Genomic DNA, 144179 nt, shown 5'->3' on the forward strand with positions numbered 1-144179 from the left:
ACTGAAACTTGTTTGTATTTTCCAGCCAGAAGCTATTTCCACTTAATTCGTTCAGTATGGAAGCATTCTGGTTAAGGTACTGAGCAGAATTTAAAGGAATTGTTGAGTCGTCAAAATTAAAGTATAAACAGAGGGCAATTTTAAGAATTTGTAAATCCTTCTTCCTGATCCTGAAGTCTTTCCCTGGGGCTGATGTTAGGCAGGACTTGGTCATTTTCCTTCAAGGGAGAAACACTAAATTAAGCTCCCCAAGAGATTTATTTGACTTGATCAGCCATGAGTTTCCTTCACAGTCATATATTATAAATTCTTCATTTAGACATTCTGAATTCACCAAAATCAAGCCAACAAAGACTAAAGTTTCATATTTGGCAGATTTCAAGATGACCTTTACTAATGCATTTGAGAGAGTAGGTAGGGAAGGGACATAGGTGAACACAGCTAAGTCTTAAAAGTAAATTTGAAATCATTCATTTCCAAGTGAGTAGCATCCTGTTTGCATGTCATTCCTATCTCTATCTTGGTATAGGTTCCTGGTAACTGTTGTTGCTGGTAAATGTAGAAATAAGGGAAGTGACTATCTTTGAAAATATTCTTTAAGCTCAACTTTTAAATATTTTAGGACAACTCCCCATGTCTTCCAGGATTTCTGAGACTTGGCTGCAGTTTTAAATGACTGATTATAGCTTTTACTGAATTTTAAGAACTTAATATGTGTATCAGTTGCTTTTAGTTTATTTGCAGATTATACTGCAGTATTATCAAGCAATCAATCCACATTTGCTTCTTGTGTTCTTATGACATGTTGTGTTCTCAACAGTAAAAAAGCATCAAAATAGTAGGCCTGGTCCCCATTTCTTGCAAAATTACTATCTGGCTAGAGAAGTAAGTCTTAGAGAATATTTATAATCATAAATAGATAATCCTACACAAAACATATGTATTACAGATGATAGATTCTAAAGGTAGTTAGAGAAGAACAAAAATCAATGCTAGACAAAATGGATGGGAGTGGTTAATTAAGGAGATGAAACAAATGAACTTAGGGGAAGTTTAGAATGTGGACAACAAAAGGACACAGTTATATCAAGCATCTGGAAAAATGATGCTCCCTTCAATTTCAAAATAGTTTATTTTGACTAGAAACTGGAAAGCAGGAGGAGTGGGTAGTGGTGAACACTGGTGCCTTTCATTTGATTAATATGTAAATACCAACATCCCCAATCTAAATACATTGTATGTAAAGTAGCAATTCTAATGTTAACAACCTATGTATTTCTCTGAGGAAATACTTCTGAAATGTTGCTGCTAAAATATTTCTGATGAAATGTTCCTGATAAAATATGTTGCTCTGTCTATAGTAGTCAATATGTGCTTGTAAAATCAAACTGAGTTGAGAATTAAAGCCACCAGCTGAATTTGTATGGTTACAAATAAATCCCTGGAGAAAAAAGGGATTCTCCTTCACACATACTTAGTAAATAATATGAGAGCATGAATTTATGAAAGGGGTATAGTTTTTCTTTTGAGTTGACAGTAGGTAGAGATATAGATAATGTATACATACATAGTTGTTTAAATTTGGACTCTTCTTTGGCAGATAAGCTAGGCCCCAAATATATGATTTGTCTAAAACATAGCAGGATTTAAAAGAATCATCTGCATGCTAGTCTCTTTTTATTTTTTTTAAGTTTATTTATTTTGAGAGAGACAGAGATAGCGCAAGTAGGGGAGAGGCAGAGAGAGAGAGACAGAGAATCCCAAGCAAGCTCCGCAATGTCAGCTTGGAGCCCGATGTGGGACTCGAACTCAGGAAACCATGAGATCATGACCCAAGCCGAAACCAAGAGTTGGATGCTTAACTGACTGAGCCACCCAGGTGCCCTTGCATGCTAGTCTTAAAAGTCAAACATTGACATATATTTGGTTCAGTTTCATTCAAAGTATTGAATGAATTGAGTTAAATTAATGCTGATTAGGAAGTTTATTGACCATAAACAATAGTCACCATAATAAATAAAATTGCTGGAAACTTGTCTCTAAACCAAGATGTTCATTAACTCTTGTTCCTCTTACATCAAAGTAGAAGATTCATTATAAGAAATGACATAAACTTTTAAACTGGTTTTAACCACTTTCTGAAACACCCTGAATATTGAATGAGGCGGTCTTTTTTATTTTGCCTATTTAATAAAATCTTGTAACTTTATTTATTTTGCAATATTCACTTTACTATGCTTCATTTCTGAAATCATTCATATAGTGTGTAAAACTATAATGAGTAGCTTTATGCTTAGATTTTTTTCTCTTTTGTGATTACGATTAGGAAGGAGATGACTGTGTCAAAGGCTGTGATCACACATGCTGCCATGTTGTTTTTCCTGACTTGCTAGTAGAATGAGACATCCAGTGGTTAGCTACAACACAGAGAAATGAGATGTTTTATTTCCCCCAACATTGCTTACTTGGGGCTTCAAAATAAAATACCTATCAGAGTTACAGGTGTGTGTGTGTGTGTGTGTGTGTGTGTGTGTGTGTGTGATTTAGCTCCCTTTCCTAACCTATTTTTGTTTTGTTCTTTCCTCATTTGTGTCCCCAAGATATAGAGAACCATTGAGAATACATTTATTTACTTCACAGTGGTTTTTTTTCTGTTTTTCTTTTTTTTTAACTTTTTGTGAATGTTTTCACATCTTCTCTCATTGGATTTTGTCAATCTTACAGATTCTGTTAACTGTGACAATAAACAAAGTCTGAAACTCAATTTTGTCTACTCTCAATGGAACATCAATTTGTGTTCTAATTAGATTTTATTCCACATAGTATTCTTCTGCATGTTTTACAAAATCATATTATAACCTTTCACTTAGATGTACTCTTCCTTTAAATTTAGAACAATTTTTTAAATTAAAGAAGATGGAAACTATTTTGAATATAAAACAAATCCAAAAGTTGCTAAACCTGCAATTAGGTAATTGTGAGCACAATTAGCTACCAGCTGTTCATTCTAAAGTAACAAGAATTTGCCTGTGTCACTAATTATTTATACATAAAATTTTGCACTTTTGCATTTTGGTAGTTAATTAAATCATGCAGTTAAACTATGCATGATAATTGGGCATGAAAGAACAAAATGCAAATAGAAAAAACTTAGAAAAAATAGACCTCATGAAGAATATATTTTCTAGCCACATAAGAGGAGGAATCTATTGAGTAGTCATCTGAAGGGCCTTTTTAATGGAACTAGTTTTGCAGTTAAGGTGAGAGATTTGTTGAGAACTCTTTACCCCTATGGTACATACCCTGGCATTCTCTAGGAATTCCTGGAGGTCACAGGGCAGATTTGGGGCTGAATACTCATATGTTTTTCTCTGGCTGCCAAAACCTCCCCCTTTCTGCTTCAAATTAGAGCAGTCTCTGGGAAGTGACTTGTCATCTCTTCTAATACCCCCTTTCCTCATCTAGCTATAGGTGCCAGGCACTGGAGATATAGTAGCAAACAAAACAAAGTCCCTACCTTCATGGAACTGACCTAGAGGGAGGAGACAGAACAAATACACAAGTAAGTGCATGCAGTTGTAGATGATGATAAGTCCTATTACAATAAGATATACAGAATGGAATAGACTGAGACTTGAAACCTACTTTAGTGATTGTCAGGAAAGACCTCTTTAAGGAGGTGATGTTTGATTAAAGAACTGAAGGAAGGGAGGTAGTGAGTTTTGCAGGTGTTTTGGGGGAAGAAATTTCTAAATGTAAAAAGCAAAGGGTAAAGCCCCCAGAATGAAAACATACTTGATTCAGTGACCAGAAAGAATACTAGTGTGGTCAGAGCAGAGAGGGTGAAGGGGAGAGAGAGTAGGATGAGTCCAAAAGGGCAGCATGGAGCAGATCATGGAGGGTCTTGTAGGCTACAGTAAGAACTTATTTTGAATTTTACCCTGAAATTACTGGAAAGTCAAGGGAGAGTTTTGAACTATAAAAACAAATAACCAAATTAATTTTTTATGGGGCCAGACACCTAGCCTCACCCAACTACAAGGGAAGTTTGGTTCCAAAGTTTTGGTGACAGGGAAAAAGCATGTTTAACATGTCTTATCCTTTGGATTAGTTATAACTGCTCTGCTATGGCATAACAAATTACTCCAAAACTTAATGGCTTAACACATGTATTATCTCACAGTTTTCATGGATCAGGTGTTCTGGCATGGCTTAGATGCATTCTCTGCTATAGATTCCCTACCAAGACTATCTCAATCAAGGTGTTAGCTGGGGCTACAGTCTAATATAAAGGCTCAACTGAGGAAAGATCCTCTTCCAAGATCAGTCACATGGTAGGGACCAAAATTCCATTCCTTCCAGATTGTTTGAGTGAAGCCTGAGTTCCTCATAACCTGTTGACTAGATGCATCTCTTGGTTACTTGCCATCTCACAACATGGTAGTAAGTGCAATGGCGAGAGATAGTACCAATGAGAAAGAGAAAAAGAGAGAGAGAGAGAAAAGAGCTAGCAAGATGAAATTCACAAATCACAGGTTTTTAAAAAAAGTTTTTAATGTCTACTTATTTTTGAGAGAGAGACAGAGACAGAGACAGACACAGAGCATGAGTGCGGGAGGAGCAGAGAGGGAGAGACAGAATCCTAAGCAGGCTCCAGGCTCTGAGCTGTCAGCACAGAGCTCCAGGCAGGGCTGGATCCCACAAACCAGGAGATCATGACCTGAGCCAAAGTTGGACACTTAACTGTTGAATGAGCAACCCAGGTGCCCCAAGTCACAGTCTTTTGTAATCTAATCATGTGTCATCTCATAACTTCTGCCATATTCTATTGGATATAAGGAAGTTCCTAGGCCCATCCCATACTCAAAGGGGAGAAGATTACAGGAAATCATGAATACCAGGAAGTGAGGAGCATCGAAAGTCATGTCAGAAGTTGTCTACCACTTCCTCTACCTGCAAGAGGCTCTGATTGGCCTACAGGATCTGCAGGGTGGTTCAGACCAAGGTCAAACCCAGGCCCAGCATGTGAATGGGAGCAAGTCAAAGGAGAAGATAATATGCTCAAAAGATCTACAACATCCAGGAAGATTAGCAGCCAGAGAAAAGGAGGCAGATACCCCTGGCAGAAGATTGAGTTAATCACCCTCTTCTGGGCACATTCTTATCATAAGTCCATACAAAGCCCTGCTTATAGTTTTATTTATTTATCTATTTCATGTATTCATGCATCCATTCATTCTTTCCTTTTTTAAATAACAGATTTATCATTAATATAATTCACATACCACAAGCTCACCCGTTTAAAGCACATAATTCAATGGTTTTAATATACTCACAGAGTTGCATAACCATCACTATAATCTACGTTTAGAACATTTTCATCACTCAAAAAAGAAATTCCATACCCATTATCAACCAGGTACCATCTCCCCCTACCTGTAGCACTAAATAATCATTAATTTACTTTCTTTCTCTGTGGCTTTGCCTCTTCTAGATATTCGTATAAATAGAATCATACAGTATTTGTCCTTTTGTGTCTGGCTTATTTCACTTAGCATAATGTTGTCAAAGTTCATTCAGGTTGTAGCATGAATCAGTACTTTATTTTTATGGCTAAATAATATTACATTGTATGGATATACAATAACTTTGTTTATTCATCAGCTGATGAGCATTTAGATTGTTTCCACCTTTTTAGCTATTATGAATAATGCTGCTATGAACATGTGTATAAGTTAAAATTTTATAGGTATGTGTATGAATACACATGTACATACACAAATACCTACATACAAACATATATACAAAAGCAAAATAGCCAGGTCACTGTGTAGACTTAATTTAACTGAGTAGTGCTGGACTGTTCTCCAAATGGCTGGCCCCGTCTATGCTACCACAGCAAAGCATGAAGATTCCTGTAATACCTCAGTTCTGTCAACACTTGGTAATCTATAGCTTCCTAATTTTTCCAGGCCAACAGGTGTAAGCTTATATCACATAGATGTTTTAATTTGCATTAATTAATGACTTAGAGCATTTCATATGCTTGCTTTTTGGGTTTCATTTTTAATAAATGTTTTGTTCATTTATCCTTTGCCCATTTTTCTTTTAGGCTTTGTATCTTTTTTGTGATACTTTTAAAATATTAATTTTTGTTGGCTTTAGATATTGTACTTTTTTCTCCCATCTCACCATCTGTCTTTAATTTTATCGATGGTGCCTTTCATTAAACAGAAATCTTTAATTTGAATGTAATCAAATGTATTAATTTTCACTTGACATCTTTAGGTTTAGAGAAAACAAAGATTTTCTTCTATAAGAAATTCTTCCCTACTCCAAGATAAAAAAACATTTTTGTAATTTCCTTTTTGATGTTATTATTGTTTCCTTTCATAATGATTCCTGAAACCATTGGGAATCCACCTCCATACAGATTGTTAGATGGGAACCTAGTTTGATTTTTCTTCCATAATGAGACAATTTTTCCAGCACCAGCCACCAAATCATTTATCCTTTCCTATAATCTGTGGCATCACTTTTTATCATATTTTGTGATCCCATATATACCCAAGACTCCCTCTGAACTCTATTTTGTTCCATGGTCTACTTAACTTTTTTTTATGGCCTACTTAAATTTAATAGTATCTCTAGTGCAAATTTAGCTTGACTTTGTATGCATTCACCTTGGTCATTTTCTTCAGTGCTAGGAAAGTAATAACTCTCCTCAAACAAAAAAGAAAAAGCCAAGCTTGCAAGAAAAATCTGAGAAGGGGCTCACCTGTTGGATTTGGTATAGGTAGCACCTTTTGGTGATAATTAGCTACACCATGAAGAGCATTGACTTCAGTGTTCCATTAAGTGACAAGGGCTCATTGCAAGTTGAAAGCTCAGTTTGGTTTCCAACAGTCTCCTTACTTTTCTTCATTCTATTTTTTAAAGTTTATTTATTTTTGAGAGAGAGAGAGAGAGAGTGAGCAGAGGAAGGGCACAGAGAGAGGAAGAGAGAGAATCCCAAGCAGGCCCCACACTGTCAGCACAGAGCCTGATGTGGGGCTTGAACTCACAAACCATAAGATCATGACCTGAGCTGAAATCAAGAGTCGGATGCTCAACAAAGTGAGCCACCCAGGAGCCCACTTTTCTTCATTCTAAAAAGTTTGTGGCAATTCCTTGTCCCATGAGACAGCCAGGAACTTATGCCATAAATTGCTGTAAATCAAGAACTTTGATGAACTTGTAATGAATCCAATAGGCAGCAGACTTTCTCAAATAGCTTAATTAAATGATGCTTATTGTTAATTTACCCTAGTATCCTGTTAGCTATCCACAGAGATTTCTATTATCCAATATCAGTAGTGAAAATGAGGTACAAATTACTCAAAAGACATGGGGTTGGAATATATAATTACCTCCAGGTTGTATTCAAATACAGTATTAACATTTATTCATAATGTAATTATTTCTTATATCCTCTAGTTAGCCACTGACCAGTTAGCCATTATGGCTAGTTATCAACTGTGTTTTATAGTGATTTTTCTGTCACGTTTAAAATAATCATAAGGATGTACACATATTTTACTCAAATATTTGCTCTCCAGCCATGAAGCCCATCCTTGGTTTGAGCTAACTGTGGCATGTGATTGTGTGCAACCACGGTACAAGGAGCTGTTTGTGGCCAAGCAGGTTGGTACATTGCCTTTGCATGGTTTCTCATAATTATCAATTTCCTCTCCTTCCTCTCCCTTTCATTTCTGACATAGACACGAGCTCTCACACCTAGATTCTTCTTTTCTTACATCAAATTTTTAATTGATATATAATTTACATATCTCAAAAATTTGCCCTTTAGAAGAGTACAATTCAGTGGTTTAACAGTGTATTCACCAGATTGTACAAACATCACACAACCTGGAATTATGTAATTCCAGAACATTTCATCACCCCCCCCCAAAAGAAACCCTATCCCCTTTAGTAGGCATTGCCCCCATTCTCCCTCCCTCCACTTCCTGGAACCACTAATCTGCTTTCTGAATCTCTGGATTTGCCTATTCTGGATATTTCATTCTAAATGGAATCTTTTTTATTATGGTTAAACACATGTAACATAAAGCTTTCTATCTTAACCATTTTAAAGTATACAGTTCAATAATATTAAGTACATTCACATTGCTGTGCAACAAATCTCCAGAATTCTTTTCATCTTGCAAAACTGAAATTCTGTCCCCATAGAGGATGACTTTCTTTTTAAAATTTTTTTAATGTTTATTTATTTTTGACGGGGTGGTGGGGAAGGGCAGAGAGAGAGGGAGACAGAGAATCTGAAACATGCCCCATGCTCTGAGCTGTCAGCACAGAGCCCAATGAAGGGCTCAAAGTCAGGAACAGTGAAACCATGACCTGAGCTGAAGTCGACGTCTAACCGACTGAGCCACCCAGGCACCCCTAGATGATGACTTTCCATTTCCTCTTTCCTCTAGCTCCTGGCATTCTATTCTACTTTCTGTCTCTATGAATCTGGCAACTCTAGATACTCATATAGGTGGAATCATACAGCATATGTCTCTTAGTGACCAGATTATTGCATTTAGCATAATGTTTTCAAGCTTCATCCCTACTGTATCATCAGTCAATACTCCACTCATTTTTATGGCTGAGTAATATTCCACGGCATGGATAGACTATATTTTGTTTATCCAGCCACCATTTAATTGACAGTTGGGTTATTTCCACTTTTTGGCTATTATGAAGAATGCTATATAAGAATTCCTGTATAATTTTTGATGTGGACATATATTTTCAATTCTTCTGGGGACACACCTAGGAGTGAAATTGCTGAGTCCTGTGGTAATTCTATGTTTAACCTTTAAGGAACTGCCAGACTGTTTTCCAATGTGGCTGTACTACTCTGCCTTCTCACCAGCAGTGTATGAGGGTTCCAATTCCTTCACATCCTCAACACTAATTATCTGTCATTTTGATAGCCATATTAGTGAGTTTCAGCAAGAATTCCCAACGTACTGCCTACCCTCATCATTTCTTGTCTGACCTGAGGCAGAGGGAGCCAGATAAGAGGGGACTATAGCTATTCCTAGGGTATACTGAGAAGAAGGCCAGTGATTGGATTGATTTTGAAAAAAAAAGGACTATTTGTTTTCTATATTTTTTAACCCAAATTCATTCTGAACCTTCAGTTTTGGGTTGATCAAAATAATCAGGTGACTAGACTGCTTGAATAAACAATGTATGGTGGGCTGGGTGGAGCCAGCTCACCCCGAGTTTGAATCCTGGTTCTGTCTCTCTGGACTAGTTATTTCACTTTTCTGGGTCTGTTTGTCTCTTCTGTAAAATGAGGTACAATCACAATCAGATGAAATGTATGTAAAAGAATCTACACACTTCTAGTGCAGAATAGGTACACAGTAAATCTTCATTTATTTGTTCTTTGATTCTTAGGAACCTGTTTTTGAAATCAATTTTTACTAAAACATCCTTTGATTTCAGCCCTTGGGCATTCCTTGTTGAAGTATGCTGGCTTTTCATGACAGATATCATAGACAAAGTGAACACTCAGGTGGCTTTTCTGGGAAGGTCATTTGATTGATTTTTTTAAAGGAAGGATATTAAAGCCCTACACATTTCAGTGTTTTTGAAGCTTCATAGTCTGAGACAAGCTGCGTACCTTAAGTTATTACTGTTGTCATGGCAAGTAGTGTTTGCTTTCCATAGCAACTGAAGCTACAGATAATTATACAAATGCTGGGAAAAAAATGGCCAGAGAACAAAACCGTGTCTTGCTCATAGTCTTTGGGTAAAGATGTTTTCTAGTATAAAAGCAACTTAAGGTTCTGTGCTGTGGGGGCCAAGGGTAGGCTGCCCAAAATGTACTACAACAGTATACTGATTATTTTGAATTGGAGCTACTTGTGAAGCAACTGGTGCGAAGACACTCACACACTCCTCTGTCCCCCTGAAAGCAGGAAACACATTTCTCATATGAAAAATACCGTCCCTGTACTAGGAAGTAAGAAGACATCTTTACCAGACATAGGGACTTTTTGTGGGTGCAAAATACATGTGGGCATGATACGGTGGGTACAGCCAGGCTTTCTCACCTGGGCACAACTGATCTCTTGCTCTAAGATTCTAGACAATCCTTCCCAAAGGAAGGATTCCTTCCCAAGGAAGCCACTGGGCTTCATTGTCCTTAATTAGAAAATGAGGGGCTTGGGCCAAACCATCGATAAGGATCCACTTGGCTATGCCAGCATCACTAAGGCAAAACCCTCAGCAAGTTCCATGTTGCTACCCTACTCCCATCCTTGTGAGAGACCCTTAGGGGTTCGCTCACAGTCTGTAGGTTGGAGAGCATAGGTAATTTCAGTGTTCCAAACTTACTCCTGCTAAGTTGAGAATAGAAGCATAAAGGAATAGGCATTTAGGCCCTCTGGGAATGTATTTTAACAATTGATTTTTCTTTTTAGTTAATTATCTCCCAGAAAAAAAAATTATCTTTTTTTCTGGGTTTCAATGCCAGACCATGTCTCTTCCACAGTTTGTTACATTAAAATTTTTAGTAAAAGCTATACCAAGGTTCTAATTGTTGTGCAGTGAGGAGAGAAGAGCAGCCATTACGATCAGGGGCGGGTATTAGAGGCCTTGAGAATGGGAGCAGGTTTTCCTCAACAGCCAATAAGTGCTTGTGGCATGGAGCAGACAGCATTCCCACTGCGGGAATGGTGTGGCATGAACTTTTTTAGAGATCATGTTGGCTGCTGGGTGGAGAACAGTTTGGAGGGGACAAGACTGAGAGTGGGAAGGACTCGAGTGAGGAGTGCAGGCCAGGACTGATGGGGATGTGGACTAAAAGGGTGGAACCTTCCAGAATTCACTGGTTGTTTTTTTTTTTTTTTTTTTTTTTTTTTTAGTAGGCTTCACGTCCAGCACAGAGACCAATGTGAGGCTTGAACTCACAACACTCAGATCAAGATCTGAGCTGAGATCAAGAGTCAGTCGCTTAACTGACTGAGCCACTCAGGTGCCCCTCACTGATTTTTTTTTTTTTAATTCAAGACGGATTAAAATAGCACTGCTTAAATTCCCTTCATGTATTTATCATTGAATTTTCCCACAAGTAAAACAGATCATACCTCATTAAAGTATACCACAATATATTAGTATCATACCAGGAAAAATGGGGGACTTTTAATGGAAACTGAAATCACACATTGATCCATGTATTCCAGATGTAGTGAAATATTACATTTTTGCAAAATGGTATCTGACTGAACCAGGGATGAACAAAGGTGTGGGTGTTCTTATAAACCAGGAGTGGCTTGATGTCGATTTTGTGCGAGTGTGTTCTCTTTTCCCTCAAGAGATGTAAAAATGGGATACTTATCTCCTTTGAGTATGAAGCAAACAACCAGCAGTTTGATGCCCACATAGAGATAAAACCTTACATCATTTGTTTTTTTGTTTTGTTTTGTTTTTGTCGTCCAAGGAATTCCTTTGGAAATTTCCATGGAATTTTGGGGGCTTGCTGTAGAGACTACTCATGGCTGTCCTTTCTTTGCAGAGGAATGCCTAGTCTCTGATACTGGTAGGTCCCCTGTGAGAAAAACCAGAGGTAAAGAAAAACAAGAAGAAGCTCAGGTAGAAGTCTCCCAAATCCTGCATGCTGTGTTCCGAAGGGATGGACACCTGGAAGCCCTGCCCACCTTTGGTGAGTATTTAATTGTTCTTCCTGATGGTAATTATAGCCCCACTGACCAGGGCCTTCTTCTTGCCTGGCTCTGTGCTGGGCAAGTTGCATGCATCATCCCATCAAATCCTCCCTCCTATATGAGCAGGTACTATTTATTACTGGTCCCATTGGTGAGAGGACACGGTGGCTTCAGAGAAGTTAATTACAGTCTCCAAGACTAGCCAGGATTTATACTTAAGCCCAAACTCTTCCTGCTTTGCTCTGCTGCTGCTAATCTTTCTGCTTTTGGGGGCGAGTCATGGTTGTTTCTGAGGAAGATTGGTTGATCATTATTAGGATTAATGCTTTTAATAATCCCTCTGTTTTGAATGTTGTCTTTGACAACTCAATACTAATTGTATAATCAAAGTTAATTAATGCTGATGATATGCTCTACAAATGACAAGTAATACATACCTACATGCTGTCCTTACCCCCTTGCATATAATCTGGCACTAAAAGAATTGATTTGTTTTAGGATGAGAAGAACATGACAGTCGGAAGATGGGACTTGGCTCTTCTGCCCCTGATGCAACATTGTGCTTTAGGATTTAGGGAATTGTTATGTAAATACCTACCTTACTAAACAACTTTCTGTTTTACCATTTCCTGGTTATTTCAGATGTCTTGCCAAGGTGAAGCTTTTAAGCTTCATAATTAGAGTTTGTGGTGCCTGAAGGCTGTACTGTAGCTACAAATCCAAATGGTCTATTTAAAATGCACTTTGGGAAGACTCATGATGTTTTAAAATGAGTCCCTCTTGAAAATGAGTTTAGGAGCTTCTTTCTAAACTCCGTAAAAGTTTAGGATTTTAACTTTTTTTTTTTAATGGAAGTATAGTGGACACCCGATGCTATGTTAGTTTCAGGGGTACTAGAATTTTAACTTTAATTTTATAGTGGGGAAAGAATATATCCAAAGACTCCCCTCATAGTGATGCACTGCCCCAGCATTTATTGAGATATGATTGACAAATTTAAAAAAGACATATTTGAAGTGTACAACATGCTGTTTTGATATATTTTTACATCATACATATACATATATTTTATGCAATGATTGAGTAGTCAGTTTAGAAATCCAAAACGTTGCATTGGAGAGGGAAAGTTCTGGAGCCCTTTCGGTGGCATGTCCTTCTTGTTTTGAGGGACAAAGTTTGTCACTATTATGAAAAAAAAGTTTAATATTAATGATGTGACATTAATATTTACTTTGTTCATCCCATACTGTATGCTGGATTAGAACTAAAGTTGGTTTTTAATCTTTCAACTAATTGAAGGTCTTTTTAACTTGTCATAAAATTGGCCAGCTTGAGAAAACAACATGTCATGTTAAATCTCCTTTCTCAATTCTGTGATGGGTGGCTGAGGGAAGTGGTGGAATTGCCTTCTCTGAGAATCTTTAAAACAGACTTGAGAAGTCCAATTGCATGGCGCAGGGCAACCCTGCAAAGCCCTGGTGGATGTCTCTGTGGGAAAGGCTGGCCAGGAGGGCAGACTGGGAAGTATGAAAGAAAGCTGTCTTGCAGTTGGGATCATTGTCATGCTTAAAAAGATGACAAGTCAAGGAGAACGCCTACAGTTGTCCTCCCTTTCACCTCTGGGGCTCCAAGCATCACTGAAGCTGCCCCTGTTGAGTGGCATTGACCCGGCAGGACTTCATGCTCAGCTTGATACTCAACTTGCTCCTCAACCATGGATTAAATTTTGGTTCCCCTCAGGCTATAAGGGCCCTTTTGATTAGCAGGAGATCTGAGCTTCTTTAGCTCCACTATGGAGCCCAGATTGGACCCAAAAGACCCCCATCTCTGGGCTCCACAGACCTCAGCAGGTGCTGCTCGCCAGTGCCCTATGCTGAAGCGGAACCTTGGCGGTCGGAAGCCAGGAGCCGAGCGGAAGGAGCTTCCTGCATCCCAGTTCCGGAGGCGTTGTACGGAACCCCAATAGCTTAGGTCAAGGCGGAAATGCACCTTGCCCCTTTTTCCCCGCTAGGTACTCTGGGAGCATAGCCGGTTTAGGTGTTTCATCATCTGAGGAATCTGAGGCTGCTCTTCGTTGACCAACCCTCACGGCTTTCTGTGAGGACTGGAGGCCAAGGAGGAGCTTCCAGGCTCTCATCTGGCCCCTGCCAGCTCCTCCGCACCCCTGGGCCCCGGGCACTGGCTCCTCAAAGTGGACGCCTCTGAGAGGGAAGAAGGTGAACGCAGGCTGGTGAGGGCTTCTGTGAGGTAACAGGCCTTGGGTGGGCCGCTGCCATTTTCTTATCACCGCGGGCTTGCTGCCATTTTCTTATCACCTCAGGCTCACTGCCATTTTCTCATCACTGCAGGCTCGCTGTCATTTTCTCATCACCGCGGGTTCAGAAAGCTGTCTTCTAGAACACCCTGGGAGGGATGCCTGGTTGGGAGGATGGTTGGGTGCACAGGTGGTTTGCTGGTGTTTTGAGGCCTCCATAGGGATACCATCGCAGGTAGCGCTGCAGGAGGCACTCTTTGACTCTTCTTTGGAAAATTCTAGAAAGTTCCCAGTATCAGCCTAAACCTCAGAAACAGATTTGTGAGGAAAGTGAGCAAGTAACAAAGCCAGAGGCTGTCCAAGGCACATTAGCACAATTGAGGGGAGAAGGAAAGCAAGAGATTTACCTGGCTTTAGTAGGCTGAGCAGCTGATGAACTGTGACACTGCAGACTTTTCCAAGTTTGAAGGCCATGTTGCAATAGTGGATTTTTAAAGGATCCACTTGAGGTATCATTTGGTTTTGTGTTTAAAAGATAAGGAGTTTGCATTAGGACTCATATCTGAGCCCATCCAGACTGAGCATAGAACTCTCAGCTACTCCAGAAAATCCATCTTTTAAGATGGAGTAATGCCAACGTAAAAGCTGAACCCCCTGTATGAATCTAAAAAGCTGTAGTATGTATAACTGAAGCCTAGATAAATATAAACAAATGCCCCTACAGCAATAAGTAAATAGGACCCCCCAAAGTAAATAAAGTAAACAGGAACAAATTAAAGTGAACAACTCAGGTTGAGGAGAAGCTTTTATGGTTGGCAGAACAACATGTGTTAAAATAGTTTTATTGTGTTTAAATTGATGTTTCTGAAACTGTTCTTTCTTTGACAAATATAGCCAAATTGGGTGTGAGAGGGAAGGGAACTCTGGCAGTTTTGAATAATTTTTCTATCAATAAAAGGAAGAATAGCATGTTCTGCATTGCATTAGGGGTGGAGGCTGCTGTAGCTTTTAAGTCTCCTATGAATTAAGGAAATGGAATTTTTATTTAATAACCAACCAGATGAACTAAGTGTATTGCTAGAGAAACTCAATGAATTATTTTATCAGTGATCCCAAATTTTACTTTGTGACCGACACTTACCACCTTCATTCTATAAAGTCAAATTTTGCTTGTAAATAGTGACACCGTTTATAACTCTGAAAGTACAGCTACCATGAAGCCATGTGATAGGGGTTTGAAAGTAGAAATATCCAAAAGAAAAAAGTGGCCATGAGATGTGATCAATTCTTAAATCAATTCTTTATATCAAATTCTAAAACATGAATGTGTAAATACCGTTGCACGTGGGAAGCACAGTTAACGCACCAAGTGACTCAGAGGTTTTGAGCAAACTAGAAGCTAGTATTTTTAAGATTTCAAGGAATTTTGCTCTTTCCCAGGTGGAAACAAAACGTGAAAGATAAGAGAATAGATAGCTGTAAATCTGGCAAGGCCAGGAGAAAGAAATGAGGAAAAAAAGGACAGGGCAAGGTCTGTATGGTCCCTGCTGTTCCTCTGGGGGTATAGTTGTCAGTAGATTACTGTTTTCTCTGACCCCACACATGAAAAAGGAATCTTAAAGCAAGAATAATGTTAATTATACTAATTAAGGGAATTTTGAATTATTATTTTTTAACTTATTTTTTTAAAGAAATGAGGATCAATTTTTTATATAGTGACTAACCCCTCAGAGAAGTATGTTTTTTCCTTTTCTAATTTAAAATGGCAGATGAGGAGCCCTGGAGTTCTCATTACTTGATACTGGGAAAACAGTGTGAGCAAGCAGGCCAGTGAATCATCCATGGCTCTGGCTTGGTTGGCTGAGGTCATTACATTTGTAATGGATTAAAATGCAGATAGCTCTTTATTTATATAGCTCAGTGGCTTGAAGTGTGGTTTGCTGTGACAGGGGACCTTGGGTGACAGGTGAGGCCATTACAGATGGTGGTGTTTGCAGGGAGGAATACTTGGGTTTTCTCATGTTGGCTGGTTATTTTACTACTAAATGGTTCTCTTTTGGGTCCTTACCTTGTGAATGTTGTTATTTATATCAGCAAAATATATTTTTAAGCAGTTCTGAGAAAGGTTTTCATGTATGGTGTATCTCCATAGGTAAATAAAATAGTACGGTAATAAATTTCTCCTTGTTCTTCATAATGGAATGAACTCCTGTTTTGATCCTATGTATTCTCTCCTATTTTGAGGTTAGTTGCTTGACTCTGAATATCAGGGCAGAGGGTGATTCTCAGGCTGAAAGCCCATCCCAGGCGATGACAGAACTTCTTAACAGAGTCCTTCTCTTACCCAGAGCTGCACCTGTATAAGGGAGAAAATGTAATTTCTGGAGGAATCATAAATTCCTCCTGTTTTATAAAATTAAGCATTTAATTCTGCAGTCAAATAGGTAGCCAATTTATTTTACTCACTCCAAAAGGTATTCACAATGATCACATTCAGAAACAAATACTGCCAACTGAAGTGCTTGCTCTAAAAAATAAAATAGTCCAGTTGTGTCTGAAGTACATAGCTTTGTTTTGCTTATTTCTCTGTATGTTCCAAAAGAAAGGGGAGCATTGAGGTGTGACTACACCAAGGCATTGAAAGGTGATTTTTTCCATTAAACTCCAGGGAATAGCTGGAAAGCATTTGACTCATGACTTTGAATGGCCAGATTGGAGAAGTTTGGGCTTAGTGATGAGAAGGCCTGGATACCCCTGCCCCAACATCAGTCAGTCATTGCATAGAGAAATCTATGCCTCTGAGTATGAGGAGCATGGCCTGACACTTTTGGGGAGGGGAGAGAATTGAACCCTTCTATCTGCCAGGAGCAGGTATAGGATCTCCTCCCCCTCCCCCAACCAAACCAGGACCATTGTGTGCAAATTGGTTTTCAAATCAATTCACAGGTACCCAGATTCTTGAATGATTAGAATGAATTGGACAAAAAAATGCTCCTACTCCTCTTAAATTAACTGAAAGCTGTTTAGGTTAATGTAATTATGTTGTGGGGAAAGCACTTGGTTAATGGTGGTAAAACAAAAAAAAATTGTGATAAAAGTACAGCTTAACTCTTCTGGTTTTAGCCTCAATTAAAATGTCATTCAACACGCTCACATTCTTGGAACTGGGAACTGGTGAAAAGCTGATGGAGTAAGACACAGGTACTGCTTTCAGAGATCCCATAGGCTAGTGGGGAGATTATATCACAAAGTGCTTGTATTATGCTTGAATATGTGACAGCATCCTTGGAACAAGAGAGGAGGGAGTGACTGACTTCCCCTGGGGGGCCAATTGGACCTTAGCACATCTTTCTCAAAGAAGAGGATTTAGATTAGGCTTTGAAGGATGAATTCCATATCCTTAGAAAGAGAAGCAGAGGGAAGGGCATAGATGAACAAAATCAAGGAGGACTGAAGAAGCATGGTATTTTCCAAAGCAGGAGGTGGCCAAGTGAGGGTGGTTGTCCTGAAGCCATAGAAGGAGGGTTGGGGAACCACAATCAGGTGGGTCAGTTTGAAGAGTTGTCTTTCATTTCTTGGACAGTAGGGAACAGTGACAGGATTTTAACAAAGAGTATGATTCTAGATACTGTGGGGTGACCTGATCAGGTGGAGGCTGATGGTGCAGGTGGCAAAAGAATTCACTCAAGGCAGAACAAAGGAGATAGCAGTTTAGTGAATACAGTGCAAGGGGGCAGCCGACAGGACAGCAAAGGAGAGATTATGTACCAGGAGGCAGTGGTGGGGGTCGTAGTGAAGGTGGGGAGGTGAGGAGGTATGAGAAAATGGAGTTTTCCTTTTTTGGTACTTGTGCCTGGTTGTAAGTAGCCCATTAGTCAGCTAGGGCTTATGGGTATTTTGAGGTGGATCACCTGATGGGCCTGTTTGCATTCAGCCTAGTGGTCACCGAGGGCCCTTTTACCTTACTCCAGTTTCCATTGTTCAAGCCTGTTGCCTAAAAGTGACCTTTACAGATAGTACATCTGATTCAGAGATAGACCATCGGGACTTTCTGTGATGGATTGGATTTGGGTGAGGGTTATGCAGAGCAGGCTGCTAAGAATGACTACACAGCTTTCTGTCTTATATGACTAGTTCCACTTACTGAGATGGGGAGTGCTGAAGCACGAGCAGTTTGGGCAAATTTAGAACCTGAGTGTGAGGTATTATTGGTGGAACATCTAGGAAGCAAGCATCCAGGGTCAGAGCTCAAGGGAACCGTCTGGGCTGGAAATAAAGACCCAGAGTCATGGAGGTTTCCCTTTGGCAGAGGCTTCTGTGGACTATTGGCACCTCTTTATGGCTCTGGTGTGGGGAAATTGAGGCATGCCTTCCCACTCCAGCCATAAAAAGCTGCTCTGTCCCCTGTCATGCCCATGTAACTTATGCTGGATCTGAATATTGATAAGAGCAAGCTATGTGTGACAAAGGTTCCCACTGGGTTTTCAAGGTGATGATCCCAGAACATCAGTCCCTTGAAAGACAAGAGTTAAATAGTTCTCAGGTTTTTTTAAATAGGGTATGTAAACTGCCTTTGAAGTAGGCCTCCCAGTTCACACTCTGCAGAGAAACTACCTTTTCCCTTTGTCCTTTATCAAGAGTGTAAGATCTCTATAAGGCTTTTCCCAAACACTGCATCAACATTAAATTGACTTACAAATGTTGTTTATGAGGAATAGAATATTGTTCTTATTATTTGATGCGCATTTGTGGAGTATGTGTCCTGACTTGAGTTTAGCTAATGTCACACTAGGGAAGGATGCTTTGGAGGTTGATGAGTTTTTCTTCTGATTCTATTTCTCACAATTAAGCACACTGTTTAAGTAACAGGTTGTTCTTTGATTATAGAGTGTTCATGGCCACTAATAAATGTACCTCTGGGTACATAATAAGTTGTACCTCTGGGAGGACAGGGAGCTAAGGGTCAGCCTTTTATATGCTAATACTTGAGATAAAAGCACACTAGATATTACTCAAATCAAACTAATATTTAGCTTTGGAAATTAAAGCATAAATTCATGAATTTTATTAGTATTCTCTCTGCATTGATATTTAACCATAATACATGTATGCACACAGTCTTCCAAGATTTTTTCTTTTTTGACCATGTTCATTTTACTTGCTGCAGTATTTCTTGAATTCATGAACGCTATTGCTTTTCAGGAGAAAGCCATCCAAGAGGTATTGTACTCTCAGTGTATCTTTATGCTACTTGTATCCTTGTTTAAGTGAACTTTAACTTTCAAGGTTAAGGCGAACCTTATCATTTGGAGCACTCACCAAATACATGGGTGTGCAGTGCAACTTCGACTTTTCATGGAACTTGCCCTCCTTTATGGTATCTGATCTTCCTGAAAGGACCTTATGGGGTCAGGAATTCAGAGCTTAGCACCATTTCACAGGTGATCAGAGAGGCCATATGACTTGCTTAAGGTCACATGGCTAGCACAGAACCGGGACTAGGTCCTAAGCATTCTGACTTCAAAAATACCATTGATTTCCACTAGTTTTGCAACCTCCCCTAGTCAAGTCATTGGATTAATAATTTTTAAAGTGTGAATTAAAGCAAGTATTTTTTTTTTAGCTTGCTAGCCTCTAACTTAAGGTATCCCATTTAGGAGAATGAACTTGTAAGTCAGCTGTTTCCTCATAGGAAGCAATAAGTGTCTCCCTTAATATAGGTGAAAAGTTGTGGAAGCTTCACTGTCCTCCTCAGGATGTGTCAAACCTACTTTGAAACATTCATGCGTACTCTGCAGATAAGACTTCATAAAGGCTGCTTACTGTTTGCCTTTTCTAGTATGAGCTCCATTTGCATTGATCTCAAGAAACCTAGGTGTGAGCTGTGCTGTATGGTGTGGACCACACAGTGCTTGGAAATGAGAAAGCTTATTTATTTATTTTTTTATTTATTTTAAATATATGAAATTTATTGTCAAATTGGTTTCCATACAACACCCAGTGCTCATCCCAAAAGATGCCCTCTTCAATACCCATCACCCACCCTCCCCTCCCTCCCACCCCTCCCCACAGCCCTCAGTTTGTTCTCAGGAAATGAGAAAGCTTTAAAGTAACAGGCAGGACTTTGGGAAATTGAGACGTTTGCACTAAACGGTTACACTTTGAGGTGAAATTCACAAACAAAGTCAATCAATGTGAAAAATCTGGAAATTCAGTGAAAGCTGTTTCATCTTTCTCTATATTCCATAACAAACAAGTTGGAATCTTTGGTAGGAAGTTCCAACATATGTGATCACAGAAAGCATTTGAAGTATATCAAACAGATAGGCTTTTGTAGTTTTCAGTAAGGGCATTTGCAGAGCCTCACTTTAATGTGGCTGTGTCTTAACCATCAGCATTAAGAAAAGGAACTGGGCGGGAGTGGGAGCTGGGAGTGAGGTTTGCAGGAGGGGCCTTTGGCATTGGTGAAGCCAAGAGTCAGCAACAATTAGGGATATCATTTAAGTGAGTAGGTCTGCAATCTTTCATTCGGGAAATGGAGGGTTTCTTTGGCCCCTCTTCTAATTTGAGAACCATGTGGCTAACAAATTGGGAAACTTTTTACCAAAATGGTGTGTGTGTGTGTGTGTGTATAATATACATATTTACATATGTATATTATATATACTTTATATATTTATATAAGTATATATTTGATCATTCATGTGATATTGGCACATAATTCATATATTGATCTTAAATTATTTTTGTTGCATGTGGGTTTTCATTCATGGAAATGGCCCCCTTAAAAAATTATTCAACAGATTCTTGGAGACAACTTCCCTATTTTTTTTGATAAGGCAGTCTAAGGTCTATGCAAGAGTGGAATAAGGTTGAGGAGAACTGGAGGTTAGGTTGGGAAATACCTTAAGATAAGGGGGTTAAAATAAGTTAGGAGAAACCATCTAACTTCTAAAGGGCTTGTTCCTTAGTTGGAAAATAGGGATCAGTTAGACTTGCCTTGGGAAAAAACTGTATTTACAGAGTTCTCACAGTTACATAAAAAAGATTGGGAAGAAATCATACAAAATGGCAATATTTGTCCCGGGGTGGTAGAATTGTGTTTGCATAGTTTGTTCCATTTTGTAAATTTAACACTCTTAAAAATAAGAGAAATAAACTGAATTTCTTTTTAAAAAGGAAATCTCAGAAGGAACAAGAAGGCTGGCTCTTTCTCAGCATTCTAATGGGAAGTGATGATGGTGTTCTACAAAGCTAGCGAAGGGGCTACATGTGACGAAAGGTTTTGGATGTCTTTTGGAAGGATTGTAGGGAAGGACTTTGCTGGTGCTTCTGGATCCCATAGCTCCTTTCTGATGTGAAGGTGGCCTGGGGAACTTTGTCTTGAGTGGTGAACACCCAGCATGCAGCCAGGAGCACTAGCAGTGGGCACTCGGTTACAGAGCACCTTTTGGGTCTGGGGCTAACAATTGTCCTGCCTCTTATTCGGTAAGCTGTGGGGCTTGTGGGCTGCCAGCTGCCTTGGCTTTACCAAAAGGAGGCGGTTCATTCGTTCTTTTACTGTGGATTGTCAGCTGAATAAAGCAGCCTACCACAGCCTCTGGAACAAAAGCTCTCCATTAGGATTACACTGCCAGGTTGGAGAATGGCCTTTTCAACACTGTATAGCCTCACATAGGGCCTGTGCTCAGCTAACCACCTTTATGCAAATCCATTTTCTTTGTCCAAAGCCCCCCCCCCCCTCCCCCTCCGTGACAGAGACCAGCTAAGCCTTTCTGGGCAGATAGGCTTTGTGCAGGGCTGGGTGGGAGATCTCCCAGGTTAGGTGCTCCTAGGAAAAAAAGCTAATTGAAATGGTTTTGTAAATGCCATTGCTAATACATTGACCACTGGCAAAAACTTCTTATGATTAAGATACTGACAAAGAACAAATTATTCCTCAAGTGGAACAGATTAAAGTGGCATAGAGTTTGGCAGTGCTGAAATTGTTGTTCTTTGACGTTATGCAAAATATATTATGTCTTTATCTCTTGTTTCTAGTTCTCTTTATTCCTTTTCTGATCCTGGCCTTCCTTGTTTTTGTCTGGAGTAAAGAAGCTACTGCTTACTCCCTCCATCTTTCTAGTTGAATATTTTTGAGATTTTATCTTCTCCTTAAATCACTTCCTTAGGGCACTCCAATGATTAGTCAGATTTTAAATATCTCTCCGGACATGTCTTGTAGAATTGTGGACTCTCCCAAGCTGGAAGAGATCTCTAAGTCATCTGTCCAAATATCTCTCATGTCTGTGTGGTCAAATTGATCATTCTTGTCAAAAAGAGGTGGGCTTTCTTGCATGTTTAATTGATGCCTAAACCTGCAAGAGAACCTGGTGAATTTTCTCTCTAGACTCTTCTCTAACCCAGTTTCCCTCTAGTAAAAGACAACTCTGACCTTGTGACCTTCAACCACTCCAACCTGCACTGCCCCCAGGTCCATTATGATAGATAGTATCACATTTTCCTCTTAGCTTACCTTTGTCCCTTCTCTTATTAGTCTGCCTCTGCTAAAGTATGTCTGAAATCCACCCTTTTGCAACTTTCTTCTCTTCCTTCCACAACTGCCTTCTAAACTCCAGCCTTTCCTCAGTCTGCCTGCTTGAGTCCCCTGCATCATGTCACTTAGAGTTGATTTGATCTTGGTAGTCACTTTCTCAGAAATTTGCAGTAGTGTCCAGCTATCTTACAAATTAAATAAAAATGTTAATGTCTTCAGGTAGACAACCCAGCCTGTCTGACCACATTGATTTTCCCGTTTGATTCTTAGACTCTTCAACATTCCAACTACTTAATTTTTAGAGAATTCTTTTGACAGTTATGTAGCTCTTCTTTGAAATAGTAATAATTGTGATTTTCTGTATTTCTTTTAGCTTTAAGGGCTGATAACAGCAACAGCAGCAGTAGCAGTGACACTAACTGGCACAGTGCCTTGCCCATAGTGGATAACTATTTGGGACCTGAACAACTGAGCAAATAAATGGAAGCACTGGAAATCACTGTAGACACCCTGATTTGCCCAGAAACTAGAGGTGTAGGACTCAGATTCCTGAAAACACAATTCTTGCTCCCTTGGTAGCTTCCTATGTAGTCAAGTAGAATGGACCTTACCAAATATGGACTAAGAATGGCCTAAAATATTCCAATATAATCTGTAATACTTTCATGTTCTTGTCTCAAGTTTGGTATTTCTGTAATTTTATGTATGTTAATCTTCCAGTTTAGAAAGTTCTGCTATGAAGTGTTCTAGTATCATATTCTTTGTTTTCTTTCACCAGTTGGCTGTTTTATCTTATTTTTATTAGAGAGAGAGAGAGAGAGAGAGAGAGAGAGAGAGAATCCCAAGCAGATCCCAAGCAGGTTCCATGAGTGTGGAGCCTGCCATGGGGCTCTATCCCATGACCCTGAGATCATGATCTGAGCTGAAATCAAGAGTTAGACTCTCAACTGACTGAACCACCTAGGCGCCCCACCTATCAGATTCTTAATTAAAGGATTCACTAAGACCTCTTTCAATGGTTCACTTAAAATATACTTTTATGTAAAGAGAGGGCTCCACATATGAAGTCATCTCTCCTACTTTCTTTCCTACATATTTTTCTATATCCTTAGTCATTCTTTTCTTGAACTCTAGGGTCTCTGGAGAAAGAGCAAGCTCTTGCCACAATCCTCACCCAGCTGAATGTGATTTATTATTCACAGTTTTACAGGCTAGGTTCATACAGCCATGAGTTGTTGAGAGGAACTAATCCTGTTCCCCCATGGAGGGGAGAGACTGGCAACACATGACTTTCATACAGTGCCAACTAGGGCAGGTGCCATCAGGGGTACTGGAGAGAGGATCAGAAAATCACTCTTGGAGAAGGTGCTTTGGGGAATGTGTCTTTGAAAGATAGATGCGGCTTCAATCAGTGAAGACACAGGAAAGGGCATTCCAGGAAGGGAGACTGTCGTTGAGCAAAGGGTGGGTGTCAGGCAATGAAGAGCGTGTGTCTGGGTAGTGGCAAGTACTTCCTGGCACTCAGAAGATGTAAACAGTGGTGTGGCTCATGGTTCCTTCAGTGCATGCTTTTAGCACTTCTACTCTGTGCCAGATGCTGGGTACAGGGAGGAGTGAGACCAGATTCTAGCCTTGTGCTCATACTCCAGTGTTGGGGGGGACCAACAAGAGCTCAAATAGCAATTAGGCACCCTAGAAAGTGGCCAGTGCCCTGAGAGAGTAGTGGACAGTGAACTCCTTGGGGCTCATGGAGGAGGAATCTGAGAAGAACATGCATAAGAGAGCATTCTACATGATTCTGGGAAAATGATATCTTTTTGGATCCAAACTTATATATCCAGATATCCAGATGCCTTCAAGTCTCATAAAGGCTGTGGAGTATGTTTGCCAAACATCAGAAACAGATTTCTATTTTGGGAACATACTGTTTGGCTGCAGCGTTGGTACTGCCAAAGTGGTGCAAGGATTGTGTGTCCCTCAGAGAAGGTGGGAATACTGCTTGCTTAACATGAAGCAAGTCCATAACACCAGTTAGAAGAAATCCTTGAACATCAACACTTCATTATCTATGAACCAAGTTAAGAATTACATGTAATTTTTTTAAATTGTACACGAAGGAGAGTTTGCATAGAAACAAATCTTAATATCACCTCTAGAGGTCATATCAGGGTCACTGGACGAGATAGCATCAGAAAGCTCAGTCCCTTTGGTCAAGCAGGCTGCCATGGTGATTGAAGAGGGCTGGAATTAGGAGGAAGGAAATTTGACTTTATGTGGAAGCTAGAAACAGTTTAAGAACCTTCTTGAGTGAGGAACAATCCTACTTTCTCCACCCCAAAGCATTGTTATGAGAATCATAACACTGTATGGAAAAGTCAATTCTAATCTGGAAAGTCTTGGTAGTTGAAAAGGGCTCTCTGTATTTTAAATGTGCAGTTACATAATAATTGACTTCCCTTGTGTTGCTAGAAGGACTATTTTTGATCTAGAAACATTTCTTTCTTTGCAGGTCATCTGGATAGACCATCCACTGTCCATAAACAACATCCATCAGTTTCTTCACTTCTTGTTCTTGGGTAAGAAAACAGTTTTTATCTTTTAGACTTTTCTTTTTAGACTTACCTTTTATATTTTACAGTGCACTTGTAATCCAGTGGAAGTAAGAGTCCTCTGTGCTTTGAAACTGATCGGCAAGTCATAAGTGATTGGGAAAAATCTAAGTAATGAGTTGCATTTTTAAATAATAATAACACCTGAATTAATCAATAATTCATACAATCAAGACATGCTCAGTCAGGATTAAAGCACAGGTCAAGATGTAACATCATGTAATCACAGTGGATGCTTTTTTTGTTTTCATATGGAACGCTTCACGAATTTTCATGTCACCCTTGTGCAGGGGACATGCTAATCTCTGTAATTGTTCCAGTTTTAGTATATGTGTTGCTGAAGTAAGCGCCACAGTCCAATTCTTAACACTAGTGAACTGAATGCATGTGAAATTGGATAGCACACACAAAAAAATCTGTTTATAGATGTCCTTGATTTTCACCAGCTACAGATTTAAACTCAACTCATATTTTATCTTAAGAGATTCTACTTGGTCACTCTAAATGTAGCACTCTACCCATTTCCCTGAGAGAATTGTAAAGTGAAGTGAAGGAAAGAAAAGATATTTTTGGTTTTGATAAATTGTAGGTTTTAGATTGAGGGGTGTGTGTGTGTGTGTGTGTGTGTGTGTGTGCTCACACATATGCACATGCAAAGTCAGTTGGAGAACAAATACAAACAGAACTGAACTTGAATGTTAATTTTTTTGCATCTGATTTTATATTTATATAGGTATGTATATGATCATATTCTCTCATAAATGAAAACTCAACCTACATATTTTCCTTGCGCTGTGTGATTATATAAAATAAAATGTAATATATATTTATTTCAATGAATGTAATTTGGTGTTTAGGTTCTCTGGGAACTTTGATACTTCTGTAATGAAAAAGTGAACAGATATAGAAAGTCTGTTTATAAATCTTAGAATGTAACCATTATACTCATTCTCACCTATTTATTTCAGAAGGGGTATTTCCCCAGGCATGCAGATGGTTAGTTCCACAAATATATTTTCAAAAATTGCATGGAACTTACATGTCTCATATGCCAAATTGTTCATTTTATAAAAACATCCCAATAGAAACACAAATTGTCCTTTGGAGTCTTGAAATTCCACAATGGAAATATTTCCTTAGTATAGGAATTCCACTGTGGTGGTACACCTGGTGAACAGATTTTACCTTGTTTCTGGCTTCAAAATTACTTAGATGTTAGAGATTAAGGGCATATTAATTTGTGGCTCATACTGTTTGCATGAAAGAGAACATTTTCTTACATAGGTAATTCTGAGAGTGACACATTTGTAATGAATAATAATTGTGATTCTTGGTGTTTTCCTGTTAGAAGTACGTCTTTTCTGTTTTCCTTCTTTAAAATTTCAGCTTTATTGAAATATATTTGACCTATAAAAATTATGGAGTGCTTCGTGAAGTTAGCTGTCATCCTTGCATAAGGGCCATGCCAATCTTCTCTGTATCATTTCAATTTTACTATGTGTGCTGCCAAAGTGAGCACTGCTTTCCACTCTTCTTTAAGAGAAAGGTTAGGTGTGAGCCCTTTATCCCTAGAGTTGTGCCCAGGTTTTTGGGCAGGCTGTGTTGGGGACATTTGGGGGAGAATTTCAGACTAAAACCCATGAACCAGCTAGAAATGACCTCTGTAGTTAACCACATTCGTTTTCCCCTGGACCCTTCATAACAGTTTGGGGGGGTGGATCCCAGACTGTTATTTATATCCCAGGTATCATTCAACATTTATTGTTAAGTTTTCAAAGTTTCCTTTCTGTCATTTGTAAGCTAAAATGCATCTTGTCATTGAAGGTGCTTGAGGATGGAAAATAAAGCAAACCAAAGACTCAGTGAAGTCATCTTGGCGATTCCCAGTGCTCCTAAAACCTATGAAAAGCCCTGAGATGTCTTGTAGTAAAAAAATCAGTTTCACTATATTTAACTCAGCATTTTCCAAATGTACACAACCAAGTAACACTTCATTTTTGTATTTGCTTCGTACTTATTAACATCCTTTGGTGTTGTGTTCTGTGGGAGCAATGACCTTTAGGAAGGTCTGGGTTACTCGTACTAGGCCATTTAACAGATGTGAGCAATGGCATCTGAGCCTTGTATTCTTGAACTCCCCAGGAATAAGATTTACTTGCCATCTCTGAGCAAGAAGATTAGTAGCAATTAATTGCAACTTCAAACTTCCTAGGACAACTGGCCATGAATGTTTGCATTGATTTAGGATCCAGCAGGTTTGAAGGTAACAAAAACTCCTGTGGTATCTCTAGTAGGTTCAGAAACTGAGCTTCTAGGCTTAGCACTTTCTCTGCTTCACAGGTGATAGAAAAATATGACCAGCCCCTAAAACAAAGAAAGACATTTATTGGCATAGTCCCCTCTACTCTTAGGTGCTATTGCACAGGGATGACAGTTGCCAGAGATTTCTCCTCCTCTTCCTCTGCACTGCATGGCTTAAAGAGGGTGGACTTTGGTAATCATGTCCATGTCCTTGGGAGAGGAAGTGTGGGGAACAGCATCACACCTGTGACAACAAAGAGTTTATTTCCCTCCCAAGGAAGCTTGGAGGATATGTTACTTCAGAGAAGAGTTAAAGAAAAGAGTTTCAGAATACATTATTTGATTTTTTTTTCTTTTTGAAGAATCATCTATTGAGCCATTAGGGTCACAGACTAAATCCAATTCCATGTTTCTGAGAACCCATCTTTTTCCATGGTAGAAAATTGAGTTTGCATGTGGTTTGACAAATTCAGTTTTCTTTAAAGAAACAGTAAAAAGTAATCTTCCCATTCTGCAAAAATTTTGAAATCCTTGGTATCAGGTTTCAGTTAGTTTTCTTTTCAATGAATATGATTGGAATTTTATTTAATATATAATTTTAAAAGGTCACTGTTTTTATAGCATATAAGGTAGATCTAACATGGATAGTTTCATAGCAAATATTTATTTTATGAGCCAGTAAAGGCTCATAATTAAAAACCTTGAAAGTTTGGGGTGCCTGAGTGGCTCAGTCAGGCATCCAGCTCTTGATTTCAGTTCAGGTCGTGATCTCATGGAACTGAGATCGAGCCCCATCTTGGGGTTCTCTGGATTCTTTCTTTCCCTCTCCCTCTGCTCCTCTGCCTGCACACACACACTTTCTCTCTCTCTCTCTCTCTCTGTCTTTCTCTCTGTCTCTCTATCAAAAAAAAAAAAAAAAAAGAAACTTGAAAGTTCAACATAAGCCTCTTACTTAGGTGTGTTGTATCTTGGTCATTTTAATAACATTTTTGAATTAGTGGAGTGACTAGATTAACCTTTAGTTTCTGTAAGTTCTAATATAATGTGCAATGAAATTTTATCCCTACATGACTAATAATGAAGAGTAAAGCATTATGCAAATCTATAGAATCCAAGTCAAATGATAAGTTATTACTCAGCTTTTGTAAGTAGCAAAGGAATAACTCTGTAGGAACCCCACAAACCTCAGATGTTTTTGGGAAGGAGGCATACTGAAATAATCATGAGAGTAGCATGGGTATAATCTTGATTTGATTCTAAAATTTTACATAATAATTTGCAAATTCCAGTGTTTTAGCCAATATTAAAGCACGGTTACTTCATTTATTTATTTACACATTCAGTAACAATTTTGGGGCAAAAATGAGGATGGGAGGTCAAGAGGAGATGTGCAGACAAGAAGGAGCTTCTTAGCAGCCCAGTTTAGGAGCAAGAGTGGCAGCCTGGCAGCCTGACCTGTCTCCAAGAAGTGTCTGCTTATGGCTCTGCCTATCCCTATATTCCCAGGACCCAGATACAATCCCAGCGAACCTGGGTGCTGAGTCATGAAGCATGCAAAGTTGCTTCCTTGCACCGGAATTCAGGCATCTAGGACCTCTAGACATATGTGGCCATTATTCTGGGACTAGTGGTTCCTTTCACAGAAAAAGAACGGAAAGGAGGAAGGAAGGAAGAAAGGAAAGGAAGGGAAGGGGAAGGAAGGGGAAAGAGAAGGGGAAGGGAAGAGAAAGGGAAGGGAAAGGAAAGTAAAGAAAAGAGAAAAGAAAGGTAGGAAGGAAGGGAAGGATCTATGGTAGGGAGTGAGGAAGGGAGGGAGGGAGGAAGAAAAAAGAAGAAAGAAAGAAAAACAAAAAGAAAAAAGAAGGAAAGAAAGAACGAGCTTATCTTCTAGAGTCTTGGAGACTATACTTTAGTGCTTTACATTATTTTAATTGTTAGACACGATTATACACATTGATTTTCCTCAATGGAATGAAATTGAAGTTCTCTTGAAATATAATGGATCAAAATAGTTTTTTTTTGATAATGATTTGTTTTTTCTTCTGTAGGAGTTTCAGGTCTGCTTTCTCTGTGGCTCTCAGAATGATTGCCCAAGCTTTCACTAGCTAGGGAACCGTGAGCTTCACTATGGCAGAGCTCAGGAGGTTGCATTTATGAAAAAGTATGATTACTTTAACCCAGATGTTCCCTGCTACCTATAACATCAGATTCCAGCTTCTGTGCCTCTGTTCCTGTGTTCTCTCTGTGCCCCTAATCTCTGTTCCTTCTCCTCAGCTTCCAAAGCACTTTATGTGAATTTAAATTTCAGCAGTTTCAACCTTGTATTCTTAGTTGTCTATTTACAAGTCCGATCTCTCAAAGAGCAGTCCATATCAACTTAATCTCTTTATCCCTCAGGGTCTGCCATAGAGTCCTCACTTTGAAAATGTCTAACAAATGTCTAATGAATAAATGGGATTTAACTTATACACAGCCCTTCAGGAAAGATGTGTTGTCTGATGAGGGGAAGCATTCCTTTACTTCCACAATTGAGTGTCTACCTTTTCCTAAGAGTTATATGGGAAAGAGAACCAGGATATTGGGATATAGGAGTTTCTCCTGTTGCCCTTCCCCATTAACACCTTTCTTATACTCCTTCCTTTACAGATAAACTATCAATTACGCTTCGTGAGTTTCTCGTTCTTAATTTTTGGTAAATTCTTGGGTTGATTCTTTTACAAGTAAACCAATATTGGAATACAGGGGCTAAGTGATGGAAAAGGAGAGAGAAAAAGAACAGGGTAGAGGAAGAATGTGTCCATTGACTAAGCCTGGAAGGAGAGGCAATGCACAGCCAGCTCTGTTAGCTCAGTTTTCTGCAGTAGCAACGAGTAGTTGGCATACATAGGACAGTTATGATGTGTGAAGGATAGACAGGGAAAGTTTTCTGTGTAAATAGCTGACTAGGAGATTTCTCAACAATGTGTTCTTGGGTCTTGAGTGAATCTAAGAGTATTAGCCTTGGTTTGATGCCATCATCCAGTTGGATAATGACAGCAAAAAAACATGCAGCGGGGCTTTGGGAGAACTCTTGAGTGGGAAAGAAGTGTAGCAGTGGCTTGGAACCCATCATCTCCAACCACTGGAGGGAGCCGAGGGAGGAAGGAGTCGATGGAATGCACTGCAAGATTCTTGCTGTTTACAAAGACTGAGTACTGCTGCACTTCAGCCTTGATGCTGTCTAGAGTCTTGAAGTTCACCAGGCTGTCACTCTTTGCTATAGACCAGAGATTCTCAAATACTCAAATCTTGTGTCTCACAAATCATTGTCAAGGGACTGGGCTCTCACCTAGATAGAAACCAAACTCCCCTATGTTTTTCAGCAAAGGACATTGATGTGTTTAGACAGTTTGTCAGAATATTTATGATTTTTGGTGAGTTTCAAGGACATGATCATTTGCAGAAAGGTATTGGACATAAATGTGATTGCTACATAACTTCAGAGTAATTTGTTGATAGGCTGGGAAACCAAAATTAGGAGAAACATGAGATGTTCGTGATTACTCCTAGTTGGCTAGAAGGTCATGGGTGGAGGATGGAGTGGGGGAGGGTGGGAGGAGGGTAGGTGGGAGATGACATGTGACATTTGCAGATGGACAAGAGTGTTGAAAGAAGGCCCATGCCAAGTCCCTAAGAGGCAGTGCATTAGTGAATGAGTGCTCAGGCACTGCCACTGACTGTCAGGGTGGTCTTGGAAAAGTTAGCTAACCTATCCAGACTCCATTTTCCTCATGTGTAAAATGGGGAAGATAATAATAGAGCCTTGGATGTAGCAAGTGTTTAATAAATGTCACCTAATATTATTACTGTGTTCAACTTTTTTGAAAAATTTTCTGTTGTCGTACTACTATAAAGCTAAATTCAGTAGATATGGCTGAATCTGGGCCCCATCCCAAAGGAACTTTATTGCTTAAATATAAAAATAACATTGTAAGGAGGTTGTTTTCATCTTCTGGGAACTCTTATAGCAAGAGGCCTGAAGACAGATTCTCAGCAAGTTCTATCCCAGTCTCTGTGATTTCAAAGAGAAGAGATAGAAACAAACTCTTGGTAATTAAATTGAAAAGTTTGCAACATTTTTCAGTTCTGTGTGTTCCTTGGGAATTCAGACTGTCTTAACATGATGAAATCCTTTTTTAATTGAGGGGTTATAACTATTGGTCTAAATGCCTCTTCCTTTATTGACTGTCAACTACACGAGGGCAGAGACTGTACCTTCCTTGTCCCTGGACTCCCACGTTCAACATTGCCAAGCCTGGCACAAAGTAGGCACTCCATGAATGCAAATAAGTGCAGTGCTTTAGCTTTTCAAGTTAAGGTGCTTTCGTATATCCGAGTCCTAAAAGAATTCAGACTAAGTCTAAGGGAAATCAAAGGAAGATCTAAAAGAGATAGGATAAAAATCTAATGGTGCTTCCCTGTTAGTTCTTGCTAGATTAAAAAAAAAAGTCAATTAGGAGAATATTATACATTTCATGGATTATTAGAAAATCAAGGTTGGTGTAGAGTGGCATATATAGAAATGTAGGGATTATGAGCAATACTTTTAAAAGTACAAACTTTATAAGATGACTAAGTTTGGAGATATAATATACAGTAATGTCAGTGTCGTTAAGAGTACTGCATTTTATACTTGAAATTTGCTGAGAGTAGATCTTAAGTGTTCTCACCACACAAAAACGATAATTAGGTGAGTTGATAAATGTGTTAATTAACTTGATCGTGGTAATCATTTCACAGTGTATGATGTATATCAGGTCATCATTTTGTGCACTTTAAGTCAAACTAATGTTGAACTTGAGTGGAGATAACCCTGGACAATTAAAGAAGGTGTGGAACAGAACTTTAGCCATTAGATATGAGAGACTTGGAATCCGTTTATCTTGTTTAAATGCTTCCATAGGCCATTACCCATCCTCTGACCCTTTGAAATAGCTTAAAACATGATAGGGTTGGTAAACCGTATACAAAATTTGCTTTGGACATTGACCAGGCTGGATTTCTCTGAAAACATTTCTGCTCTAAAATCCTAGGACTCTTAAGGACCACATCCTTTTGATTTTTGGCATTCTAAATTCCCATTTCCTTTCTTCTATCATCTGGGTGTATAGGACCATATTCTGCCATTGTGAACTTTGCAAAAAGAAAGGAGAGCTGTGAAGGTGAAGCAGTTGGCACTAGCTCTCTCACAAGAGGTAACATGAATTCTCTCTATCATCTTTTGTGCTTATACACATTTAATTGGATTAAACAAATATCCAGTAATTTGTACATATAGAGAACAGAAAATCTGCCCTGAGGAAGCTTACGTTCTAATGCACACAGGGCACAATGTATGTATGTATGTATGTATGTATGTATGTATGTATTTTTATTTATTTATTTTTCAGAGAGACAGAGACAGCATGAGGGAGGAAAGGGCAGAGAGAGAGGGAGACACAGAATCTGAAGCAGGCTGTAGGCTCCAAGCTGTCAATATAGAGCCCGATGCAGGGCTTGAACCCATGAACCATGAGATCATGACCTGAGCCGAAGTTGGATGCTTAACTGACTGAGCCATGCAGGCACCCTGGCACAGTTTATATAGGGGTCTTTGAAGGAAAGACTTAGGGGGAAATCTGGGAAGACTTCTTGGAAACAGTGACCGAAGGATGGAAGGCAGTCTAGTGTAGTTTTTATTTTTTTTATTTTTTGTTTTAATATTTTTATTGTTTTAAATTTATTTGAGAGAGAGAGAGAGAGAGACAGAGACAGAGAGTGTGCAGGGAAGGGGAAGAGAGAGAAGGAGAGAGAGAATCTCAAGCAGGCTCTGCGCTGTCAACTCAGAGCCTGATGTGGGGCTAAGACTCATGAACCGTGAGATCATGACTTGAATGGAAATCAGGAGGTGAACACTTAACCAACTGAGCCACCCAGGCACCCCTAAGTATAGTTTTTAACTCCCAACAACAGACTCCTTATATTCAAATCTCAGATGGATCACCTGCTAGCTGGGTGATCTTGGGCCACCCTACTGTGCCTCAGTTTCTTGATAAACTGAGATGACAACATCAGAGCCTACCTCATAGAGCTGATGTGAGAATTGAATAAGTTACTTGTTGGAGAGATCAGGGCCACTTTGTAAGTCTGGGATAGTGGGAGATCAAAGGGAGAACTTCAGGAAGAGAGGCAAGATTAGGTTGGTGTATTGGATTGTATTGGCCGCTACGTGAGGATGGACCGAAGCAGAGTAAGAGTGGAGACTGATGAGAACAGGGTGGTTGCGGGAACTGAACTGAAGGGCCTGAGTCTGAGAGGTCTGACATGGAGGAAAGGCAGGAGCAGGCAAATGTGAGCCACAGTGCAGAGGTGGGCCTCAGAGTCAGGCCATGGATGCTGATCAGATGGGCCCAAACGAGAGCAGACAAGGAAGAGAGAGGTATGAAAGGTAATAACTTGACAACTTTTGTTTGTAGGAATAGAGTGTTGATGCTCATGCTTGAGGAGTATTGACATATAACTGGGTAAAGATGAAGAATTTGACTTTATACTCCTTTTAAATGGTAGTTGTACAATATGGTAGAAACTTAATTCTGGAGAACTTCTGTTGTTGAAACCAAGGGAAATAAATGTTGGGTTTTCTTCATAAATAGGGAAAGGAAAAGAACAAACATTAAATGCCTCCTTGTTGCTGATCACCCAAATTCTTGCATAGCCTTGGGATTCTGAATGGGACAGGCTTGTGGAAGGGACATTCAGTTTGATCCCCGACTAGGAAGCAGATTACTTAGGGGATTCATGTATAACCCAGGCAAAGGTGGGAGACAAGATGTAGAAGATTGCACCTGAGTGGGTAGCTAGATAGCTCAGAAGTTTCCCATTTATTCATATGCTGTCGTCCATATCAATTGGGCTTCCAAAATAGTTTAGAGATCTGTCAGAGTAATCATCTCAGAGTTTAATAACAGAGAAAGAAAGTGGGTAGTGGAACAAGACAGGGCAAACTCATTTTCCCTGAGGTTTGAAAAGAAGTACAGAGGAGATGATGAAACAAATGTTTACAGACTGATTCAAATCCCAGTTCTGTCAGGTACTAGCTATGTAACCTCAGAGAAGTTATTTAAACCCTAATTGAAAAAAATTTTTCCAGTATTATTGACTCATGGAATTTAAGAAACAAAACAAAGGGAAAAAAAACCCAAAATGGACTCTTAAATACAGAGAACAAACTGATGGTTGCCAGAGGGGAGTAGGGGGATGTGAAATAGATAAAGGGGATCAAGACTACACTTATCTTGATGAGCACTGAGAAATGTATAGAATTATTGAATCATTATATTGTACAACTGATGCTAATAGAATTTCAATAAAAAACAATGGAGAGAACTTGGTCATTAGGTAAAAAAAAAGTTTTTTTGAGATATAATTGACACATAACCATGTTTACGTTTAAGGTGCACAACATAATGATTTATGTATATATTGCAAAACGATTACCACAATAAGTTAACATCCATCACATTACATAGTCACAATTTTTTTCTTTGTACTGACAACTTTTAATATCTACTCTCATGGCACCTTTTAAATATACAATACAGTATTGTTAACTTTAGCCACCAGGCTGTAAATTACACCTCCAGAGCTCATTTATTTTATAACTGGAAGTTTGTACCTTTTGACCATCTTCTCCCATATCCCCCACCCCCATCCACCACCTGTAGAAACCACCAATCTGTTCTCTGTTGCTATGTTGTATATATTTTTAAGATTCCACATGTAAGTGAGATCATACACTATTTGTCTTTCTCTGTCTTTTTAAATTTTTAAAAACTATTTTTGAGAGAGAGGGAGAGAATGAGAGAGAGTGCAAGCAGGGGGTGGGGGGCAGAAAGAGAGGGAGACAGAATCTGAGGCAGGTTCCAGGCTCAGAGCTGGCAGCACAGAGCCTGACGTGGGGCTCAAACTCAAGAACCGTGAGATCATGACCTGAGCCAAAGTCAGAAGCTTAACCGACTGAGCCACCCAGGCGCCCCTCTCTGTCTCAATTCATTTAGCATAATGCTCTCAAGTTCCATCTATGTTGTTGCAAGTGGCAGAATGTCCCTCCTTTTTATGACTTGTTGGTATTCCATGTGAGAAATGGAAGTAATAGCACCTGTCACATGGTGCTATTGTGAGGATTAAATGGTAGTTTTTGCGATACACAGAACCTAGCATGTATGACTAAATTCCATAAATCTTGGTGATTATGGCTCCATCTCTGCTGCCACTGTCCCACTGCAAGTCCTCAACGTCTACCGGCTGAACTCAGGTCTTCTAACCCCATGCTTCTCAAAGGTTAGTGTGTGTAGGCATTACCAGAGGTCTTGTAGCATGAGGATTCTGATTCAGCAGATCTGGAGCAGCTTGAGAATTTGCTTTCAGGCAAGACCAACCATGCTGGGGGTGGGGGGCACACTTTAAAATGCAGAAGTCTAATTGGAATCCCTTCTTTCAGCCTCAACTTCTTTGTAATCATCTAACTCATTCCCAGGGTGATCTTCGTAAAATACCAATGTCGATTATGTTTTTACAAAATATCAATTCAAGTAATAGCACTTCCAAGTGTTCCCACAGGATACTAGGGTAGATCAAATTCATACTTCTCCTCAGCCTATTACTCAAAATTCTTTGCTTCTGGCCCCAACTACTTTCCTAGTGCTCTTGGTTTCAGTTACACTGTGTTGCTTGCCGAGCAAGCCTGGCACTTTATTTTTGGTTTTGTTTTGCATTTTTTTATTGTGGTAGTAGAATACACATAACATAAAATTTATCATTTTAACCATTTTTAAAGCATGCAGCCGAGTGGCATTAAATGCATTTTACATTGCTGTGCAGCTATCGCCACTCTCCATCTCCACAGCCTTTCCATCATCCCCAAATGAAACTCTGTACCTCTTAAACAGTACCTCCCATTTCTCCTCCCCCCAGCCCCTGGTAACCACCATTTTGCTTTCTGTTTCTTATCATACTTTGCTGTCCATTATTTCAGTGAATCTTCACAACAGCCCTGTGAAGTGGTGCTATTATTATTCCCATTTTGTAGATGAGGAAACTGGGGCCCAGAAAGGTCAAGGTAATTTGCCTGGGTTCACATGCTAGGCATCAGTAAGAACAGTTTGATGTCACTATACCATGATGTTTCACCTTGGTACCTTTACTCAGACTCTGTTTTCTGCCTGTGATGTCCTCTCCTCTCCATTTAGCAGTTGAGGTCTTTTGGATCCATTCCATAATTGTCTCAGATGCCTTCTGTGAAGCTTCTAGCCCAGTAGTGATAATTCCCTTGCCTTGAATCCATGGATTTATGTAGATGTCAGTCTTTCCCATAATATGCACTGCCAAGGTATAGTGGGCACAGGGATTGAATGAATTGCTGAAATTTCAGAAATGGCAGGATCATGGAAAGGTTTTATAGAACATCAAGAAACTTAATTGGAATAAGATTAGAAATTTAATGGATTGCTGATTTCTTTCAGGAACATGTTTAGTTTTTCCAGCACCATATAAAAACTGGAAATATCCTGCAGGAATGTTGAAGAATGTACGAAACTTTTGCTTCTTAGTATTGCCTCAGACTAAGAGAACATACAGAATTCGTAAAACTGTAAAACCAATAAGAGATACACTTGTAAATCCAACTTTGTTTTTCTAGATTGGGGTTTGACTGCCTGCCTTCCTTCCTTCCTTCCTTCCTTCCTTCCTTCCTTCCTTTCCTTCCCTCTTTCCCTCACCGCCCCCCCCCACCTCTTTCTCTCTTTCTCTCTTTCTTTCCCTCTCTGATTTTTAGGAACAGAATTAGCAGGATGAGAGTTGTTCAGCAACCTTTGGCTGTTCATCAGCATTTTGCCAAGTAGGACTCAGTGTTTGTTTATTTATTTTTTTGGTTAACTTATTCATTCACCAAACATTTATTCAGCATATATATTCTTCCAGGAACAGGTTGGGGTGCTGAGAATGCAACAGTAAGCACAAATAACCTGACCCTGTCCTCAGAAGGGACCACCGAAGGGACACAAAATGAACATCTGCTTTGGTCTAGGAACGAGCGGACATTTTACTTGTGGAGGTGTATGTGCTCCTATGCAAATAGGCTCATTTTCTCCAGTGCCTGGCTTCCCCACCACCTTATCCAGACCAAGGCCCATGACTGTGCATTGAGAGCTTGCTGAAAGAACTCAGGTTTGAGAAAGAAAAGTCACCCTGATCCTGTTTCTGGGTCTCTTTTGGAGCATGACTTTGCCACTTGCCCTTTCCTGGCTTATTTGGTATGGTATTTGGCACCCATATTACATAATCCAGTTGAGATTAATTTCCATTCTTAATTTTATCCATTGGAAAATCATGTTCCCTTAAGATGGATGAGTAACTGATGAAATATAGTCTTATGAGATGTAATTTCTGAAGAAAGTTTTGATTGAAAATAAATTGGAAAATTCCACTGACTTGGTTGATATATTTATGCCATACACATTTGACATCATTACTGTCTACATGAAAATTGTAAATATTTCATTCTTTCTCACTGATTAAATATCTTTAATAAACCTTATATGAGTAAGAGACGATGACTTCATTCAAATTTATGAAGCATGCCATCATGCATTTTCCCCTATACACTTAAAAAAATCCCTAGAATCATATTGATACTTGAAAGACCACTTTACTTGAGCAATTGTTTATTTAAAAATGTGTGTGTGTGTGTGTGTGTGTGTGTGTGTGTGTGTCTAAAGGAAGACTTGGTCCCTGATAATGCACAGCAAATTTTATAACTACAAATATATGGCATGATTATCTTCCACAATGGTATTTTAAATACTCTGAGGTTTTTATTTTAAATAAACAAATATTGTAACCAGAGTAATACCCTAAGATGGATTCACTGTTACATTCTGCTTTTCTTCAGACCCTATCTGGTTTTCTTTAGAATTCCATATAAACATTTTAAATGATGTTTACGTGAGCCAAACACTTTCTAGCCATTATTGGTCTGTGAAGGCTGCAAGGATTTCCTTCTCTGTCAGTGGGGCCAGGCTAACTGACAGATAGATTGGTGGGGCTGAAGCAGCGGGTGGGGGGCAAATTTATCAGCAGAGCACAGTTAGGGCTGTGGTGAGCTAGGACTAAATCTGCTGACTGGCTCATTAGGCCTCCTGGTGATAGCCTGTGATTAGGCAGCCCTACAGAGAAGGGAGTTGTTCCTTGGTTACGACGGAGCAGTAACTAGTTAACCTCAGCCTCTTCAGATGTGGCAGGGTGAAGATGTGCTCTGTTTCTTGCTAGACCTCTCTCTTTATGAAAGAGAATATTTTTCATGATTGCATTTGTTATCACCAGAAACTACTGCTGGCATTTTCAGCTGAATTCTCCCCATTTATGCTGGAACCCCTATTTGTCTATTGCTCTTTCTGTGGCACTTTTAGTAGCCCTGCTCTTTGCCCTTTTCAGATTTATTCCAGTCCCTTGACTGCTGTACTTTTTCTTGTTGAACCTCCCCTATTTCTGCCTGCAACTTCTTACTCAATCTTTACATTAGGGCCCAACATTTCAAGCACTTTCTCTGGCCAATATCAGTGCCTCTTTTCTTCCTTGGTGCTCAGGAAAACTCTAAGCAGAGATCAATCTGACCATTTCCCTCCTCCATTCCTACGTGTGGGCTGTTCGTTGCTTTGGAGAAAATCTTGCTTCCGTGCAGCTTAGTACCACTATAGAGTCATGCTCTGCCACCACATGTTGTTCATGATGAGGATACACATTAAGTGGCATCATAGCCTGACTCCGTCACTGGGCTGAAATACCACTTACTCACGACATGTTAGATTTATCCATCTGGCCCACTGCATGGTGATTGACCTCCTCAGGGTTCTCTCTTGTCTCAAGTGGCATCAAGAAACCTCTGCATGGCCAGTTGTTTGCCCTTGATTCACTCCCTGAGAAGACTGCATCTCCCTCACAGTCCTTTAGATTGTATACTGCTAGTAATACTAACATCTCTAATTAAAACTAAAATTTATTGGGTGGCTATTATGTGCTAGACACAGTGCTAGCCACTTTTATGTCCATTAGCTTGATTATCACAGAAACCTTGGCATGTAGGTATGATAATTCAGACTTTACAGTTGAGATGATTGATAGACATAAGGGTTAAAGAACTCACCGATGCCACACAACTATAAAGGGATAGAGTTGGGATTTGAACCCAAGTCCAGTTGATTCGAAGCCCACACTCGTCACTGTTCAGCACTGGCTCTATATTATTTTTGAGAGGTGTTTCTTAATTTTGAATGTTACACATATAGCAAACTTAAGAAATGCAAAAATCTGGAAAAAATAAAATAAAATAATTTAAATAAAAATAGTTTTAATCACACATCATTCCATCACTCAGAGACACTTCTGAATGTTTTCTTTTCTGAGTCCTGTTTTCTACACCACATTTTATTTGTTCATGTATGTATCATATTTTACATGGTTGGGATAATATAACATATACTATTTTATGACCTTCTTTTTCACCAATAACAAGTATTTTTTCATAATACAGATTCGTTACAAAATGCTTTTCAGTGGCCTCTGCACTGATTAAAAACACATAAAAAATCCACCAGGGAATGTTGCAAATGCTGATACTTTCCATGAAATAAGAAATGTAATTTTAGGAGAAAGGATAAAGAAAGCTGGACTCCTAGTGGTGGGCCAATGCAACAAGTGTAGACATTTCACATGGAGCTTCATTAAAATTCAGCTTTATAAATCCTCAAGCACAACAAGCAAAGGTGGATGAGTCCAAGTATTTATCTGAAATTGTGGAGATTTATTGGAAAGGTCATCATCAGCCCTAAGATATGTAAGTAAATCCCTTGAATTACATTGCTATAGTCTTTATTCTGGTTTGCATCCAAAGAAAGTCATGACCTTGCTACTCAGCCTTATTTTCTCCCTTCCACAGCTGCATAGTGTAATCACTATGAGCCTAGCTTGAGTCCTCGAGTTGGTCTCAGGATGTGTTCGCTTTGATTCTAATAAGATTAAACCTTTAGTGGCATTTAGTCCTGATCTGTTTCTACTGGGAGCTGATGGCGCATGTTATGCATGTCACACAGGCCCCAGATATGGCCCCTGCAAAATTTTTCAAGAATATTAGCAGCAGGAGCCCAGATGTGATCAGCAAGTCCCTTGTCTCCAGAGAAGACTGATATTGCCATGGAAGAGTCTGGTAACTTACTTGGCTCTGGCAGTTTAAAGACTGAGAGATAAAGTAGAGATTCCTTCAACTGTGGATCTTATCCCAACTGAACACTGATAACCTGTGTCATCACAATTTTCACACTAGGAAGTATCTACATAAATGATTCTCAACTACAGAGAGCAAATGATTAATTACAGAAATTAGTTCATGGTATATTCCCATTATCCATCGATTCAGTGTGTTTTCTTGTGAACTAAAAGAAAAAGTATGTGTATATGCATGTACACACACACACACATACACCCACTCCATGGTAGAAATTTCAAAATTATAATGCTTCTTTTGTCATAAACCAGATTTAATTTATGCATAGAGCTGTTCCTTAATGGGTGTCTTTTGTCTCATTATTCCATACCTGTGTTTTGCACCACTATTCATTTACTGAAATACTATAGCTTTATAGTAAGCCTCAGTGTCTAGTAGTACACATCCTTTTACACTGTTGTTGTTCTTCAAGATTATTGTGGGTCTTTCTGATTCATTGCTTCGCATAGGAATTTTGTAATAAACTTGTCAAGTTATATAGAAAAGCAAACTTAAGCAAAAAATCTACTGAACTTTGACCAGAATTACATTAATTTGTAGATTAGTTGGGGAGATCTGATATTTTTATGATATTGGGACTTCCTGTCCAGGGATATGGCATATCTTTCCATTTATTTAGGTCTTCTTTTGTCTGCTTTAACAAAGACATTTTCTGTATAGTGTTTTAGTACCTTTTTGTTAAATTAACTACTGAGTACTGCAGTTTCTTTTCTTTTTTTAAATTTTTTTAATCTTTATTTTTATTTTTGAGAGAGGGACAGAGTGTGAGCAGGGAAGGAGCAGAGAGAGAGGGAGACACAGAATCTGAAGCAGGCTCCAGGCCCTGAGCTGTCAGCACAGAGCCCGACACGGAGCTTGAACTCACGAACTGTGAGATCATTACCTGAGCCGAAGTCGGATGCTCAACCAACTGAGCCACCCAGGCGCTCCTCTTTTCTCTTTTTTAAGCAGGGTAATAGTTTTTAAAAATATTTTTATTATTGAAGTATAGTTGATATACAATGTTATATTCGTCAAGTGCACAACATAGTGATTTGACATTTATATACATTATGAAATTCTCACCACAGTAAGTGTAGTCCCCATCTGTCACCATACAAGGATATTACAATATTATTGACTATATTACATATGCTGTAGTTTTCATCTCCATGATTTATTCATTTTATAACTGGAAATTTGTACCTCTTCATACCCTTCACCTATTTTACCCATCCCCCACCCCCTCTCCTCTGGCAACCACAAGTTTTATGATTTCTATATGAGGAAACCTATAAATTTATTTAAAAACATGAAAAATGATTTGTGTAATTAAGGAGATATAACTTTTCTTGGAAATACATAATACCATAAGTATGTATAATGCAATTTTAATAAATTACAATACGATTATTGAAGTTTGGGGAATTAAAACACAATTTTCATAATCATTCAGTTATAGAAATGTCTAATTTCCTTTGTTTAGATCTTTTTCAAAGGTTTCTTCTGTGACCCACAAATTATTTACAAGTATGTTATTTAGGGGCGCCTGGGTTGCTCAGTCGGTTAAGCATCCAACTTCGGCTCAGGTCATGATCTCACAGTCTGTGAGTTTGAGCTCCGCGTCGGGCTCTGTGCTGACAGCTTGGAGCCTGGAGCCTGCTTCAGATTCTGTGTCTTCCTCTCTCTGACCCTCTACCATTCATACTCTGTGTCTCTGTCTCAAAAATAAATAAACATTAAAAAAATTAAAAAAAAAAGAAGTATGTTATTTAACTTCCAAGTGTTCAGGGGTTTTCCTGAGATTTTTTTATTTATTATTGATTTATAATTTATTTATTTATTTATTTATTTATTTATTAATGTTTCTTTATTTTTTAAGAGAGAACAAGCTGGGGAGGGGCAGAGAGAGAGAGAGAGAGAGAGAGAGAGAGAGAGAGAGAGAGAATCCCTAGCAGGCTGTGCACTGTCAGAGCCTGATGCAAGACTCGAACTCACAAACCGTGAGATCATCACCTGAGCTAAAACCAAGAGTCAGAAGCTTAATTGACTGAGCCACCCAGGTGCCCCTTGATTTCTAATTTAATTCTATTTTGATAAGAGAACATAATCTGTATGGTTTTAATGCTTTAAACTTACTTAAACTGGTTTTATGACCCAGCATATTTTGGAACTTTATAAGCGTTATACATAGAAATGTATATTCTATAGTTGCTAGGCGTCATGTTCTGTAAACATATGGGGCCAAGTTTGTTGGCATTATGGTAAGTCTTTGATACCCTTACTTATTTTCTGTTTACTTGCTCTATTGATTACTGGTAGAGAGGTATTGAACTCACCAACTATAATTGTGGATTTATTTCTTATTTTCAGTTCTTAATCTATTTTGAAGCTTTGTAATTAGGTGCATATCTATTTAGGATTCTTAATGTTTCCTTGTTTGACTCCTTTATCATTGTGAAATGTCCCTCTTTTTCCTTAGTACTATTCCTTACCTAAAGTCTTGTCTGATATTAATTAGCCATTCAAGCTTTTTGTCATTGGGATTACATAGTATATGCTTCTATTCTTTTACTTGTAACCTAGCTGTGTCTTTCTATTCTTTTACTTGTAACCTAGCTGTGTCTTTATAATTAAGGTATCTTGTAGACACTAGAATAGTTGACCCTTGAACAATACTGGTTTGAACTGCATCAGTCCACTTATGTGGATTTTTAAAAAAAAAATACAGTACAGGACTATAAATGTATGTTCTCTTCCTTATGATTTTTTTAAAACATTTTCTTTTCTCTAGCTTACTTTATTATAAGAATGTAATATGTAATACATATAACATCCAAAATATGTGTTAATCAATTCTGTATGCTATCAGTAAGGCTTCCAGTCAACAGTAGTTAAGTTTTAGGGGAGTCAGAAGTTAAATGTGCATTTTCAACTGTGTGTGTGTGGGGGGGGGGGGGTCAGTGCCCTAACCCCCCATATTGTTCAAGGGTAGTTTGGCCTTACTTTTCTATCCAACTTTAGCAGTCCCAGACTTTATATTTGTGTAAAATTAATATAACTATTTTTATGGTTAAGTTTAAGTCTACCTTCTTGCTATATGTTTTCTGTTTTTCCCATTTGATCTTCGTTCTCTTTGTCTTCTTTTTCTGCTTTTTTTTTTGATTAAATGAGTATTGAATTAGTATTCCATTTTCTCTCTTGATTTATAATTTGTATCACATGTGCATTTTATTTGTTGCTCTAGGCAGTTTGTAGTATACATCTTTAATTTATTACTGTGTGCTGTGAACTCATACTGTGCCACTTCACATATCATGTAAGAACCTGACAATAATACATTGTTATTCTCTAATCTCCTGTCTTTTGCGTTGCTATTCTCATAGGTTTGACTTCTACTTATATTATAAAATTGAATTTTATTTGAATTATCTTGGCAATAGAGATGAAAAAAGTTCTTTTGTATTTATCTACATATATATTACTGCCAGTGCTTTTCATGTATTTATGTAAATCTGAGTTTCCATCTGGTATCCTTTTCCTTTTACCTGAAGTACTTCCTTTAACATATCTGGTAGTGCTAGTATGTTGGCCTTGACTTCTTTCAGATTTTGTTAATCTAAAGATGTCTTTATTTTACCCTCAGTTTATTTGAAGGGTGTATCTTTGTTGGATATAAAATTCTAGTTTGATTCCAACTCCCCTGAGCACTTTAAAGATGTTTCATTTTCTTGCTTGAGTTGTTTGGTAAGAAGTCAGGCAGAGGTCATTCTTTTTTCTCTTATATTAAATGTGTTTTTTTATTTCTGTTTGCTTTTAAGATTTTCTCTTTATAATTGTTTTTCAGCAGTTTGTTTATGATATGCCTTGGTGAGTTTTCTGTTGTGTTTATATTCTTGGATTCATTGAGCTTCTTGAATGAGTTTATATTTTCATCCAGTATGGAAAAAAATGGCCATTCAAATTTTTTTGCCTCCCCCTTCTGGGAATTCAGTTACATATATTTTAGATTTTCTGATATTATCCCACAGTGAGTTTCTGTGCATTTTCTCAGTCTTTTTTCTCCACTCTGCTGGATAAAACTCCAGAGTCTTCCAGCCATGTGTAAGCTGTGATTGTTTAGTTTTGAATTCACCGGATTTGTTCTTTCCCTGGTAGTTGTTCCTTGACTGGTCTTTTAGAGTGTTACCTTGCACAGGCACAGGTTAAGTATTCAGCCAAAGATTCAAGAGAATCTATATTCAGATTTCTGGAATTTGTTTGTTTCACCATAACTTTTCTCTTTCTAGTATTCTGCTTTACAAATTCCACCATCTTGGCTTTGGTAAGATTACTGTACTCTCCTTGGGATTGTGCTTCCAGAACAATCTGGAAGTATCTTTAGGTAGAAACTTGGGATTATTGTAGGGTTCATCTCATTTTTGCTCTTACCTCAGGGATCATAGGCATGTGCTGCCTGCTGTCCAGTGTTTCCAAATAGGTATTTCCTCTAATTTGTCCAGTTTCTTGGTTGTTCATGGGCTGTTCCCATATCAGTTATTCCATGACCATAAGCAGTAGCCCCTATAAATTTTTGTTTCTATTGTATCGTAAAAAATATTTTCTAAATGTGGTTGCTGCTATATAGAACAAAATTAACTTTTACATATTAATCTGGTATACAGCAATCTTTCTGAACTATTTTATTATTTTCATAAATTGCAGAATCTCTTAAATTTTCTATGTAGATAATCATAGTGTTCATGAATTAGGACTTTTATTTTTCCTTTCCAAGAGTTACTCATTTTATTTCTTTTTCTTACCTTAATGCATTGGTTAGTACCTTTAGCACTATATATTAAGTGTCTTAGTAGCCACATTTATTTTTTTCCTGAATCTAAAAAATTTCTTTAATGCTCCACCTTTAAGTATGATCTTTGTATGTTTTTGGTTTTTTCCCTTTATCAGGTTAAGGAAGCTTCTGTCTATACCTAGTATGTTAAAAATATTTACATCTGACTCTTGATCTCAGCTCCGGTCATGATCTCATGGGTTTGTGGGTTCAGGCCCCACATTGGGCTCTGTGCTAACAGCACAGCACAGATCCTGCTTGGGATTCTGTTCCTCCCTCTTTCTGCCTCTTTCCCACTTGTGCTCTCTCTAGCTCTCTCAAAATAAATAAACTTTTAACAAATACTTTTAAAAATTATATATATATGTATATATATATATATATATATATATATTGAATGATATCAAATGAGTTTTCTGCATCGACCAAGATGATCTTATTCATTTTTTCTTTTTGTCTGGTATGTTGAATTATATTTTTCTAATGTGAAATTATCTTAGTATTTCTAGAATTAGCCCAAATTTTAAAATACTCTCTTTGTTTGGGTTTGATAATTTTAAGTAGTATTTTTCTTCTTTATCATAAATAAAATTAGCTTATAAAATATCCCCTTTTGATGCTGCCTTTTTCTGGCTTGGTATAAAGAAGTACTAGGATTATAAAATGAGTTGGATGAGTGACTTTTCTGTCTGTTTTCTGGAATAATTTTCATGAAATATGAGATACCCATTATTTAAGTGTTTATAAGTGTCAGTTTGTGAAACCATTGGGACTGTTTGTTTATATTAGGTTAGATTGTTTTTCTGTGAATAGATTTTTAATTATTACATTAATTTATTTACATTTATATGATTTCTTCACATTTTCTTTGTATTATTAAATAGGTTTAATAGGTGAAAATACATTTTTTCTAGAAAATACTCCATTTCATATCTGTTTTCAAATTTATGGACATAGAATTGATCATACTGCTTTTTATCATCTCAAGTTCATACATATGCACTTTTCATTCCAGAATGTGTCTTCTCTTTTATTTCTTGATCGATCTGGTATAACAATGTTTTATTTTATTGTCTTTTTTTTTAAGAAACAGATTTTTTTTACCTGTTCTAGTATATCCTTTTATCATGTTGTTTTCTCATCTTACCTTTATTATTTCCTTATATTCCCTTTATTTGGCTTTACTCTTTTTTTACAATTTGCTTTGTTGACTACTTAGCTCATTTATTTTCATTTTTTTCTCATGAGCATTTAAGGGTATAAATTCTTTGGTGTTGCTTTACCTGCATTTTACAGTTTTTAATATGTAGTATTTTATAATACTTAAGTTCTAAATATTTTCTGATTTCCAGAGCTATTTAGGAAATTTTGTTTTTGTTGTTGCTATTGTTTTAAATATACAGATCTACAGGGTTTATGTTATCTTTTTGTTCTTGATTTCTAATTAAATGGCATTGGGGGGGAGCATATGGTTCTTTGGTGTTTGTTGATCTGTTTTATAGCCTAGAATGACCTAGCTATCTTTCATGTTCTGAAATTTCACTATGATGTTTCTAGATGTGGTTTTATTTTAATTTATCTAGATTGGATGACATTTTCCATTTTGGAAAAATTTTAGCTATTATCTCTTTACTGACTTTCTCTCATTCTTGCTATTCTCTTCATCTGGAACTGAGATCTATATTAGGCCTTCCCATTCTCTCTTGCATGTTTCATAACCTCTTGTTTCATATTTCCCACTTTACTGTCTCTCTGTAAAGGCAATATGATAAATTTCTTCATATCTGTATTCTGTTTACTAATTTTCTCATCTGGTTTTTCATAATACATGATTAATCCTTTTGAAATGAATTCCATTGAATATGTTTTTATTTATTGAATCTCACTTTTGTTCTTTTTCATGTCTACCTGGCTTTTCTCATATTTTCACTTCCATCTATTTTGTTTTTCATATTTCTAAACACAATTATTTTTTATAATGGCTTTCAGATCTTTTAATGATTTGAAGTTCTTGGAGGTCTCGTACTGCTTGGGTGTGGGTCCTAATTCTGGTAAATGGTGGATTGTTTCCTTATACATCTTCCCATTCTGGATGGTGAGCTCATCTTCAGTGGTGCCTTATCTGTGGAGATTTGGTAGAACTTGGCTTTAGAGAGTATCTGTCCAAAATGTGTTTGCTTTTCCATTCTCCTGGAACCCTATTAAGTCTAATGGCACCCTTTTTTTCCTACCCAAGAGAACATGCTGAGATAGCCAAACTTCCTTCTTTTCTTCCTTTGCTGCCGAGAGAGCTTTTTAAATTAAACTGTAGTCTCTGAGAGTCATGCGTATGTGTAGGGAGAAGTTGGTGGGTTTTAGTTTCAATGATCTGCTTGAATTCTCCTTTACCTAGCAGGGCCTTAATACTCGAGGTCTTTTGTTGCATGGCTATGCTTCCCTGTCCTCACAATAGCACAGGTTGGTATACTAACCAGCTTTGGTTTTCAGCGTCTTCTCACTGTGTTACCCCTAAGCTTTCCTTACTTTTTTGAGAGATTTTAAAGGATGTTTGTTATATTTTAGCTGCTACTTCTTACTTAACAGACATGTATTTGAATGTCATTGACTTCTACTCTGAGATTTTGACCTTGAGGTGATATGTGAATCTAATTATACAATTCAAAGCAGAGGACTTTGGTGATTTCAGTGCCATTTTTATATGCCCAGGATTTCTGTGATAGCAGCAATAAATGCAGATTTTGTCTATTGTGGCATGGTATTGTATATAGATATGAAACCTAACCCACATCAATCTTTGTTTCATTAAGTGTTCTTCAGGTTAATAGAAGTTAAAAGAATTTTAAGGGTATGGAATTAAGCTTACAGATACTTACTTTTGGATTAAGTTGTGTAACTTCACAGAATGTTTTTGTATATGTATGTATATGTATATGTTCATTTGTAATGTTATTGTGACAAACATTCATTGGGGATCAGACAATAAAGCAAATCTTCAACATATACATAACATATGAGAGGGTTATTGGTACTTAATGAAATTCTATCTTTAAAAGAAATAGGCATTCCTTAAGGGAAAGGTGCTATGCAATAGAGAATTTTGATTAGTCTTATTGCTTTATTGTGATTCATCATAGACTGATTTCTTAGTAAAATGTTGTTCCGCTTTGATTTCAGAATTCTTTGTTACATCACTGAATAATGGATGAGTCTGAGAGAGAAAAAGAGAAGAGGTATGAATTCATAACTGACTGATATTTCTGTCAAAGCCCTCTCCCCTGTCTTCTGTTCTTATTTCACATCTAGCAAAATCCTACTTCCTCGGGGGAAGCCTGACTCAGGGAAATTTGGTATCTCCAGTGGGTTTTCCATAACCCATAGCCCCAACTCTGTTATAATACTAAGTGGATTACCTATGTAATGCATAGGTAAAGCAAATATTCCTTGAAAACCTCCCTCTTCAAACTGTGTCCTCCACCTTACACAGTGGTTGCCCAGAGCTGACACTACATAAATGATTTACACTCCCTGATAGGTTTAGAAGCCTGTTTTGGGTCCATGGCTTGCCTAGAGCTTAAATTCATACATGTTTGGAAAGATAAATTACCTTATTTTTCCAATTCAAGCATCTAAAATAAATTCCAGTGCACTGATCAAAAAGTTTTTGTCCAAATTTTTCAGTATGATCTGTTTTTCAAAGGTAAAAAACAATCTCAATTAGCATTTTATTGCTCAGCCTTCTCTCTGAGAAGGAGCAATGGCTTTGCAAGAGCCTCTTGAGTAATTACAGATCATTTAGAGAGATTTTTCTTTAATGAGAAGTACTCTTGTAAAAGCAGGTAAGAATATATGGTGGAACAAAGGTCCACCACTTAAATTCAAGTTAATTTGGATTGAATTTATTTTATATAATTCATAGGTCACCGTGCCAGACACTGTGCTGGGCTTTGCTATGGAAGACACTGAGACAGATCTGGTCCCTACTCTCATGGGCCTCACAGTCTAAATGAAATTGGCTTTCATTTCCTCATTTTATTTTTTTTATTTATTTTATTTTTTATTTAAAAAATATTTTTTAATGTTTATTTATTCTTGAGACAGAGACAGAGCGTGAACAGGGGAGGGACAGAGAGAGAGGGAGGCATAGAATCTGAAACAGTCTCCAGGCTCTGATCTGTCAGCACAGAGCCCAACAGGGGGCTTGAACCCACAAACTGTGAGATCATGACCTGAGCCAAAGTCAGACCCTTAACTGACTGAGCCACCCAGGTGCCCCTCATTTCCTCATTTTAATATTGGCAGTTATTGTTGTCATATGAATGATCAATGGACTGGAGTTTTGCTCAGATGTTCACATTAACAACTCCCTTTCTCTCTTCTTATTTCTCCTCCATCCATTGTTCCACCATCTGAATTCTTAGACCTACCCTTACCATTAACAACCTTGATTGTTTTTTGTCACTTAGGGACGTATCTAATGTATCTGAAAATAAAAAGAAGGACCGGTACAGTTCCTTTTTCAGAGAACTGCGTGCCACAATTCAAGCTCATGGATATCCTGTAAAAGGAGACAGATATAAAACATCACAGCACACTACTGACCCTTCACAGAAGAAGGAAGGTTTGATCTGAGCACCCTAACCCATTCGTCTAGCTTTTTGATTAGCCATATTGAAAACTAGTTGTGGGTGGGACAGCTGGATCTCTTCCTTTACTTCAAACATCTTTGGGAGAGATTAATGAGTAGAGGATCTCCAGAAACACCTTCTTTTTTAAAAAAAGTTTAGTTATTTTGAGAGAGGGCGTGAGTGGGGGAGGGCCAGAGAGAGAAAGGGAGAGAGAGAATCCCAAACAGGCTGAGGAGTCCAACTTGGGGCTTGAACTCACGAACCGTGAGATCATGATCTGAGCCAAAATCAAGAGTTGGATGCTTAACTGACTGAGCCACCCAGGCACCCCCCTGAAGCATCTTCTAATACACAGATACTTAGTTTCTCTTCATTCGTAAGTTTATTAATAGCCAATGCTTAAAATGTTATTAAGGTTCGTGGAAAAGTAGAATAAAGAAATGAGAATTAATAGAAGTATACCAGGCAATAATAATGCAGATTTATGTATCTTAGGCAATTGAAGCATATTGTAAATGTGGCTAAGGGGAACATGGCCCTGATGGTATAAAATAGTACCTATGATACCTGAGCAGGCTTAATTCAAAACATCTGAACAGGTTATACCCAGATGCATATAATCATACTATAAAAATATCTTACCTTAAAAAAATATTTTCTTGACCCCATGATACTTCTGTTACTCTGTTTCTGTGTCCTCTTCACAGTACAACTTTTTGAAATGACTGTAAGACCTTTTCCCCGCATCTTCATCCTTCATTCTTTTCCTCAATCCACTCACTGAGGCTGCAGCTCTCACAACTCCACTACAGCTACTTTTGTCAGGGATAACAGTGACCCGCACATTGCTGATTGGCCCTTAACTCTCCTCATCTTCCGTGGCCTTTCAAAAACATTGGACAGGCGTCCACTCCTTTCTTCTTGAAGTACTTTTTTCTTGGCTTCCAGGATAACACACTCACTTCGTTTCTCTCTTAGCTCATCTGCTGCTCCTTCCCATTTTTTCTTTCTACTTTTCTACTTCCCCTTTCAACTTCTGAACACTGGTGTGGCCTAGAACTCAGTCCTTGGACCTTTTTTCTTCTATGTCTACACTCATTTCCTGGGTAATCTCATCCAGTATCCTAACTGGAAGTGCTACCTGGATGTCAGTGACCTCTGCTTTATAAGTCTATCTCTAGCCCTGACCTACCTGAACTCCATACTCGAGAATCATACATGTTATTAAATCAGCAAGAGTTTCCCATGTGATTTCTTCACTTGGATATCTAATAGAAAGGTTATTATGGTCATAAAGGAACTTGTGGTCCTTCTCCACTTCATTGCCTCTCACACCTACCTACCCCCTCCCGGTTCTCCTTATTCCAGTAACTGGTACCACCAGTCATTCTTCCAGTGGCTCAAGCTAAAAATCTATAAATCATTCTTGTGTCCTCTATTTCTTCTACCTCCTCACCCAATCCATCAGCAAGTTCTTTTGGTTTTGCCTCTAAAATATATCTCAAATTTATTCACTTCTCCCCATTTCCATAGCCTTGGTATACCAACTTAATCCAGGCCACCATCATCTGTTACTTTTGCAGAAGCTTTCTGACTAGACTCTGCTTCCACTCTTGTTCCCCAATTTGATCTATTTTGCACAAACAGCCATAGTAGTCTTTTAAAAACGTATGTCACCCTCCTGCTTGAAAGTATTTCATATTCCATTCAGAGTAATGCTAACTCCTTAACATATACCCTACATGATTTGGCCCTGCCTTTCAGACTTCATTTCCTACTACTCTATCCTTTGGTCACCCTACTGTAGCCACTTTCACCTCCTGTCTGTAATTTAAATAGGACAAATTCTTTCATGCTTCACTTAACTTACTGCTTCCTCTGCTCAGGATGCTTTGCTCCCAGGTTTTGCTGTGGCTGTCTTCCTGTCACTCAGAGCTTGGCTCAGATGGTACCTTCAGTCAAGCTTTCCTTGATCACCCAGTCTAAATTATTGTACTTAAAGGTATATGAAATTATTGGTTCCATTGTCCATGTGTTCATTATCTGTCTACCCCTCCACCAGTCTATAAGATACAAAAGGATAGTTACCTCACTTGTCTTGTTCATACTATATCCTGAGCCTCTAGAACAAAGTAGGATACATAGTTGGAGCTCAGTAAATATCAGTTAAATGAATGAGTGAATGAATGAGGTTTAATTTAACAAGAATTACCAAGTTCCATATTATTAATTAAATACTGGACACTGGGGTGTTCGTGAAGAATTGGATACAGTGCCTGTCCTGCAAGCAAAACAAGAATAAATTTATGGACAATAGTAATGTAGATAAGCCTTTTATGGTTGATTGATAAAATAAATTGGTTTTATTTTCTTGGAAATATGTAGACTCTTTTCAATCTCATTTATTTCTTTGGAGGGAGTATAGGAGATGAAAGTCACTCGGCAAAGCTGAAAGACAGTGGGGAAATGACTTCAGAAATCAGCTGTTGGAGAGTGTCATGGGTTGTTTCCTGAGCTTGAGGAGCTCTGACCAGAATTGAATTTCCAGGCTGGGACAGTGGTCGGAAACACTGATCTCGAGGCATTTGTGCAATTGGCATGGTTTATTTTTATATTCTGTCATTTCCCATGCAGTTACACACCCTCTTCTTTTCTTCATTAGTGAGGGTTCTGGAACTTCTCTGCTCATGCTTGGTCTGCTTCTTACCTACATCTACTGATAGGAAAGGATCTGAGACTCATACTCTCTAAGAAAACAAACTCTGCTATCAGAATTATCCTTGTCAGGAGATTTAACATTTTTAATACGGGTAAAAGTTGTATTCCATGGGTCTCTAAGTTATTTGTGAGGAGAAGAAACTAACAGTTAATTGACATGCATTAAAATAACTGGAGATTGGAGATTTGTGTTAGGGAAATCCCTAAGTTAGTGAAGTTAGTAGAGTAGATGGGATTGGGGGGGTGAAGGGAGCAGCTGTTGATGGCAAAAGCTCTGAGTGAGCACAGAAGCAGAAGAAACAGGGCTTACTGGGAAAACCAGAAAACCTTGAAGAGTGAAGAAGGATAGATGGGAGATAGAACATTGTTAACAGCTTCGAAGAGATATGAGATAGGGCTTAAAGATTTTCTAGTTAGGTGCTTGGATCTACCTAGAGCCCTTGACACAGCCTGTACCTTATCTTTCATATTAAAATTACCAGGTTTTGGTAGAATGCAGAAGACTTGAAGAAGTCAACAAAAGGAAAGAACTGGAGGTTGAAAATCATAAAATCTTTGGAGAAGTGTGTACAAGTGGAAATTGAGTTGGATGATCTTCAAGGAATTTTTCAATTCCAAACACTTCTCTGTTTCTGATCATTTATAAGCAATTAGTTAGTCTACATCAGCTCCTTCATTAGCACTCAGCATTTTCTCATGAGAGTCTTTTCTAGAAAATTAATTATAACTTTGAAAAATCTAATACCCATATCTAATCATTTTAATGTGACAGTTTTCTATCCTTTCTTTGTTTTCCTAAAAAGGCAAAGTCAATCTGGAAACCTCCAGAGACATATCTAATTGGATTCCATCATTTCAGAGCTATGAAGACTTCAAGTGTAAGACACTACAAGTAAGAGGGCATTCTTTCTTGGATTATTTTATATGTAGAATACATGCAATAGAAGATAAAAAATAGTGTTTTTCACAGTGTGGCTTGGAGACCATACATATCAGAATTACCTAGGAAGCTTGGTGAAAACACAGATTCTTGGGACCCACCTTGAACTGTCTGAATCAGAGTCTCAATCCTGGTAGAGCCAGGAGCCTGCATTTCTAACAGGCTCTACAGATGCTTCTTTGCTAACTGAGTTTTGAGAACCACTCATCTTGAGTGACAACAAACACAAACAAGTCTTTGCATGGGTTAGTGGCAAATTAAGTAATATCTGGTAGACCCTTCAACATAGATTGTTAGCCTCTATAAAACAGGCCTTCAAGTCTTATTTTTTTTCTGTCAAGGACATGAGGTGTTTATGGTTTCTATCTCCAAGGAAACTGGTTAGTTTTACTAAATTCAAAGGCCACAACTAAAACCTGAATTACCATGGACTTTTTCTTTTCTTTTTTTTAATGTTTATTTATTTATTTATTTTGAAAGAGAAAAAGAGTGAATATGAGCTGGGGAGGGGCAGAGAGAGGGAGAGAGAGAATCCCAGGCAGGATCTGGCTGTCAGTGCAGATCCTGATGCAGGGTCCCATGAACCACAAAATCACAATCTGAACCTAAATCAAGAGTCTGCCGCTAAACTGACCTAGCCATCCAGGTGTCCCAGACCATGGTCTTTTGAGTCAGACAGATAAGGCTATGAATTACGCCTTTGTCATTTATTTGCTGTGTGTCCTTGAGAAAGTTATTATCTCTGATCCTTGATTTCTTCCTCTATATAATGGGTATTGAAGAATTGTCTTCACTGAGTTGTGAGAAGAAAGTGGACATACTGTAAAATATCTAGCACACTTCCTCACTCCCTTCTCTGTGTCATTCAGTTTCCCATATTTTCCATCCCCATGTCTTTCTGTGTTGCAGTCTGAGTCATTTATTTAGCTCTGTTTTCTTTCCAGCTATGTTCTAGCATACTATTTAACTGTACATTGTGTTTTTATTTTTGATAATAATATAATTTATAGACATTTGTTTACTTTTTATGTCTGCCTGGTCAGTTTTGAGTCTCTTGTTCTTTCATCATATTTACCCTTTATTATTTATTTAAGCAATTTAAGCAAACTTCTTTTATATTCTATCTTCAGTAATTTTGGTATCTGCTGTTTTTTATTTTGATTCTGCATTTTGTTATTTATTCTGCCCATTGTTCATGTTTTATTTCTTCTTGTGTTTTCAGTATCTTATTGTGAGCTCATGTCATTTGGAACTTTATCCACATGAATTCTTTGAGCCCTGGTTGTAAATTGCTTAAAGTTTATTTATTTATTTTTGAGAGAGAGAGAGAACCCACTCAAGTGAGTGGGGGAGGGGGAGAGAGAGAGGGAGAGAGAGAAAATCACAAGCAGGTTCTACACAGTCAGTGTGGAGCTTGATGTGGGGCTCAAGCTCATGAACTCATGAATTCACGAACCATGATATCATGACCTGAGCTGAAATTAAGAGTCAGCCACCTAACTGACTGAGCCACCCAGGTGCCTCAAGCCCTGTTTTTAAAATGATTTATCTAGAAATGATTTCAGTTTCTTTTTACTAGATGTCCAGAGTGAGAAGCACTTTATTTATTTAAACAATTTTTTAAAGTTTGTTTTATTTATTTTTGAGAGAAAGAGAGAGCATGAGCAAACATGAGCGGGGGAGGGGCAGAGAGAGGGAGAGAGAGAATCCCAAGCAGGCTCTACTCTGTCAGCGCAGAGCCTGATGCAGGGGTGGGCCCAATCTCACAGTCTGCAAAATCACGACCTGAACTGAGATTAAGAGTCAGATGCTCTAGAGTTGGCCACCCAGGTGCCCCAAGACCACTTTAAACTAAATAATGGGCTTGGGGTCTGGAAAGTTACACAGGTAGTTTGTGAATTCCAGCTCCAAATCTGTGTGAGTGAGAGCTTCTGTTTAGTGATTCTCAGATGAGACTAGTTTTCTTTTCCTTCTCTAGCCAGAGCTGAGCCTGAGGCAGACATGTGCATTCACTCTCTCCCTTTGCTGGATAAGATCTATTTTGTCTGCTGAGAGTGTTACCCTTTGGGAAGCCTGGTTTTATGCAGAAGTCTCTGATTTCACTTCCCACCTTGTGTATGCCTGGTTTTGCTTTCTCTCTCCCAATCTCTATGCCATCAGTGTTATGCAGATATTTACAAGGCAAATTCAGGCTCCAATATCCCCTTACCTGTTAATTCTCATGTTATAGTAATTTCTGATACCAGATTGTTTCCTTTACTTTACAATAAGCTTGGTTTTGTTTTGAAATATACGTTTTTATATACTTTATTCATAATTTTAGGGGTTCTCGACCAGGAGGCACTTGTCTGGATATCAAATCCATTATATAGCAGGAAAGTGATGGTAATCTCCATATGTATAAGTAGGTGACTAACCACAAATAAAAATGCCCTGCAAAATATTCTTAGCATTTTTGAAATTAATTTTGAATAAATGTGAAACAACCTACACATGGAAATGAATCTTCCTAGCTTGTGTTGGAGAGCTTTGTGTTAATTGAGTATACATTAAAATTTGTTTGTCTAAGTGACACATCATTTGATAAACATCTCATGCTTAAGGTTAAGTAGATTCTGTGTAGGAGGCAGAATAATGGAATTTTAATTAAGTCTGTGCCTGCTTTATTGATATTTAAGGCCCACAATACATTTTCAGTGTGCTATTATAATTATTTATGCATTTAGAAATAAAGCTATCATTTTATTATTGTTCCACTATTTAATTACATTATTATTCTCTCTTCATTAGTCATTAGATGGCTTTATGATAATACTGAGCCTAGATGGAGTGATAATTTATGTCGGTGGAAGCATCACTTATCTTCTTGGCCATTTACCAGTAAGTTTTTCCAGTTTTGGGGAAGGATCATTCTGGTTTATTGTTTAGGGGTTCATTATTTGTTTTCAGGAGCATATAAATCATCAGAGAAGATGTTCTCTCAATGTTGTCAAAATGTGCACTTGTTTTATTGTCATGTTTATTGGTTTCAGTTTTAAATCTATAAAAACAAATTGTGATATGAGGTAATGAAATAGTGTGTGTGTATGTGTGTTTTGTAAAGGGCCCCGAAGGCAATCTCCAAAGAAGAATGTGCTTTTTAAAATGGAAGTCTCCTCAAAATCAGTCGGTAACCCCCAAGGTGACTACTTTGTGAAGCAGCCCTCACCGGGATGGAGGTGTTTGATTTTGTACATTTCCTTAGCGTCCACTACATACTAATTAAACAAAGAATGTCATGATTTGTTTATGCTGGCTCATGGTATCCATTTCCAGATCTGATTTGCTTTTTGTTTCTTTATATTAAAGAACAAATTATGATCTAATTTAGAAAAAAATATAGATATGATGGCATAGTTTAGCAGTACTGTAAGTATTGCTGGAGACATTTACATAGGAGTTGTAGTCAGGATCTGTGCTGTCCCAAAAGGTCACTCATTCCTGAGCTCTTTGGTATTATTATGCCCCTCTTCATGAAAGCTTTCTCTATCTTCATAAGATCATTGACTTAGAATATGTGATTACCTAGAATTTTTCTGGATATTCAGGTTGAGCATCTAAAAAATATACCACTCAAATATGAAACTACTACATACCTTCCTGTTCCACTAATGCATGTGTGTGGAGTGAGGATAGGTAGAATACATCCACCTCCAATCTTGAAATCTCTGTCATTTGGCTAGTTGTGTGAATCTTATTTGGATTGTTGCTTTCATTGTATATTCCTCATTCTACACAGTTGAGTAAAGAACTTGACACACCCTGGCCCTGAGATCTATAGCACTCAAGTTTGGAACATATAAATTAATAGAAGTCATGTTACATTATTCTTTAATTAAGTTAAAAGTGGATTTGAAGCTTATTCCACTAGTTATGCTATTCCAGCCAACATGTTGCAAGGCCCAGTTGGAAGCTTAGAGAACTTTTCTACTCTTTTAACTTTATTTGAAGATACTATGATCAATATCTTTTTTTCTCATTCTGTTTTATTTCTTTTAGAGAACAGTTCACATTTCCAAATTCAGCTTATATGTGTAGGATGCCAAAACAGCTGAATAAAATACAAATATTAGAGATTTTCATTGAATTAGACTTTAGAGCACTTATATCATGGAAGAAGAATGGTCTTATTAAATCTATATTAAAAGTAAGATTGTATGAGTATGATCCATGACAGATTAAGTTTTGTTATAGTGAAGACTAGAAATCTTCCCAAAGTCTTATATTAGATAGTACTTAAACCAAATTGGTCATTGTGAAAGGAAAGGTGAACTTTTCCTATTGTGAGGATTTTGCACAGTGAATGTCTTCGTCATGCTATCCTTGTTTCTTTCCTTTTTATGTTTTTTTTCTTTTTTTTCAATATATGAAATTTATTGTCAAATTGGTTTCCATACAACACCCAATGCTCATCCCAAAGGTGCCCTCCTCAATACCCATCACCCACCCTCCTCTCCCTCCCACCCCCCATCAACCCTCAGTTTGTTCTCAGTTTTTAACAGTCTCCTATGCTTTGGCTCTCTCCCACTCTAACGTCTTTTTTTTTTTTCCTTCCCCTCCCCCATGGGTTTCTGTTAAGTTTCTCAGGATCCACATAAGAGTGAAACCATATGGTATCTTTCTTTCTCTGTATGGCTTATTTCACTTAGCATCACACTCTCCAGTTCCATCCACGTTGCTACAAAAGGACATATTTCATTTGTTCTCATTGCCACGTAGTATTCCATTGGGTATAAAAAGCACAATTTCTTTATCCATTCATCAGTTGATGGACATTTAGGCTCTTTCCATAATTTGGCTATTGTTGAGAGTGCTGCTATAAACATTGGGGTACAAGTGCCCTTATGCATCAGTACTCCTGTATCCCTTGGGTAAATTCCTAGCAGTGCTATTGCTGGGTCATAGGGTAGGTCTATTTTTAATTTTCTGAGGAACCTCCACACTGCTTTCCAGAGCGGCTGCACCAATTTGCATTCCCACCAACAGTGCAAGAGGGTTCCCGTTTCTCCACATCCTCTCCAGCATCTATAGTCTCCTGATTTGTTCATTTTGGCCACTCTGACTGGCGTGAGGTGATACCTGAGTGTGGTTTTGATTTGTATTTCCCTGATAAGGAGCGACGTTGAACATCTTTTCATGTGCCTGTTGGCCATCCAGATATCTTCTTTAGAGAAGTGTCTATTCATGTTTTCTGCCCATTTCTTCACTGGGTTATTTGTTTTTCGGGCGTGGAGTTTGGTGAGCTCTTTATAGATTTTGGATACTAGCCCTTTGTCTGATATGTCATTTGCAAATATCTTTTCCCATTCCGTTGGTTGCCTTTTAGTTTTGTTGGTGGTTTCCTTTGCTGTGCAGAAGCTTTTTATCTTCATAAGGTCCCAGTAATTCATTTTTGATTTTATTTCCCTTGCCTTTGGGGATGTGTCGAGTAAGAGATTGCTACAGCTGAGGTCAGAGAGGTCTTTTCCTGCTTTCTCCTCTAGGGTTTTGATGGTTTCCTGTCTCACATTCAGGACCTTTATCCATTTTGACTTAATTTTTGTGAATGGTGTGAGAAAGTGGTCTAGTTTCAACCTTCTGCATGTTGCTGTCCAGTTCTCCCAGCACCATTTGTTAAAGAGACTGTCTTTTTTCCACTGGATGTTCCTTCCTTCTTTGTCAAAGATGAGTTGGCCATATGTTTGTGGCTCTAGTTCTGGGGTTTCTATTCTATTCCATTGGTCTATGTGTCTGTTTTTGTGCCAATACCATGCTGTCTTGATGATTACAGCTTTGTAGTAGAGGCTAAAGTCTGGGATTGTGATGCCTCCTGCTTTGGTCTTCTTCTTCAAAATTACTTTGGCTATTCGGGGCCTTTTGTGGTTCCATATGAATTTTAGGATGGCTTGTTCTAGTTTGGAGAAGAATGCTGGTGCAATTTTGATTGGGATTGCATTGAATGTGTAGATAGCTTTGGGTAGTATTGACATTTTGACAATATTTATTCTTCCAATCCATGAGCAGGGAATGTCTTTCCATTTCTTTATATCTTCTTCAATTATCTTCATAAGCTTTCTATAGTTTTCAGCATACAGATCTTTTACATCTTTGGTTAGATTTATTCCTAGATATTTTATGCTTCTTGGTGCAATTGTGAATGGGATCAGTTTCTTTATTTGTCTTTCTGTTGCTTCATTGTTAGTGTATAAGAATGCAACTGATTTCTGTACATTGATTTTGTATCCTGCAACTTTGCTGAATTCATGTATCAGTTCTAGCAGACTTTGGTGGAGTCTATCGGATTTTCCATGTATAATATCATGTCATCTGCAAAAAGCGAAAGCTTGACTTCATCTTTGCCAATTTGGATACCTTTGATTTCCTTTTGTTGTCTGATTGCTGATGCTAGAACTTCCAACACTATATTAAACAACAGCGGTGAGAGTGGGCATCCCTGTCGTGTTCCTGATCTCAGGGAAAAAGCTTTCAGTTTTTCCCATTAAGGATGATGTTAGCTGTGGGCTTTTCATAAATGGCTTTTATGATGTTTAAGTATGTTCCTTCTATCCCGACTTTCAAGGGTTTTTATTAAGAAAGGGTGCTGGATTTTGTCAAAGGCCTTTTCTGCATTGAGTGACAGGATCATATGGTTCTTCTCTTTTTTTTTTTTATTAATGTGATGTCTCACGTTGATTGATTTGCGAATGTTGAACCAGCCCTGCATCCCAGGAATGAATCCCACTTGATCACGGTGAATAATTCTTTTTATATGCTGTTGAATTTGATTTGCTAGTATCTTATTGAGAATTTTTGCATCCATATTCATCAGGGATATTGGCCTGTAGTTGTCTTTTTTTACTGGGTCTCTGTCTGGTTTAGGAATCAAAGTAATACTGGCTTCATAGAATGAGTCTGGAAGTTTTCCTTCCCTTTCAATTTCTCGGAATAGCTTGAGAAGGATAGGTATTATCTCTGCTTTAAACGTCTGGTAGAACTCCCCTGGGAAGCCATCTGGTCCTGGACTCTTATTTGTTGGGAGATTTTTGATAACTGATTCAATTTCTTCGCTGGTTATGGGTCTGTTCAAGCTTTCTATTTCCTCCTGATTGAGTTTTGGAAGAGTGTGGGTGTTTAGGAATTTGTCCATTTCTTCCAGGTTGTCCAATTTGTTGGCATATAATTTTTCATAGTATTCCCTGATAATTGTTTGTATCTCTGAGGGATTGGTTGTAATAATCCCATTTTCATTCATGATTTTATCTATTTGGGTCATCTCCCTTTTCTTTTTGAGAAGCCTGGCTAGCGGTTTGTCAATTTTGTTTATTTTTTCAAAAAACCAACTCTTGGTTTCATTGATCTGCTCTACAGTTTTTTAGATTCTATATTGTTTATTTCTGCTCTGATCTTTATTATTTCTCTTCTTCTGCTGGGTTTAGGCTGCCTTTGCTGTTCTGCTTCTAGTTCCTTTAGGTGTGCTGTTAGATTTTGTATTTGGGATTTTTCTTGTTTCTTGAGATAGGCCTGGATTGCAATGTATTTTCCTCTCAGGACTGCCTTCGCTGCGTCCAAAGCATTTGGATTGGTGTATTTTCATTTTCATTTGTTTCCATATATTTTTTAATTTATTCTCTAATTGCCTGGTTGACCCACTCATTCTTTAATAAGGTGTTCTTTAACCTCCATGCTTTTGGAGGTTTTCCAGACTTTTTCCTGTGGTTGATTTCAAGCTTCATAGCATTGTGGTCTGAAAGTATGCATGGTATAATTTCAATTCTTGTGAACTTATTAAGGGCTGTTTTGTGACCCAGTATATGATCTATCTTGGAGAATGTTCCATGTGCACTCGAGAAGAAAGTATATTCTGTTGCTTTGGGATGCAGAGTTCTAAATATATCTGTCAAGTCCATCTGATCCACTGCATCATTCAGGGCCCTTGTTTCTTTATTGACCGTGTGTCTAGATGATCTATCCATTGCTGTAAGTGGAGTGTTAAAGTCCCCTGCAATTACCACATTCTTATCAATAAGGTTGCTTATGTTTATGAGTAATTGTTTTATATATTTGGGGGCTCCAGTATTCGGCACATAGACATTTATAATTGTTAGCTCTTCCTGGTGGATAGACCCTGTAATTATTATATAATGCCCTTCTTCATCTCTTGTTACAGCCTTTAATTTTAAGTCTAGTTTTTCTGATTAAGTATGGCTACTCCAGCTTTCTTTTGGCTTTCAGTAGCATGATAAATATTTCTCCATCCCTGACTTTCAATCTAAAGGTGTCCTCAGGTCTAAAATGAGTCTCCTGTAGACAGCAAATAGATGGGTCTTGTTTTTTTTATCCATTCTGATACCCTATGTCTTTTGGTTGGTGCATTTAGTCCATTTACTTTCAGTGTTATTATAGAAAGATACGGGTTTAGAGTCATTGTGATGTCTGTATGTTTTATGCTTGTAGTGATGTCTCTGGTACTTTGTCTCACAGGATCCCCCTTAGGATCTCTTGTAAGGCTGGTTTAGTGGTGACAAATTCCTTCAGTTTTTGTTTGTTTGGGAAGACCTTTATCTCTCCTTCTATTCTAAATGACAGACTTGCTGGATAAAGGATTCTCGGCTGCATATTTTTTCTGTCTAGCACCCTGAAAATCTCGTGCCAATCCTTTCTGGCCTGCCAAGTTTCAACAGAGAGATCAGTCACGAGTCTTATAGGTCTCCCTTTATATGTGAGGACACGTTTACCCCTTGCTGCTTTCAGAATTTTCTCTTTATCCTTGTATTTTGCCAGTTTCACTATGATATGTCGTGCAGAAGATCGATTCAAGTTACGTCTGAAGGGAGTTCTCTGTGCCTCTTGGATTTCAATGCCTTTTTCCTTCCCCAGTTCAGGGAAGTTCTCAGCTATTATTTCTTCAAGTACCCCTTCAGCACCTTTCCCTCTCTCTTCCTCCTCTGGGATACCAATTATGCATATATTACTTCTTTTTAGTGTATCAGTTCTCTAATTTTCCCCTCATACTCCTGGATTTTTTTATCTCTCTTTTTCTCAGCTTCCTCTTTTTCCATAACTTTATCTTCTAGTTCACCTATTCTCTCCTCTGCCCCTTCAATCCGAGCCGTCGTGGTTTCCATTTTGTTTTGCATTTCTTTTAAAGCGTTTTTCAGCTCCTCGTGACTGTTCCTTAGTCCCTTGATCTCTGTAGCAAGAGATTCTCTGCTGTCCTCTATACTGTTTTCAAGCCCAGTGATTAATTTTATGACTATTATTCTAAATTCACTTTCTGTTATATTATTTAAATCCTTTTTGATCAGCTTATTAGCTGTTGTTATTTCCTGGAGATTTTTCTGAGGGGAATTCTTCCGCTTGGTCATTTTGGATAGTCCCTGGTATGGTGAGGACCTGCAGGGCACTTCCCCTGTGCTGTGGTGTATAACTGGAGTTGGTGGGCGGGGCCGCAGTCAGACCTGATGTCTGCCCCCAGCCCACCGCTGGGGCCACAGTCAGACTGGTGTGTGCCTTCTCTTCCCCTCTCCTAGGGGCGGGATTCACTGTGGGGTGGCGTGGCCCATCTGGGCTACTTGCACACTGCCAGGCTTGTGGTGCTGGGGATCTGGCGTATTAGCTGGGGTGGGTAGGCAAGGTGCACGGGGGGCAGGAGGGGCAGGCTTAGCTCGCTTCTCCTTAGGTGATCCACTTCAGGAGGGGCCCTGTGGCAGCGGGAGGGAGTCAGATCCGCTGCCGGAAGTTTGGCTCCCCAGAAGCACAGAGTTGGGTGTTTGCGCGGAGGGAGCAAGTTCCCTGGCAGGAACTGGTTCCCTTTGGGATTTTGGTTGGGGGATGGGCGGGGGAGATGGCACTGGCGAGCGCCTTTGTTCCCCACCAAACTGAGCTCTGTTGTCAGGGGGCTCAGCAGCTCTCCCTCCCTTTGTCCTCCAGCCTTCCCGCTTTCCAAGCAGAGCTGTTAACTTATGACCTTCCAGAGGCTAAGTCGCGCTTGCTGTCGGAACACACTCCGTCCGGCCCCTCCGCTTTTGCAAGCCAGACTCGGGGGCTCTGCTTGGCCGGCAGGCTGCCCCTCCACCCCGGCTCCCTCCCGCCAGTCCATGGAGCGCGCACCGCCTCGCCGCCCTTCCTACCCTCTTCCGTGGGCCTCTTGTCTGCGCTTGGCTCTGGAGACTCAGTTCTGCTAATCCTCTGGCGGTTTTCTGGGTTAGTTAGGCAGGTGAAGGTGGAATCTAAGTGATCAGCAGGATGCGCGGTGAGCCCAGCGTCCTCCTAGGCCGCCATCTTCCCTCTAAAAGCTATCCTTGTGTCTTTATGTAGTTTGGTTCAAACTTTTCACTCTCAAGAGAATATTTCAACTTTAAGCATTTTAGGTAACATGCACACACACAGACTTGCCCTAAGGTAGAGGTATCTGGTACATGGGGTTGAGTCACTAATCTTAAGCCATTGATTTGATTGCCAGAGATGGGTATACTTAAAAATAAAGCTATTAATATTAGGTCTGTACATAAACATGAAATGAGAATGGAGTTTTATAATCTCGTTAAAAAGGATTTATACCTGAGACATAATTTCACACTTTTCTTCATTAAATCCTAACTCTTCTTAATTTGTAACAACATGAAATTTTTCCCAGGCTTTGATTAAAAATTTCATTTTTATAAGTCACCCATCTTATATTAATGTAGAGACGAAACCATTTCTAAAGGATCTTCCTGGCTCCAGGAAGCTACAATTTCATTAAATATCAAGACACCTCTGTCTCTTGGGCAACTGTAAACTGCTAGCATGGTGGATGGAAAGAACTTGTTCTCTGAAATCAGACAATCTGAAGATTAAAATTTAGCTCTATCACTTAATAACTACGTGAGCTTTAGTTTCTCATCTGTGAATGTGGAAAAAATATTCCTTGAGGTGGGTTTTTGCAAATGTGGGGTTAGTGAAGACCTGCCTTATCAGGGGACATTTCAACAGAGACCTGAATGGAATGAGTATGTGAGTCATGCAGATAACTGGAGCAAATATGTTCCAGGCAGAATCAAAAGCAAGTGACAAGGCACTAAGACAAGAATGTGCTTGGTATGGAAAAGGCACAATAGAGAGGCTGTTGTGACTGGAGTGCTGTGATCAAAAGGAAAAGTACTAGGAGGTGATGAGGTCAGAGCAGTAGCAGAGGTCTACCCTGTTTCAGGCCATTGTAATGACTTTGTCTTTTCCTCCGAGATGGGAGAAAGCCATTGTGGGGGTTGGAGCAGATGAAGGAAATTATGAGCTTTTTTTTGGGGAGGGGGTCACTCTGGCTCCTGTGTTAAAAAAATAGGCTATGGGTCATTTATTTTGTTTCTTAAATCTCACATATGAGCAAAGGGAAAATAAAAGAGAAGCAAAGCAAGAAACAGACTTTTTAAAAAATATTTATTTAGTTTTGAGAGAGAGACAGAGAGTGAACAGGGGAGGGGCAGAGAGAGAGAGAGAGAGAGAGAGACAGACAGAATCTGAAGCAGGCTCCACGCTCTGAGCTGTCAGCACAGAACCCGATGCGGGTCTCGAATGCACAAACTGTGAGATCATGACCTGAGCCAGTCACTAGCTTAACCGACTGAGCCACCCAGGTACCCCAAGAAACAGACTCTTAACTCTAGAGGACACACTAGAGAGGAGGGAGGAAGTAAGTGATGGGGATTAAGGAGTGTACTTGTTGAGATGAGGACTGGGTGATGTATGGAAGTGTTGGATCACTATATTGTACACCTGAAACTAAAATTACACTGTATGTTAAGTATACTGCAACTAAAAAAAAGAATAAGCTATGGAGGCAGACATGAAAGTAGGGAGTCCACTTGGAAAGCTATTGCATTAATCCAGGCTATTAGTGATGAATTGCAGTAAGGTGGATGTGGAAGCCATCGGTGTTTTGTAGGTCAAATAAGTTTTGCTGATGGATTGGATGGGGGTGTGACAAAAAGATATGAGGAGTCCAAGATATGATGTTGTAACACATACCATTGTGACCGAAATGAGGTCTACTATCATCATCATGGTATTAAATTTATATCGGAAATCTGCCATTGTATTTTCCCACTCATTTATTTCCTTGATAGTTTTTCCTTTGGAAAAACTTGCAGTCACTTGTAGTAGTAACTTGTACTTCCTAGCAGCCTGCTCTCCTACTCACCCTACTTCATCACTACCCCCCAAAAAAAATTAAAACTGGGAATTTACATGTAGTTGTTCTCTTTTACAATTCTTAAAGAAATTGTAAACACATTTCCTCTGGAAAGAGTTTCTCAGCATTGGATTATTAAGAAACTTTAGCAGGTTTTGAATATAGGTATATGGTTAGTTCATGATAATTGTGATGAATTTTCCTCTCTTCTCCCTGTGAAGCTTACAGCATAGTAGAGAATTATTCGTGATGAGTGTTGTTTGATTCAAAATGCAGTCTGAATTTCATGCAGAGGCTCTTATACTTCCCTGTGCCCTATATAGTTGAACAGTTTTCTAATGCATGTTTAATGTGAATGTCTCTGCCAACAAAAAGATAACTTCTTGCCTGGATCCTCAATAAATGTCATGGAGTGGAGAAAATTCCTTTACTTTTTTTTTTTTTTTTGACATCACTGAGACTCACCACACTAATATTTGTGGGACAACTAATAAGTATTTGCAAACTTGGCTTTTGAAAAACCTTTTTAATTTTTCACTGGTATTTATCTTTGCTTATTTAAGCTTTAAGTGCCTTGATCTTTCTGCCTTGTGTAATAAGAAGAGCAAATGCTAAAGATTTATAAAAATAACGTGGTGTTGATAATGTTTTCAGATCTCTGCCCTTTAACTATGGAGTAGTTACACTGAAATGATTGTTACATTCACCTTTTTTAGTTGGTGGTCAGTTCTAAGGCATTCATTGTGACTATCACTGTCCTTAAAGAATGTAGTTAACTAATAAGAAAATCTTTGCCAGTATTTCCATCTAAGGGGATGTACACTATCAAAAGTCTGCTCACTTTGAATTCTTTGATGCGACAGTGCTGTCCTTTATTCTTCTACTGATGAAAGAACTGGTGAGCTGTGACACTTTGTACCTCTTGTTACAGTCTTATTTTATACTTTGCATCATAATTTTGTGCCTGTCTCATCTGCTCTACTGAATTATGTATTCATTAAAATTGGAATTCATATCAGGATCATCATGTTTAACCCTTATAAGTACTCAATAAAAAAAAAAGAAATGGATAAATTGCTTCATGTGGAGTGTCTAAAATGCAGAAACTGTCCCAGTAGCAAATCAGCTGCCCTTGGTATAAATTGGACTTGAAGCAGCTATGGTAGAGTGGAGGGAACAATGGATATACAGTTATTTGGATGGACTTGGGGATGAAATTTACCACCGAACTTCTGATCTCTCAATAATTGGACAAGCCTTAATTTCTTCATCAACAAAACAGGAGATAATTTTTCCTCTCACAGGGTGTTATGATAGCTTATTTGTGTGAATATACCTAGCACAGTGTCTGGCATGGAGCAGTTGTTAATCATGTGTTAGATAAATGAATGAATGAGTGGTTTCCACTGACCAGAGGTAACTTGGTTTGGTACCTATAGTTTGTTTCATAACTAAACTAATAAAATAATTTTTATTGAAAAAGTGAAGTTTAATGAAAAAAATATATATTTCTTTTGGGAGGTAAATTTCTTATTGAATGACTTTCATTGTCAAAATTTATTGCTTGTTAATTTCATAATGTTTTGTTTGCTAAATTAAGGTAATATTTCTGCCCTCAATCAAGCCATGCTTTTTCTTTGATTGAGTCAGGATCAATCTGCTAATTTGAACATTGGCTAACTCATAGGCTAGCTTCTACAAATGGACCATAAAATATATTTCTGAATTTGACTGTACATTATTAATATTATTCATTTAAAAATTATTTGAATCTGTGGTTCATCACCCAAAACCATTATTCAGCTACAAAGAATACTTTGTTTATTACTTTGTTCCTATCACATTAAAAACTCATTACTTAACTTAATGTCTGATATTCAATTTATCCATGTGTCACCATATTTCAGCTACATGGTACAGCATTATTCATTCAACTAACATTTACTGAATGCTCACTTGTGCCAAGCTGAGTTCTAGGTGTTGAGGATTTAATAGTGAATAAGTCAGCAAAGGTCTCTGTTCTAATGTTATTTACATTTTACTGAGGGAGACAGATAATAAACAGATAAACATATACATGTGACTATAATGTCAGGTGGTAATGAATGTGTTATGAAAAAAAATGCAGGAAGAGAATGTCAAGAAATCAGTTCTGTTTAAAATACTTTTGAGTGGAGACTTGAATGAAGTAAGGGAGAACATCATTGTAAATATCTAGAAAACAATGTTTCACATTGAATGAAGAGCATTTTAGGGCCCCAAGGTGACTATTTGCTTGGTGTATTTGGATATGAACAAGGAGTTTAGTGTACCTGGAATGCAGTGAGCAAGGATAAAAAATGGGAGGGACTAAAGTCAATGAACAGCAAGGGACGAGAACATAGAACTATATAAGCCATTGAAATTTGGCTTTTGCTCTGAATCACTTGGGTAGCTGGTGGAAAATGTTAAGTAGAGGAAAACTTGACTTATGTTTTAAATGAAACATTGTAGCTGTTCTGTGAAGAATGGAGTGGGAGCAGGGACGCTTCAAAAATAAATACAGGGAGAGGAGGTAAGGCTGTTGCAGTAATCCAATCTAGAGATTATGGTTTAGCCCATGTGGTGAAAAGTGGACCGATTCTGCATCCATTTTGACTGTTTTACCAACAGAGTTTGCTGATTGACTGGGTTTGGGGTTTAGGAGGAAAAAGGCAAGTCAAGGACAAGCATGAGGGTAAATGATGGTGTCATTTACTGAAATGTGGAAGACTGAGGGAGTAGCATGCTTTGTGAGGGAAAAATTCAGGTGCACTATTTTGAACATCTTAAAATTGAAATCCTATTAGACATCTAAGATGAGTTATCTAGAAGACTTCAGGGAGAAGTCTGGACTGGAGGTACAAAGATAGTTGGTATTGGATGAGCTACAACAGAAAGAGACTGCCCACAAAAGACAGCATAGTAAAAGAGGTCTAATGACTAGGCCCTACGAACCCCAGTGTCAAGTAGTCAGACAGAGGAGAAAGATCCAGCTAAGAAAACCATGAGGGAGTAGCCTTCAAAGCAGAAGGATAGCCATATTTGTATGGTATTCTGGAAGCCGAGTGTAAATAAAGTGTGTCAAGAAGAAGGAGGGATTTGTTGTATCAAATGCTGAGATGTTAGTGAGGGTTGAGAATTGACGATTGGATTTGGCAATGTGTGGAGATCACTGGTGACCTTGACAAAAGTGGAGTGGTTAGGGTAAAAATCTGGTTAGTGTGGTTTCAAGGCAGAGTGAAAGCTAAAGAAATGAGAGGCAGCAAGTATAGTTCCTTTCAAAGATTTTTGTTCCAAAGTATGCCAAAGAAGAGCCAGAGGAGAGAATGTAGGGTCAAGGAAAGTTTTGGATTTTTGGAATTCTGTGTTGTTTTTGTTTTTAAGATAACTGATATTATAGCATCCCTGATATAGCATTTACATGCTATGGGAAAGATCTGGTAGAGAGGGAAAGTTTAATGATGTGGGAGGTAGGGGGAAATTTCTGGAATGATGTCCTTGAATAGTTGAGAGAGGATGAAAGGCAATGCACTAGACTTCAGTGGAAGCTTATTCCTTGGAATAGGAGAAAAAATAGGTCTCTAGCCACCGAAACAAATGGGTTGGTAGATTAGATGGCAGAAAGATATTGACATTTTCTTTCCCCTTTGTTTTATATTTCAATAAAAAATGAGATCCCCAGCTGAATATGAGGATGAGGGAGGCTTGGAGGTTTTAAGAAGGAAGAAAAGGCAAGAAAGAGTTGCACTGAAGAGTGGGAGAGTGAATTGTCTAAGGAAATGAAGAATGATTTCCATACAGATCTGTGTGCCCATTTAAAATAATACATGGCATGGTTGCCATAGACATGCCGTTGCTTGGGTGAAGGTATAAGGTATATGAAGAGTTGAAATTAACCAGAGTTGGGATTTTCCCAGACATATATGTCAGAAGTTGAACATGGGAGTGCTTATAGTGATTCATGGTGGAATCTGAACTGAGCAAAGTGGGATATGACAATTTACAGGAGATAATGCACAGTAAAAATGCGATGGGAATGAACTGGAGGTCTCAGCGTGTGGAGTAATTGTTGGAGAGGTAGGGTACTTGCGTGCGTGCACTGGAAAGGTAGGAGGTGATGGACATAGAGTGGAGTAATGTGAACTGGGACTTGTAGAGGTATAATAGGTATGACCATGAGATGGCTGAGGGGGAGCAGATGATAAGTTTACTGGAGTAAGGAGGTAGAGGAAGTGAACAGTAATAGCACATGTAACAAAACGTATTCTCTCTGTATTTCTTAAGGATGAGATTGTGGGTAAAAAATTATTAAGTCTTCTGCCTGATCATGAAAAAAGTGAAGTCTACCAAAAGATTGCTCTCAAACTTCCTTCGTCAAGCTCAGGTATGGATTGTGTCTCCTAAATTGTAAGTTCTTAGATTTTAAGACCCAAGTAACAACTACTCAAAGGAGTAATAAAAATAAAGACCTTAGAGCCAATATAGCTGCTGATTATATATTAACTTGATACAATTATGCAAATTATATTTCTAGTATTAAAATATTTCTTCTCCATTAAGTCTTGTTCTTTGTCATGAACCCTGATTATTTGAGCTTTTGTATAATTGTATTAGTGTTATATAATGTTCTAGCTGGTACTCCACTCTACAGTTACAACATAGATAGCTATGCCAGTGCTAATGTTCATGGAAAGAAAATGATATTTTTTAAAAATCTGTTCTAAGTAAGACAATGGTCCTATGAAATAATCCTGCAAAATATGGTAACATACAATTGTAAATGTGTTTTGTATCTTTTTTTTTCTTAGTGGGAAAACATACTGACTTTTGCTGTCATATAAAGAGAGGAAATGATAAACGTGGTAGTAACCCTACTTATGAATATGTGAAATTAATTCTGACTTTAAAAGATATTTCAAATGGTAAGCAATTCAGTTTTCAGTCTAATTTAGATAAAGTTAATGTGTTTTATAGCCCTTCGTTGCTAACATAAATGCCTTTCCACTGCCGGCGCCCTCGGATTCTCTTATATCCCTGTGACCATAGCGGTTTGGTTGTAGACACTGATCAGACTTTTGAAAAAGAATTCCATGATAAAAACAAAGGGAAAGTAGATTATGAGTGATGATATAAATGGATTACCAAAAGAAGGACCAACAGAAATCTCTGATAAAAAGAAAGACTAAAGTTATTGTTCCAAAGGATCTTATTGTTTTAAAAATGGACCTGATAATATGAAACACCTTGTTTGTAAATGTCTCTGACCTTTTTCTCTGAGATCAGAATTTCGGGATAGATAGCTTATATACTTACCTGACACTAATCAGAAAATAGATAATATTTATATTTAAAATATGTTTAGTTATATTTAATGATCTTATTCCTGAGTTGCTTGTTCATTGAAGTAGTTTTCATTTCTATTGCAGTTAGGAATAAATAGGTTTGTGCCAGTAGACACTGCTACTAAATTGGCATCCCAAAATGCTTGGGCCTCTAGCTTTTGTTCAGACTCTATGAATTTTAGCAGAGTGCAATGTTTTTGTGAAACAGTGCAGTGAGACTGTGCAGTAAAAGGAGGAGGGGGTTTGGAGATGATGAAGACTTGAAACATATAAATATAATTACTGTCCAATACAACAGAGCAGCTTACTTATGAGAGTTGTAATTACTGTTTATTGCTCTGAGGAAGATAGAAAAGACAGGGAAATAGGGGAAACTCCTTTCAAAAATGGAATACCTTTTACAGAAATATCTAGCGCCTATTATAAACAACTAATCCTTGTTTCATCCCTTTTATTATTAAAAATTATATTAAATATTCATTTTAAAAAATACTAAAATTCACAAGATAGTGTCACTTGGTAATATGGTGGATTGGACTAGTAAGAATGACTCTTTCCTTCTACAAAAACAAGGAAACAATTTTTAAAACATAACAAAAGAAGTTTGATGCATACCCAAGCTTAAAGGAAAGTTAAGTCCTTGGGTGACAGGAATTAGAGTATAAAGTACAAGACTATAATGATAAGAGGAAGCCTAGGTGGTGGCCTAGGTGGGTTATGCATCATCCATGGGCTTCGCTGGCTGGGGTCTGGAGTGCTAACATTCATTCAAGGACCAATACATAAAACCTAGAAACTTAACATGATCAGTAAAATCCTGTCCACTGGCCTAGAGGAATAATGTTTGCCATCTCCCTCAGAATTTGAATGGAAAAAAATATGTGTCATTTACAAGAAATCAAACCCCAAATCAGTGTTGTGTGGATATGGAGTCCAAATTTACAATTTTCAAGGTTTCAGGATCTATTGGCTGAGAAATTAACATAAACACTGATATGGGGCCATTAAAACATCTAGGGCTTGAACCATAGGTAAATAGCCCAACGAATATGTGAAAAGATGCTTGAACTCACTAGTAAGCAAAGAATGAAAGATTTAAAAACCAGTGAGATAGCACTGTACACCCATCTGAATGACAGCAATCAGGAAGTTTGAATAATAAACAAATATTGGTGAGGAGGTGAGAAATAAAACACTAATACAGTGTTGAGAGGAATGTAAACTCATGAAGTATTCCTGAAAAACAGAGTGAACTTAAATTATGTTAATTAACCTGTGACTCAGCAGTCTCATCACTGGGTGGAGATATACCAGAGGCAAACTTACAGAGAGATCTGTGCCTAAGGGGACATGTGCTATATATGCCATAGTGTTTTTTATGGTTGGAGGGAGTTGGAGACAGCGTAGGTGTGCATCATTAGGGAAATGGGCAAGTAAAATGAGAAAAATGTGCAATATGGAAACTTTGAAAGCAGTGACCTCGGATATACATACTACAACATGGTTAAATCTTTTTTTTAAGTTTTTTTATTTTGAGAGAGAGAGAGAGAGAGAGAGAGAGAGAGTATGAGTGAGCAAGGGGCAGAGAGAGAGGGAGAGAGAGAATTCCAAGCAGGCTGCACAGTGCATAGCTCTAATCCATGGACTGCAAGATCACAACCTGAGCCAAAGTCAGATGTTTAACCGACTGAGCCACCCAGGCACTCCAGTTAAATCTTAAAACCATAATGTTGATTGAAAAAAGTAAACAGAATGAGATCTATAGCACAATGCCACCTTTGTAAGTGGTAAGCACATACACATAAAACCAGACTACATATTTTGCAAGTTTAGATATTAAAAGTGGTAGATGGCAATGGGTGTCTGTGGGTGCAGAAGGATCAGAAAAATCAAGAGTAGAGACTTTATCTGTGTTCATTCTATTCCATGGACTAAGAGTGTAATTAACTCGGTTCTTTGATACTGAGGTCTAAAAATATAGCGAATGAATGAATGAGTAAATAAACAATCAAAATTAGTTCACACAATGGTTGTCTGATGTTTGTCATATGTGTTGAAAATTAAGGGTTGTATACTTTTAAAACATTCAGTTGACTACATATGCACATAAATTACACACATATTTAATACCCCTGTGCCCTATATAAAAGAGGGGAGCTAAATTTCTTTTGAAGACTATAAAATCCATCCACAGAGTAAGAACACAAGGTTGAATATCACCCTGAACTTGCAACAATTATTTCTTAGTAATGACTTCTTCATGTTTTGGTGGAGACCAGGGTAAGGAGGATAGCTGGAACAGAAGGAAGGCAGGAAAAATCTGTGACTCAGAATTCTGAAAATTATCAGTGGGCTGGCAAATAGTGCACTGATGTGTCAGGTGTTCATTTTCTTGTGTAGACAGCCTGCCTTTCTATTTGATTGTCACATGTGTGTCTCTGTCTCCCTTAGAGCCTTTGGTGCTCTTCAGTAGCTTCTTCCCTAGTCCCTCTTTTGCTGAATCGTGTGGTACATATCTTCCTCTGGAGGATCGGTTTTATCTGGTCGGGTCCATTTGTATCCTCAGGACTCAGATTCTACAGGTGAGTATGTTGTGTGTGTGCCTTCCCAACTGGGGAATTGCGGGCTTCCTTTGAAAGGCCATGTCCCCTTTGGTCCATCAGCTACTGGACAGAATTTCAAAGGAACCCAATGTGTGCAGGGGGTTGTGCTAAGATATGTGAATGAGGACAGATCAGCTCCTGCATTTCAGAAGGTGAGCATGTGAGTGGAGATCTCAAGACACTCAAAAGAGATACACAATCACTTACAAGTGGTTTTATTTTATTTTTATTTTAATTTTTTAACGTTTATTTATTTTTGAGACAATGTGAGAGACAGAGTGCAAGCAGCGGAGGGGCAGACAGAGGGAGACACGGAATCTGAAGTGGGCTCCAGGCTCTGAGCTGTCAGCCCAGAGCTGGACGTGGGGCTCGAACTCACGAACCGTGAGATCATGACCTGAACTGAAGTCAGATGCTCAACTGACTGAGCCACTCAGGCACCCCAGTAACAAGTGGTTTTAATGTAATATGAAAGAGGTATACAGGGGCTGAGGGCTGGAACATATTAAGAGAAGTGGCCATTTTGACAGGTGAACAAAGGAAGGTTTCTGTCATGAGGTGAGTTTTGAGGCAGCTCTCTCCCACATCCACCACCAATTCTCGCTTAGTGTTCTACTAATGTAGCACTCACAGATTCTCTAAAAAGGAAAATCAGTCTTTAGAATTCTTTGGATAGATTCAGGTTCAATGAATATTTATTCACTAAGTAACATATTTATTAAGCACCTACTATGTGCCAGACACTATGAATGTTGAAAAGTGTCATGTAGATGATAAAACAATCATATGTTAATAGCTGGTGGGAAGAAGGGAGTTCAGACAGTGTGGTCAGGGAAGGTCTTTGATGACCTGTCTTTTGAACTGAGACCCTCAGTTATGAGGTCAACCCAGCAAAGAAAGGAAGGCAATCCAGGTAAAGGGTTCAGCAGCTGTAAACATCTTGAAGTAGTAACTAGCTTAGAGAGTTCCAAGGCGCAAGTACTGTTATGTGACTAGAAGAAGGTGAAAGAGGGAAGGAGTAGTAGAAAATTAGGTACAAGAAGTGGGCAGAAGCCAGATTATGGAGAACTTTGAGAATCATGATCATGAGTTTGACTTTTACTTCAGCTATAGTGGAAAGCAGCATGACATGATCTGATTTCATTGTTTTTGAGAGATTAGACTGGTTCCTGGGTGGGAAATGGAATCTGGGAAACAAGAGCACAGGCAAGAGGAGTGGCATGAGAGATGGTAGAGCTTGGACTAGGATTGGAGTCATGGAGATAGAAGTACATGGGTTTGGGTTATTGTTGGGAGATGGGGCACAAAGTCCTTGCTGATGTGTTGAAAGTGGGTGGGAGAAGAGAAATTATTCCTAGCTTTTAAGCCTGACAAGCTCAGTAAATGGAAGTGCCACGAACTGACTTGAGTCAGACGGCGACACTATGGATTGGGTGATGTGGGAGTGGGGGGCAAATCAAGATCCATGTTAACATTATGATGACATTGTGACATACAACACATCCAACTGCCTTATAAGACAGGCCTCTGGATCCAGACCAGCTGCAAGACCTCATCCAAGTTGCTTAAATCTTTTAGCTTCAGTTTCTTTTTCTATACATGGCAATAATAAAACCTTCTTTTAGAGTTGTGGTGAAGAGTAAATAAGACAGCACCTTATGCATGGCAAGCACCATCATACTCATCATTATCATTATGATAATTGTTATCATTAGGATCTAGAGAGAGCAAAAGATCTGCTTTACTTTTGTCTCTGGTTTAGAATGTGGACTTTAACTGACCACATTTCAGAAACTGTGAAAGACCCTGTTACATTCCATTTTAGAGTAGATATGTGTCACCTTTTTTTTCCCCCAGATTTAAGACCATAAGAAAAGTGTCAGAAAAGCAATTGAAGGAAGTTGCTTGGTCTGATTGCCCCAATCATTATGCCTCTCTGGCAGCTGAGATTTGAGCTTTCATATTTGCCACATGAAGACAGACATCCCATTGTGGAAGTCACCCCCAAAATATACTACTCCCTCCTCTGAGAAAGGAAAATCTCATTTGGCACACGTCCTTCACTCTAGAGTCCCTCATGGCACAAGGATCTCTATTTGTGATCTTTTGCAATTTTCCTCTGGGTTTCTAGGATATTTGTTCCATATTAATGGTCACTTCGGAGAATAAATCTTGTGAGAACAGAGGGCTTTTTGGAGGAAGACTTTTTTTCACAGTGTTGACTATGTAGCACAGTGGATGGTGCAGCAAACTCAGAGTGCAACTGTGAGATGATGGATCTACTTTGTTTTGTGTCTACCAGCCGTGTATCTTGGGCCAAATCATTACTTCTCTATAATCCTCAGTTTTCATGACTATAAAATCAAGTGCCTTTTTCACATTGATATACAGATGAGCTGTGGCATTGGATATGTGATTGCTTCCAAATTTACTACATGCTATACTAATGTGTCAGGTATTTTTACTATATAAGTTCATTTTAAGTATCTAAAATGCCAGTTTCTCTGCAGGACCTTTTCACTGTGGAGAAAGCTGGGGAAGATATTCAGCTGATAAATGACTCAGATGAGGAACATCTATCTACAGAATGCAGGTGAGAGACTACTGCTGAAGTAAGTGATGGAGACCTAGGGCATATTTTTATTCAACAAAACTAAAACAAGAAATAATATGTACAAATATTTTCCCATTAAAATGAAAAGACAAACAATTGAATCCAGAAGAGCAATCTACTAGTCTGAATTCCTTTGCCCAGCTAATATAATTCTTATTTCTCCAACTGAATGTAAATACAAGTGATTGGCTTTTTATTAAAAAAAAAAAAAAAGCTATAGGGGGCGCCTGGGTGACTCAGTCAGTTGAGCGTCCAACTTCAGCTCAGGTCATGATCTCGCTGTCCATGAGTTCAAGCTCCACATCAGGCTCTGTGCTGACAGCTTGGAGCTTGGAGTCTGTTTCAGATTCTGTGTCTCCCTCTCTCTCTGCCCCTCCCCCACTCATTCTCTCTCTCTCTCTCTCTCTCTCTCTCTCTCTCTCTCTCTCTCTCCGTCAAAAATAAATAAACATTAAAAAAAACTATAGAGCACACTTAACTGATGCAGACATTTAATGACTTTCAAATTAAGACAATGCATTTAAAAATAGTATTTGATTACTTTTTCTAGAAATACTTTTAAATGGTGAAACAATAAGTGTCCCTCTTTTTGTTAATATAATTTATTTTATGACATTTGCTAACAAAGTTTCAAAGAACGGAGGCAGTGTTCCATGAGTTTCAGTGGAAAAAAAAATAAAAATGCAGTCCCAACTCACAAGAAAATGCCAGTTTACCAGATATCATTAAACCCCCTCATGTATCTGCTTAACAATCCACCAAGGATTTCTGCAAAATAGAAATTGTATGTAATACTATCTAGTTATTTAATACTTGTTAAACTCATTAGTCTGTATGTAAAAAACCATAATACTAGATACTGCACAGTATAGATTATTGAGAGTGGGTTAAATATTCCTTCTATATCACAGTAGATATGCATGTGTAAATAAATAATAAAATAATATATTAAAGATGAGCACCACATGCCAATAATACTTAGCAAAAAAGAAAATAAACCAGATAATTTTTCAAGAGGTTTCTTATGATTAAAGACATGTTTATGTGAGGCCTGATGGTGGGAGAGGAGAGAGTTGGAGGCTGTGGTCACTGTTACTATTTGATGGTGGGGGGCGGTAAGGAAGAAACAGCTGGTGAAGAAATGAGTTAAACAGGAAATGTCTGACATTCATCTGTGTCTGGATCTAAGGAATGGGGGGAGAATCTTCCCTTCCTGGCAGGAGAGTTCAGAGGTGCTTGGCTGCAAACCATTGTCTGAAGCTACACACAAAGCAATGGGATGGAAAACAGAGCTCACAGTGGCAGTCTGTTTGCATTCCACATGTTTGGTGTCCTACAACTCTTGCTAACATGAGATTGCATTTGTAATTGTGTGAATGTGATAAGTCCGCTCATGCCAAGATCACACTCATTTGCACCAGAAAGCTTTTTTCTTTTTTTTCAGGATCTTAAATTTCTTGTAAATATTCAGCATTGTATCTGTGATTCCTAGGTGTTGGGGACAGGACAAGTGCATGGCCAAGCTTAAGACTAATAATCATTCAGCTCTCTTAATGTGCTTTATCACCCCCAGTTTTTCTTGTTGCGCATGTGCTTATTTACACTTTTTAGGCTTGACCATTTCCTTCATTAGTTACTCAACTTTATTAGACTGTTTACTGAATAATGTGGGGAAGAGGATATCTGCAAAACATGGCATGTTTAAACAATGTGAACTCAAGACACTCTCCTATCAGGAGAGTACCTGAGATACAACAGCAGCAAACCACATGGATAATTCAGTCAGCAGATCATTGTAGCAAATATTCAGATAGTAAGAGTTCAGAGAGTGAGGAGACCTGTGTTTTACTATTAAACAGAGTTTAATTGGATGAAAAATATTCTGATGCAGAAACGAGCCAGTTACCACATCTATGCCAGTGATCTACTTAGATATAAAAGAAATGTTTTCTTTTTTTTATTTTTATTTTTTTAATAATTTTTTTAACGTTTATTTTTGAGACAGAGAGAGACAGAGCATGAACGGGGGAGGGGCAGAGAGAGGGGGAGACACAGAATTGGAAGCAGGCTCCAGGCTCTGAGCCATCAGCCCAGAGCCCAATGCGGGGCTCAAACTCATGGACCGTGAGATCGTGACCTGAGTTGAAGTCGGACGCTTAACCGACTGAGCCACCCAGGTGCCCCTAAAAGAAATGTTTTCTTGAGACTTAAAACCCCTTCTAATATTGTAAGATATTATCACTCCAGTGTGGATGAATGCACTATAGTTTTATATGTTCTGTACTTCCATAAAATATTACTAAAGTTCTTTCAAAATTATGCAATGGATTATTATTTATCATATAGAAAGTAAGATGGAAAATGACACTTAGGACAGAGTTGATAGATCTGATGAAGAAATTCTGTTTAATTCCACCTCCCATGTCTCACATCCCTCCCCTCTCCTTCAATACCATGGTCACTGCTGTGCTCTCAGACACCTCAGCTCTCACATGATGGGTTGTTTGTGGGCCTGGCTTGTCCACTATCTTGAGGTCTATAAAGGCGGACCTGCCAGCCTTGTCCCTGTCTGGCACAGAGCTTCACATCAAGTAGGCAGAAATGAACATCTACTCAGGGACTGATTGATTGGTTGATCCTATCAAAATGGTAATCCATTCCATGCCATGAGACCTCTCAAAGGTAATGCAGTATTATTATAAATCAGTGCAAACTAGTATTGCCTTGTTTTTGTCATAGACTCTTTCCTTGTTCTCAGGATATTTTTAAATAAAAATAAGGAGAAGAAATCATGGCATGTCAGAGTCATGGTTTTGTATGTTTCATAGACACCCTGAGCAGATTGGTAATCTGGCTTTCATTTTATAGACTGAGGGACAGTTAGGAAAGTAATCAGGCACAGAGGCCATAGGGACCTGGAGCTCCCAAAGTGATTTGGGAATTTCTCTTGGTAATTCTACATGTTCTTTGAAAGGCAAGAATCATTTTGCTAAAAGGCTTGAAAGCATTGCCTATGCTTATGGAAGAAACACAAAGAGGGGAATTTGAGATGTTTAGAAGAAAGGGTCTGTTTCCATGGAGGGTGTATTGTCCTTGCATGTTTCAGATTTGAGGCTAAAGAACCTTTCATTTCAGGAGAGGGACTCAGTGGTTGGGTCATTTTCCATTAAAGCTACAGATGCAATGGAGTGCAAGGTCTTGTTTGCCTGGACCACTGAAGATACGAAGAAGTAAGGGGTACTTGAAAGTACGTAAGGGGCAGACCAAAACTGGAATACTGTTAGCCCTCTCCTATCTGGCTCCTGCTAGAGCCAGAATGAAGTACCTAGCTACTCTTTTAGTTTGGCCAGATGAATGTAGAGGTAAGACCCAAATTCCCATCACAGCGTCATCTCAGTAGAAATGCATTCTGTTCTTTAGCCTTCACGATAGGATTTCATGTTTATTAACCTAGTTGAAAACAAATCTATCAGGTAGATTTTAGACTTGTCATAATGTAGTCATAGAGGATTATGATATGCCCTACTCACACAATTTGTTCCACAGTAGAGTGGAATTGGGACCCAGATTTTCCTGGGCTCATTCCTGTCAGGACTTCAGTTCCAGCAGCTGTGGCTAGTATGGGATTCCAAGGAGAAAACTCGAGGAGCCTTTGGGAAGTACTTGATTGAGGATGTTTTCGAGAGAAAATCTTTTTTTCCCCTTTAATTTCTCCTTAAATGTAGAGGAGAGAAAAATTAATAGGGAGAGGACTATGACGATTAACCCAGTGTTGATGAAGATAGCATCTTCTCACCTTCAGGTAGAGTAAAGAACACTGGAATATCAAATAGAAAGCATTTCCAAGGGTTCTAATAGCTCTTACACTTGCTTTCAGTCTTCAGAAACTGCTACAGTGCTGGAATTGGTCCCTGGGAGACTCCAGCTGTCAGCAGCTTCACCAAAAAGAATGTTCCTGCTTAATTCCCCTTTCAGCTTGTGTCAGTGAAGAGTTATTTTGTACAAAGGTGTGAAGAGAATTTTGTAAAGATGTATGGTAATTCTCATTAGAACAGTTTTGTTTTATGGAGCCTTGGTACTATTCTATACAGACTTCATTACTTGTGTCCACCCCATCTTGAGCAGGGGAAGGGCTCTGTGCATCACTGTAGCACATTTGATTGTGTTTCTTTACCACTAAGGAGCTAGCTCACAGGTTCCATCATTCCAGTATTTAGCACCTACTATAGGGGAAGTTCTGTTCTAGGCTCTGAGGACACAGCAGTGAACAAAAATCCTTAACTTCTAAAGCTCCATTCTAGTGGAAGAGAAAGACAATACATAAATCAATAGACCAGAGTGGGTTACATGGTGAGGAGGGCCAATGGAAAACAGTAAGCAATGAAGAGGGATAGGGAAGGTTGTGAGGGGAGGATAAATTTGATTTAAGTTTTACCATATGCAATTGACATTTTTATAGGTTAAAAGATGGTGCAATATTGGCAATTCTGAATGGTGTGATATAATAGGTAAGGTGGCCAGCTTGTGTCTCCACAAGCGACATTTTCACTGCCTCTTGAAGCCTCAGTCAAGGCTCTCTACTCTCCCTCTGCAAGTTACTTGGCTAATTCTACTCCACATTGCCTGCCATCATCTTTGGCAAATAGTGTGGAGGTCTTGTGGTATAGTGATGCTTTAAAAAACTCACAGTATAGGGGCACCTGGATGGCGCAGTCGGTTAAGCGTCCGACTTCAGCCAGGTCACGATCTCGCAGTCGTGAGTTCGAGTCCCGCGTCAGGCTCTGGGCTGATGGCTCAGAGCTTGGAGCCTGTTTCCGATTCTGTGTCTCCCTCTCTCTCTGCTCCTCCCCCGTTCATGCTCTGTCTCTCTCTGTCCCCAAAATAAATGTTGAAAAAAAAAATTTAAAAAAAATAAATAAATAAAAAACTCACAGTATTGGGGGCGCCTGGGTGGCGCAGTCGGTTAAGCGTCCGACTTCAGCCAGGTCACGATCTCATGGTCCGTGAGTTCGAGCCCCGCGTCAGGCTCTGGGCTGATGGCTCGGAGCCTGGAGCCTGCTTCCGATTCTGTGTCTCCCTCTCTCTCTGCCCCTCCCCTGTTCATGCTCTGTCTCTCTCTGTCCCAAAAATAAATAAAAACATTGAAAAAAATTAAAAAAAAACCTCACAGTATTGGAATTTTTAAACAACTGAAGTATTCGGGTTTTATTTCTCAGATTGACCATTTACAAGTTGTGTAATCTTGGACAAGCCTCCTTGAGTCTCAGGTTTATTATCTATAAATGGTGAGGATAATTACTGCAGAATGTGCATCACAAATAAGATAAGGAAATGAGGCCTGTCTGCTTTGATAAATAAATTATATCTATATGCTTTGTAAAATACTATACAAAATCAAGTTATTATCAATTAAGAAGTAATTTCAAAATGGAGTAGTTATAATTTAGATCTCCACTAAGTCGTTAACTGAGCTATAATGACATTATTAAGTGCAAAGGGTTACATGTAAACTTGGTTTATGGTCATGATCTGAAGTCTGAGTCTGGTGATTTCTTTAATATTTTTATTTTTCTGTTAATTTAAAGTTGTCCTCTTTTTCTGTTTAAACCCAGCCAACTTTAAACCCCTATCCTTATGAGATGATTCTATATCCATCAACACCCAAACTATTCTCTGCAAAGAGTGCACCTTGCCTTGCTGGGGTCGGGACAGGGTGTGTAGCCAAATCTGAACATGATGGAATTCATGGCTTGGAGGCCCCATTGAGAGTCCAAGTTCAGTCTGTTTACTCCATGGTCTCACACCCACCTGAGAGACCATCACATGCTGACACCTGCCTCTAACAGATAAGAAAAGGAGTTGGGACCCATTCTCATGCAGCTGTAGTTGTTAGATCTGGAGCCAGTCTCTTGGTTTCCATTTAACTTGTCCTGTTGGTATGTATAGGACCTGGTTCTAAAAAGGCAAACATAAAAACAAAAACAAAAACAGAAGAAGAAGAGAAAAGAAGGGAGAGCAGGGTCAGGTTTCTGGATTTTGTGTTTCATTGTGTTTATATGACCTCTAGCCCACCCATATTCCTTCTTTAGCTATATGACAAATTATTTTGATCATCTCAAAGCATAAAGTTATTAGACTATCTTATTAGATTTATAATTGATAAGAACAATTTGATTATTAATATTTTTGAAAAGCTCATAGTAAGTTTGTACTCAAAACTCAAAACTCTGAAATCACTGAGGGTGTAAACACTAATGAAAAGAAGTCTAATAAATATCAAACTTGTGAAAAATCTGGAACAAATTATCTGAGTATTAACCTATTTTATGAAAATTAGCTTTGGATAAATATACTGGCAGCTGCTTGTTCTACTCAGACAATTAAAATTGTAATATTTTCCCTCCTCATGCTATTCATTTGTCAGCCTATAGTGAAGATGTCAGGCTGTGCCTTAGGATCTGAGGAAGTGGGACAGGGTCTGGTTCTCTTTTGACTTAATGTTTTTTGCTTTACCTTTTTGTATCCCAGGGTATTCTTTTGCTTTAGCTCTGTTAATTTTTTTTAACTTAAACTTTTTATTTGAATATTGGCAGGAACTACTACTATAATATATCGTCCTCTACCTGTGCTTACAAGTATTAAAATTTTGCTGCATTTGCTTTATCATTATTCTCTCCTCTTTTTCCCTTCCTTCTGTCTTTTTCTATCCTTTCTTCTCCACTTTTTCTCTCCCTCTTCTTTGCACATTCATTATTTATTTATTCATTTGTCTATTCACTGGATTAAAATACTTTGCTGTTATTATTTATTTCAATGCTTGGATTGTCCCCAAATCGACCAGTGGCAGCCCTTTCAACCAAGCTCTTCTGTCTTTTTGATATTTCTCACCATTCTTGGATCATTCCTTACTTTCTGGCACTAATGATGTTCCAGGCTCATTTAGTTCTTTCTTTGCCTCATCCATGAAATCGGTTGGTTCTCCAAGCCTTAGTCAAAGGAACCCTGGCTTCTTAAATGCAGATATTTAGAAGCCAAGATCTGGGCACTAGTCATGCTCCTTGTCACTACTCTGTGTCTACTTCTAGTGCTTTCAGAAGTGGGAAACAAATCCACACACACATAGGCATAAAGGCCTATATCTATATTTATTTTCTTATCTACCCATCTCTGTGTATGTGTACTTAGGTGTATATGTGTATATAAAATAATACAAACCATGAATTCATATGGATACCTCCAAATCTAAACCAGTACCAGAGGGTTCATTCTAGTCCTCCCGTTTCCATTTGTGCAACACTTTTCTCCAATAGTTGGAGATGCTTGGCCCCATTATCCTCAATAGATTTCCTTATTTGCTCAAGTCTAGAACACACAGAGAGTAGTTTTAGGGTTGCCACCTCACGTCATTGCAAAAAGCAGACTTCTTCATTTGAGCTGGTTATTATTTATATTTTAAGGTAAAGTTTACATATAATAAAACGCACAGATCCATTTTTAATATTCTGTGAGCTTTCACAAATGCATAAATACATGTGACCCATATTCCTATCAAGACATACAATATTTTCAACATACTAGAAAGCCTTTTTGTGCCCCTTCCCTGTTAACCCTCGACCTAGAGGCAACCACTATTCTGATGTGTTTCGCTATAGATTTCTTTGCTTTATTAGAATTTCATAAAAATGAAGCTATATAACATATACTCTGTTGAATCTTCTCTCTTAAAACTCAGTATAATACATCTGAGATTCATCCTGTCATATGTATCAGTTGTTTATTCCTTTTTGTTGCCGAGGAGTATTCTGGTCTATGCATATACCACAATTTGTCAGGCATTTTCCTTTGATGGACATTTATTTCTAATTTTTGGTTACTGCAAATAGAGCTGCAATGAACATTCTTTTACAAGTATTTTTTTGTGGACATATATATTTAAATTATTAAGCAATGCATATATTAAATTATATGGTAAAATTGATTTGTTTTTTCTTGGTGTACAGTTCTATGGTTTTAATACAGGCATGGATTCATGTAACCATGACCATAATCAGGATAAAGAACAGTTCCATCACTCCCTAAAAACCATCTTTGTGCTGTCCATTTATAGTCACCCCTACTTCCCATGATTGGCTCCTACTGGTCGTCTAGATCCACTTTTGGTTCTGTACCATGGCACCATGCTCTTTTTCCTTAGTCATGCTTTTTGAAGTTCATAAATTTATAGTTATCTTGGGGCTATTCGTTCATTGAGTTCCACAAAAAAACTATATACTCTTTTAGACTCTGTTCTCAGTGCCCAACCTGTGCCTGTCCTCATCGTACTTACTGCCTAGTGTGGAGATGGACAAGTAAAGAAGAAACTCTAATGAAGTCACCATTCCATGTAAATGTGTCTACGATCTTTCACTGTACCTTTGGTTCTGTTTTTCTGAATTGATAAAAATGGTCTTCTCTTCTGTATTTTGTATGTCCAGATACTCCTCACCACTCCAGAAATTCCTCTCAGAAGTCCTTCCTGCCACCCGGGCTGGAAGAGCTTACCCCTTCCTGCTTTCCCATTGACACTCTCCACTTTGCCTTGGGATTACACAGAGTATTGAAGCTCTTCTAGAGAATCAAAATCTCCAAGAAGGAAGTGTCCAAACTGCATTCAACTTGTGCCTCCCTCAATACAGAAAATAGTTTGTCTTATTAACTTAACTTGCTTTCTGATTTCTAAGATACAAGTATGTGAGTAGCCACGTGATACTTTACCATTAAAAACTAATGGGGTTGATATGGAGAATGAAAAAAAATAAGGCCAAATTTAAAATTATTTCTCATATCTACACACCTAACACTTAGGTTATCAGTGCTTTAATACACAGTGCAGACATATCAGAAAAGGTTTTTCTTTTAACGTATGCTGGATTTTGATCTCTGTTGTTTTATTTCCCTAACTGGCTCAGTAGTAGTCCTATGAAAGTGACAGAAAAAACACATAGAATGTCACCTTCAGGAAATGATTGACAGAGTGTATTATAAAGTAGGGAGACTAAGATGCCAAATGAAACATGGGCTGTTTGGTAAAACCTTACCATGAACATATGTACCCAGTCCAGGCCCTGTGAAGCCACCGACTATATTAAAAAGAAGTTGGTTCTGTTTAGTTTTTTCTGTGTAAAAATGTTGTGTGTGTTTCCTTTTTTTGAAGTGATATGTCAAGGGAATAATTTTGACTGAACAATGATGAACTGTAATTCATAAAAAAGTTTTCAAACCATTTCATAATGGAAAAATATTTGATAATAGATCTAAATATGAAAATAATGAAGTATGCAAGTAAATACAGGACCAGATGAATTATAAAAACATGTCTCAGGTATCAGTTCCAATCCTTCAAAGACTCCATTCTCTTGGAGTAGGAGATGCATCCTTCTAGAACCCTGTCCTGTGCTAGAAGGCTTGGCATAAAAGCCTTACTAGTTAGCAGGAAAAGAGCAAACTCTCTTTATATCTTCCCACACAGTGCTGGTCTTACTATAGTTTCTTGTTTGATTTATGAATTTCTCCTGGAAAGAATTTTCCACAAATATATGATGGAGAACTGTGTAGCTTTGATATTCAGTCTGCCTATGAATGTTGGTAGTGTTAGCAGCTGGTATCCAGGCTGAGGTCCAGGCATGTTCCAGTGATTCACCAATCAACACTGTATGTTGCCTTTTCTATGTTTGAGAAAGGGGCAGACCGCAAAACACTAATCAGATTCTAAAGGTGCCTTCTTGTTTACTTAATATTTTCATGTTGTTCAGAAGAGGCCAATAATAGCAATAATCTTTTAAAGATGATAAAACTTTGATTTTTTTTTTTTTTTTTGGTTATTGATGACTGACCATATTTTCATAGCAATAGGGTTTTTGTTTACTTGGTGTTTTCTTTCTTTTCATTCTTTGACATCAGGGCACCGCTTAGTTACTTGTCCTTTGAGGTATAGGGAACACAAGGCTGTGGCTTTTACCATGTTGATGATTTGTATGTACTTTCTAAATGTTATGAGTATTGTGCATTCTTTGTTTTTCTGTTTTAGTGAGGAAATACCACTGAGTGCTGTTAGATGTTTTTCCTCTTTTGATGTGTTTGTGGAAAACTGGTGTAACCAAAAAAGCACATTACAGAAGTTCAGACTGGCCCTTTAGAGAGTTATGTTTTCTCTGAAATGGTTGGTGTAAGCCTTTGGTGGAAATTTTCCCATTTGGACTCCATCCTATGTAAAACACTGAAATATATGAGGATTGGAACATTTGAGTTTGGTTCCTTTATAGTTGTGTATTAGTAGTGATTGGAAACAAGTCTGTTAACATATCACTAAAACAAAGATTGAGTTTTCTTAGCTATGTGATAAAAGTAATTACCTGCCAGGTAGTTTTAAAAGGAACCCCATATTTTATTTTATTTTATTTTATTTTATTTTATTTTATTTTTTATTTTATTTTATTTTATTTCATTTTATATTTTGTTTTAATTTTCATTTTATAAAGGGAGAGAGAGAGAGTAAACAGGGGAAGGGCAGAGAGAGAGAATCCCAAGCAGGCTCCATGCTCAGCACAGAGCCTGAAATGGGGTTCCAACCCACAACCCTGGGACCTGAGCTGAAATCAAGAGTTTGATGCTCAACTGACTGAACAACCCAGGTGCCCCCAAGGGACCCCATATTTTAAATATTTGAAACTCAACATTTTGTTTTAAATCTTCATATTCTAATATGTAAAATCATCTGAACTTCCCATATGATGTAGGTTTGGTTACATATCAGCTTAGATATATTAGCTTCAGATTTTTCCATGATATATCAAATACATATCAGCACACACAAAGAATATGATTTTAAAAGCCACAAAAAATCGATTTCTGTGACTTGAGCAGGAAGAAAGGAAGATGCATTTGCTACATTCATCTTAGAGACCTTAAGTCTTCCTCTCGTGAGCACCAATTCTCTTGGCACTTTGGCCAAGGAACAGTGAGGGGTACAGTGCCCAGAGTAGGGAATCTGAGAGGAGAAGATCCAAGTATTTCCCAAGCCATCTTATTTCACTTTCTGCCTATCTCCTAGCTCACACACAGTCACATACAAACACACACACCGCAAGCATTTCCCTGCTCTATTCCTTTTTGGCCCTGTAGTAATGGGTCAGAAAATAAATACTCTTTTTGCCAGAATTTAGACCTAAAAACTGCCAAGGTCTTCAATATAGGATAGTCAATAGTATAAATTGGATTGGAAAGTCTACTGGAGAAAACTGGTACATTCAAAGCACACTACTTTTATCCAGAATATCTGAAATATCATACTTTACCTCTTCCATAAAAAAGGAAATAAAAAAATTTGAGACTGAAAATGATCATTTAAGCCAAAAAAACATTTTTGGAAGCACTCATAAAGTATTTTCATATTTAAATGCTAAAATGTTTTTTTAAAGAGGGGCATGGGATTTGCTGTCCCTTTGTTAGCAGGAGACTCTGACCTTAAACAACTTCAAGTCCATCAAGATCTTTCCCAAGTGAGAAAAGATTGGGTTTCTCTGGTGGGACTCGGTTTTTCATTGGCTTCTATAGTCATTGGGAGAAATTAAATTTTTCACCTGCCTATGTTTTTGTCAAATTTTGACATATCTATTTATTCCATAGTCTTGCAGTTGAGAGAAGGCATGATGAGCTCCAGGTGAATTCACAAAAAAAAAAAATTCTTGGAAATCTTTCTACCAAATGATCAATTTTTCCAGTGCCCAAATTGCCAAAAACCAATTCATTCCAAACCAATCCATCAAATGACCAATTTACAAAATTTACCCAAATGTATTGCTTCATCAAAAAGCATGTCTTAAAGAAATGTGCTTTTTGAATATATTCCAAGGGTTGATAAACAGTTTTCTGAAAAGGACCAGATATTAAATATTTTAGGCTTTACAGGCTGTATAAAGTCTCCATAGCATATTATTTTCTTTCTTTATAACTTTTTAAAAAAGCAAAAATCATTCCTACCTCACACAAAAGCATGCTGCTTCCAGTTTTGGCTCAAAGGTTGTAGTTTGGACCCCTTATATATTAAAATAATTGATATATTTTCATATGAATACATTATTATTGATTATATGCAGTGGTTACATTCTTAAATATAGTGAGTGGATATATTCTTGTTATCAACATTTTAAGGAGTGTGCGATTTGTTAGAAGTTAAAAGTCACAAAAAGTTTACCATTCTTATGAATAGCAACAATATTTATTCTGGGATTTCATATGAAAAACTTCTAGGTTATTTTAGTGTAGTATTAATTCTATTAAGAATTCATTTTCTATTTTTTTCAATGCTCTAGCATGTTTTCAGATTTTATCACCACAGACTCATTTACCAAGTTTGCCAATTTTCCCAAAATGTGTGTCTTTTAAGTGTCAAAGTTCAGTGATTCTAGAGTAAATTGAAAGTTTTTTTTAACAGTTTTTGAAGATACCTGGAATATTTTGCTTGGTCAGTTTTTTAATTAGCATTTTAATGAAGTTTCCATGTGTCTGTACCCCAGCTCGATACTGCTGTAGCCGGATGGAGCAGGCAATAAAGGGAAATTTTGTATTAGGAAAAGAAATGAAGGAGAGCCAACAGTCCAGCACAGCCTCATGTTGGGTTGAGCAGGAACTTGTGTCCATGAGAGAAAGACATTGGGAACCAAGTTGGTATCTGAAGGTCCCAGAATTCTGAAATCCTTACCTTCTACTACAGGCTTGAGCTCTGGCAATCCATTGCACTATAAATTTTATGAATAGTTTGAAAAAACAGGTTTTTATTACATCAGTATATTTGACCAATTTGCAAATAGATCCCTTTGATTTATTGGTCATTTAGCCAAAGGGTCTGTTGGCAAGTTGGCTTTTGGCAAATTTGATGTTAAATTGATTTGGTGAATCAGTCTGCTCCTGTCCTGGAAAGCAGAGGCTTTCCAAAAGAAAAACCAAAAAGGAGCCAGAAGTGAGGCAAGTTCACACCCTTTTTGGAAAGAATGGAGAGCATAGTAGTGTGTATAGACTATTGGGCAGAGTTGGTAAAAACACATACTCATTTGTGGTTCATTCTGTGGAAGATGTTCATAGGTTAGCTTGTGGTGTGACTATAAAGGAATGGAACTGATTTTAACATGTGGTCAATTAATTTACAGGGCATACATACTATAGTAATAAAAACAAAGTCATACCAAACATGTGGTATCACTTGGCATGGCAAAGTCAAGACATTTCCAGCTGGAGCTGAGCAAAACTAAAGATTATTTAATTTCTACTCCTCCCTTGTAGAGGAGGAAAAGTAAGTTTTCCTCCCTTCCCAGGTTCTTGGCTGAGATGTCCTATAATAAAAGACAAATTGACAGGAGAGAAACAGAAGTTTAACAGCATATATACCTCCTGTATACACACATAGGGAGAGACCCAGGAAAACCGAGAAATTTCCTGAAATTGCCCAAGCCACTACCTTAAAAGTCATACCCAGGTAAAGATAAAAGATGTTGGTATGGGGAAAAAGCCATTTATGGAGGATATCAGGAAAAGTACAGTAAAAAAAAAAAGGTATAGTGGTTGTGCAGGTTTAAGTCCTTGCCCTCTCCATTGATAAGAGTTTCTAGAAAGGGAGATACACTTATAAATGGAGATTTACCATTTATAAATGGAGACTTACCACTTATAAATGGAGATTTACCATTTATATGTAGGTTTCTCTTACAAAAGTGTAACTTCTACCCAGTTTTCAGAGGTTGACCTGTGTCTCTAAAGAATAACCAGTTCACTGCTGACAGAGTTCAAGAGGTGGAAGACAGATTTAGGAAAACTAACCACACCTCCCCTGAAGCCCAGTTGAAGCAGACAGGCAGAGTATTAAAGGCACCATTGCCTTTCAGATCAGTCTTTTTCCAGTGGCACCTCTGTCTATGCTTCCTGCCCTGCAGAGACCAACTGAGCCACAGGTTCCTGTGAGTACAACGTCTCGTTTCCCTGTTCTGTCCCAGCAAGATTCCCCACTGCAAGGCAGTGGACAGCAAAATAGCCAAGCAGGTCAAAGAAACTTCACCAGCAGTATTGAGCCCAGGCTGCTGTATGAGAGAGTGGAGAAACTGGTGCCCAGGACTGGTAGTGGCAGTTCCTGGGGGCCCAGCAACTCAAGATCCCAGCCTGGGTCCCACCCTGGGTCTCAGAGCGATTCTGGGGAGCTCTTCAGAGTGAGATTGGCATTCAAATCCAATGACTATCCATCTCAGTGCCTCAAAAATGCAGTGAAAAAACCTGAAGATAAGAAAGAAGTTTTTAAAACTCTCAAGCCTGCTGATTTGACTGTACTGGCCAAAGCGCTTCAAGAAGTGGAAGATGTGAGACCCCCACACAAAATGGCAGACTATTTCTTATCCAGTGAGGAGTCAGGGATGACAGATGAGGACGGTAATGATGTAGAACAAGAAGGGGTGAGGAACCCGCCTCTGGACCAGAGGACACCAGAGTAGCATCATCTCTGAATCTGAGCAATGGTGAAACAGAATCCATGAAAACCATGATTGTCCATGATGATGTAGAAGGTGAACCAGCCGTGACCCCATCCAAGGAGGACACTCTAATTGTCCACCAGACTCAAGCTGCTGGTAGCACATTCTAGAAACACAACTCTTCCTCCTCCTTTACACCTTTTATAACCCCCAGATTAGTACAGATTTCTCCATCTAGTGGGACAACAGTGACTTCTGTGGTTGGATTTTCCTGTGATGGAATGACACCAGAAGCCATAAGGCAAGATCCTACCCAGAAGGGCTCTGTAGTCAGTATGAATCCCAACACTAGGCAACAGAATGACACCCCAGAGATTCATAAATGTAAGAAGAGAATTAACTCCAAGATTCTGTGTGTTTCCTTATAAGGAGTGAATTTGCCAGTGGGTACAGAGTGGCCTGATGCTCCTGGACAGAAGTGGCCAAGGGAAGGTATATTCTCTGATCAACCAAAGGCGACTTCAGCAAATGGATGTCCTTGTAGGCTTGAATGTCTTCATGACAATATCTGGCAGAAAGGAAAATTACATGGCTACCATTTGTCCTGGTTAAGAAATAAAATATTTCACAATGATTCAGAAGTTGAGAAGCAGGGATGGACAGCTATATAGGATTTGGAAGGATGCGTACAGTATAAAGTTGTAAAATATGAAAGAATAAAATTTCTGGTAATTGCTTTGAAGAGTTCTGTGGAAGTCTATGTGTGGGCACCCAAACCATATCACAAATTTATGGCCTTTAAGTCATTTGGAGAATTGGTACATAAGCCATTACTAGCGGATCTCACTGTTGAGGAAGACCAGAGTTTGAAAGTGGTGTATGGATCCTGCACTGGTTTCCATGCTGTTGATGTGGATTCAGGATCAGTTTATGACATTTATCTACCAACACACATGAGTCCACACTCTATGATCCAGTGCGTTATCCAGCCCCATGCAATCATTATCCTCCCCAACACAGATGGCATGAAGTTTCTGGTGTTCTATGAAGATGAAGGGGTTTATGTGAATATTGTTGGAAGAATCACCAAGGATGTGGCTCTGTAGTGGAGAGATGCCAACATCTGTAACATATATTTGATCCAATTAGATGATGGGCTGGGGAGAAAAGGGTGTAGATATCCGATCTGTGGGAACTGGTCACCTGGATGATGTGCTTATGCACAAAAGGGCTCAAAGATGAAAATTCTTATCTGACAACGACAAGGTCTTCTTTGCCTCTGTTCAGTCTGGTTTCACAGTCAGGTTTATTTCATGATGTTAGGCAGGACTTCTGAGCTGGTAGAAGCAGTGCGATAAGGATTGCTGGCCCCAAGTTTTCAAGATCCTGAGAACTTGGAATTCCTTGCAACTGAAGCTCAGAACTACACTGGTGTAGTCCAGGAGAGGTGTGTGTGCAGACACAATTTGTGGAGTTTTGTTTTGTTTTGTTTGCCACTTCCTTTCTGTACCTCTAACCAGCTTATCGCCTGTCTCTTCTTTTTTCTATTCAAAAATGAATCAAGGCTACAATGCATCTGGTGCTGTTCACATTCTAAAAAATAAAAATGAAAAAATAAACAGCTCAAGATAATCCTTGTGACAAAGAGGCATATTTTGAGATGGCAAATTGTTCCTTTTAACCCGAATGGTGGTGACATAACTATTGCCCTCACTGGTATAAGGATTTAGCAGACCAGGTTTATATTCAGACTTTGTCATTTGTCGTGACCTTCTATATTATTCACCTTGTGGAGCCTTATCTCCCTCATCTGTAAAGTGGGGATGATAATAGAACACATGCTATTGAGTTATTTTAGGATCCAAAGAGATAATATGTGTAAGATACCTGCCACATGGTAGGAACTCAGTAAATAATAGTGTCTCCCCTACTGTCAGAGGTGAGATCGGTGGTGGGTAAGGAGTAAGATTAGTTGGCAATTGCCTTATAACTGAGGGTGGTGATGGAGTACTCACTTCAAATTACTGATTCCGTGAACTGATCAAAATCATCCCCTTTGCCTATCTGCCTTTGGGTGAGTTTCTCAAAACAAACTAATTCTATCTTCAAATAATGTAAATCTATTAAGATGATGTTCTCCAATAATTTATTTACTAAAAGGTGTTACAGTGAAAGAAAAGAAATATTTAAAAAGCAGGGTATTTTGTGTTAGTAGGGATCAGTTTGTGCATTCATTCAGGGGCTATTTACAAGTGCGCATTCTATGGAGAGCTGCATAGCCATACAGCACCTCTCTTCCTCCCTGACCCCTTGCCCAAAGGAGTAAGGGTTTAGGTGATCGATAGCAATAGCACTGTTGACCTCCCAGTCTGCTTAACACTGGAGAATCTGCTTCTTGGATCTGAAGGAATAGAGCAATAACATATGCAGAACTCATCTTTGTGAAGCACATTTTTAGGAGAGAGAATTAAAATCACAAAAGAACCATTTTAGAGCAAATTACAGTCTTATACATCCTAAATCATATATTTAAGTGGAGAAGAACTTAAAGGAATGGAGCAATCAAAGGGAGAATGACTAATGAGGGCATTTGAGATGATCACATTGGACTGTACAGATTACAAAGCACTTGGTCTAAATGTTAATTTATCTTTACAAAAATGATACAAGGTACATACTATGAGTCTCACTTTAAACATTCAGAAGCTGGGGCTCAGGGAAGTTAAAATACTTGCTCTAAGACTCAAAGTTAGGAAGTATAAGCTAAGGTTTGAGCCCAAGTCTGTGCAACTTCAAATTCTGTCACCTGGCAGCTCTGGAATGTTGGACACAATGGTGAAAATAGGGAAATGGGAAAAATAGGAGGCTGTGTCAGGCATAATGCCTAGGGAACCATCTAAAGTATAGTGACTTGGGAAGAGGTAGTCTCTGGTGATGCCAGTACCAATCCAGTTGTCAAGGATGGCTGAGATGCAGTTGGGCCTGAAGCAAAAGTGGCTGCCTGCACCTTGACCTAAGATTTCCCATTTCAGACAGGGAGTGATAGCGGGTTTCTTCTATGAACCTATGGACTAGCTTTTGTTAAAGTAACCTTGAAAATTATTTTCTTAAACTTTGGTCACAGCCTGCAACCAAGAAGGGAAACCTGGTTTTCCTTTCTTCCATCACTTCATATTAAATCATCTCAGCTGTTAAGTTAAAGGAGAGACATTTAAGATGATATTTTACTGTCATCAGTTTTCCTGTCTGCCACAACTGTTCAAAACCCACCTTAGTTTATACTGCATTGATTTATGAAAGGACAATATTCATTGGACATGTTTTTCATATCTATAGTTTCATTTATATAGTAAGTAGAAGTAGATTTTTTTGAGCCAAGAACAACCTTCCATTAAAGTAATTCAGTAGCATTGAGTTCTTTAGCAATGAACATCAAACCTTGGTAAAGATTTAAAGTAGAATAAGAAACATTAAGGGCCCAATTTAGGAATAACATTTTGAGGTTTTACATAATGATACAGAGGTACTTTTCTTCATAATATTAGAAAGTATTTTTTCCATGTAAATACATCTAGCAGAGTTTTCTTTGATCATTTTCTTTCCTTTTGAAAATTAACTGATACAATTTGAAAAATGAAAGTTCTGTTTATATTAACTGCACCTAACCAAAGGCCAGCAGTGTTTTATGGCTACAAAACCTCCGTTATGCCTCCTATCCTGAGCCTGAATTCACTATTTACATGTACAGACTAGTTAGGTATGAAATATTCCTTAATGCTTTTTTTTAAGCAATGTATGTGCTTATGTGTAACTTTTACATTCTGATTATAAGTCAGAAATTTGCCATCTATACTGATGTAGAGAGAAGTGTGAAATATACATTCATGGAAGAATTTGGAAAACTATTATATTCTTGATATCCAAGCCAGTGGACTTAAAGCAAATCATAATCACCTCACGACGTTTTGTTGTCAAAGTCAGTGTCTTGTCCAGTATAACTCACTGCATCCTTTGATATAGCACTGTCCAATAGAACTTTTTGTCATAACAGAAATGCTGTTTAATATGCTGTAATACCATAGCCATTACTCACATGTGCCTACTGCACACTGGAAATGTGGCTGCTGTGACTGAAGGCATAAATTTTAAATTTTCTTTAATTTTGATTTTAATTGAGCCACATGTGGTAAATGGCTGCCATATTGGACAGTGCAGCAATGTATTCATTTACATGCTGTTTGTCTCACATATAAAGATATTTACTGTTGGGGAGCCTGAGTGGCTCAGTTTGTTGAGTATCCCACTCTTGATTTCAGCTCAGTTCACGATCCCAGGGTCGTGGAATTGAGCCCTATGTTGAGCTCTGTGCTGAGCATGGAGCCTGCTTGGGATTCTGTCTCTCTGTCTCTCTCTCTCTCTCCCCCCTGACTCTCTCCTCTGACCCTCTTCCCTGCTCACGTGATCACTCTCTCAAAATTAAAAAAGATACTATTTAGAAGCCAATATAGTGGCCTTTAATTGCTTTTAAGGAACAGATGGAAGCCTCAGTTTGTTCTTGAAAGTAATTGCTTCAAGCCAAGCAGATCTGGGGTGGGGAATGTGCAAATATTTCAACTGAGTTCGCTACTCAGATTGTTTATTTCTTTATTCACTCAGAAAATATTCATGAAGCACCTAGTAAGTGCTCTGCATTGTGCTAGGTGCTAAGAATGCAAGAGGTTCAATGTATGTGCACTGCCTTCAAGAAATTGCCAAGTAGAAAAAGTGGACAGAAAGTTAGTAACAAACTTTCATACAGAAGACAGAGAATGAGTCAAAGATGACTGGAGGTTTTAGTCTTGAGTGACTTCTAGAGGGTGGCTATTGTCACCAATAGAGGAGACACTGGAGGAGAAGAAGGAGGATGAGGAAGAGGAAGACTAGTCTAATTGGACCACCTGGGGTTAAGGTGTCTAATGTTAGACATCCAGACTGCATGTCCTAAAGGCAGTTGGATATTTGGGTCTATATCTAAGGGAGATATCTTGAGATGCAGATGTCAGAGTTGCTCCTAGTTGAAGCCAAGAGACAAAATGCAGTGTGCAAGGAGATAATATAAATAAAGAGCAGAAAGTGAACAACCTTGAAGAAGTACCCACAGTTACAAAGAAAACATTCAGTTAGAGTAAACTGGCTTATAAATTTGGTCAAAGACTGAAAAAAATTAAAAATATAGATGATAATCTTCTAGGAATTTTATTTTTAAATGATGTCAGGGCAAATTTGTAAGTAACTCTATGTGACTTGATGCTGAAAGTCAAGCCATTAAGAAATAGATAGTAAGTATTTTATAGCCCCATCATATGACTGAATTTACTCATTAAGTAGTTGTTTTATGCAATTTAAATCAATACTTCCTAAATGGTATATATTTTGATATCCAAAATATAATTTTTTCAAACTTTTCTTAGTTTTCTACCATTAAAAATAAATGATGTAAGTAAATTGATTTTTTTGCTGGGTCTGTGAAATATGAGTGGAAAAATTTTAGCCATTGGATCAGTATTGACTTTTTGAAACCTTACAGAAAAATCCAGTTATTCTGTTAATTTCTTGTCTTTTGAATAAATTGAGAGGGCTTCACAGGTACCATTTTGTCATTGCATTGCTTTTCTAAGGACATGCTTTTTATCATATCTGTTATCAGACTCCAGTTTCTCATTTTGTGGAGTGATGGAGCCTGTAAAAGAAAAACTCTTGAAAACAAAATACATTTCTATAACAGATCCTCAGGAAATTTTTAAGGCTGAAAAAGTAATTTCAATATTAAAACCCAGATTCTCATTCACTCATATTCTGTCCTCCCCCTCCCCTTCTCTCTCCCGTCCACTCATTTGTTAAAAAATAAACTAGTACTTAGACTTCAGTGCCAGGAAGCTGCATTCTCACCTTGGGCATTGAAATTCTAATTTTGACAGAAATGAATTTTTAATGAGCCAAAGAATGCAGAGTTTCTCTAATTACAGGAAACAAAATTAAATTTGGCCTGAAGGCATTTCTTTTTGTAATTGCAGTTGGTTTAAAAATTAAGATTCACTCATACACATTGGCGGGTTTTGTTTTGTTTTGTTTTGTTTTTTAGCTTGCTTTGCTCACCACTGTTAACCAGAGGCATTGAAACCTGAAACAAACTTCATTCTAATGAGGGTCCAGATGATTTATTTTGTAGATACTGTGCAGAGCAACTTTCTCTGTAGGAATAACAGCACCTCAAAGATTGATGATGTTATATATTAAGAAAAATAGATATTTGTTCTGTTTTGAACCTTATTTTTACTGTGTAATAGAAAATTTAGATTTAAATGGAAAATAAGATGTGCATACCATTTCTCTTTTCATCTCTTTATAGAAGTGTTCAAGGCCAAATAAGAATTTCTAGAATGGAATCCCTGTGTGCTGAACCTGCTGCTCCTGCCTCAGATGTACGTACATAAGAGAGCCGTAGGGCAAATGGATGGATCCTTATCCTTGTAACATTGATTCTTTAGTTAATGTATGTTGCCAACATAAAAAAAGACTTTAATTTTGAGAAGTATCCCATCTAGGCATAGCACTTGAGTGGTGTTCCACAGCTGCCATTTTGTAGCCATTTCTTATTGGGAGCCAGCAACCACCGTACTTGTGTTGGGGAGCCATAAGGTCTTGTCCCCTTCAGGGTCCTTCTAACCACACTAAGAATCAAATCAAAATGAGACAGATTAATGGAAGAGAATCAAATTTATGAATGTACATACAGGGAACCCACATAGACATGGAAACTTCAAAGAAGTCAAGCAAAATGAGGTATATATGTCATTATATATGTCATCTGAACTAAGAAAAAGGGGGTGGGGATCTGGGACTTCAAAGGGAAGGAATGAAATCCTTAAGAAGAATGAAAAAGAGTAAATGTTTGGTAAACAAATATTTTCTGGGCCACTCAGAAACAATGGGACACACAGAGGACTTTGATCAAACAGGCATTGCTAGGTTCCTCCCTATACCCCATCCCTAGCTCATGGTATACTGTAGTTATCTATGGAGATAGCTCTTTCTGGACCAGGGCCTCTATCTAATTTTTTTAAGCAGTTGTCCAGAAGGTAAAGAGTTTTTCCTGAATCTGCTGGATTTTGATTGCTTTTTAACTCAAAATAGTCTTCATGTCAAGGTGGCCCATCTTGGGGCAGCCTGCCCTTGGCCCCCAGCACTTAGGATGGTCCTTGTAGTACCTTTAAAAAATAAGCTAAGCTCTATGCCATTGCTCAAGATCTTTTAGACTTGTGAGTACATTTCAAAAATAATGTGAGTAGGCTCATGAGACTGCATCATCCCATCATGGGCAGCATCCAGCTCCTAATTAGCCTAGATTGTCCCCATCTTTTTCCTAAGCCACTGAATGTGTCGTTCATTTATCCATTCACCAGATGTTAGTAGAGAGAATCTTAGGGATGCACATTAATATAAATATTTATTAGAGAGAATCTTAGGGATGCACATTAATAGAAATATGAAATCTGGACCTGCTCTCAGTGATCTAAAACTGTAGTCTGGCAGATAAGGTCAAACTTCAAGAAAAAAGGCATACAACAGAAAAAGCCTACCAGAAAGCCTTCCCTGTGGATGGTGTTCCACCTTACCTGCCACTCCATGGGTGCCCATGGCACAGCTTCTTGGCTGGATCACTGCAGTGGTGGTTGTGCTGCAGAGAGAAAAATGGCCTAGGCTTCAGAAGATAAGGGTCAATTCCTGATTGATTCTGCCATGTACCAATTTTGTGACCTGGAGAAAGTTATTTTCCCATGGAAAGTCTCCATCTCCCCATCAGTAAAAGAGGAGTGGTCATCTGCCAGGCTTTCTCATCTGAATGTGACGAAGGAATGTTCAAAGGAACCTCATTTATCAGTGTATTTTTTGTATCCCTGCAATAGAATGAAGCTTCTATGAAAGCAGGACTGTCTTGTTTATCAGCATATCCCCAAATATCTTGAACAAGGCTTACCACACGTAGTAGGAACTTATAAATATTAGATGCACAAACGAATATTGTATGTCACAGCACTGTATTATTTTTATAGCATTCTTCAAATGTACAGTAATGGGATTCCAAGAGCAGTATAGATAAGCTGGATGGGTGGACTCTCACTTTGGTTTTCAGGCCTGTATGTGATTTTGTCTGAAAGGATTTGTGTGTTTCTGGGACTATGCAGACAGCAAGTCATTTTACTATTTAAGCTTTTCTGTAACACGGGAGATACTGTGAGCACATATTTTAAATATAAAGTGCTGATTTTGGACTGCATTTTCCAACTATTGCTCATTGTAGGGGAGGAGAATTTACCATTCCAAAATATGTCTCTGGCATAAGGATTATTTTAGGCTGAATATTTTTAAGAAAGCGCAAGCACAGGAGAAGCTCAGAAAATTGAGTAGAAGTTACCCTTTTGTAAGAGACATTTACATTTATAAGGAAAATCTCCATTTGTAAGGGTGTCTCCCTCCTTGTACCAGGAAGAGGAGGAAGAGTCTAAATCACTAGAAACTCATCAATGGAGCAAATGACCATTTAGATCTGCACAAGACTCGTACCCTTATTACTGTGCTTTTCCTGCTCACCTCCTATAACTGACTCCCCCAGTCCCAGCATCTTCTTTTGTCTTTAGCTGGAGATGGTATTTAAGATGATGGCTTCAGTCATCTTGGGGAATCACTCAGTTTTCCTGGGTCTCTCCTATGTATGTATGTAAGATATATCCGTGTTTAATTTTCTCCTGTTAATCTGTCTGATGTAAATTTAATTCTTAGATGAGTCAGAAGAACCTTGAAGGATAACAAGCTACTTGTACGTAGGTAAAACTTTCTGAACACAATACCTCTGCTTAACCTAACACTCTGTTCAAGAAAGTATGAAATGGAGGAAATTACATAGAAAAAGGCTAATTTAAACAGAGCAGTGTTCTGTTTACACGCAAACTAATTGCAATTATGCTAGGAAAAGAGGCCAAGACATCCATATAGCTCTGGCTATCAGTCTGGCATCTATGCAGTTGACAGCCTTGCCTCATCAGTCAGTCAACAGCTATTTACCCAGGGCCTGCAGTGTGTAATGTGTGAACAATCCAGAGTCCTTCGACTTACTGTGTTTTGAGGAACTTAGTGCGTTTTGAGGAAAGCTGGATTTAAAAATTCTCACTTTATAAAACTTATAAAACCTAAGTAATTATAGCATTTAAAGGTACATTTTTTAAAGAAACCCATAATCCCACCACCATGGCACAATTGCTATTTACTTTGCTTATTCCCATTCAGTCTTAGTATACCAGCATATGTGTTTTTCACTTAGTTGATAATGATAGTTTACATGCTACTCCACAGCTTTGGCTTTCACTTGTAACCCTGTTTCATCTTTCTCTAATCCTAATTATAATTATTTCAATAACTGTATAGTATTCCATGGAATTGAAAAACTTCTTCTTCTAATGAAGATAGAGTGCTTGGGACCAGATTTAACGTACCTGCCCCAAATGACAAAATGTATGAAATAACAGTTTTCAGGATAGTGTACATCAGGCAACAAAGGACAGGGACTCTTAAGAGATGGGAAACAATCAAATGAGCCCTACAGTTGCCACAGCTTACTACAGGTGACACATCTGCTCCCCTTCACTGGTATCTTTTTGCTTCTAAAATCGTTTTTTGCTTTGTTTTTTTCCAGTCCAGTTACCATTGCTGAACATGATTCTGTCATTTTAAGTTTGAGTTTAGTGACTTTATATTGATAGACTAAATAAAATATATGAACACACAAAAATGGACATCTTAATCAACACCCAAGTGTCTACATTTCTATTGAAACTCGTCCAGGAAGCAGAAAGCTAGTGATTAAATTGATAAATGACTGTGATGAAAAGCAGGAGGAAGAGGACAGGGAAAGAAAGGTCATATCGCATCTCAGTGAATACCACCCACCAGCATATCTTTCTAAATATTGAAAAGATTGTCACATCCCCAGCAACATATTGCTTATCTTAAGGAGTACAAAACACACTGCCCTTGAACAGGGAGGTTGTACAATTTCCTGAATTTCAAATGCTGGGATTTGATCTGGATCAGTGTGTTTCAACAAGCAGGTTCCTTATAGAAAAATTGGCATAGAACTCTGTCTTAATCCAGTACAAAAACAACAACAACAACAACAACCAAATAACAAAACAAAACAAAACAAAAAAACCCAAACACTAAAATTTTCAGCAGGGATGTAAAAGATTCCACTGCTAACCTAGGCACTTACATTTCATATGAGCAGTGGGCTGCAGACTCTTCAAAAAGGACCCAGTTGTTAAGGAAGTTGAAGTGGATCACTAAAATAGGAATATAATGTATGCAGCTTAAAGCAGGAAATGGCTTAAAAGAGCGCTGGGTTTGGAGTCATTGGATTCTTGTTTTTAAATTTTTTAAAGTTTATTTATTTATTTATTTAGAGAGAGAGAGAGAGAATGTGCAAGCAAGGGAGGGGCAGAGAGAGAAGGAGAGAGAGAATCCCAAGCAGGCTCCGTGCTGTTCAGCCTAGAGCCTGTTGTGGGGATCAATATCAGGAACCTTGAGATCACCATGACCTGAACTGAGATCAAAAGTCAGATGTGTAACCAACCGGGTCACCCAGGTGCCCTAGTATTAATTCTTCTTTAAATGGTTATAATTCTCCAGTGCAACCATCTGGGCTTCCAGATTTCTTTTGGGGGAAGTTTTTCATTACAAATTCAATTACTTTAATAAAGGACTACTCAAATTATTTATTTCATATTGGATGAACATAGTGGTTTGTGTTTTTTGAGAAATTGGTCCATTTCATCTAAGTCGTGAAATTTGTGTGTACAATTGTTTATAGTATTCTCTTATTATCATATTGATGACTGCTTGGCCTGTAGTGATAGCCTCTGTTTCCTTCTTGATATAGGTTATTTGTGTCCTCTTTTTAATTTTAATAGTCTTGGTAGAGAGTTATCAATTTTATTGAACTTTCAAAGCTCAAGCTCTTTGTTTCATTGATTTTCTTGTCTATTTTCAATTTCATTGATCTCTGCTCTTATATAATTTCCTTCTTTCTATTTGATTTGGGTTTATTTTGCTCTTCTTTTTCTAGGTTCTTTAGGTAGGAGCTTAGATTACTGAAACTCTTTGTCATTTCCAACATGTGCGATCAGCGCTATACATTTCCCTCTAAGTGCTCCAGCTAAGCCCCACAAGTTTTCATATCTTGCATTCAGCTCAATGTACTTCTTTCATTTTCTTTGAGATTTTCTTTATGATTATTTCGAAGTGTGGTGTTTAATTAGCATGTGTTTTTTAGTTTCCAAGTGTTTTGAGAAACTCCTGTGCAAATGTCCTCTTCTTATAGGGATACCAGTAAAACTGGATTTAGGGTCTTCTCTAATCTAGTATAATCTCATTTTAACTTGATTACATATGCAAAGACTATATTTCCAAATAAGATTACATTTACAAGTTTCGAGGACTAGGATCTTGATATCTTTGGGGGCCATTATCAACCTACTACAGGGACGTGGTTTTTTAAATTATAGAACAAAGTATTGGGAAAAGATCCTCCTTTTTCTTTAATTTTTTTTGAGGTGGGTCTTATATTCCCTTTATTTTTTTAATTTAATTTTTTATTTTTTTAAATTTACATTCAAATTAGCATATAGTGCAACAGTGATTTCAGGAGTAGATTCCTTAGTGCCTCTTACCCATTTAGCCCATCCCCCCTCCCACAACGCCTCTAGTAGCCCTCAGTTTTTTCTCCATATTTATGAGTCTCTTCTGTTTTGTCCCCCTCCCTGTTTTTATATTATTTTTGTTTCCCTTCCCTTATGTTCATCTGTTTTGTCTCTTAAAGTCCTCATATGAGTGAAGTCATATGCTTTTTGTCTTTCTCTGACTAATGTCACTTAGGATAATGCCCTCCAAATAATGCCCAAAGCGGCCGGGCAGCAGTCTTAACTTCCAGTTCAATGGAATCAGTGTTGTGCTTCCGCTGGAGATAAGACTTTCCTCCTGTTAGAAATAAGCCCATCGACACAATCAAAGGAGGGACGCAGGGACTTGGAGCACAGTGAAGCGAGGCTTTAATCCACGTTCTCGCACGAGTGGGCGTGTGATGGACAGGCACACTGGGGCAGCTACAGAAGACAATTTATCATGTTCTTTATATGTTCAAGATACCTGTCCTTTCTCAGGTATGTGGCTTGTTACTATTTTCTACCAGACTGTAGCTTGCGTTTTTATCCCCTTACTTAACACAGTCTTTCAGAAAGCAAAAGCTTTTAATTCTAATGAAGTCTGATTTATCAATGTGTCCTTGTATGGATCATGTTTTTGTGTCATATGTATGAGCTTTTTTGCCTGGCCCTAGGTCCTGAGAGATTTCTCTTCTATTTTTTTTTTCCTAAGAGTTTTACATTTATGCCTATGATCCACTGTGAGTTAATTTTTGTATAAGGTGTCAGACTTTGGTCAAGGTTCATTTTTTGGCCTATGGATGTCCAGTTGCTCCAGTGGTTCCTTGGAAGTCCATCCTTACTCCATGGAATTACTTCTGCGTCTTGGTCAAAAATCAATTTGGGTATATTTGTGAGGGTCTATTTCTGGGTTCTCTATTCTGTTTCATTGATTTGTGTGCCTTTCCTCTACCAATAACCACACCATCTCAGTTACTATAACCATATAATAAGTCTTAAAGTTGGGAAAAGTGATTCTTCCCACTTTACTCTTTCTTTTTTTTCAATTTAATTAATTACTTTATAAATTTACATCCAAGTTAGTTAGCATATAGTGCAACAATGATTTCAGGAGTAGATTCCTTAATGCCCCTTACCCATTTAGCCCATCCCCCCTCCCACAACCCCTCCAGCAACCCTCTGCTTGTTCTCCATATTTGAGTCTCTTCTGTTTTGTCCCCCTCCTTGTTTTCATATTATTTTTGCTTCCCTTCCCTTATGTTCATGTTTTATATGAGTGCAGTCCTCATATGAGTGAAGTCATATGATACTTGTCTTTCTCTGACTAATTTCACTTAGCACAATACCCTCCAGTTCCATCCACGTAGCTGCAAATGGCAAGATTTCATTCTTTTTGATTGCCGAGAAATACTCCATTATATATCTATCTATCTAAATATCTATATATACACACACACACACCCCATCTTCTTTCTCCATTTATCCATCGATGGACATTTGGGCTCTTTCCATACTTTGGCTATTGTCGATAGTGCTGCTATAAACATTGGGGTGCATGTCTCCTTTTGAAACAGCACACCTGTATCCCTTGAATAAATACCTAGTAGTGCAATTGCTGGGTTGTAGGGTAGTTCTACTTTTAACTTTTTGAAGGAACCTCCATACTGTTTTCCAGGGTGGCTGCACCAGCTTGCATTCCCACCAACAATGCAAAAGAGATCCTCTTTCTCTGCATCCTCGCCAACATCTTTTGTTGCCTGAGTTGTTAATGTTAGCCATTCTGACAGGTGTCAGGTGGTATCTCATTGTGGTTTTGATTTGTATTTCCCTGAAGAGGAGTGATGTTGAGCATTTTTTCATGTGTTGGTTGGCCACCTGGATGTCTTCTTTGGAGAAGTGTCTATTCATGTCTTTGCCCATTTCTTCACTGGATTCTTTGTTTTTTGGGGTGTTGAGTTTGATGAGTTCTTTGTACATTTTGGATACTAACCCTTTATCTGATATGTCATTTGCAAATATCATCTCCCATTCCATTGGTTGCCTTTTAAAAGTTTTGCTGATTATTTCCTTTGCTGTGCTGAAATTTCTTATTTTGGTGAGGTCCCAGTAGTTCATTTTTGCTTTGGTTTCCCTTGCCTCTGGAGACGTGTTGAGTAAGAAGTTGCTGAGGCCCAGGTCAAAGAGGTTCTTGCCTGCTTTCTCCTCGAGGATTTTGATGGCTTCTTGTCTTACATTGAGGCCTTTCATCCATTTTTAGTTTATTTTTGTGTCTGGTGTAAGAAAGTGGTCCAGGTTCATTCTTCTGCATGTCGCTGTCCAGTTTTCCCAGCACCACTTGCTGAAGAGACTGTCTTTATTCCATTGGATATTCATTCCTGCTTTGTCAAAGATTAGTTGGCCATACGTTTGTGGGTCCATTTCTGGGTTCTCTATTCTGTTCCACTGATCTGAGTGTCTGTTCTTGTGCCAAGGAGTCATTGGATTCTACCTCTCACTCTGCTACTAACTTGCTGTATGACCTTCTCTTCTTTGACACTATCAAATGGGGAGGTTTCACTAGAAGCTCTCCAGGGCCATTTCCATCTCTGTGCTACTAGTACACAGAGTAAAGATGCTTTTGCTAATAATACTTCCAAGTGTAATGTGCATTTAAGCCTACTTCATGGCTTAAATGCAGATTAGAAGTAGTCGTTAATCAGCCTCAACTGACCTTTCCTTGCAGTCAGTACAGGCTGTATGTGCAGGACCTCTGGAGAAATGGCCCTGCTAGTGGTGGTGGTGCCCTTCTCCCACAGTCACATCAGCATCCTACCAACACCTCTGAGAGGTGTGTATTTTTTTTGCCATGGCCTTTGATGGCACACATTTCTCTTATGCTTGTGCTTTAAGCACATCTGTACTGTGTTTATTTTCTCAGTTTTGACAATGTATAGCACGTTGCACCCATAATCTCTCCTCGTTATTACCTTCCAGCAGTGTTTTTCAAGAACATGTTTAATGATGGTTTTGTTTAGGTATTTAATTGATAGAAGCAATGTTGGAAATTGTGATGTGAAATGCATCCAAGTTTGTGTTCTGCCAGTGTTTCCTATTGTTTATATATCTCTTTCTCCAAACTGAAATGTCATCTTCTCTTTTGGAAATTCCCAGGATCAAGTTGATCTTATAACAGTCAAGAAGTATGGACTGCAGGAATCTGTTCATGAAAGTGGGATAGAGTCTGCTACATGTTATGACTCCAGCATATCTTCCATGGAAAGCATACCTGAATCGTCAGGTAGGTACATTTGGACACTTGGATGGAGATTATCAGAAGAAAAACAGTGGCCCACAGGGTAGTTATGGCTTTTCAAAGGAAGAGAGTGTTCTGTTTATAATGGTGTGAAATCTCAAGAGTGAACTTTCTTCATCTTCTGTAAGTTTTTTGAGATGATGATTTGAGAGCAGTGAAAGTGAATGTTTCATCAGTGGTTTGAGTGCTGGAGAATGGTATTATTCTGTCCCATTAAAATGTAATATTCTAAAGATTGATGCTAGATCCCAGTCCTTGGAGGAGTAGCATCTTATCTCTTATGCAGTCTTAGTGAAGACTGTGCCATAGGGATTGCAATCCAAAGAAACCTCTTTTTTTAAAAAATGTACTATAAGAAGAACTTTTAGTAAAGACCAAAAAGGATAGTCTCTCAGAAACAGTAATATTTATAATGTAAGTTTTGGTATTAAAGAAATTTCATAAATATAGTTGTATAAAAAGTACAAAACTTAAAGCAGTGCTGGATGCATAATACAGATCATGTCTAATTTGCTGAGCTTAGCATAGAGTATTTGAATTTGGGAATCTTCACATATAGAACTAATACATATATTTTTAAAATATTCTAATTAATGACTTTGACATTATTGCTGCCAATTTCAAACTTTGTTTAAAAAGTCCTTTAAAAAATTGATTTAGAGAAGGGGAAGACCATGAACCCATGATTGTGATTTCTAAAACATATAAGAGCAAATTTAGTTTTAAATTTGCACACACTCTTTGAGATGTATGCTTCTATGGGTTTGACAAAGGCCAGGAGTCCTGTATCTGCTACCACATTACCCAACAGAACAGTTCTGTCATCCCCATATTCCTTAGTGTTGTCTCTTTGAACTCCAGCTCTGTCCTCCTCCTCTGGCAACCATTGATCTGTATTCCTTCTCTGTTTTCCTTTTTCCAGAATGTCCTGTAAATGGAATCATATAGTGCCTTACCTTTTTGGTCTGGCTTTGTTAACAAAATGCATATAAGATTCATCCATGTTTCATGAATCAATGGTTCAATCCTCTTTCCTTGCTTAGTAGTACTGCATCTTATGCATGCACCATAGTTATTTGTTTAAAAATCCATTAATCTGCAGAAAGACATCTGGGTTATTTCCACATTTTCAGTGATTATAAGTAAAACTACTATAAACATTTGCATAGAGGGTTTTTTGTGGAAATACAAATGTTCAATTGACTTCATTAAATTCCTAGGAGTGGGACAGCTGGGTCATATGGAAAATGTGTGTAAAAGAAACTACCAAACTGTATCCCAAAATGACTGCCATTTTGCATTCTTCAAATAACATTCTCCACTTTGCTTTTGGGGCTGTTGAAGGAGAATCTTTCTCAACACCTCCACCGGCAATTCAAGCACTCCTGAGATCCCCACATTCTGGAGAACATATCTTTTTGAAGTTGTTGTTCATTACGTTTAATTTGGTATTATCAGTTGGAAGGTACGAATTTTCAGAAGCACAGCCAAAAAAATTTTTATAATGAAAAGACACTCAACACGAATGGTTTGGGTACCTACCCACTTATGCATGGGTGGGTAGAGGAAAAGTCAGACACTACTTCCTTTTTATTTATTTTCAAATATGAACAGATTTTTTTGTTTTTTTTTTAATTTTAACTTGTCTTATTATTATTTTTTTAATTTACAACCAGATTAGCATCTAGTGCAACAATGATTTCAGGAGTAGATTCCTTAGTGCCCCTTACCCATTTAGCCCATCCCCCCTTCCACACCCCTCCCGTAACCCTCAGTTTGTTCTCCATATTTATGAGTCTCTTCTGTTTTGTCCCCCCTCCCTGTTTTTATATTATTTTTGTTCCCCTTCCCTTATATTCATCTGTTTTGTCTCTTAAAGTCTTCATATGAGTGAAGTCATATGTTTTTTGTCTTTCTCTAGTTTCACTTAGCATAATGCCCTCCAGTTCCATCCATGTAGTTGCAAATGACAAGATTTCATTCTTTTTGGTCGCCAAGTAATACTCTATTGTATATATATACTACATCTTCTTTATCCATTCATCCATCCATGGACATTTGGGCTCTTCCCATACTTTGGCTATTGTTTATAGTGCTGCTATAAACATGGGGGTGCATGTCTCCCTTCAAAACAGCACACCTGTATCCCTTGGATAAATGCCTAATAGTGTGATTGCTGGGTCGTAGGGTAGTTCTATTTTTAGTTTTTTGAGGAACCTCCATACTGTTTTCCAGAGTGGCTGCACCAGCTTGCATTCCCACCAACAATGCAAAAGAGATCCTCTTTCTCCGCATCCTCGCCAACATCTGTTGTTGCCTGAGTTGATAATGTTAGCCATTCTGACAAGTGTCGGGTGGTATCTCCTGGTGGTTTTGATGTGTATCTCCCTGATGATGAGTGATGTTGAGCATTTTTTCATGTGTAGGTTGGCCATCTGGATGTGTTCTTTGGAGAAGTGTCTATTCATGTCTTTTGCCCATTTCTTCACTGGATTATTTGTTTTTTGGGTGTTGAGTTTGATAAGTTCTTTATAGATTTTGGATACTAACCCTTTATCTGATATGTCATTTGCAAATATCTTCTCCCATTCTGTCAGTTGCCTTTTAGTTTTGCTGATTGTTTCCTTCGCTGTGCAGAAGCTTTTTATTTTGATGAGATCCCAGTAGTTCATTTTTTGCTTTTGTTTCCCTTGCCTCCGGAGACGTGTTGAGTAAGAAGTCGCTGTGGCCAAGATCAAAGAGTTTTTGCCTGCTTTCTCCTCAAGGATTTTGATGGCTTCCTGTCTTACATTGAGGTCTTTCATCCATTTTGAGTTTGTTTTTGTGTATGGGGTAGGAAAGTGGTCCAGGTTCATTCTTCTGCACGTCGCTGTCCAGTTTTCCCAGCACCACTTGCTGAAGAGACTGTCTTTATTCCATTGGATATTCATTCCTGCTTTGACAAAGATTAGTTGGCCATACGTTTGTGGGTCCATTTCTGGGTTCTCTATTCTGTTCCATTGATCTGAGTGTCTGTTCTTGTGCCAGTACCATACTGTCTTGATGATTACAGCTTTGCACTATAGCTTGAAGTCTGGGATTGTGATGCCTCCTGCTTTCATTTTCTTTTTGAAGATTGCTTTGGCTATTCAGGGTCTTTTCTGGTTCCATACAAATTTTAGGATTGTTTGTTCTACCTCTGTGAAGAATGCTGGTGTTATTTTGATAGGGATTGCATTGAATATGTAGATTGCTTTGGGTAGTATCGACATTTTAACAATATTTGTTCTTCGTATACAGGAGCATGGAATCTTTTTCTATTTTTTTCTTTTTTGTGTCTTCTTCAATTTCTTTCATAACCTTTCTATAGTTTTCAGTGTATAGATTTTTCACCTGTTTGGTTAGATTTATTCCTAGGTATTTTATGGTTTTTTTTTGTGTGTGCAACTGTAAATGGGATTGATTCCTTGATTTCTCTGTCACTTCATTATTGGTGTATAGGAGTGCATCTGATTTCTGTGCATTGATTTTATATCCTGCAACTTTGCTGAATTCATGAATCAATTCTAGCAGATTTTTGGTGGAATCTTTTGGGTTTCCATATAGAGTATCATGTCATGTGCTAAGAGTGAAAGTTTGACCTCCTCCTGGCCAATTTGGATGCCTTTTATTTCTTTGTGTTGTCTGGTTGCAGAGGATAAGACTTCCAATAGTATGTTGAGCAACAGTGGTGAGAGTGGACATCCCTGTCTTGTTCCTGACCTTAGGGGGAAAGCTCTCAGTTTTTCCATTGAGGATGATATTAGTGTTCGGTTGTTCATACATGGCTTTTATGATCTCGAGGTACGCTCCTTCTATCCCTACCTTCTTGAGGGTTTTTATCAAGAAAGGATGCTGTATTTTGTCAAATGCTTTCTCTGCATCTATTGAGAGGATCATATGGTTCTTGTCCTTTCTTTTATTGATGTGGTGAATCACGTTAATTGTTTTGTGGATATTGAACCAGCCCTGTATCCCAGGTATAAATCTCACTTGGTCGTGGTGAATAATTTTTTGATGTATTGTTGGAGCCAATTGGCTAATATCTTGTGGAGGATTTTTGCATCCATGTTCATCAGGGAAATTGGTCTATAGTTCTCCTTTTTGGTGGTGTCTCTGTCTGGTTTTGGAATCAAGGTAATGGTGGCTTCATAGGAAGAGTTTGGAAGTTTTCCTTCCATTTCTATTTTTTGGAAAAGCTTCAAGAGAATAGGTGTTAACTCTTCCTTAAATGTTTGGTAGAATTCCCCTGGAAAGCCATCTGGCCCTGGACTCTTGTTTTTTGGCAGATTTTTGATTACTAATTCAATTTCCTTACTGGTTATGGGTCTGTTCAAATTTTCTATTTCTTCCTGTTTCCATTTTGGTAGTGTATATGTTTCTAGGAATTTGTTCATTTCTTCCAGATTGCCCATTTTATTGGCATATAATTGCTCATAATATTCTCTTATTATTGTTTTTATTTCTGCTGTGTTGGTTGTGATCTTTCCTCTTTCATTATTGATTTTATTTATTTGGGTCCTTTCCTTTTTCCTTTTGATCAAACTGGCTAATGGTTTATCAATTTTGTTAATTCTTTGAAAAACCAGCTTCTGGTTTCATTAATCTGTTCTACTGTGTTTTTTTGGTTTCGATTTCTGCTCTAATCTTTATTATTTCCTGTCTTCTGCTGGTTTTGGGTTTTATTTGCTGTTCTTTTTCCAGCTCCTTAAGGTGTAAGGTTAGGTTGTGTATCTGAGCTCTTTCTTCCTTCTTTAGGAAGGCCTGGATTGCTATATACTTTCCTCTTATGACCGCCTTTGCTGCGTCCCAGAGGTTTTGGGTTGTGGTGTTATCATTTTCATTGACTTCCACATACTTTTTAATTTCCTCTTTAACTTCTTGGTTAGCCCATTCGTTCTTTAGTAGGATGATCTTCAGTCTCCAAGTATTTGTTACCTTTCCAAATTTTTTCTTGCGGTTGATTTTGAGTTTCATAGCATTGTGGTCTGAAAATATGCACGGTATGATCTTGATCTTTTTGTACTTACTTAGGGCTGATTTGTGCTCCAGTATATGGTCTATTCTGGAGAGCATTCCATGTATATTCTGCTGCTTTAGGATGAAATATTCTGAATATATCTGTTAAGTCCATCTGGTCCAGTGTGTCATTCAAAGCCCTTGTTTCCTTGTTGATTTTTTGGTTAGATGATCTGTCCATTGCTGTGAGTGGGGTGTTGAAGTCTCCTACTATTATGGTATTACTGTTGATGAGTTTCTTTATGTTTGTGATTAATTGATTTATGTATTTGGGTGCTCTCACATTTGGCACATGAATGTTTACAATTGTTAGGTCTTCTTCATGGATAGACCCCTTGATTATGATATAATGCCCTTCTGCATCTCCTGATACAGTCTTTATTTTGAAGTCTAAATTGTCTGATATAAGTTATGGCTACTCCGGCTTTCTTTTGTTGGCCATTAGCATGATAGATGGTTCTCCATCCCATTATCAAATATGAACAGATTTTTAAGTAATGCTCTGACTTACTCCTGGTACCTGGCACATCTGATCCTTAACATAGAATAAAACTGGACACTCCTGTTTTTATGACTTAAAAGGGGAAATAAAGAGAAAACAGTAAATCTTTGATAATGTTGGTACTTCTGCTTTCTTGGTCATGAATGCCACTGTGCTTTCTTTCAGCTACATCATCTTTGCAGAGCTTTGAATTCGAACCTGACGTGGAACAGGTGGATGATATGGATGAGGTGCAACAGGTGGACGAGGTGGAAAAGATGGGTCAGATTGATGAGATGGAAGAGGTGGAACAAGTAGACGAAGAAGAAGAGGTGGAGCGAGCAGAGGTGGAGGAGGAGGACCAGCTAGACCAGGTGGAGCAGGAGGCCCTCTCATCCTTCAGTGTGGCTGGTGGCATCAGTGATGAGGTACCTGTGGGAGTCTTGCTCCATGTATTTGTCTGGACCACTAACCCTGCAAAACCCTGAATTTCCACTCTTGTGCTCAGGTTCATTTTGCAGAAAGCATATTATTATTTTTTAACTGTATCACCATTTCTGTCATACTGGATTTTCCTATTCTGCTGAGAATCCAGTAGACCCTAGAAAATAGGGAGATTGAAGATTCTCTAAGTAAAACCAAATCTCCGTTCCTTTCTTAATGTGAAATATGCAAAGACACCTTGTGCTTGAGAGAAAGTTTGGGCCAAATGGGAAGGTTATCCACTAAGAAAAGGCAGTATTTTATTTTATTTTACTTTATTACATTTTATTTTATTTTATTTTTAAACATTCTTAAAATATAATTTATTGTCAAATTGGTTTCCATACAACACCCATTGCTCATCCCAACAAGTGCCCTCCTCCCTGCCCATAACCCACTTTCCCCTATCCCCCACCCCCATCTACCCTTAGTTTGTTCTCAGTCCTTAAGAGTCTCTTATGGTTTGCCTCCCTTCCTCTCTGTAACTTTTTTCCCCTCTTCTTCTCCCCCCTGGTCTTCTGTTATGTTTCTCAAGATCCACATATGAGTGAAAACATATGGTATCTGTCTTACTCTGCCTGGCTTATTTCACTTAGCATAATACCCTCCAGTTCCATCCACATTGCTGCAAAGGGCCAGATTTCATTCTTTCTCATTGCCAAGTAGTATTCCATTGTATATATAAACCACATCTTCTTTATCCATTCATCCATCGATGGACATTTGGGCTCTTTCCATAATTTGGCTCTTGTTGAAAGTGCTGCTATAAGCATTGGGGTACATGTGCCCCTATGCATCAGCACTCCTGTATCTTTTGGGTAGATTTCTAGCAGTGCTATTGCTGGGTCATAGGGTAGTTATATTTTTCATTTTTTGAGGAACCTCCACACTGTTTTCCAGAGTGGCTGCATCATTTTGCATTCCCACCAGCAGTGCAAGAGGGTTCCCGTTTCTCCACATCCTCGCCAGCATCTATAGTCTCCTGATTTGTTCATTTTAGCCACTCTGACTGACACAAAATGGTATCTGAGTGTGGTTTTGATTTGTATTTCCCTGATGAGGAGTGACATTGAGCATCTTTTCATGTGTCTGTTGGCCATCCGGATGTCTTCTTTGGAAAAGTTTCTATTCATGTCTTCTACCCATTTCTTCACTGGATTATTTGTTTTTCAGGTGTGGAGTTTGGTGAGTTCTTTATAGATTTTAGATACTAGCCTTTTATCCGATATGTCATTTGCAAATATCTTTTCCCATTCCATCAGTTGCCTTTTAGTTTTATTGATTGTTTCCTTTGCTGTACAGAAGCTTTTTATCTTGATGAGGTCCCAATAGTTCACTTTTGATTTTAATTCCCTTGGGAAAGGCAGTACTTTAAAGCACTGTTCCTTATCACCTGTGAGGGGATGCTAACCATCTCCAAGAAAGATGACTTTCCTGCTTACATAGCAGCACCTCCCCACCACAAGCTAGGTTTCTCCAATGGAATTTTTGTTAGGTTAGAAGCATGCCTTTCAGAATGTTAGATGTAGCCAACCTTCAAATGTCAACATTGATGTATGGTCTGAGGCTAAACCAATACATTTGGATTAACTACTCTGTTGCTCTTCTGTCCTCAAATTTGTGTACATAATGACAGATTTGGACAATCATCTTTTATAATAGACAAGATTATTAAAATCAGGATTGGTAGGCAAGGTAATGAGTTTATGGTTTGTTACATGGAATTGTGTGCATTAATTATGAAGCCTAAGATGAGTCACTCCCTATTGTAATGAGAAGAACTGAGGGATAGAAGACAGTGTGCAGTGACTTTGGCACATCCCTGCATATCAGTTTCTCTATCTTGAGATGGTCTGCTTGCCTTGCAGGGATTTTTGGACTGCTATGAAAAATTTTTGAACAATTTAAAAGAAAATTTCTGTATAAATCCATTTTGTCCTTATTTATGTCTTTATTATGCCAAAATGCTGTGGTTCCCCTTCCACTGTTGACGTTTCTCTTCTGCTTTGAATTTATAACTAAACTTTCAATATAATATTTGTTTAAAATAGTCAAAATAACCAGCCTTGAGTGTGCATAATGCAGTTCTGCATGTGGTACATGGGCTTATTGGGCTTATTTTGGGGTGCCATGGATTGACAGGCTGGAATGTAGCCAGAAGATGGAGACAGGATGGAGGAAGGCTGAAAAATGTCATATTGTCAGTAGTGGGAGGTAGTCACAGTGGAAGGCATTGGAGAAGGGAGGCTGGGAAGGGACAGGACAGCCTGATCCAAGTAGCTGCATAGCCATCATGTTACTGAAGTGGAAGACAAGTCTCCAGTGGATCAAACTAGGGTGGAGAGCTAGCAGCTCAGGACTGGCAACTTTCCATTCCTCTGAAAAAAGCCTTTCTTAGATGAGTTAGGTTACCTCCCCAGGTGGTGAGCTTCCTCACCTTCAACAGAAAAGTTTGAGACAGGCTTGGTAGCTCATCTACCAAAGACAGCAAAGAAAAGATTCCTGCTTGGAGAATGGGAGTGTGGATGTGATAACCTATAAGGTTTGTCGCTTCCAGTCTTGAGTTTAGACTTTTTATTTTATTTCATTTCATTTCATTTCATTTGTTTGTTGAAAGCCTGCTTTCTTTTTTTTAAATATTTATATATTTTTGAAAGAGAATTAGAGCATGTGTGGTGGGGGGGGGGTGGGTGGTGAGAGAGAGGGAGACACAGAATCTGAAGCAGACTCCAGGCTCTGAGCTGTCAGCACAGAGCCCAACATGGGGCTAGAACCCATGAACCATGAGATCATGACCTGAGTCAAAGTTGGATGCTTAGCTGACTGAACCACCCAGGTGTACTGAATGCCTGATTTCTTATATGAAGATCTATATACTATATAACAAAAAAAGGACAATTGGACAATTTTCAATGGCTTAAAAATACATATATGATTTTTTATTCCAAGTGAGAAAAACAACTTGCATGTATTTTCCTCTGTCTCTCTTTAATAATTCAGCTGTGTGCTTCCATTAGCCATAAAGGGGTTTAAGGCCACAGTATAGAATAGAAGGCCACAGAACAGACTTTTGTTTTTGTTTTCTAGTAGTCGCATCCGTATGTACCTTCTCATCATTAATACTGACACTGTGGCTCTCTCATCTTGTTTATACACACAATATATAGCCCAGATCAGGCGAATGATAGCTTTCACAGATAGCTTTTTTCCAAGAACCCCGCCTCTTTCCTGCCCCCTTAGCTAGCTAGTTGAGAAGCCATGTACACTTTATTAAATTCTCTCAAATATGTCCCTTCATTTGTATGTGTCCTTCCTCTGGTCTGTTTCAGGCCCCTGTTACCTCTACTATAACTGTATGGACAGCACTTACTTTAGAGAACATTGTGAAGGTCAGATCTGTGGATTTCTTTGTAGTGCTTATAAGAGCACCTGGAACAAAGGAAGTGCAAGTTGACCGTTCCTCTTACCACATTGCCAACAGGGGCATCTGATAGATGTTTCCCACATGCCTTATCTGTGATATGACTCACTGCATTCTGAGTCTTCCACTAAGGACTTCGGGCAGGTTGCTTCACACTTTGGGGCCAATTCCACAGCTTTATGTTTTGAGGCAAAAAATCTGACTAAATGATTCCCATGATCCATTTCTGATCTAGAAATCCTGGATTCTGTAACCATTTCTTCAGACTTTCTAGTAACGAATGAAATTGGGAGTGGAGTGACATCATTCACATTCTCAGTTTTTAAAAACTTGGAAATAAAGCAATATGGTAGGCTTTGGAGAACCTGGTGTCCCTATCTATTAACCACAAGCAATTCCTCCCCACAGCTATTAGAACCACTACCGTCAATTGCATTGTACATCAACAAACGAGAGCTGGGGCTGATGAGGAAGTTTAGGGAGCAGCTGGAAGAAAAGACTCGAATGCTGCAGGCTGAGATCAGAAGCCTGCAAGACGCACTGGAAATGATGAAGGAGCAGCTTCGGAGAATAGAGGATTCCGGCTTTCAGATCAGAGGCCAGTTCCATGTAAGTAAGAGGCAAAATGGAGAGGAGAAAGGGACCTTGATAGTTTTCAAGGAGTTAGTAGGGCCTGCTAGTAGTGACAGCAGCTGCTCCAGGACAGCATGGGACATTTGGAGTAGTATTCAGCAGTGACATCTGGCTTTGTTCTTTGTCTCTTGGCTGCAGTGGCTGAAATGGGCCCAGCTGGGCTCTGGCAGTGGCAGACGGCCTTATATACAATCAGGGCTTCCTGTGAGCCTACCTGAAGGCACTGTCACTCCATGCCCTGAGGAAAGGTGTGGCTCCTGAATAAGACCTTTGTGATACATTACAAATCCTTACAGATGCAGCCAACCACCTCACACCACCTTCACTGTCCTGAGCCCCAGTCTTTGGAGCCAGTGCCCAAGAAACCGCGCGCTGAGCAAATGGAGGGGCCCTTCCCAGATTTCAAGGACACGAGCCTTTCCTGTGGTTCATCTTCCCACTATTTCAAATTCCCTGAGGAGCTTGAGGAGCCTTGTGATGCCTCCAACCAAGTAGGGAAAGGCTGTTTTAACTATGTAGCTGAAAGGAGATTTGACTTTCATGAAAATTGGGGCTCACCTGGTTCTCCTGAGGGTGTAGTGGCTACTTGGTTGCAGTTCATTTACCTGAGATAAAAAAAAAATCTTGACTAACTAGACCTGGACACACATCCACACATACATGTACATATGTTCTGAATTGTAGCTTATTTAGCCAAGAGCATGACTGCAACTAGTGCCTTAGCAAACAAGTAAGATAGCACCAGACCAAGCCCAGAGATGCAGGGCCAGTCATCTTCTGCTTCAGGAGAACAGAGGGGGAGCATTCCAGCAATCTCCAGGGGGCTCTTGCAGACACTGAGGTACTGTCATCTCTTTCCTTTGGATGCAGCATGTGCAGGGGCAGGAACAATACCTGTAGCAGCAGATCCTGTGGGAAACCAGATGCTGCAAATACGCCTGCTAAACCAGGCTGGCATGGCTGTGCCCCTCTGTGATGACCTTGTTACATTTATGCAGAACCAGCCCGTCGTTGTTCCTGTCCAGTTAATGGCTGGACAACATCCCCCTGACAACTGTCAAGATGAAAACCTTGGGGGCCTCAAAGATGACAGTCAGAGGGAAGAAGTGCATGGGACGGTGGCAGTGGCTAAGATCCCTGCTTTCCCCTCGTGACTGGGCGCCATGCCTAAAACCATGAGTGACTTGTCCACGGGACACCAAAAGCGCCCTCATCAAAAGCAGCATGCTCCCACCCATCTTGCTCTGTGGCCACTGGTTCCCTACCTCTGTGTTCACAGTGTGTGGCCAAGCATGCATTGATGGAACAGAGGAGTATCCATGAAAATAGAAGGCCTAGATGAGTACACCCCCAAGCTAGGGAATTAGCATGCAAATCTCAAAATCTCTTGGCTTCATCCACACAAGCCCAGACTCATGGCACAGGGTATCTTATAGGGAAGCCTTGAGTGCCCATATCTGAATAACTTCTGGGCTCTCAGTTTTCTTCTCCCACTTCACTGGGATCTGGTGATCACAACAGACCAGATGAAGGGGTCCCCATGGATTGGCAATCTGTGGGAGAGAAGTGGGTATGAAACATTTGCTTGATGGCCAATGGATTCCAAAGAGCTAACATCACAGAAGGACTAAGCCCTGGAGGCAGTATGAGGACATGAACACATTTTTTGTTCAGTGATAGTCTGTGGCCCCAAATTCCAGAAAGAGAAGGCTTTGCTCAGCAATGAAGGGGTTGTATATAGCACATGCTTGATGCCCAATAAATATTTTTGATGAATGCCAGTTCTCTGTGTGAGCCTCCCAGAGCTCCAGATTTCCTTCTGGGCCTTCCTGTAGAATCAGTGACCCTGATATGTGGGGTAGGTGGGTTAGTGCCATGTTTTGCACTGGCCTGATCATCAGAATCCACTTGAGGAAGTTGTGGAAAGTACAGATTCGGAAGTCCCTATTTATCCCAAGAACCCCAGACATAGCATTTTAGAGAGAGCGCTGGACTTGCAATGAGGAACTGGCCTGGCACCCCCATCCAGCTACCAGCTCCTTCAGTGACAAAGGGCAAGGCACTGACTTTGGGTGGGTAAAGCAACTTGCATTAAGGCATGTGGCAGAGCCAGGACTGTCCAAGTAAAACAAATAAAACTACTTGAGACAAAAGACTAATTCATCTCAATCTTTACATTCACTTTAATGTGGCAAATGGAATCTTACTCAGGCAAAGTGAGAGTGCAAACCAGTGAATCCTGATTTAGCCACCAAAACGAAATGTGCCATAAGCACCTACTGATGAGCAAGGCAATGGCTCCTGGGTCATCATTGTTTCCTGATCCACGTCACTGTAACATGTTTCTTTCAGTTTTCTTTCTGAGGACCAGCAGGGGTTCCCCCATCAATCTGCTGCCACTGCTGTATAGTCCCAGCTCTGAGACAGGTTCCTCTACCAGCTTTTCTGAGTCTCCCATAAATTCTGACTCAAACTGAGTCACCCTGGAGACCTCGCAGGATTACATTCAACTTTGGCAACAGCCACCAGATCCACAGTATCACATTTACTTCCAAGTGAATACTTATCCTTCCAGTGAGCAGGCCACTATGCAGGACCAAGCCACCTGGGCCCAGGTATACCATTCCTTTCTCCTCTCCTCCCCAGCCCAGGTCAGGGGTTCTGTATGGAGGCTGGGTCTTTTCCCCAAAAGGCACACACAACAAGAGTATGCTATCTGTGTGAAATCCAGGCTTCAAAGCTCAGTAAATTTGAGGGTGGTTACTCACATGGTGGTGGCAGGCACTGCTGAGTAAAAAGATTTTCTTCAGGGTTCCATGAAAAAGTGAGCTGTCCTCATGTATATTAAATGCAATATCACATGGAAATTTCTTAAACATATGTTACCTGGGCAAAGTGAGTCATGCCATATGCTGAAATCATTGCCAGAGTCCAGGCCCCTTTCTGAACCTGTGGATCTTTAGTTCTCTTGTACAAAGTCCAAAGCCTAGTGTGAGTATGTTTCCTTGTACTGAAAATAAACAAGGGTTCTTCTATGGAATGTACTTGGTATTCATCCACAGGGTGCTCCATATTTGGCAGGACAGACCCCACTTTGGGGACCATCTGTAATAGTCATGTTTCCAGGGCAGTGTTAGCAGCTGGTCCAGATGGCAGTCACATATTGGATTTTGCTCCCAGATATACTCCCAGAAAGCCCCTTGGGACCATAAATTCTCAATATGACTAAAAGCACTTATAAAGGTGTTTTGATTCTGGATTTAGAAACCTTGATGGAGTCTAACCTCTGATTTTCAAAACTATCAAGAACAAGAAGAGGAAAAAAACAATAGGCCAAGGCAGGATGAGGGAGTTTGGTTATTTTAAATGGCTAAAGTGTGATTATTTTCACATACACACCTGGACCAACTGGACTGCCAGTCCTCGGAAAAGTTGATCCATGAGAGGGACTTCTCATGCAAAGAGACCAGATGCTCAGTGGACCCTGTAGTTGAGTTACCAAGCCAGACTCTGGTTAAACCCTTCATCATGTCTCCTTTTGAGGCACTGTCATCTGAATGGGTCCTTAGAAGCCGAGCTGAGACAAAACTGAACAGGTATCCCAGGGAAGTGGAGAAGGGAGGACCCCTGGGAGGTTGTTGGGAGAATGCAGTGGAATGGCCAAGGGCAGGACCATGTGGGAGCTTCCTTGTCCACAAGACTTCAGGGGCTCCCCACACCCTGCCTTGACTCATTTCCACTGTCCTCTGGGCACTCCCTGTCCCCAAGTCCCCAAGCATATCCATCTTTCTTCCCATAGCCCAGCCCTGCTCTGTCTGTTCTTCTGTATTCTCTTCCACCCCTTTGGTTGTACTTCTTGAAATCTTACATCACCCTCAAAACCCAACCCAAGGGATCCTTCCTCCTCAAACAGAAAAGGCTCCCCCAGCCTACTCTGTAATACCACTTTTGTGTCTGCCCCTTGTCCCCACTATACAACTTAGAGTGGGTTGTTGTTACCTTTCCCATCGCATTGTTCAAGTGGGCCAAGTACCTCACTGGTAAGTGAGGCTTAGCAATGAAGTTACTTAGTCTGAGCAGAGTAATAGCAAGGTCCAAGGGTAGGGGCCGAAAGAGACCTTCCAAGCCTTCAGCTAGCCATGACTGGCAGAGAAGCTGGGCTAGGGAGGGCCAGACACAGAACTCAGTAGCCTTAGGCATTAAGACAACTTTGGGAGAGCCCAGTGCTACTTCTGCTGGTCTTTCAGGCAAGATGCTGTTGAAACATGAAAGTGGAGAGGAACCCCGTTTTCCCCAGCTGCACTTTCTAGCAGCACCTTGTAGGCGTGTGTTCCAAAGATATTTCTCAGTAGCTTGCTGACTTGAACTAAAGGGAGCTTCTCACCTTGTCCGCCTTTTTCTTAGCAGGTGCCGGCTACTGAAGTAGGAAGCCAGGGATCTCCAGATTCAGAGGCTTTCCAGGACCATGATGAATTAACACCAGGCCAAATCAACTATTTCATGTCTGCAGAACAGTCCAGCTTGGATGAACACCAGTGGGATTTTCATACTGAACCTTGAGAGAAGAGGGACAGACAGACCAATGAGGCCTGCATGGCCAGGGGAACTCCAAGGCTTACAGAATCCCTTGGAGTAGGGGTTGAAGAATGGGGTGGGTACTTTCTTTTCTTTCTTGATAAGTTCTGTTTGGGATTGTTGAGCACAACCTGTTTCTTGGAAGTTGTGTTTCAGCGGCAGCCTGTGATCCCTAGTGTGCTAATATGTGACAGTAGCCAGGCCACAGCAGGAGACCACTGTCCCCACCTACCCTGCTTGACCTTTCACACACCTATTCTACCATGGGCAGGCATGTTGCAGAGGCTGCAAGTTAGAATACCTTTTTTCTGCCAAGAAACATTTTCCAGCATGGTTTTCAATCTAGTAAGAAGTTGTTCTGTCTTAAGCCACAAGCCAAAGCCTTGGCCTTGATGACCAGGCCCTGCATCTCCTCCACAGTCATGTTTGGGAAACCCAAGGGAATGGCATTCCAACTGTGGGAAGCTGCGATCAGATTAACACAGGCGCTTTGTACTGAAATAATCACAATTCCAATGCTTAATAAAAATTGTCTTTCGTTGCAACTCTGTGAACTTATGACTAATTTTTGGAACCTAAAAATGGTACTGACTTAATTGGTACCAGGATCCTGGTACCAGGCTCATTTCCTAGAGTTGGGTCCCTCATGTATGCTTCAGCTCCCTGCCACATTTGCCAAGGCTGATGGCTCTTTCATTGATGCCAAGGGCATCCACAGGCCCACCAGGCCCAAAACAGTGGGCATAGAGGTTACCCATTGCATGTAGCCCATGCTCTGCTTCACCTCAAGGGTCAGCCTGGATGCTCTGCATGCATGTTCCTTCTCTCTTGACTATAGCTTTTCTTCCAGGGATGACACCTTGGAGGAAAAGTGATTTGTTCACTGGCCAAACACCAAGGAGAGCATGTTCCCAGCTGTCTGCACAGAAGATGAGAGGAGAGGGGAGGGGGCACTTGGATAACCTTATCAGAAGTCATCCTGAGCCTTTAATATCTGTCTTAAGATAAAGAGTCATTGCTGGAATAAGGCAAAGGAAACCCTCAGTCTTCAATGACAAGTTAAAGGGGGCACATGAGGCCTCACACCCATAGGAAACCTGATCTCTACCAGGGTGGTATGGACTGAATGTATCCCCATCAAATTCATATATTAACCCCCTACCCTCTCCCAAAGTGATAGTATTTGAAGGTGGTGCCCTTGGGAGGCACTTAGGTTCAGATGAGGTCATAAGATTGGGACCCCCATAATGGGAGTAATGCCTTAGTAAGAAGGAAACAATCAGCAAAACTAAAAGGCAACTGACAGAATGGGAGAAGATATTTGCAAATGACATATCAGATAAAGTCAGAGAAAGACAAAAAGCATATGACTTCACTCATATGAGGACTTTAAGAGACAAAACAGATGAACATAAGGGAAGGGAAACAAAAATAATATAAAAACAGGGAGGGGGGACAAAACAGAAGAGACTCATAAATATGGAGAACAAACTGAGGGTTGCTGGAGGGGTTGTGGGAGGGGGGATGGGCTAAATGGGTAAGGAGCATTAAGGGATCTACTCCTGAAATCATTGTTGCACTAGATGCTAATTTGGATGTAAATTTAAAAAAATAAAAAATTAAATTAAAAGAAAAGAAGAGACACAGAGAGCTTGCTCCCTCTCTCACCTTGTGTGCATAAGGAAGAGGTCATATCAGTACAGAGCAAGATGGTGGCTACCTATAAGTGAAGAGAAGAGGTATCAGAATAAAATACCTTCCTGGGGTGCTTGGGTGGCTCAGTCAGTTGGGTGTCTGACTTCAGCTCAGGTCATGATCTCGCAGTTCATGAATTCAAGCCCCACATTAGGCTCTGTGCTGACAGCTTGGAGCCTGGACCCTGTTTCGGATTCTCTGTCTCCCTCTCCCTCTACCCTCCCCTGCCTGTATTACAAGTATTACATGCACTCTGTGTCATGAACTAAGGGGTGGAGACTGTACCAGCCTTACCAAGGGCAGGACAGAAATTTAGCTAAGGCTTGGGTCAAGAAGAGTGGTCACAGCACAAGCTTCTAAGGCCATGACTCAAACTGGAAATAGCTATGGTCATCTTCATGGTCTGTGCTAAACTGCTCCAGGAGGCTCTGGGGACTTTGCAGCCCACAGCACAAAGTTTCACTAGAGAAATCTTCCAATGGATGCCACACCTGGAACTGCTCCATCCCCTTCCCTCCGGCCCCACATGATGCATATGAGCCACCTTGTCTTCTCTCCCAGGCTCTTCTTGGGTGTGGGAAAGAGAGCAAGGGGAGATGAGCTGTTTCTCCAGCCGCCCAAGGGCAGGCAGGTCCCAGTGAAAGGTTAGAAGGAAGAATCCAAAGGCAAAGCAGGCCTTGCTGTCAGGATACCCAACCTCAGCTGCCTGGCTCTCCAGCCTGGGTGGCTTCCAAGAGGCAGCAGCATTCAGCCTTGGCCCCTGAGCACAGTGGCCCATACTGTCCTCACTGGCTGGGATACAAGGGCTGCATGTTCTCAGAATTTCCTGGCCTTGATGTGTACATCTGCTGGGATAGCTGTGGCCTCCTCCCTCACCCCAGTTGCCTGAACAGTAGATCCAGGAGCTGTAGGCCCTGGCCGTCATTCTAACAACACAGCCATCAATAGTCACAAGATTCAAAGCAGGCAGCTTTCAGCAATGGTGACAGGAAGGTGGCCCCTGGCTGAGACTACTGTCACTATACCATGACCCTACAAGACTTGATGGTGGCTCAGTGTGGATTTGTTTACCTTTCCAGCATGAAGCCACATTTGCTTCCCTTGTGTGGGAAAGCATAGGAGTTGCATTTGTCTGTGGGTTAGTGGGCCAGGGGACACTGGAAGAACACAGCTGAAGCACTCCAGCTGCCACACATGGCAGAGCTTCCAGACACAGCTGCCATGACCCCCACATCAGTTCATTCCCAGGTGGGCACAATAGCCTCCTCACTGAGCAGACTCAGTCCAGACATAATAGAATAATCCATATACAGACTTAACAGGTCAATATTCATGTGTTTTCTGTGGCATCAAAAATTTATAAATGTTCCTGTTCCTGAATGCTTTTGATGAAGAAAGTAGACTATTCACATGAATAGCACAGTACTGGCTGATGCCCTCTGTAGCATCTCCAGTGTTCCAAGTATTCTGATGACAATGATGGTGAAGGTAGTGAACGAGAGTGAAAGAACATTCTTGTGTGCAAATGTTGTACATCTCTGCCAAAATCACTGGGAAGAAAAGGGTGAGGGAGAAAGATTGTGCAGAGGGGAGGAGGGTAAGGTGGGCATGGGACCTTAGAACTGCAGCTTCTCCCACCAGAGACCAGAATTTGCAGTCTCAGGAGACAGCACACCAGATCCCATTCCCAGCTCTCAAAATGGGCTACCACAACTATAATGAAAGCCGTCTGCTTTATACTAGGATCCAGTTACATGTTTCATAGGGGATATTAAATAATTGAGATGTGTTGTTTTCATGGGTAAGCAAAACAATGTTGAATGGTTCTCCATTGCTTATGAAACAAAATCCAAGTTCTCAGCCTGGTATAGTCTGGCTTCACTCTTTTTCCACAGCTTTGTGTCCTTTATTGCTTCACATACTCTGCCCCCAGCCTCACTGAACCATCATGTTTGACACAAGCCCTGGTCTTTCTACCCTCATGAGTTTGACACTATTCCATATACCTGGCGTGTCCTTCCCTCCCATCTCTGCATTTCCAACCCTTGCTCATGATTCAGATCTTAGCCAGGAAGCCCTTGTCTATTCCATGTCCCCTTCGACCCCTGCCTGTGCCTCACGTGGAGCATTTATGTCTTTGTTCAGCTCCCACTCCACCTGTGGCATTGCCCCTTCTAGACCGAGTTACAGCAGGCAGAGATCAGAGCAGGTGTTGTTGGCCCCTAGAATATCATGCCTTATAGACTGAGCCTTCCCTGTGTTCCAGTGAACATCTTGGTGACTTAAGTCCCTAGCAGTTACCTGGAATTTTTTTCCTAAAAATCCCAGCTACTTGAGGCAGGAGCATCAAGTGGGAAGTCAAGCTGGTGAGGCTCTCAAACCTTGTTGGGCAACTTCCCAGCAGCCAAAATGTAACCCATTCCCCTAGCCATAGGCCCCAAAAGAGCCTTCCTCCTCCATTCACCTATTTAGTGCAGGTATATATGCTCATAAGCTTCTCAATGTTAGCCAATCAACTTGTAGCCCTTCCTCAGGGAGAGACTCAGAGATGAGGATGTGCAGAACATGCTGGAGTGCCCTGTAGAGGAGGTAGTGTCCTGACCCCTGAGTTGCCACTTTCCTATTGGACTGAAGGGAGGCTGGTGCTTAGTAGATGAGAAAACTGGGTAGAAGTTGAGGTGGCAAGTGTTCCTTGTAGCGGCTCCAGTGAACCCCTGCAAATGGCTCTGTGGCACACAAAAGGCAGGAACACTGCAGGGAGATGGGGGTGGGGGGGTGGGCGGGGAGCAAGGGGAATTGGCAGTGACAACTGAATGCCAAGAGGCCCAAAACTTCCAGAGCCATGGATGTTTCCTGCCTAGATGGAGGCCTTGACCCTGAAGGTCAAAGGGTAATTAACCACATGGTCACCTTGTAGATGAAACAAAACCCACAACCCTACAGAATCAAAACATGTCAAAGGCATGGAGGCAAAGGTCAACAGACAGGACAGACAAATTGCAGTATTTATAATCATGTGTTCAAGTGTTTGTGTAATCTATTTACAGCTTTAGCCCACCAGCTTGTGGGGAAGGTAGGTGGGAGAGGGGCTAGAAGTTCAGCTGAAGTGGGGTGTGACTTCAGCTGGGAACCAGGTTAAGGGGGAATTTACACCCAGAACCTTGGAGCAAGTGATCTTCTAGGAAGGGCAGACTGCATGTTTAGAGGGGTGTTGTGGACAGCAAGTGACCTGGGAAGGAGGTGGGGCCACCTAGTTTAGTGCTGTTCTTGTATTCTCTTCCCCTCAGCTGCCTACGGACAAGGCGCCCCAGTTTCCATATAGTATATGGTGCTAAGGAAAGCAAGACATTGAACTTTTATCTTAGATTTCTACCGTCTATCCACCCTCATGCTCTGAAACTTTGGGCAGATCACTTGACCTTCCTGTGCCTGTGCTGACTCTCTGGAATATGAGGGCAAAGATAAGAGACCTGTTCCAGAGTGGGGGCTAGACATAAGAGCCCTCATGGATGAAGGAAAGAATGAATGAATGAGCAAACACATGTCAATCTGCCCCCTGCCAGTCTGGCTCCCATGCTGGTTCTCAGTGCTAATGAAGACACAGAGTGCTAATGAAGATACCTGGTCCCTGAGAGGATCAACATATTGCAAATACTTGCTGCATTCACACCCCCTCTCCTCTTGGTTCAACTGGGTCCTCTTTCTTGGTCCTTTCTGCTCAGCTTACAAGCATGCCCAGGACAGTGTCCACTCCAAGCCACCCTTCAACCTTTCAGACCCACTTTCTCTTTTGATGACTGCACTTTCCCCTTCAACCCCCTGGCCCCTACCTGGGAAATGATCCATGACTCCAAAACATCAGTAGCCTATCCCTGCTCTCCCTGCTGGCCTCTAGTCCTATAAATCCCACTGCACACTAGACATCTCCCCATGAATGTCCCCTAGACACTTCAAGTCAACACAACCAAAAACAATCTCTCAGGGAACTTACACCTTCATCCTCTCAGCCACTCAAATTACTAGTCAGACATTGGTCTTGACTTCTCTCTTTCCCCAGTATATCCTCTTGGGCATAATTGTCTGTTTCCTCCACTGACACACAGTATGGGCAGAGAAAGTGTAAATGAATGAGGTAGTGATGAATAAACAGATGGCTAGATGGTCTACATGGTCTCATATAGGTATCAGGGAAGATCTGTTGTGCAATGGGCTGTCTCCTTTCCAGCAGAGCTTTTCCAGGCTCCTGATTGGTCACAAACACATTTTCAGGTTCTGGACACTTAGCTCTAGGGGTCCTCTAGATTGGGACCAGCCTATGAGGCTACATACCATGGTACCAGCCTCAAGAAGAAGGTTTGATGGCTCTTTAGGGGAGCACATAGGCTGGGCTTCTTGGTGTCAGTTTCCCATACCTTATGGTAACCAAGAACATTCAGAGTCTGTTCCTGTGGTTTCTCAAGCCTGGGCCATTGTACAGAGCCCAGACATGGGCCAGGAGTACAGGACTTATATGAATGATGTTTCCCTTATCTGTGTCTTGGAGCTCTTGGTTTCTTCTGTTCCTGCCCTACACACCCCACCAGCAGCTACCTGGTGGTACCAACAGTAGGCTCCAGGTTGGTAGGCAGCACCATTCACGCCCATGCATGAGGGAAGCTTAGAGCAGGCAGAAGGGTCACTGGAGTTCTGGCCACAGGCCCCCAAACTTGAGGCGGGCCTTGGTTGGACTCATTTCTTGTCGTCTCTTGCCCCCTGGCGTATAGTTGCAGTATTGCAGCTCTCCAGTGGCCTCCCTTGTGACCAAATCCACTAGCATTTCCTTAACACCTACTTCAGGACCAGACCCTATGCCCAGCAAAATTCTATTCTCAAGACTTTGGTCCAGCCCTTAGCAACCTTGTATCTCTCACTTCTCTAGTATTCAAGTGCCTTCAAACCTATGGTCCATCATGTAGTCATTCCTATCCTTACTTTCCTTTGTCACAATCGCTGACAAATCTCCAACTTTGAATGAACCCTACTATTTGTCTTCTGTGTGTCTGCACTTAAGCGTCTCTGTGTCTCTAGACAGAATTACACAAGCTGGCAGATTGTGCAGTACTATAGATTTACAGTCTCCAGCTGCATCCAAGCACACTTCAGTGCTCAGAAGGACGTCCATGTTTTGTGTTTGCCAATCTGATTCTCAGAATGGTGACTTGCCTCTCAAAGTCCTCAGGTCTTCCCACTTCACTCTTTTCCTCAAGCTAAAATGATGGAAGTAGCCTTTCTCCTTTATAAGGGTGATGCCTTCTTTGCATTCTGAATGCCATCCCTTCCCATGTGACCCTTTCTCTGCATCATCGGATTACCCCTCTTTACTTGACCATCACCATGCTGTAATATTTCCTGTCTTGAACAAAACTCACCCCTTAACTTCCACATCCCTCCCCAGCAAGTACCACATTTCTCTGCTCCCTTTCCAAACACTTGTCTATAGGTACTATCTCCACTTCCTCTCTCCCCCAGTGTATTATCAACATGCTCAGATCCAGCTTCAGCCCCTACCATTGAAATAGCTCTTACCATGTTTGCCTATGAACTCCATGTTGTCAAATTAGCTCTGCACTTCTATGCCCTACTGTTGTTACTTTGCCTCTCAGTAGTATTGACCCACTGGACAACCCCTTTTTTCTGTTAACATGCCCTTCTCTGAGATGGTATACCTCTCTTCTGTTGCCTGCATCTCTTACTTCACTGGTTGTTCCTTCTCACTCTCCTTTGCTGGTTCTTCTGCCTGACTTCTAAATACTAGAGGGCACAGAACTTTGATTTTAAGTTTTTTCTCTACCTCCTTCCATGCCTTAGGTGATCACATCCAGTCCCATAGCTTTAAGTCACACACACACACACACACACACACACACACACAACACTCTACCTTCCTTTACTGAATGAGACCCATATAAGCAACTTCCCAATTTATATCTCAAAACTTAGATACCTAATTGTCATTTCCAGTTTAATATGCCCCAAACAAAACCTTTGAGATCCTACAAGCCTGCCCCATAGTCTTCCTTCTTTCAGTAAATAGGACCCTCATTCACCTAAGTATCTAAGCCATAAATCTAGTGTATGGATTGAATTGAGTCCCCCAAACATTCATATGGTGAAACCCTAACCACCCGGTATTTCACAATGTGACCTTATTTGGAAATAGGGTCATTGAAGATGTTATTAATCCAGATGAGGTCATACGGGAGTAGGGAAGGTCCCTAACCCAATAAAACTGCTATCCTTATGAAAAGGGGAAATTTGGACACAAGTGTTCACACAAGGATAGTCCCATGTGGACATAAAGGTAGAGATTGGGGGGATACTTCTATACTTCAAGTAAGGCCAAAAGTTTTCATCAAATCACCAGAAGCCAGCTGTGGGAAACACATTCTCTCTCACAGCCTCAGAAGAAACCAATCATGCCAACATCTTGATCTCGTACTTTTAGCTTCCAGAACTATGAGGCAATACATTTCTCTTGTATGAGCCACTGCTGTTGAATGAATTACATCCCCCCAAATTCATGTGTTGGAAGCCTAAACCCCAATGTGACTGTATTTGAGGAGATGGCTTTTAGGGAAATAAGGTTAAATGAAGTCAGAAGGGTGGGGAATCTAGTCCAATAGGACTGGTGTAATTATAAGAAGAAGAACACCAGAGATTCCTCTCTTACTGTGTGCACACAGAGGAATGGCCATGCGAGGACACAGTGAAAAGGCAGCCATGTGCAAGTCAAGAAGAGGGCCCTCACCAAGAACCACATTTGAAGCACACTGATCTTGGACTGATAGCCTGCAGGACTGTGAGAAATAGATACGTGTTGTTGAAGCCCCACCCCATTGTATGGCATTTTGTTATGGCAGCCCCAGTTTGTGGAACTCGAACCAACCAATGGACTCAGGGTAACTCTGAACTACTTCCATTTTCCAAATGCTGCACATCCACCCAATATACGTATCTTGTTTGGTCTACCTCCAAAATTGATCTGGAATCCATCTACCGCTCTCTGCCCCTAAGGCTCCCACCATCATCTCACACAGTACATAACAATTTTGCTTTCTAAGCAGGCAACTGTAGAATTTACCAATGATGATACATTTTTGCAATGTGTAATTTCCAATATCTATGACTTTTGTTTCTTATTCTAATCTTAGCACACTGTTTCAACTAGAATCCCCTCTCTTGTTATAAACTCTCATAACAATGCAAATCACCTCAGCTTCTACTCATATACTATTTTGTTGAATAAATAAGTAAATAGACCTACCCATATTGAATAAATAATAATTTAGCTTCTGCCTTCACCTCTGAACTATATCGCAAAGTGGGGCACAGACTGATTTCCCACTCTCTCCAGAGTCCGGGGAATAGGGTGGAAATGGAAGATGTACTCTAAAGGAAGCAAGTAGTGGTTTGTTAGGTAGAGGTAAAAATGATGGAGAGATCATTCTGAGCTAGAAGTGCAATGTCCACACAAGCTTCTACTGGGTCTCACCTCCAAATGGATGTCACCATTTAGAGAAGATGGCGAGGAGGGTGGACATTACAAGGAAAGGAAACATCCACGGCAAAGGCTTGGGAGACATGAGTGCTATAACCCCACCTCACTCTATGAGCTCCCACCCCTTCTAGGCTTCTGGATTTACGTTTTTCTCTAACTGCAAAGCCATAAAAAAAGAGATAAAATGTATTAGGTATCTTTCAGATCCGTGTGTGGATGGGGCTATGTTTAAAAAAGATAGAAGGAAATGCAAAGGAAAAACAAAATAATAGATTTATCTACATTAAAATAATAAATGTCTGTATTTCAAAAAGATAAGCAACAGGAAGGGGCAAGCAAGAGTGTAAATATGTGCTATAAATCAGTGTACCTAATGTGCAAAGAACATATGTGAATCAATAAGAAAAACACTAAGTTTGCAGCAGAGGAGTAAGAGCATAGATAATTCACAGAAAAGGAGTTTCATTGCTAGGGACCCATAAGTCTACTTTTTTTTTTTAAATTTTTTTTCAACGTTTATTTATTTTTGGGACAGAGAGAGACAGAGCATGAACGGGGGAGGGGCAGAGAGAGAGGGAGACCCAGAATCGGAAACAGGCTCCAGGCTCTGAGCCATCAGCCCAGAGCCTGACGCGGGGCTCGAACTCACGGACCGCAAGATCGTGACCTGGCTGAAGTCGGATGCTTAACCGACTGCGCCACCCAGGCGCCCCCATAAGTCTACTTTTAAGAAAGTCTCACTCACATGAGGACATAGTGAAAGTAGAGGCTGGGTAGAATCTGTCTGTAATCCATATCACCCCTGATTTACAAGAGAAATTCAGTGGTTATATATGGAGTTTATGCTGAAAAATGAATAATGAAAATGAAACAATGAAAAATGAATAATTTTGGGGGTGGAAAAGGCCTTTTCAAGCATGAAACAACAAAGGGAGAAAATGGTCAAATGCCAAAGATGTGTGTACCACAGAGACCATACCAGCATTGCTTACAGTGGAAAAGAGAGCCGTAGGAGTAGGAAGCAGGAGAGAAGTCAGAAATAAGGACATATTGGTTCAGTCCTACTCTGTGTTTCAGTGACAGGGAGAGCTACCCATAAGATCACGAGATTTTGTTATGGGAAAAGAACTCACAATTCCTTTTTGTGTGTGTGAAAGAAAATACATATGTGGAAGAAAACATCACAGAGATAGATTCCAAATACTGAAGTGATTCTCACCAGGTGGCGGGATTAGGGGTGATTTTAACTTTCTATCTTATGTAAGTATGTTTTGCTGTAATATTTTAATAATGTGCATGCTACAGCTTTCATAATTAGATTTTAAAAAGGAAATAAAAAACGTCTTTACATCGTATGAAGTAAATGATGTAAAATTGGATTTGTGGAGTGAAAAACAGGAAGGCAATATATACAAATTTTAATAACGATTTTACTGGCTAGTGGGATTTCTAAAATTGCCACAATGGGAGCATATTTTATGATCAGAATTGAAAAAAGTATAATTCCTGGGCTGTGTGGAAAGGAGATTAGAAAAGGAGGAAGGAGTCTGGACTACAATCATGTAGGGGAGGCAGGCAGGCTGCAAGGAAACATGAATGAATTACAAAAATGGCAGGGAGTGGCAGGTGCTCTGAAGGAAAGCACCCCAGGACTAAGAAGTAACTGTAGGAGGGACGAGCAGAGGGAGAGTGATCTTCTCTTCTGATCTTCTCTTCTGCCACTCCTCCACACTGATCTCCCTTCCTCATGTCCCAAGTTTCACAATGATTAGTTGACAGGCGATACATGAGGCATGTGCTCTGGCACTTAGAAGCCAACTCCATACTTCAGCAAGGCACTGGTTTAGTTGGCGCTGTCCCCAAAGGTGGAGAAAGGGCACACTGGAAACTCTCACCCCTCACTGGAACCAGGGAAGTGGATGAGAAACTCCCTCATGGCAGCCTTGCACCAGACAGGCAGATGAGGAAGCATCCTGCAGCCTCACAAAACCACCCATCTTTCAATTTCAATGCTCCTGGGAGGAACATGGGGCCTTCCACCAAGACTTGAGTCAGGCTGCAGTTGAACTTTGCCTACCTGGCCTGTGTGGAGGTGTGTAATATTGCCAAAATGCCATGGTTGAGCTCTTCCCTGGTGCTCCTTGCTCCTCAGAGATGTGAAACACACTGCTGCCTCGGGGCTTTTGCATTTGCTGTTCTTGTTTCCAGAATACTCTGCTATCTGTACAGCTATCTGTATTTTAAATGCTGCTCAAATCTTACTAATCAGTGAGTTCTTCCTCAACCAGCCAATTGAAAATTGCAATTACCTTCACCCCCTAGCCATTCCCATCCCCCCTTTCTGCTTTGTTTTTCTCCATAGGCTTTACCACAATCCGACATGCCAAGAGGAACATTTTTTTTACATTTCACTTACATTTCAGCTTTTGAAATCAAGATGACCATCATTTACAATGCTGCCAGCCAAGCACCAATCAAAAGTGCCAACATAAAAACTTGAGTAGTACGTGTCGGTTTTTGAGAAGAAATCCCTGAGACAATAGGGACTCACTTCTTTCAATTCTAGGAACCAGTGGCTATGGCACAGGGTGGAGAGTGGTGCCTGACGTGGTAAATCAAATGTGATCAGTTACATTTCCTAAGCAGGAGTCCAAAGTGGACTAGCTCCTAGGAATTGCAAAGCATGACTTAGGGCCTGCAGGCTTAAAAAAAATACATTCTTTAAAGAAAGGACTCCTCCCCAACACTCCTGATGGTACAGAGGACGATACTGCCATCCAAAACTCTTGGTCAAAAAATGATTCAGGAGGGCTGGCCTCTGAATGGCAGCAAGTTTACTTTAACCAATTTATTTTGCTTTATTTTTCCTTTTTATGCAAGCACCAGAGACATCTATGATAAAGCTCAATGTCTGATAAACTCTAAAAGAGTTCTTTTTAAAAAAAATGTTTATTTACTTTTGAGAAAGAGACAGTGCAAGCAGAGGAGGGGCAGAGAGAGGGGGACAGAGAGCCAGATGCAGGTCTCAGACTCATGAACAAGATCATGACCTGAGCTGAAGTCTGATGCTTAACCAACTGAGCCACCCAGATGCCCCCAAAAGAGTTCTTTTAATAAGTACAAAATTAAAATTTTAGATGGTAAGGAAGTGTTGTATCATGGCTTAATTGGAAGCATGGCTTAATTGCTAGATCATGCAATTGATGACATCTTAGCTTTTATGGAACATTTTCTATATTGTGCTTATTTATTCATGTGTTGTCTGTCTTCCCTCACTGGAATGTCCATGCATACAAGACCTTCCATTGACTTGGGTCACTGCTATGACCCCACCCTCTAGAACATACCTATGCATAGTGAGTGCTTCATAAACTCCATAATCTGACCTTTAATGTCTCATATCTTTCATCAGTGTCCTCTCGCTTAAGTGTCTGCTCCCAAAGAACAGAGGCTGGTGGTCAGTGGCACCTCTGCCCACTTGGTGAACATTCCAGTCAGGCAGTTGCTCTGGGAGGCTCAGTCCCTTTCTGAAAACTGGCATGATTCTGGTTCCCCACCCCCAAACATAAGAGCCATGCTCAAGGTATGTATTTAGGCCTCAGTTTGGAGCATTCAAGTATATTTTATGGATAATGGTATCCAGAGAGGCCTGGCATAGGAAAGGAATGCACCTGCAGGGGGTCATGGTCATAGCTACAGTGTCTACAGTATCCAGGAGGTGGCAGTAGGGAAAATGAAATGCACCAAGGTTGAGGTCCCTTATCTATTTAAGTATCTTTTCCTGGAGTAGTGTGTGTGTGTGTGTGTGTGTGTGTGTGTGTGTGTGTGTGTGTTGGGACAGAAGGGATGTGTGGCTGTGATGGGCTAGTTGATGGTCACTCAGACCCATCTTTGGTTCCCCAGTCCTTGTGCAGCATAATCTTTGAGAAGGAGACATTATCTTTGAGGGTAGAGGTTCCTCTACCCTCCCATCAGGGAAGGTGGCTAAAAGGATGATGACTGCCTAGAGAAAGGCAGAAAAATTTCACTGCCAGGGCAGAGTTTCCAGGAACCTTTAAGTCACTGAGGGAACTTTTCCTTACTCTTTAAAGAAAGACTAGTCTCCAATCTTAGGAAGTTCCTTGGCTGTCCTTAAACCTCCAGGACACTGAACCCTCAGACCCTGTCTCCACAAGAACTTGCTGGACCATATGAAGGGGGATTCTCAGCACTTGAGCTGATTGCTGACAGTCAGTCCAATACCAGTTGGGAAGGCAGAAGCTAGAATAGGAGCGAGGGAGGAGGTATTGGGGCTCAGGAATAGACTAGGACCAGATGGGGTCTGGATCCAAGATGGAGGTGGGGCTGAGGGATGGAATGGGAAGAAGCTCTGTGTAGGAGAGATGGTCAGGGCTGGAGGAGCTTTATGGAAGAAGCAAGACTCTGGACATGAAACTTAGGGAATAGATGAAGCACAATGATAAAGCTCAGGTGAGGGTTGAGGAATAGATGAGAATCATGGATGTCATTGGGGGCTGATCTGGGGGTCAAGCCCAAGAAAGAGGTGAAGGTCACTGCTGGGGTTGGAATGGGCAGACTCTGGGAGCATGGATGAAGCTACACATTATCACCATGAGCTGGCCTGGGGTGAGCAGTCCACAGACTGGGAGGCTCTAGGCAGGGGTTAGAAACAGGATGACCTGGCTCCCCCTGTCCCTATTCCCAGCTTTGTTTTCCTCTACTGTACATCTACCAACTACCTTCTTAAGTATTCTCTGTGTTTGCTAGTTTATTGTTTCTCTTCTCCAACCAGAATGGAAGCAGAGCAGACCTTGGTCTGTTTGATTCACCTTTATGTCACCAGCACCAGGCGTAGCACCTGGTACATAGTAGTAGGTGCTCAGTTAAATGTTCAGGGGTAAGGCTCAGGGAAGGCATGGTAGTTTGGGACATGGAATATGGCATGTGCTAGGGTGTAAGCTTAGTGGTGGGGTGACCTTCAGGACAAGTGAGATTGAGGGAGGAGGGAGTCTCTGGGAACAGGTGAAGCTCGGGAATGGTATGCCTCTCAGGTTCACAATGAAACCAAGGAATGGAATAAGAGATTGGGAAGGAGAACACTTCAAGGGGTCTGGTATAAGAGGTTGTTAAATATGTACATTCTTGGTGATTTCAATACCCACAGAAATGATTCAAACCCCTTGTCTCTCAGTCTCCTGACCTACTCTCCACCAATACTCTCTCCTTCCTCCTTATGCTTGTGGTCATATCCTGAGCTCTTGCCATTATCTGTCACCACCACATCTCCATAACCTCCATATCCCACTCTCTCAAAGCCAGCTCATTTCTTTTAATACTACAAGAACTCCAGCAATCCTTTGACTGCCACTGGGACCCTTCAGCCAACAATGCTACTGTTGTTTTCACTGCCATTCACCAAACACTGACTCTATCCTTACTTCTCTTCTTACCCATTAATCCATGATCAATCACCATCATAATTTCTCCCAAGAATGCACACAAAACTCCCATGTCCCTCTGCCATTTATTTGTATTTATGTAGCAAAACTCAACCCAGTTAAAATCCAACTTTCCACCTACTCTGGGTCTGCACCCCTGAGATTGAATGTGGTTGGTGGAAAGCATGGAGACATGCTGAGTAATTACACTTTAAATTAACCTCAAGTGAACCCTTAATGCAGCCCAGCAATCATGCTATGTTTCCATAGAATATCCAGGCTTCCTTCCTCCCAGAACACTGTTTCAAGCCTTTTCTCCTAAAACCACTGATACTCCTCTCCTACCCCCACTCCCAGCTACTAGCCTGGCTTCCTGTTTCACTGAGAAGAGAAGCCACCAGAAGACAACTGCTCCAAGCTCCACCACCACCTCTCCCTCCTCCCTGCATCTGTGCATCTTTTTCCTGCATCAACTTTTTCCTTCTTTACTGGCCCATTGGCACATAAACATGTTACCATGCCATAATTTCTCCCATTTTAAAAAATACTTAGTTTTTAAAAAATGTTTTATTTTCGAGAGAGAGACTGTGTGTGTGTGTGTGTGTGTGTGTGTGTGTGCGCGCGTGCGTGTGTGTGTACAAGCAAGAGAGTGGCAGACACAGAATCTGAAGCAGGCTCCAGGCTCTGAGCTGTCAGCAGAGAGCCTGATTCAGGGCTCAAACCCACGAACTGCGAGATCATGACCTGAGCCAAAGTCAGAGGCTTAACTGACTGAGCCACCCAGGCATCCCTAATAAAATACTTTTATCTTATTTCCTCATATTCCTACAACCACCACTCTCCTATTTCTCTGCTCTACTTTGCAGCTCAACTCCTCAAAAGAGTTGTCAGTCATCACTGTTTCCAATTTCTCTTTTCCTACTCTTGATTGAAAACACTCTGATCCGCCTGTATGCCCCTGCATCTTCATGGAAATTGTTCTCAAAGGCCATCAATGACCTCCACATTGTTAAACACAGTGATCAATTCTTTGTCTTATTACTAGTCTAGTCAGTGGGATTTGAATAATTGGTCAATCCCTCCTTCCACTGAAGAAAGTGGTCAAACCTCCACTTTCTTCAGTTGGGTCTACATTCTGCTGGCTTCACCCTACCTCGCTGTTCCTTCTTTCCCAGTCTCATTTGCTGGTTCCTTTTCATCTGTCCCACCTCTAAATGTTGGGCTACTCATGGCTTGGTTCTTCGGTTGCTTTGCTTTTTCTATGCTCACCCCCTGATTGACCTCATCCTGTCTCATGATTTTTAATATTGAGTACATGGTATTCTTTCTCCAATTATATCTGCAGCACTGATGTTGTCCCTGAACTCCACACTCCTTCATCCAACTGATCCTATTACTGTCTTTCTCAATTCAGTTAATGTACCTTCATCCTTCCTGTTCCTCTGGCTAAAACCCTGAGAGCTGTCCTTGACTCCTGTCTTTCTGTCATAGCCTAATACCAATCTGTCATCAAAACCTATCCAGAATCTGCATACGTCTCACTGCCTCCACTGTGTCACTTGGTGTAAAACACCATTGTCTCTCACCTGGATTATTTCAAGAGTCCCAAAATAGTCTCCTGCTTCAACTCTTGTCTTTCTTTAACCTTTTCTTAGAGATCAGCCAGAGTGATCACTTGTATGAAAATAGACATCACATTGCCCCTCAAGGTCTCTCCATATCACTCTAATAGCCAAAGGCCTCACAATGGGATGCAAGGCCCTGTACAATCTCTCATCACCCTCTGTTGAAGCCTCCCTAGCTTCATCCCCACTGTCCTCCTCTCTCAGTCCCTCAAGTGCAGCACATCAGCCTACTGGTTGCCCCCAGGATGTGCCAGGCATGCCCCTGATTCCAGGGATCTGGCACATGTGGATCCCACAACCTAGAGCATTATGGCCCCTCATATCCTTTGGGTCTTGACTCAAATGCCATCTCCTCAGGGGGGTCTTCCCTGACTACTGTATCTAAATACTCCACACTCCAAGACCCTTCTCTGTTTCATTGTTCTCCATAGCACCAATCATTACTTAACATCCCATATCTTTGACTTCTTTGTTTTCTTGTCTAAACTTCATGAGGATAGGACCGTTTGTTTGTTTTATTGGCTCCTGTAATCCCAGGTCCTAGAATACTAGCTGGCACATAATAGCACTGAGTAAATACTTGATGTCTTAATTTGCTTGGCCTGCCATGACAAAGTACCACAGGTTGGCTTCAACAACAGAAACTTATTTTCTCATAATTTTGGAGGCCAGAAGTCTGGGATCAAAGCATTGTTAGAATTGGTTTATTCAGAGGCCTCTCTCCTTGGCTTCTAGATGGTTGCTTTCTCCTGGTGCCTTCACATGGTTTCTAATATGTGTGCCTGTGTCCTAATCTCCTCTTCTCATATGGGCATCAGATTGGAGTAGGGCCCACCTCAATAATGTCATTTTAATTTAATGACCTCTGTAAAGACCTTATCTACAAATATAGTCACATTCTAAGGTAAGGGGGTTAAGAGTTCAATATGTAAATTGGGGAGGGCACAATTTAGCCCATGATACTTGATTAGTTGGTTAATCAATGTACAAAGATGAATTGGGGCTCTTATGGGCTAAGGATCAGTGTTTAGACTCAGAGATGTGGTGAGGCTTGGTGAGGATATAAAGGGAAGGGGGGACAGAAGAGTTCATAGAAGAGTTCAATTCTGAGATGGATGAGGGTTGGGTAGAGAATGAGGTGCCAAAAGTGAGTGAGGCTGGAAGAGGGTACTTGTCTCAGACAAAGGAAGAGACACAAGGATAGGGTTAGGGACGATGCCATGTGGAGGAAGATGATGGAATCAGTGCAGCTGAGAGGTGAGGAAAGGAGGGACTGGCCACGGCTCACAGAGGGGAGGAGGAGAAGAATCAGGAGTGAGCTCACCCTAGAGCAGTAGGGTGGTTCAGATGCTGGGATAGGATCGAGGATGTTGAGAATGTCACCAATGGGCAAGATTGCCTGTATACTTTGTGTGCCCCAGTACAAAATGAAAATGCATGTCTCTTTTTCAAAAAGTATTCAAAAAGAATTTCAAGATGGAGACAGCAGAACCTTAAACCAAGTATAGAGAATGCACCCTTGAAGCTGGTCCTGCATGATGGGATATGGATCAGGAAAAGAGGCAGGTGAGAAGTTTGGAGAAGGTTGGGTAAAAGGTCTTTTCTACTGTATTGGGAATTTTTAGTGAAATATGATCTGCCTTTTGCCATATTTTATTATTATTAGCAACTATACACTCTTTCAGAGGTGGATCCTCCCACAATCCTTAGTGCCCTACATATGTGATTTGGATGTGTGCCAAGGTATGTTTATTGAGATCACCAGTGTAGCAAATAAGAGAAGGGTGCATGTTGGCTGTGATGGAGGAGAGAGAGTGAAAGAGAGAGAGTGAAAGCTCACAGGGAGACTATGGCATCACTCTAGGATTTGGATAATGAGGATCTGGACTGCACCAATAATCTGGGGGAAGTGCAATTTGGTTGGAAAATAAAGCTCCTTGAGCGTACCAACCTGCCACATGCCTAGCCAAGGCAGAGAAGCCAGTGACCAAGCCTTTCCCACCTGGTGCAGACCAGGGGATATTCAGACCAAGGTCTCAAAGCAGTTTTTGGGAGGATGGAGGCCTTCATCCCTCCCAAGGTGGTCCCTGGGAGTGCCTAGAGCCCTCCTGAGGGGAGTTAGAAAGCCTTCTGAAGAAGCCAAGGTCTGGAGTTAGCCAAGACCCAGGTTCACCTCAGGGAAGAAGCAGGGGCCAGAGCTGCTGGTAGTGTTGGGAACAGCATCTTGGTGGTAAGTTGAAGACTGACCTTCAGTCCAGCTCCTCACATCAATTGGGCCTCTCTGACCTCAGCACTGTCAGCATCTGTGAGTCTGCTGTGGATGAGGCTTTGTGTTGGATGCAAGGGACACATGAAGAAACAAGGTCCCTGACCCCAAGATAGAGGAGGAAAACGTGCAGCTCAGGTGAGCAACAGAATGAACTTGACGCAGTTGGCTGCCAGCAAAAGCTGACCTGTGTTAGGCTCATACTTCAGCACCAGGCACACTTGATGTGTTATCCCATCTGTCCTCTTCACCACCTTTGAGGGAGGTACTATTATCATCATTCTCCTTTGACAGGTGAGGAAACTGAGATGCAGATAGGTTAAATCACTTGCTCGGGACCACAGCTGATCTGTGGTCTGGTCAAGTGGTGAAGCAGACAGCAAGCTGCAGAAGGGCTGCTCTTCTCCCTTCCCGCCCTTGGCATCTGCATACAGAGTGCTGAGAATGGAACAGTCAGCATGGGTGGGGGCAGAGAATCCTGCATGACCTGAGTACAGATGTCATCTGAGCTATGTGGGAAGAATGAAAGCATGTGCACAGAGGCTGAGAGTGGGAGGAAAGGCATTCTGGGCAGGGAGGGAACTAGAAGCTCCGGTGGGGGTGCTGAGAGAAGTGCAAAAGTCACAGACCCTAGCCTCACACATTGAAACTTGTGTGCAGTTACCTGTGCACATGGTTAAGATTGGCATGGGGACCTGGTGGTGGGCTAGGAGACCCAGGAAGTAAGTTTCTGAAAAGATCCAAACCACCTCTCTCACCAACAAGGGCCCAAGCTCTCTCCCCCTGAACTGAGAGGAGCTCTAAAACATATGCAGCCCTTGGGGCCCCAAAGGAGCCCCGCTCCTATCCCCAGGTGATCTTGATTTTTTTCTGTGAAAGCCTGCCCCACAGGCCAGGGAGTGTGGCCCTCCCTCCTGCTTTCATCCAGGAAAACATAGAGGGGCTGTACTGGGAAAAAAGGGGCTTCTGTAGCCCTGCAAGAGCAAGCAAGCCAGAGGAAGACTCTGAGAACAGGCGGCAGATATGGAGGGGCAAGCGCCATTAGGAGTGGGGGAAGGGGAAGGAGAGGGAAGGGCAGGGACAGGGAGGGGCAGAGGGACTGTTGAGCTCTGAGAGCTGGACTGGGAGAGGTCTGGGGTGATGGAGGCCTCTCCCCCTATTTTCCATGTCCCTGGCGGCAGGGCAGGTTGGTGTTTCTCTGCCTGGAATGGGTGTGGGGGATAGTTCAGGGCATGCCTTCTCAGGATCATTCTGCCCCAAACACCAGAATAGGGAAAAGGGTGGGGGTGGGGCGCCCACTCCAGTTGCAAAGTGGGCTCCAGAGGTGCAGAGAACAAAAAGAACCCAGAAAACCCAGCAGGGTGCACTGGACCCCTCCTCGGAAGCTTTGGCAAACTCATACCCCGAGCTCCCCCAGAACCGTCCTGCCCTCCCTCAGCATTCCACCTCTTTGCGTGGTTCTCCTTGGACTAGTGTCATCTACCAGCATCTGGTCCTGTCATGCTGAACCTCCCATAGCGCGGCCCCCTGAGCCCCTTCCCCGCCCCACCCCCACCCCCACCCCGGCGCTCCCCTTCCTCTCCCCTTTCTGTGCCTTAAGAGTTTCCCAAGCCCATTTCCTCCTTTATTTCGCTGCAGCCCCGCGAGGGAGGCAGGATTCTCCCCATTTACCAGATTTGACAGGAGAGAAGCCTGCCGTCCTAGGGCAGGGTGGGGAGGAGGTAAGTGAAGAAGCCAAGGTCACCCAGTCATTGGCAGAACGCAGCCTCAACCCAGCCCTTCTGCTGGCTCGCTGGAGCCCTGCTAGGTGGGCCCAGGCTGCTGGCCTGAGTCCCTTCTTTTCTCGGCTGGCACTCGGGGGCGGGCTGGCCACAATGACAGGTGAGCCTGGGTAGGGGACAGTTGGGGAGGGTTCGCTGCGCGGGGCCCCCTGGCGCGTGGGCCTTGGGAGCAGCTGCCCCAGCCCGCTACAGCGCCTGGGCTTCCGAGGGCCCGCGCCCGGAGGCACGACGGGGCCAGCACCTTTGGCCAGGGGTCCTTGGTGCACCCCTGGCCCGCCGACCAGGCCCCGCCCCCCGCGGCACGGGCGCGGGCAGGGGCGGCGCCGGCGGACTGGGGCGCGGGCGCGCGGTGCTTGGTGCGCGCCGCCGCCCCTCCGGCCCAGCTTGCTGGCCCGCCCTCCCTCCCCCTCGGCCCGCTCTCCTCACCCCCACCCCTCTCCTGTCCTCGGCCTGGCGGCCCGGCTCGCGGTGCGGCGCGACGATCGCGGCCTGGCGATCAGGGCACGGTGGTCGTGGCGCTCGAGGGTGGCGCGCAAGGCGCGGGGCGCGAGGCCAGACCTGGCGCAGCGGGGCGTGGGGGCGGGCAGCGGCGGAGGCCCCAGAGGAGAGCAGGGGCAGGGGGGTGCCGAGGTAACGGGCAGGGCCCAGGCGCCCGGCTGCAAGGGGCGGGAGCTCCAGGTGCACCTCGGCCCTGGCCTTGGCCGGGCCGACTTGGGGGCCCCCGGGGTGTCGGGAGACCGGCGGGCGGGGAGGGAGGGAGGGAGGAGACGGCTGGGCTGGGCCAGGGGCTTGGCCGACGGGGAGCAGGTGGGCGGGGACAGGGGCCCTGCTGGAAGAGGCGCCGCAGCGAGGTGGCGGGCTGCGTGCACAAACTGGGCGGCCGCCTCCTGGGCCCAGAGAACGGTGAGGCCGTTTGGGTTGGGTGTTCCAGCCCCGAGGGCATGGTTCTGTGTCCAGGGCCACTGAGCTGGGCGCGGGGCACTGTTGGGGGAGGATCTGGAGGCCCAAACGGGCCAAGGCGTTTGGGGTCTTGAGCAGACCCAGGAGAAGAGTCTAGCTGGGCCAGAAGCTGGAATTCGTGGGCAGGGCGCTGCTGGCGGGCGACAGTGGGCAAGGATGGGCACTTTAGGGGTTGGCATGAGTGGAAGGGGACAAGGAGGGCCCAGAGTTTGAGTTTGAGCGTAATTTGGGAGTTCCATGTCACTGGGTGGGTTGATGACTCATGAGATTTGCTGATTACAGAAGCCTTTCCTGGCGACCAGTTCTGAGTGAGGGGAATGAAAAGGGTGAGGATTTGGAGAAGTGGTGTGGAGGCCACCTCTTGGGACACCCGGTGCTCTGATGGCTTCCTGTCCCCATGCTAGGGACTTTGGGAGTGATGTTTCACAGTGCTGTTGATTTGGAAGCTTCAGCTCAGGCTGAGGTTAAGGAAGGTCTTGGTGGTGGCCAGTCCCTGCCTTCCTTCCTTTCCAGGCTTTCAGGATTCAGTTGTGTTCCTGAGGGGAGTGGGTTAAAAATTCCTCCGGCCTACAATCAGCCTTACAATATCCACCAGGGGTAGGAGGGACATGTACATGCGTGACTGCAGCAGCATTCTCTGTCGTGGAGCCCTCACGCTTCCTCGCTGTTGCCATAGCAATGCCCTATTGATGGTGTATTTATAGGGGAAGAAGCAGGCGCTAAATTTTGGGGAAGGAGGGGGAGGCGGCTTCATGGCAGCAGCAGCAGCAGCAGCAGCAGTAGCAGCAGTGATGGTGACTACAGAATTGTTAATGGAGTGGGCCATGCCCTGTGAGCTGTTTGGGGGGAGTTCCTGGCTTGTTTGAAGCTTAAAAATGAACTAATGACTTCATCAGGTGTCAGGAGAACACTCATCCATGGCTATGACATGTGTGGGTGTGCATGCACCAAAGTCGGATGTGTTTGGGACAAGAGGTGGCTATATGTAAGCTGTTACGTAATTTTTCCACATACAAATGAACAAAACAACACTGCAGTTCTCTTTGATAAAATATGAAACGTATGTTTTTCTATCTTCACTTATTGGTACAGCCTTTACTTATTCTTTTCAGACCCTGACACAACAGCTCCGTATTTAATTCAGTCAAAACCATTGCTGTTAGGCTCACCTCATGAGTGGCATTGGCCCTAGGGGAACCCCAGAGATCCATAATGAAGCAGAAATTAGGATTAATATTCCGTCTTCACTCTAAAACATTGAGGGCCAACTTATCTTATAATGGTAGACCCATCTGTTGACAGGTTCACTCACTGATAGTTTTGGGTGGGATTGTTGTGGAATTCAAAAGACAAAATCCCCCTTGACGTGGTGTTTCCATAGATGGATGTTATATTTGCTGTTTTTCCTTTAGCTTTAATTTTATTTATGATTTATATCCTACCTGTTTGCCAAAAGAATTAGAAGGTATATTTTAAAAATACATAAGACTCTGACCACCTAAATAGAAAAATGTATTCCCTGTTGCAAAGGAGAAGCATATGTGCTCAACAGCTGGGCTTCTAGAATATTTGTGCTTGGTGATCAATGTTAACGCTGAACTTCCTGGCAGCCTAGGCAAAAAGGGCGGCATAGCGGGTTACACCGTTCACGTGTCTTACATCCTGTTAGTCATAAAACCAGAGCTTCTTCTTGGGGAGGGGAGCAGCAGGGTGATTGCTCCCAGATGTGGACAGCTTGGTCAGTGCTCTGGAATACGTGCATGAGTGGGAGTCTGTGTTGGGGGAGAGCAGTGTGCTGTGGCTATGGTTTACATTGTGGCTTGATAATTCCTGAGCAGGAGTGAGGCTTTTGGACAATAGTTCACATTAGAGACAACCCTTGCATTGACTTAGCATCTCAGTTTTGGTCACGCCAGTCACTGTCCTAGTACTCCACTGCAGTGTTCCTTAATGCAAGGAGAGGAGAGAGAGAGTTAGTTTCAGAAGATCCTGGGCACTGTGTCTGGTACAGACAAACACAGTGAGTCACCTGGGTTTGGGCCATGACTTTTGACGTAGTTGTTGTTGCCATGTTAA

The 144179-nt window shown here is 40.2% G+C and overlaps 2 protein-coding genes, 2 non-coding genes and 1 pseudogene across 11 annotated transcripts in view; 3 read left to right on the top strand and 2 right to left on the bottom strand.

Annotated features, from left to right (window-relative positions):
- The first annotated feature begins 3293 nt into the window (after positions 1-3293).
- Positions 3294-121346, top strand: PASD1 (PAS domain containing repressor 1). Of its 6 annotated transcripts, none has more exons than XM_045050873.1 (18): positions 3294-3562; positions 7599-7683; positions 11576-11722; positions 13735-13970; positions 25023-25089; positions 48762-48817; positions 50051-50205; positions 53734-53822; positions 56661-56750; positions 70360-70459; positions 70884-70997; positions 73869-73999; positions 76531-76613; positions 97515-97587; positions 106030-106156; positions 111876-112117; positions 116002-116202; positions 120631-121346. In XM_045050873.1, exons 6-18 carry the CDS (start codon positions 48786-48788, stop codon positions 120784-120786), a joined length of 1593 nt encoding a protein of 530 aa, XP_044906808.1. In that variant the 5' UTR covers positions 3294-3562; positions 7599-7683; positions 11576-11722; positions 13735-13970; positions 25023-25089; positions 48762-48785; the 3' UTR covers positions 120787-121346. The 6 variants fall into 6 exon arrangements, with proteins under 6 accessions (XP_044906808.1, XP_044906809.1, XP_044906810.1 ...); XM_045050874.1 differs by having other exon boundaries at positions 13735-13939; XM_045050875.1 differs by lacking the exon at positions 13735-13970 and adding an exon at positions 32574-32657.
- LOC111558825 lies at positions 25368-25472 on the bottom strand. Its single transcript, XR_002739960.1, has one exon. It is a non-coding gene; the product is annotated as a U6 spliceosomal RNA (small nuclear RNA).
- Positions 26535-26641, bottom strand: LOC111558791. The gene has a single exon (XR_002739931.1). It is a non-coding gene; the product is annotated as a U6 spliceosomal RNA (small nuclear RNA).
- LOC123383376 lies at positions 87322-95455 on the top strand (annotated as a pseudogene).
- Positions 121347-141105: 19759 nt separating the features above from the next.
- The window catches only part of PRRG3 (proline rich and Gla domain 3), a 12975-nt gene continuing 9901 nt past the window's right edge, over positions 141106-144179 (top strand). The window contains exon 1 of one of the 3 annotated variants that reach the window (XM_023249400.2): positions 141106-141243. The gene's annotated coding sequence lies outside the window, so the exon portion shown is untranslated. Of the gene's footprint in view, positions 141244-141620; positions 141774-141957; positions 142047-144179 lie in introns of those variants that run through there. The other 2 variants (XM_023249401.2, XM_019824445.3) reach the window with 2 other exon arrangements.

Source organism: Felis catus, chromosome X, assembly GCF_018350175.1.
Source record: "Felis catus isolate Fca126 chromosome X, F.catus_Fca126_mat1.0, whole genome shotgun sequence".
Lineage (NCBI taxonomy): Eukaryota > Metazoa > Chordata > Mammalia > Carnivora > Felidae > Felis > Felis catus.

Excerpts from the sequence above, each read along its gene's own strand:
- PASD1 (XM_045050873.1), top strand. The coding sequence starts at position 48,786 with ATGGATGAGTCTGAGAGAGAAAAAGAGAAGAG. Across the intron at positions 76,614-97,514 it reads CATCTATCTACAGAATGCAG|AAGTGTTCAAGGCCAAATAA; the intron begins GTGAGAGACTAC and ends ATCTCTTTATAG. Across the intron at positions 106,157-111,875 it reads AAGCATACCTGAATCGTCAG|CTACATCATCTTTGCAGAGC; the intron begins GTAGGTACATTT and ends GCTTTCTTTCAG.